This window comes from Tauraco erythrolophus, chromosome 14 (genome assembly GCF_009769465.1).
Source record: "Tauraco erythrolophus isolate bTauEry1 chromosome 14, bTauEry1.pri, whole genome shotgun sequence".
Taxonomy (NCBI): domain Eukaryota; kingdom Metazoa; phylum Chordata; class Aves; order Musophagiformes; family Musophagidae; genus Tauraco; species Tauraco erythrolophus.
In genome coordinates this window covers 4,284,107-4,424,692 of record NC_141478.1, presented here as the reverse complement: position 1 = coordinate 4,424,692, position 140,586 = coordinate 4,284,107, and the positions used below count along the sequence as shown (strand labels likewise).

At 40.9% G+C, this 140,586-nt stretch overlaps 2 protein-coding genes across 5 annotated transcripts; one reads left to right on the top strand and one right to left on the bottom strand.

The window, feature by feature from the left end:
- The first annotated feature begins 34,911 nt into the window (after nucleotides 1-34,911).
- MEF2A (myocyte enhancer factor 2A) lies at nucleotides 34,912-130,120 on the top strand. 4 transcript variants are annotated; one of them, XM_086620414.1, is made up of 12 exons: nucleotides 34,912-34,932; nucleotides 74,421-74,618; nucleotides 79,722-79,925; nucleotides 100,823-100,954; nucleotides 101,020-101,157; nucleotides 104,281-104,500; nucleotides 104,689-104,748; nucleotides 114,921-115,111; nucleotides 116,755-116,778; nucleotides 120,430-120,556; nucleotides 125,467-125,593; nucleotides 126,072-130,120. In XM_086620414.1, the coding sequence occupies exons 2-12, from the start codon at nucleotides 74,565-74,567 to the stop codon at nucleotides 126,430-126,432; spliced, it is 1,638 nt and encodes a 545-aa protein (XP_086476540.1). In that variant the 5' UTR covers nucleotides 34,912-34,932; nucleotides 74,421-74,564; the 3' UTR covers nucleotides 126,433-130,120. The 4 variants fall into 4 exon arrangements, with proteins under 4 accessions (XP_086476540.1, XP_086476543.1, XP_086476541.1 ...); XM_086620417.1 differs by lacking the exons at nucleotides 100,823-100,954; nucleotides 116,755-116,778 and having other exon boundaries at nucleotides 34,913-34,932; nucleotides 101,020-101,154; XM_086620415.1 differs by lacking the exons at nucleotides 100,823-100,954; nucleotides 116,755-116,778 and having other exon boundaries at nucleotides 34,913-34,932.
- Nucleotides 130,121-132,664: 2,544 nt separating this feature from the next.
- Nucleotides 132,665-139,200, bottom strand: LYSMD4 (LysM domain containing 4). Its single transcript, XM_086620343.1, has 3 exons — nucleotides 139,173-139,200; nucleotides 137,291-137,578; nucleotides 132,665-133,239 (listed from the first exon to the last, which is right to left on the bottom strand). The coding sequence occupies exons 2-3, from the start codon at nucleotides 137,561-137,563 to the stop codon at nucleotides 132,688-132,690; spliced, it is 825 nt and encodes a 274-aa protein (XP_086476469.1). The 5' UTR covers nucleotides 137,564-137,578; nucleotides 139,173-139,200; the 3' UTR covers nucleotides 132,665-132,687.
- Between the last annotated feature and the right edge of the window lie 1,386 nt (nucleotides 139,201-140,586).

Below are 140,586 nucleotides of genomic sequence, written 5' to 3'. Positions count from 1 at the left end.
ACTCAGGAGTGCCAGTGTCTTTGGGTTTTGGCAGGGGACAGTGGAAGAGCTCCCTCTTCCTGTTCCAGCTGGCTCTAACCATTGCTCTTATTCAGAGCTTCCTTGCAGACTGGAGTGTCTCAGTGGCCCCAGCATCCACAAAGAAGTATATTTCTTTCAGCGTGGATTTGCATACTGGAGAATCCACAGGAGAGCATGAATTTGCTCTCTAGGTTCCCCAGACCAGCTCTGCCACATCATCCCCCACCACCAAAGGGTTAGTTTTCAGAGCATTCACAGCCGAGTCGCAGGATTTTGGGATTTAAGGACCGAAATCGCCTCAGTGGTAGAAGTTGTGTGTTGGTCCCATCTCATTGCAAAAGAATTGGTGACAGCAGAGAGGTTATGTGTTTCTGTTGCCATTGCAGATGCTTTTTGAGTAGGCATCTAGTGCCACAGCAGCACAGGTGCTTCCTGTGGCCTGGAGCTAATGTACTTCTGGTGTGTGGTTTCCTGATCTGTCCTAACTCAGGTCAGATGGTAGGTGTGATCTAACCTAGTCAGAAGGATGTTTTTTGTGATACACAAGGTTTGAAGCCTGTTCTCTCCTCTAAAACTCAATTAGTACAAGTCACATTTTGTCACTGCACGTGCAGCGGAGATAGTAACTCCCATTTCTGCAGTTATGGGAACCACATCCATGTGCTGCACACGCTCTGTCGTGCTCTAGTGACATACTGGGAGCAGTAGTGGAAGCCCGAAAACAAGATCAACAAAAGCTGAAAACCGTGTATTCCCGTGACAGAGCAACATTGTCAGTTGCAGACTGGAGAAGTTTTGCTGGTGAAAATTTCTAGCAAGGTGTGGACTGCAAAGTGAATTAATCTGCTTTCTTCTTTGGCCTGGCTCCAGATTAGCTCTATCTGTCTGTTCGTAGCGCTCGTACGTCCGTATCAGTGGCAGGAGTGAAACTGATACAAGCCTGGTATAAAAGTTTGTGATCACAAGCCATTTCATGGGCGATACGATGGGTGAAAACATTACCTTCTATGGGCTGGTGATCTCCACCCTCTTGGACTTGAAAGCAGGCACACATTGATTTACTGCATACATTAATTTACTGCATAATTTTTATGCTGCTCTAACATCATTGTAAGCATGTGTCATTTCAGCATATTGTCAATTCTAATACAGCTGCGAGCAGCAAAAAAAGAGTAGAGACGACAGTCCTTGTGCCTGCCTTTGGGGCTGAGGGGTGGAGATTAGATTGTCCGTGTATTATGTTTTGACAGTAGCTTCTCTCCTGGTGTTCACGTAAATAGTTATTTTTAGGAAGATCATATATTTCCCAGTAATTGTTTTAAATGCATCAAAGAGCTCGCTGATATAAAGCCTGTGATTTATGGGTTCTCGCTACTTTTTAATAGCTGAACTTAAATCCTGGATTCACTGAAGCCGTTTGGAAAATTGGGATTATTCCAAGCTGGAGCAAAGGGAGGGAGACTGGTATTTTGCCAAGATCAGCAGTGATTCATTCCCACATTCATGCTCAGCATCCAGTGAAGGGCAGAAGCTGGGAATGCTGTAAGGAGAGCTCGCAAGAGATTATCATGTTGAAGGTGAATCTGCCCTACTCGCTCCCTCTGCTGCTAGATAAGGTCTTTTGAATGAGGAGGACCAAATTCTGTCCTGTTTTTCTTTCACCCCCTCTAAAAACTGATTTATTCATAGAAGTCTCAAGCCAACTAACTCTCCTCCGGTCTGTAAGGCATAGAAAGAACTGAATATTGGCTGTCCTGAAGAACGTCCCCATAGGGGTGAAGGACTGGAGAACACCACAGGATAAATATACTTTGGAAATCCCTTACAAAGATATGTTTTAGTGACGGCTTGGAATGAAGCAATGTCTGTATCAGGTTAGCCCAGCAGCCTCTGGCAGTGTGAGTAGGAGCCCTGAGAGACCTGTAAAGGGACAGGGTGGACCCAGGAGTCGTTGCTGGCACATTCCGTCACGCTCCAGTGATATTTGGTCCCTGGATGCCCCGAGTAAGAGGTGATCGCAGAATAAATTAGGTTGGTGATAGTATAATTTAGATTAGGTGGTAAATCTTCAAGTAGTATAAAAAGAGGAAACTTGTGGTGGTCTAAGATTTCCCTGGTTTTGTTTAGCCCGAGGACATTTATGCTTTCAGTGCCTGCACCAGGGTTCAGACTCCATCTCCTAGGACATACAGCCAGAGAAATAGTCACTAATACATGGACGTCAGGAATGAAAGGGGCTGTCTGTCCATCCAGGAGCCCGTCCTCACTCTGTCCCTCCCTTGTCTGTGCAGCTCCCGGGGGCTGTGCTCCAGCTGCACGTCCAGTAGCCACGGCCGTGCTTATGTGCTTATGGGGAGAGCGAGGCTTTTAGAGCAGGGAAGCTGAAATACTTCTTAGTTGTGAGCCCCTTGGGAACTGTCTTTCCTCAGAGAGATCTGTCGTCCTTGTCCTCGGGCCAGCTGACAGCGGAGTAATGTTTCTCATCGTGTTTCAGTTCTCCCAGCCCTGGGAGAGAAGCGCATGGAGATGGGAGATGGAGGCAAGTGTCCCAGCGTGGTTCAGTCCCAGCAGAAAGGAAAGGACTTTTTTTTTTTTTTTCCTCTTTTGCAGAGAAGGGCCACAGCCAAAATGGTGTTTTCTTCTTTTCCTGACGTGATCATCCCTGTTGCATATGTTTGAAATACAGTGATTCTGAGACCATTGCTGCCATGATCAGGAGGCAAAAATAAGAAAATTTATATTTGCGGATGAGGCAGTAATGAACCCCTGAATTTCCAAACACATAGAGGAGCATTGACATCTAAATACCAGAAATTCTGGGCCCTTACCTCGCTAATTCATGTGGCATTTGGAGGGGCTGCGGATTTTTTTTTTCATCTTGGTATTTGTGGTATTTCCTGCCATTAGTATAGGAAAACCCTTGTGTGGTAAATGCCGGCTTTTTCCTCTGTTGGTGGCAGCCACCGAGACTTGGGTTCATGAAAGGCAAACCATCCGTTTCAACACTGAAGGATCTCAGAGGTACCTGGGAAGGAAAATCTCACTGGGGTTGAATAAGGATTTTGGTACTGTGATGGGCTGCCAGCTGAACGGCTCTAAGCAGGATAAATCTGGTCTTGAGATTCAGGAGTCTGGGGCTTGAAATTAACTGGGTGGTTTCAAAAGCTGTACCTTGGATATACTATCGATAGTAATTTTATCACAACCTCTTAGAAGTAATCTGCCTGTAAAGGTTTCAGGTACAAGCGTTGGCCCCGAGTCAGTAACCCAGCCTTCAGAAATTGCTGGTTTTATTGCAGATTAAACTGTAGATTGGGCCGTTTAGATTTGTAATGGAAAAATATTAGCCAACGTACTTTCTTCCCCTCCACCCTCTATCATCAGGGCATGTATCAAATTGCACTGTCTGGCAGGGAGTACCAAATGTTATTTGAGAAGAGAGAGGAATGCAAGCGATGTCAGCAGAAAACAGCTGAGTAGCGGTTAAATTTCTTCGGCCTGAACCTGCTCCACAGGGAAAAAGAAACGCAACAACTGGACTTGTTTCGCTTCACCCCAGCACAAACCATCTTTTGGAAACAGATGATGTTTGTGAGCAACTTCTGGACAGAAGCTGGGGTTTTGGGATGCTGCTAGGTGGATGCATCCTGCTCTGCTGTGGACGTGGCATGTCGAGCCCGACGGGGCCAGCACTGGCTCTGATCCCTCGCCGAAAGCACCGGACCTCGCCGGGCACTGGCTGTTACTGTTCCCTTGTGCAGCTGGAACCTGTTACTTTAGAGGGGCAGCTTTAGGTTGCATCTCCGTGGCCTGTTAAACTTTTTATCTACGTTGGCTTTAAAGATAAAAGCCATAAGAGCTGGCTCAAGTGAGCTTGCCCAGTGCTGTAAAAGAGCCGTGGAGGTGCGTGCAAGGATACTGTTAGCTGAGAAGTTGGACTGAGTTAAATGGTACCCTTAATCCCCTTGATACTGGCAGAGTCAAGTTAAAAGGTCTTCCCCACTTGGGGTGAAGGCTTTGCACGTGTAGGTGCTGGTTCACTTAAGGGCAACGCTGTCCCTGCAGTGAAGGAGCCCTCTTCTCTGCTGGCGTTCGCTTTGTAGCTGAGGGAAGGAGTCACTTCTGCAGCGTCTCACGTCACAAGCTGGGGGTGTGTGTTCAATTTTTGGTCCGTGGAGGCTTTTAAAATAACAATGGGGCTGGCAAACGGCTAGAAACAGAATGGCTGAACAGGAGGAGAAAACTAAAGTACGTACAGCCCTTGTTTTTCTTCTGCCACTCAGTCCACAGCGTCATCTGACTTCTTTGCCTTGCACTCCTCATTTTAGCTGGATTTTGCCTGGTTATTCACATAGCAGAGATCCACATTTTTCTTCTCATCCTCACAGCTGTTGCAAGCAGCAGGAGATGCAGTCCCCTGACATGATCCTCCTTGGGACCTGAGGTCCTTCCTGGGATCCTTCTTCTCTGACTGGGGTTTAGGGTCCATTCCCTTGCTGTATTCTTTCGTTTTACCCATTTCCTGCCTCTTGACCACTCCGATGGGACAGCTTGGTCTCCTCTAGAATGAAAACCCAAGTGAGCAAGGGAACGGGAGCTTTTCTCTGATCCCCTCCCCAGCCTTGTTACGGCTCCAGAGGAATATTTTCAGCAACAGTGACACGACAGCCCTACTCAGATACCTGAGTCAGATTTTTTCCTAGCGCCTGATCTATAGGGTTATCTCTAGCCTAAAACAGTGTCCGTGCTTCACAAAGGTTTCATATTGAAATATTTCCCAGTGTAGTGCCCAAAATTCATCAGGTACTTGGGCCTAATTCCCACTGACTTCAGCAGGAGTTGTGCAACTACAGTTGCAGAAAGTGAATGGGTGTTAAGGTCAGTTTTGGGAGATTTTGTAATTGAGTGCAAGAGGAGCAATACAGACCTAAGGAAGACATGATTTCTGCAATCCTACTTGTATTGCAGTCAAAGGAAGGCCTCCCATTAATTTCAGTAAAAGGAGAAATAGTGTAAATCAGGAAATCAGAGGAAAATCAGAGAATTTGCAAAGGAGTTTATTTTTCTGAGGAGTATGGAATCACTTAATAAACTGAGGAAATATTCCTGGTAGTAGAGATCTTCATTCTACACTAGAAATAGCATGGCTGAATATTTTTGTATGTAACATTAAATTCTTCAAAAAAACGGTATGAAGTTTTTCATAAGGGCTGCAGGAATGACACTGATGTGTTGAAACAGTATCCTAAACAAAATTGTATTTAGTGCTCTGAATCTTTTGGTTTTGAATGTATTTCCTCTCTTCCTCAACCCGGCTGTTGCACTCGTTAAATTGCCCAGTACAGCCTGACAAAACAGATACATTTTTATTTGCATGCAAATTGGTAGGAGGCAGCTTGCCTGTAAATACTGTGCTAATCATCACGAGTTCCATGGTTCATCAGGACTCTGATGCCTAATTGGCTGCAGGATTGCCTATAACTCTCGATAGCCTGATTCAGAGCAACAGGAATTGTTGAATCTACATAATAAAGCGAGTGTGATGAAAGGTGAGTGCACACCTACTCTATGTGTGTGTTATCATTCTCATCAAGGTCAAAGCCTTTTTCTTTTTTCCTTCCAGATATACATATTCATGGAGCCCGTGCACAACTAATGAGTCAGAAGATTAAATGGTTGTGGATTAAGAACAAACCCTACTGTTCTCTTAATTAGATTGAAAGTTACTTAGTTCATCTGATTAGAATTCTGAATTCAAACCAGCTAACGCACCAGCACAGCGCTCCTCAGCTACCTGCAAAATCTCAGCGTAAGAGTCACTGGAACAGATTACCAGCCCGTTTCATCCAGTCCCCCCAAATCTCAGAGAGGCCAATGCCATCTCTGAAGGATGACTGGAATCCCCCCCTGAATTTCCACAGGGGGGAGATTGGCACAGGGCAGAGAGCCATGCTGCCAGGGTTAGCTAGCACACGAGATCTCCGGCCAGGATCAATTTCATGTCAGATTTTTTTAATATTATAGCAGGGACATTGCTTCTTCTAGTCCCTGGTAATATTACCAAGGTACTGAGATAAGCCCTTGCTCTTGCAACTGCCATACATTAAAATGTCTGTCTTTTCAACACATACTAAGGTGTAGAATTGGCAGCCGTGACTCAAAGGAGTCCTTGCCCTAAGCCCTGAGTGTCCCTGCTCTTCCCTTAAGCTTGGAAGCAGTTGTACTGCTCCCAGGGCTTGGAAAGGGCTGCAGCATCATCAGGCTTAGAAAACCTTGGGAGACAAATGGCCGGGTCGAACAATAGGCGTGAGTCAGTGGCTTCGCAGTGAGGTGATTTGATTTCCTGTTGCTCTGCGTCGGGGCTGCTTGTTTGGGGGAACAAATCCTTATGAATGCTTTATCTCTAACGTCCTCGCTTCCACCGAAAGGATCCCTCTGTGCATTATTTTCCTGACTTGGGCCGGGTATTGCTTCCTGCTGCTCCCCAGCCACGCAGCTGCTCCCACTCCAGCTGCCCGCGCGGGGAGTTTTGGCAGAGCCTTGGAGCGAGTGCTGCTCCAAGATGCTTGGCTTAACTTCATGGCACCCATGAACATTTGTCCTTTCCCTCTCATCTTCTGAATTGCAGGAGGCTTCAGTATTTGGGCTTTAGATTCTCCCTGGTTTTATGCAGGTGTAGAAAAGGGGAGTAAGGAGGGTGACGGAGGGTCTGTTTAAATATAAAGAAAAAAGATAATGGTTTGGGGCTACGTTGTCCTAGTTCCTTCATTTTCTTTTTTTTTTTTTTTTGTGTGTGTGTGTGTGCCTGCATTTATTTTAACTTTTCTTTTTGAATGGGGATGGAAAGGGACGACAGGTTCTGACCTGTGTATTTGACAAAAAGAGAGCACCGAATGAGAGGATTTCAAGAAGTTTTCTCAGGTGTATTAAAACAGCTGAAGATTCCTGTTTCTGTAATGAAAACGGGAGCAATGTGTATCTTTCCACAACAGATATGAAACAAAGAGAATGAAGAAATGTGTTGGCATTCAGAAGGGCAGGAAAGTAACACTGTTCCTGTCACTGTTAGAAGGTTAAAATCCTGCCTGGCAGCCTATAAACTATTTAAACGATCCTACAGAAATTCCACTTACTGAATCATCTTTGGGATTTATAGCTAAATCCTTCACCCCAATTGAAGACCCAATGTACTCACAGCCCTGCCAGAAAATACACCTTAATGAGGGGAAATTGTAAAACTGGACTGAAAAAAAAAAAATAAAAAAAAATAAAAAAAATCCCTCTTCAGCAAAGAGAGGTCCTTGCTGCAGTCCTCGCTTCTCATGGCCATTGAGATGATGGCAGCTGTGCTGCTGTGATCATACATGACCTAGATTTTCTTCACAGTAGCCCTGTGCTCCCCCTGATCTTGTGTAGGCCTGAATGAATTGAATAGAAACATTTCTGGATGCTTTCAGAGAGCAATGATATCTTTTTCTTTCTCTCTCCTCTCTTTTTCTTCAAACCACAGCATCTGTTCCCCTTGTGGTTTTCTCCCTTTGCTCTCACACGGTGGTTGTGAAAGAGGACAGGGCTGGCGTAGCGTTAATTTGGGTAATGGTGGACGGGGAAATCAGGGCAGGTGCGATTCCTCCTTGGCGCGCTGCGGCACGGCGGAGCGTCAAAACTCGAGCCCGTGGATTTTATTGCTGATTGCCTACAGAGGAGGATAGGAGGGCCGTTGGGAAGATCGAGGGGTGAGACGACGGCATCAGGAAGCCCTGAGCTTCTGCGCTGACCGTGGGTCTGAGTCTGCCGTCAACACTCGTGGGTACCATTCGCATTCAGCTCTTCTGCTTGGGCTCAGAAATTACCCTAGTGCAAGCTCCTAATTCTCTGGGAGAGAAAAGCTGGAGCTCCTCAGTGCATGCCCAAGCTCTTGTTAATGCTGTTTGGCCGGATTAGGTGTGGGCAGGAATAAGCTCGTTCCACTGCAGCACCCAGCAGAAAGTCTGAGCCCATCTCTGGCTGCCGGCGTTGAGGCTGCGGGTCCTCGGACCCGCTCTCCTCCTCAACGTAGCTTTTGACTTCCGACTTCCCAGCTCCGACACGGATGCCATCTGTTTACGTGAACAAAAACCACTCCATTCAGAGGGCCTTGGTTAAGGTACTTGGAGGAAACTAGAAAGGTCTGGTTTGATTTCCCCAGGGAGGACAGCAAGGCCTTGCAGCAAAAGAGGCTGAAGCAATCTGTAGGGCAGCCTGCTAGGATTTCCTTCCTTCCATGCAGATCCTGCTGAGTCTGTTGAAAATGCAAGTTTCTAGGGTCGGATGCAGATTTTTTTAAACTCAAACCAAGCAACTAGCACTTACAGTGAGAGTCCGGTGGCGACTTTTCAATGCTGTTCTGATAGGAACAAAAATAAACACTTACTCTCTGCCTCAGTTCAAGTTCATATGTAAAATGAAATTGCAATGATCCCGTCATCTGCTTTGCAGAAAGCTGCGAGGACAACTTCTCTTTGGTGCTGTCTTCAGTTACAGAGCTGTTCCGACAGTGGCGAGTGAGTGTTACAGGTGGTGGGTGGGGGTTCCTTCCGAAATTTTATATAACTCCAGTATTATCTGTTCCTGTGATTGACTTGACACATGAATTCAGAACAGTTGGAGCTTCTCTCCCACTCTGGTGTAGCAAACTGGATGTGAAAATGACACTTCCCCCTGGGACTGATAGTTTGCTGTTCGGTGCAGGGTGTTGGGTTCCTTTGTTCGCTGAACGTGGCACTTGGCAAGTGGTTTTTGCCACTTTGGGGTTGTCAGTTCTGTCTGCTAAAGGCCAAGATAAAGCTTCATAAAAAGCCTTTCACTCCAAACAAATCTTCTCTGTAATGTACTGACTCGATGACAAAGGAACCAGAAGCTTAGAGGTGGTTTGGATTTTTTTCCGCCCCAAAGTGCGCGCTCTTCCCTTGTCATGCTTTTATTTTAATGTGGTATTTCCTACCCTCCTGTAAACACCAGGGTGGTTTTTGTCTTGTGACTCGGCAGTGCTTTGCCACGACATTCCTTTCATAACGCGTTGCTGATAGCACTGGATGTGCTGCTGGCTGCTTCCAAGGCTTATCAGAGGGTTTGTACCAAGAGCACTTAGATAATCCTGTGAGGGGCTGCATGAGCAATAAGAAACCTGTATGAAGCACTGTTGCGATATGTTTGCGACAAAGCAGTACAAAAATACATGAAAATAAACATGTGGTCCTCTAGAAAGTTGTGGTCTTCGATACAGCATGGTGAAGCAGTAGGTGTGGAGCATCCTGGTCCATAACGGCATCGTTGGATCTGCAAAGTGACCTCAGTTACTCACCGACAGCGTAGTGCCGAGGGTGCAGAGCTGGGCAGCAGCATCTGGCCTTCCGAAGCCCAGCGTGAAACGCACGTTGGTCATTATAAATGTAAGTAACAGGAACGTGAGAAGTATTCGTACCACTGGAACTCGCTTGACTCTTGTTTTCAGTTGAAGAAAACAGGCTGAATGTGTCAAAGGGTTCTTAAAGGTGTCTGAACACTTCAGAGATCCTCAACAGCCATGACTTGATCCATCTTAGTGGAATTTTCCGCTTTGTTTGTTGAGGTGAAGCCTTGCTGTCTTTCATTGAGTTTTATTCTGTGATATTCTTCTACGGGAAAGCTGGAGAGGGACTTTTTACAAGGGTATGTAGTGATAGGACAAGGGGAAATGGATTTAAACTGAAAGAGGGGAGATTTTGATTGAATATAAGAAAGAAATTCTTCACTCTGAGGATGATGAGACACTGGAACAGGTTGCCCAGAGAAGCTGTGGCTGCCCCATCCCTGGAAGTGTTCAAGGCCAGGTTGGATGAGGCTTTGGGCAACCTGGTGTAGTGGAGGGTTTCCCTGCCCATGGCAGGGGAGTTGGAACTAGATGATCTTTGAGGTCCCTTCCAACCCAAACCGTTCCATGATTCTGATATTATTCCTTACACACCAACAATATAAGGAGTCAGCCATGAATTCAGAATTACTCTGCTTTCAAATTATATGAAAATGGTCTGACCTAAGTCACAAATTGGTATTTTGGCTTGTTTTTTCTGGCTCCTGTAACACAGAATACAAAGCACAAGCCCCCCAAAGATACTGGATCCTATTCTACTCACCAGGCTTTTGCCCTGCCATTTGGCAGCTGTCTGAATGCTCAGCTCCTAATGGGGGAGAGAGGGTGGCAGTACATATAGGGACAAGGCAAAAGCCATAACTCGTGAGCAAATAAGAATGAAAGGAAACTTTTGTGTGTTGGAAAGGAAACTCTCCTGTGTATTGTGTCAGGACTGTCACAACCTCCAGCTGCCAGAACACCCTCTAGGGCAGCGGAATAAATACCTAAATATAGGAAGACAGCAGCAGTAGGCAATGAATCTGCAAAACTGGAGATAGAATACATGCCGTCCAACTGCAGATCCAATTATAACCAATGTAGGTTGTTTTAGGGACTTTGCAGAAACCAGGGTTTGACTTCACAAGATGAAATGAGAAATTTAACAGGGATGAAGAAAGGCGTTACCACGCTATTCATAATGCTCCTTGTTAGAAGCTGCCAGCTTCTTCCTGCATAAAATGAAGGAAGCTACAGGTGATGGAAAAATAAATTGGTCCCTGTGGGCACAGTGGTTTTGACTATACATGTGTATTAGAGATGAGGCTGATGTGCTATGAACTGCAGGTGAAATGGTAACCGGTACATGGAAACCTGGTATGTGTCAGTGATGCTGGAGAGCTGCTCATTAAGGGTCACGGTGTAATGCCACGTTTTATTCAGGCTGAGGCTAAAATAAACCCTTCCAGGAACACAAGAGTTGCTTGTTGGAAAACTAAATGGCAGATTGTGCAAATGCTTCTGAATTTTCTGCCCCTTCTCACAGATGTACCTTGCAATGTGGGGCTTGCTGAAGCTACAGGAGGACATTATGGTACAATGAGGAATTGGATGTAGTTTCCTACAGGTCAAGCCAGCTCCTCGTCACTGGCTCACCTCCTTGTACGTGCTTTTGAAGCACTGAGTTGTACGTGGTACTGAAAAATGTCTGCAGCTTTTATAACCCCCCATACAGCTTTGGATTCAGCCTGAAGCACGATTACGTGGGCAAGGAGAAAATGTTCTCTGAATGAATCCATCATAAACATAGCACCTGTCCTGTAATAGCTGGGACTGGAGAATAACAAACTAATAAACCCAAGTATTTTATTTCTTCCCTTCTTGTAGGTTGCATGCTGAAGGCTTCTGAAAAGTGCCGGTCTCAGCCACAAGCTAGTAGCAGAGAGGACCTTATAGCTTGCATTAGATGTGCTGAAGAGGAAATATTTGCTGGGTTTGCCTGGAAGCTCACAGCTGGGCTAGGTTTTGAATCTAATGGGGCAGGGCCAAAGCTTTTCAGTAGCTTTCTCTTGTCTAGAATAGGACTGCCCGGACCAGGATGCCTCTGACTACCCCACTGAAGCTCTCTAGTCTCGTGAAGGCTTTCTGGTCTGCAGTCATCCCTGGACATTTAGCACCATGTAACATCACAGAGCTACTGCCGTGCCCACATGGGCATAGGGAGCAGCTGTGACTGGGCTACAAGTGCTGGACTTGCTTGGTTTTGCCTGGGCTTGTAAGAGTTGAGTGAATGGTGACAGATGGAGAGGGAGCATGCTTGTCTGGAGGCCCTGGGTTTGCTTTCCAAGATGTGGAAGTCTAAGCAAAATCTGAGAGATCTGCAAGCTGCTTTATCTCTGGCTGTGCTGCCCAGGAAGAGCTGAGTGTGGCCAGATCTGTTCTGGCCTCTGGAAACTGGAAGTTTCCCAGAGAGCTCAAGGTGAAAGGTAGCTTTCCTCAATCCCGTCCCACCAGCAGTGCGCACAGTGAGCCCAGTCCTGGAAAACACCAATGCTGTTTGATTCTATATATAAATATGTATATATATCTCTAAAATAGGAGGTGGTCTTGCTATCTAAGAGAATTTAACACCTCTGTTCTCTGCCCTTTCAGATGGTGGCTTTTTATCTTTCCTGTGGTCAGTTTTGAGTTGCCAGTTTTACATCCAAGAGGTCTTTTGTGGTCCATGGAGAGTTTTGTGAATCTTCTCTCGGCTCTATTACAAACATGAAGGTTCTCTCTCATGATTCAGGTGCGCAAAGCTGATGACTAAATGGCAGAGGAGAATTGGCCTTAGGGGGCTAATTTAGTGCCTTCTTTCGAGCTTCAGCGTATGATGCTCTTCAGTGACAGGGCTCTAAGCTCACCTAGTGTAGTCTGTGCTCCTTCTGATGACAGATGAGTAAAATATCCCCTTTCCAAGGGAGCTCAACATATATTCATGGTGCTAGAAATCACCTGGATGCTAAAGCAGTGCTTGAATTATAACAAGAAAGACCAGACAATTTGATCTGAGTATTCAGGTTCATATAAAAATTAAACAGGCCCCATTTCAGCTATGGAAAAGAAGACTTTCCATGGCAGCCTGAAGGCCAATGAAATCACAAGAATTACTATCCTTTTCTCCAGGCCAATTTATTTTTGTTGTTTATTGTGTTAATCATGTGCTCTGCACCCCCAAAATAATGCCAGATTGACTATGACTTGCTGTTCCATTCATGGGGTCCATGGTTGTGTCACATTTTGGCAGTACCAGTCTCTTCTTCCATAGCCTCTGAACTCCTGCCTGGCTTTCCCTGCTTTTGCTAAAATCATCCATTTGTCCTACTGGCCATATCCAACAGCTTATCTGGTCCCTAAGGGAGGTGATAGCTTCCCTTCGGGTTGCACAGCTATCCCATCTCTGTTCCGTTCTCCTCTTTTCTTCCTCATTATCTTTGCTCTGCACAAATTACACCTGGAATTGAGCTGTAGGTTTTGCACAGAGGAGACATCACACAGGCCATATCTACCAAGTTGTTGCTTCTCCCACAAGTTGCTTCTTTCACTGTCACTCTTGTCCCCAAGCTCTATAGCCCAAGCTCTCCCTGGCCTCCATAGACTGAGGACAGAGAGAGCAGGAAAACGCTGCCTCAGATTAGTTTTTCTCTCCAGTCCTTTTCCTGTATTTCCACGTTCTCTGTCTGGTTTATTGCATTTTGGGGACAAAGATTTTTTGATACTGTGCAGATAATATGATGGTGAAATACAATGTTTGGTAAGTGGACCACCTGTAATCTTGTCTTCACAGCTCTTTTTCTTATACTTACATCTTGAATGTGAGATTTGGATTTGCACGTTTTCCTTCCTCTGCAGCACAGCCACCCGGGTACAAAGCATTGACTTTATTGTATGTAAGAGGTCCTAGAAAGTTGCTTAGATCTTTAATTCTGAGCTTGGCACAAATAACGTGGCATGAGCGTTTTCAATGCTGTTCTCATTATGAAGGTAGAACTTTCCCCTGGCACTGTACAGTCATTTGTAGAAAAGAATTGGGAGCAATAAGAGTGAGTGACAGCTCTTCCCTCAAACCTTTTCTATTAGCTGACAAGAAAGAATGCCATTTGCTTCCTTTGCAAATAAAATGTTTAAAATAGTGCAAGTGATACCCAAAAATATCGTGTAAAAAGTGGTAGTAAAAGGTAGCCCTGGTATCTGTTGAGAATGGCTGCTGTTCTTACTCAGTCTCAGTCGTGATGAGAACCTTGCAGACCTGACTACACGACAGGCTATTTTGAGGAGATGGTCTCTTTACATTGCTTGACTGTACAAGGCTTTTAAAAAATACATATTAAAAGTGGGCAAAAGGATTCCATTACAAAAAAACTGTGCACGCAAATGAAAGCTCCTCCAATCTTTGAAAAATCTTCCTTAATATTATATAATAAGAAATACATAACTGTGCCTATTTTTACCATAATTTGCTCTCATTTGATGACATTCAATAGTAAGATTTATTATTACCCGCATGGAAAATATCCTGCCTGGGGGTGGTTGAAATAGATCCTGCAGACAAGTCATCAATCAGCTCGTGTTTATCTCTTCAGAGATCAGTGCTATCGGTGGCAGGAACAATTTCAACCAGTCCAAGAGTATTTACTGATAATAAAAGGAAATGTTCATGCGGATTTATACCGCTTCTCTCACCAGAGGTCACACAACGTTTTTGCAGGAGGGCTGATTTATCGAGCCTCGTTTAAAGATGAAGCACGGGAGGGCTCGGCGGTGCCCGAGCTCCCTGCTCAGCCAGGGGCAGTGGCCCTCACCCCAACACGTGGCCTGGCCATTGCTCTCCTTCTGGGAGAGGGTCTAACTTGCCTCGCAGAGGACTTTAAGATAATACTGATCTCCCTGTCCCCGTTGCTAACGAGTTCAGCTAAAAGGATTTAAGGCTAGTGCAGACAAAAAGATCTTTTACATCAGATGAATAGCACGCCAAGCGATTGTCTTATGTTTCTGAGAAGCGAATTGTAGCTTCTGACTGAACTCTGCTATAATTTTGAAGCAGAAGGTCTCATATTTGTGTCTCTGATAGAGAGGTTTTTCAAAATTTTGTGACAACGTTCAGAATATTTATAGGTATTGACTGCAGGCTTCAGGACAAAGATCTGTTGTCCTTGAGGCAAAATAACAACCCTGACTTTACCTAGTATTTGCCTCTCAGAGTAATCAGTCTGGAACTAAGACTGCAATTGTTGTTTAACCCGTGTAGGACAGAAGTTTTCTTTCCCTCACTTTTCCTTTTTTCCTTTGTAAAATTCACTATTTATACTTACTGAAACAAAGAGCACTTTGAATCACAACTTGAAGTGTGTGTCTTTTAAAGAGTTATAAAGGGGTCTTTTTTTGTTTGAATTTCGTGGTTTTGTCTAAGGACATTTACTGGAACATTCATTTCTGTTTGAGAGGAAGCTTGCTCTATGTGGACAATAAAGATGTTAAGATCAGGATGAATGTCTATGGGAGATAATAATAGTGAATAAAAAAATGCACCAGTCCAGTACTCATATTTTCCAGGGACTGCAAGAACTCCGTTCTGGGTTGTGTTTTAAATCTAAGCCCCATTGTTCCGGACTGGGTTCTGAGTCTGTCAGAAAGACGACTTCTTTGTTCCTTTGAGCAGCTTAAATCTGAAGCATTTGGACCGTTTTCATATTTTAAGCAAAGTTTTTAAGATGCGCATGCATTTTCACTCTTCCAGCTTTAGAATGTAAAGCAAAGCATCTTTTTACTATTTCCTGCTGAACACGAGCAGAGGACGTTGACACTGGCGAAAGTCATTTGACCTACGATGTGCCTGTGTGTGGGATGGCCAGCAGTTATCAACGGTACGTGATATGTGCCATTAATATATTGCTCCTCTGGTGCCAGGGAACATGCCTTGTGAGGCAACACAGCACTGGCGAGAGCCTCGCCTCGGGCATCCCGATAGCCCGGCGTATGTGTCGTGGCGACGCTGACTGTACAGCCGGACGTGAGTTGTTCTCCCGAGAGATACAAGGTGGGTGAGAACATTTTTTTTCCCATTGACACTGTTGCACTTGGTAGCCATAAGCACCCACTTGCAGTGTCAGGACCAGAATTTAGTTGAGCCCTTTCACAAGTGGATACCCTAGGCTTGAGATATGGAGTTATTCTTCTTCCTATCTTTTCTTTCTCAATCAATATGTGGGTTTTTTTTTTTCCTCAAAGCAAATGGTGCTTCAGGCTGGCGACCCACCCTCTGACGCTTCGGCATTCACCCTGGCTGCGTGCAGAAGCCTGGGAATCTGCTTCCACTTCACAGATGGGATCTGTTAGTGGGTAAAGTTATCTCCTTATAAGAAAAGTTATTTGGAAATGCTGTCGCTTACCCTTTTAACACCCACCAGTTAAACTTCTTCCCTTTCAAAATGCCCACAGAAGGTTTCCTGGCCCAGCCCAGCACCCACCTTTTGCCTCTGTCACATCGTGTGTGAAACAGTCTGGTACACCAAGAGCTACAAGAGCCCTGGATTCCTGTGTCACACTGCATTTGTAAACCTCACTCTGCTATTGACAGGTTACTGGTCTGCGAGACGGCTCCGGCAATACAACCCGGCAAACGTTAGCCTGGAAAACACTCGGGAGCTTGTTGCCATCGGCAAACGTGGGGTCTGTGAGAGGTGGTTGTCAGCAGCGCGTGGGGCGAAGCCATCCGGTACCATCGCGTTAGTGCTGGCGCAGAGCACGAGCTCCTGAGAGGGGACGTGGCACTGGCTTGTGCTCAAGGGCAGTTGTCGGAGCAGCTCGGGAAGAGGCAGCTTGCCAGCTAGACGGGCATAGCTGCGGACAGCTAATAGAGCGTGTGTGTGCGCAGGGAAGGCATGATGCACAGCTGGGAAACGGGGAAGAGCTTTCTATCAACTTCTGCTCTGAGGGGTAAGAGTACGTTCAGGCGATGCCAATCCGTGGAGGAGTGAAGAAATGATTTCTGGCAGCTAAGACAGGTTCTTGGTCCGGCTGAATCTGACAGGATGCTGTGGGGGAGAAGTGGAGATGTCATGGTTAATGAGTATGGAAATTATATCAGTAGCTTGGCCATCCAGGTTTTAAACGTTGTCGATCTGTAACATGCGATACTTCAGTCTAACGTTTTCTGGCTGCCTAGTTTAAGGCATAAAAGCAGGCAGCCTCTCTGTAATGAGTCAGTATCTATAGACAGCAAGCTGTTGATAGCAAACTAGAAATCTTGGCTTCTCATCTCAACAAGTTAAGTTTAAATTAATCACAAAAGATGGTGGGCAGGAGAAGAAGAGGGGTTGTTTTCTTTTGTTTTCACATCTTTGACTCACCTGACAAACTGAATTCCCCGTGATTTTTCTGTCTCCCTGCTAGGCCCCCAGGAGCATCGTCTTAATTCCCCTCTTCTCAGCTCTCTCTGCACTCCAGCTCATGAGCTACCCAGCGACCCTCTTACCCAGCTCATCTTTGCATCTTGGAGTGTATTTAGAATCTGTACCGTGAATGCTGGGATAAGGCAAAACCTATTTACTGTACACACATTGCCAGCCAGCGTTTCAGTCCAGCAAGAGATAATTACCAAAACTCCAAGACAAAGGTGCTGTGTATCTTTTAACTGGGTATGGAAAGGATCCTCTTCAAATCTAATGAATCTGTGGCTGCTGCAGGCATCCAAGTGGGCCTTGCTGTCTCCAGAAGAGACAGAAAGTGACTCTGGGAAGGCAGAGTGTGGAATCTGACACTACTATGTAATTGAGGAAAAAGAGGCTGTATGCATTATTTATGAGCAGAAGGCTGGGCTTAATGTTAACAAGTGAGAAAAAAGTGGCTTCAAAACACTGGCTTTCTGCTCTTCCTTGTAAGAAAGGCTTCTGTTCTAAATTGCTTGCATTTTAGAGCAGGAGGGAGGGAGACAGGGCTGTTATTTATACTGTGCCTTATTTTGTGTGTGCGGTGGTGTACAAGATTGAGGGAGAGGCAGGGATTGCCCCGAGGAGTGCACGCTGTTCGCTCCAGCTGTGGCAAGGATGTGTCATGCCTGCTGCCCTGTAACTAGCTAATCCCCATCAGCTCCAGGCAAAAGATTTCACTGCGAGACAGAAGCGAGCAGAATTGCTACCAATTTGGCATTTCCATTGGGCAGGGACAGTTTTAAAAGTGGAGGAATTTTCTCTGAGTCACTCTATCCACCAGATGCCTTGGCCGTGCCCTCTCCTTACAACCGCTGTCCAACTTTGGGGTTGAATGAGCTGATCTTGTGGCTTCTGTCCTCTACTGGATCCCTCATCAGCAGGATCTGTCCTGGCTGCTCGTGGGGTAGGTAGGTGCTGGAACTGATGGGAGCAGCACAGCTCAGGCTGTCACAAAGTCTCACAAATGTGCTGGGGTTTTGTTTTTTTAGCTGTTTTCTGATGATTTTCTAGAAAAACCTTGCCTGGCTGGCTAATGGCAAGTTTTGCTCTTAATGATGGCAACGTGTGATTATTGCCAGCAAAAGATACTATGCTGCGAAGAGCACCAGGTGCTGAGCTGCCTCTCTTCCTCGGAAAACACAGCGTGGGCTGAGGCAGGGCAAGTCCCTCCCCATGGAGGAGTCGCCAACATTACGGAGCAAATATTGCGGTTACTGTCTGCGTGGCAGTCACACCTGAAAGCCCCAAGCAGAGCTTGAACTCTTGCTGGACCTCTTGACAGATAAGCACATCCATTAAAGACCCTACCACAAAGGGGTAAAGGGCTCTTCCCCCCACTCCACCCAGCAGATGTAAATGACACTTGCTGCTGGTGGCCGCTAACCATAGCCCTGCTGGGGTTGAAGTCCGTGGTTGGCAGGTTTGTGTTGCAAATCTGGCACCCAGCACTAATCCATGAGATTGTATTTCCAAAAGTTGCATCCTGTTATATTCTGCAAGTCCCAAAAAGTAAAAAAAAACAACAAAAAACACACAAACATTTTCTTCCCTTTGTAAAGGCCACAAGCTTCTCCTGTCACCATTTCTGCATTACAGCCGGTTGTCCTTCCTGTGGCATAAAATCCAGGTGCTTTTTGGCTTCCTGACTGCTTTCCAGTTTGATGCTGAGCAGCCAGTACTTTGTTTCTGGGAAGAAAATTAGCCCAGTGGGGTAAAGTGAGAATAACGAGGCCTCTGTAAAAGTCAGGAAGCGAAAAGTGAACACCACTGCACTGGAACTGATGGGGGGAAAAGTATTCTGTTCCTTGATTTCTAACACTGGCTCATTGATTCCTCTCTTGGTTCAATCAGCAGTTACTGCTTCTCCTTAATCCAGGTTCATAACTACTTAGTGGAGCGGGTTTGTAGCAGAAATACCCCTGAGAAATCGTAACACCAGGGTGGGGGGTGAAGCTGAAGAACACTGGGATCTTACCTGTGGCCCAGAACAAATGTATTAGAGCAGGGAATTGCTGTTTCTAATAGACCTCCCTAGAAAGTCACTTTGCAGACAGGTTTGTGGCTGCACAGCAGGGCTGGGAGGTGTATACTGGAGTGGTGAAAACAAATAGCACTTTTTTCTGATATGAAAACAGGAGTACTGCGAAGTTTTCCTTGTCTCTAAGCATATAACAGCAAAGAAGGTAATGGCAGGAAGGGCTAACGAATAAGGATGTGTTTGGTAAAGGTGGGATGGGGATAGGAGAGGCTGGAGGTGAAGCACAGCGATGGGGGAGGGAGGCAGTGGCGTGGGGACGATGGGTGAGTCACGCATCCTCCAGCGAGAACCACTGACTCATTGGGAAGATGATCGCTCTGCTCTTCCCTTTCGGCTAAGGCTGAGGAATAGTCGATGGATACTCAACTTTACTCTGCAAGCTCCCCGGGTAGAGAGTGAGATGTAGAAGGGAAGAGACCATGGAAAAATGAAGTGAGAGGTAAAAGTAAACCCTGGCAAGTGCACCCTCCAAGGTGGGTCAGAGTGAAGTACAATCAATGGGAGTGTGGGTCTGATGCTTGTTAGCTCCTGTCCAGCTCTGGACATCTTAACAGATGAGGAGAGCCATCACTTAACCTGCAGTATCTGCAGATTTCTACAGGAAAATGTATTTTTTTTAATTACTTGTGTACATAGGAGGGTAATTCTGCATGGGTGAGGGAAGGGACCAGAGGGCCACGTGGTTTCTTTCTCATCTGAGAAAGGAGGAAAGGAAACGCCTAAAAAGAATCCAAACTGACCCTAAAAGCTGATTCGCGCTCAGATTGTTACAGCTTGAAAGAGATTTCTTAGGAGCCAAGTGTAAAGAGCCCTAACACACAATGAGGTGGTGTAATTATTTCCAAAGCAGCGAACGACTCCGAGTGTGTTTGTGCAGCGAGCGTTGAGCGCAGGGGCTGCAACTGCGCGGTACAGCCAGTCCCCGGCTCCGGGATCAGAAAATGAGACAGCAATTGCAAGTCAGTGCTGCAATTTTCTTTCACTTTGCAAGTTTTATGTTGGTAATGTGAAGTAATTAATGAACCAGAGCAGTGCTGCAGAGGGGGAATAATTTTAATGCTCTTTTTAAAGACGCTACTAAATCAATGGGGCAGTTTAAAAAGGAATGATAGCCTGGAGATTAGGAAACGTAATAGGAGAAATTAGGCAGGGTTTTGAGAGTGATCGAATCTCAAGTAGGCAGGTACTTCGTGATCCGCTGCCTGGGCATTTGTATGTTTGGCAAAGGCAGAACTTGCTGACTTCTAGGCCAAACTAGTCAGACTCTGCAATCTTGGTCCAAACTGAAGATCCTCAGGACTTGGAAAAGGCACTGAGAGATTGCACAGCACAAGCTCTGCTCCTGCTTTCCACTGGGCAGGAGCAGTATTTTTCCACTCCTGTCATAGGTCTTCTGACTACCAGCTACATAAGCGATGTCTACATGGTCTTTTGAAGGCAGATATGAGCTTACTCTGGCCACTGTCCAAGAGAACCAGAAGCCATGTAGCTGCAGCTAATGTGCTACATGCCCAAATTACTGTGGCCTGCTGAGAGGCAGGATATTAGCTCGGGCTCGGGGCTCTGGCCAGCTCAGACCAAGAGTAATGCAAGTTTTTGTCTGCATGCAGGAAAGCATGTAGACAAGGACAGCCAACTTGCACAGGATCTGGAAAGCCATTTTTATTACCAGCTAGGGCAGGTGAGCTGAACCCATGAAGATGAGGCAGATGCAACTCACTGTGCATCCTGCCCCAAGCACAGAGAGCAACCCCGCATGGTTGGCCTCAGAGCCAGCCAGCTTCTCGGTGGCCAAAGAAAACTGCTTTGTGGGCTTGATCCAAATTCTGTGGGCCTCCGGTTGGCTGTCCCTGTTGTAGGCATACCCAGAGTTTCTCTTGTGTTTTGGATGGCAGTGACTGTTATGGACAGGGAGGGTTTGAATTCAGTCTTCACTGGCTCTCTGAGTTTCTGCAGGAGGTGTTATGATGTGACACTTGATTGTCCACATTGAATTCTGAGCCGTGAAGGTGTACGTGCACGCGTCGTGTGTTTGCGCAGTCCAGCTCTTAACTAAGAGGAAAGGCTGTCTCCATTTTGGATGGATGTCTGTGCTGTTTTTTTTCCTCCTAAAATATTTCATTGTCTTAGTTTCAAAGACGAAATTTCACCACGTGTTACTATTTAGCGTCAACGAAGGAAGCGCTCTGTGTGCCTGTACATCTCTGTGCGTATGTACACATGCTGTGTATAATACAAGAAAGCAGGTGTGTTTATATGTCAGTACATACACAAAATTCAGTCTTGCTCATCTTAGAATGATACATAAAGATATTAAGGATCCACAGCAAAAACTGAGATTGCCATGTACTGTGTACTAGGCAGTATCACGGTGCAGTGAATCAGGGACTTCTTTTACCTTTCACTCAAAACATGTAGCACCCCTCTCCTGCTCTTATGTTTTTCCCCATCTGCAAAATTTCTGGAACATCGAAGCATTTTAGAAGCAGAAATTTGAGTAACTGTGTCAGTTACTGAGGATAGAACCACAATTTGAACAGGAAGAAGCTTTAATTAAAATAGACTCATCAGGTGAAATCCTGGTCCCCTATTAGGGTCAATGGCACAACTCTCACTCATCCTCCATGGAATCAGGATTTTACTCTTATCTTGTACCACTTGCCTTTTCTGAATTTGAGGCATTAGTCTGTAACAGAATAGATAAGCTAAAAATAGAAAAGAGTCTGACCTAAAATAGTTTGACATCCATACCATAGTGCTTATTGTCTAAGAATACATCTAAATGACATGTTGATTAATCCTGAACTGAGGAAAATGCGATTCATTGGAAAGAACTGGGATTGTACCAATAATTCAGTACCAGAAGCTACACAGCCGTCGACTCAGTGTGCAATGTTTCCAGCAAAACTTTATTTGCAAGCTGTCAGATTCATCTGCCATTTTCCCAGCTACTTTGGTTCACTCCTGAGTGTCCTGGATGAAATATTCCAATCCAGTTCATGGGGGCTATCAACTACTTTACCGAAGCAACTTTTTTCTTCTGCCTTTTACTGAAAACAAAACAGTCACATCAAGTCAGGTTGCCGTGAGTGGCTTTTAAGAGAGATGTCGGTTGCACTTAGCGCACAGCTGGGGCCAAAGTGAAGCTGTGTAAGTGCCTGAGCTATTCAGCTGGAAATTACATCTTGTGCAGGAACCTAAATGTCAAGTTCCCCAGTCCCCTTCACAGCCAGAACTCTGACAACTCCCCTTTTCCCATGACTCCTCTTCACTTTCCTACAGATGTAACTGTGCTTCCCTTCAGATACGATAAATCATATATGGGAATGCCACGATCTAAAGCAATGTGAGCTGTCACCCAGGACTTCAGATGACACTTAGCCACATTAACGAGTAAACAGAGCCCACGGGAAAGATGCCTTTTGAGATGCACTGTTTGTGTCAGCAGTGCTAAAAGTAATGAACCAAAACAATGAGGGGAAAAAAGGGAATCATCGGATGCACCTAAAGCTATAGACTGTAAAGTCAGATCGGTCGAGAAAAGCTCAAATACGAGCAAATCTTTGGGACGGGACGTAAATTATATTTTCCATAAGCAATAAGACAGCATATACTCCCAGCCTTGTGATGAGAGGAAAGCACTAAAAGAAAGACTAAACGTAACCATGTGAAGAGAAGGGAGCAGGAGTGAACGTGTTTCTTATTTTGGAACCTTCTCATGGCAAACAAGCGAGACTCGAGCCAAAATCTTCAGGACACAGAAGGAAGTTGGAACCGTTACACTGCCACATGGCTCACGAGCAAGCTGGCACGAAGGAAAGGATCAGCTATGCATTGTTTAGAAGGAGCCACCCAGAGCATGCAGTATAACATGCGTCCCCAGGGCTTTTGGAGGCAATGACTATCAACAGTCAGTGGAACCAGTCCAAATTTACAGCAATGTAGCTGAATGATAATTTCACTCTTGATGATGGAGGAGCAAAAATGTGCACCAGAAAAAAAAAAAAAACAACCAAAAAAACCAAAGTGGTGGTAGGGTATCGAAACGGTGCTGGGGAAATGACTTGGCTTTACTTGCTCTTGCTAGATCCCTCAATTCTGACTCTTGCAGTATACACTCTAAAACAGGTTACTCTTCCATTGAACCACTCCTTAAATAACAATCCTCTGAAGGAACCTTTCGGATTACTAACATGATGAGAGCAAAACAGTATTAGCTACAGTTCTTATGTTTGTGGTTACTTCACGTTGATACAAACAGAAGTGCTTGGTCTTGAACTGACAATAGCTGTGGTGTCGGTTTTCTTCCTTCAGTGATCCCCAAATTACGCTCCCCTGCGTAATTTGGTACGAGAGGCAGAATACGCATCAACTGTAATAGCTGAATTTTAAAGGTTAATATTAAGGCTAAATTCATAACATTTATTTTCTTCTGAAGAAAGCATGTATACTCTGGTTCAGGGGGAAGATGAAAACCATGTCTGTGAGAGCAGGGGCTGATGGCTTAGTTCTGCGTGATAAAATAAATAACTTCGATTAACTTCAAGCTCCAGTACCTCAGATGTTTGTTGTCACAGAGCAGCAGTTTGGCTGATTGGCAGCTCTGGTTTAGTCGACATGTGTTAACAGAAATTGCTCAATTTACATGGAGTACTTCAATCTCCCGTTTTAGAGGTTTCTGTCCCACATAGACCAGCATTTCAGCTTTTGAATAAATGGAGGACTTGTAAGGGTCATTACAGAAATTGCTAAAGCTTCTGCAAATGCTATGGGCCAGATTGCTGCCTGAGATGCATCCCATGCACGTGTCACTGCAGATACTTCCCAGATAATGGTACTGATTGAGATTTTAATCTGGACAAAGTGCTGGAGGCAACTTTCTTTCCAACACTCAATTATCCTGATGATAATATGCGTATTTGTTCCCTGTGTTCGAACTGTGTGGTCTGCTGCAACTGTGCAGTGTGCCTACAGTGCTGGGAAAAAAAACAGCGAGCAAAATTCATACCATGGCAAAGGGCACGTAGAGCACGAGTCCCATAGCGTGGAAGACAATGTATTTTTACCTTGGATGGATGAGCCAAGTAACCACCATGAGAAAGGGCTGCGTTTCTTCCCACAGGCTGCAGGACGACTTCTTACTGGTTCTCAACAGTCACACAGGAATAAATTTGAAGCACAGCCTGCTGCTAGGACCACGTAGTGTGTTGTAGGGGCAAGATTATCATTTTATTGTGTGTATGCATCTCGTATCCTCCCTAGTGGGATGCTGATCCATAACAATCTTCTAAAATCTCACACAACACAAAGAATTCAGAGTAGTTTCCCACGGACGTTCTCCATAAAAGAATTTCTTAGAAGAGATAACTCAGCCAGGAAATGGGAACTAGAGGGGAAAATTCCTTCATTGAAGTCAATCTCCCATCGGTAGAGGATTTAAAAAATTGTCCCTATATGACTAATCTCAACTATGCTTCCCTAATTTCAGTAACAGTTTCTAGAGATGAAGAGTGAAGCCATTTGAGAAAATCAAGCTTTATTTGCTTTTTATTCATTAGGGATTATTCTGCTAGATTGAATTACTAATAACACTTCGCTTATTAAAATTTATGAAACCTAGATTTACTTTTCAGTATCTATATCATCTTCTGATCCTTAATACCTTTCATCAAGCTCAAGGAATGAAAACAAACTCAGCTGTTTCATGTTTGTTCACAATTGACTTTTACCAGGATCATGTTAGCATTGTTACATACTTGTTATTAAACGATGGCAGAGTGCACGTTTCTGAGACAATGCAGAATACCTGTTCTCATCTTCAGCAGTTTACAAATGTACCGAATCTGCTAGGAGAGCCAGAGAGGTACTGCTGCTTTCACAGCTCCCTCTGGCCCTCTCTCTACGCTGTCTGCAGAGGTAGCTGGGAATTTGGCCCCCTTTCTTTGTTCGTGTGTCCAGTTGTGTTTGTTGCTTGAAATGAATGCACATGCCCTAGGCATAAGATTTTTGGCTTTTTATGGCTAGTTGAAAGTCTTTCCATTTATGTTAGATTAAACTGTATTGGATTTAGTTAAGCTAGTGCTGGGTAGCCACTTTTACTCTGGACTAAGAGTGATTTGTGTCCATTTACCGTAAATACCTTCCTAATTGACTTGCATTGGACTGAACCAACACCTGATTTATGCCCTCAATTATCCCACTTTAACCAGCAGCTCAGGCATGCTGTCCAGTTCCAGCAACTTAAGGAGTTGCCGCACATCAGCTGAGGCAGGGTAACTGCAGCGTTGCCTTTCTTTAGCCTGCAGCAAACGTGGGGTTCAATGTGTCAGCTTAACCTCAGGGCCAAGACAAAGAAGAGTCTAAACTGGTTTCTTCCACCCGAGATGGCCACAGGCTAAGAGCAAACACACATGGTCAATTACTGCGGCTCAGCTGATGCGTGGTAAGTTGTCAAGCGTGTCAGTACGTGAATGGGATCACTCATTCATGTATTCAGACCCTGAAAGTACCGTTTTAAACTGGTGTTACATAAACAAGTGTAACTGTGGAAATGGACACATGGACAAATTAGTGTGGGGATGTCCTGGTTTCAACTGGACAGGGGATAACAAGGCTTTATGTGTCAGCTTTTTTTCCATATGCATACCTGCATGAAATGCTAAGTGATTTGGGGTAGCCGGGTCCTCTTTTACTCAGGAGGAAGGTATAGCTAAGGCATGGTCAATTCAGAGCCCGGCTTCCGTTGCAGTAATGGTTTTAACCTAGTCTAGAACGGTTCAGCTTGGCCCAAGTGTAATAAAACAGATTTAGACCACTTTTACACCAGTTAAACTGTACCTATTGCGTATTTTACTCTTTGCTTAAGTGGTGCAGTTTTGCAGGTCGAATCTTGGAATTAATAACTTTCCATTGACTTTACAGAGCAGTATTTTACTGAGAAGTTTGAAGAACCTTCATTTTAGAGCCTAATTTAAAGATGAACTTGGATCTTTCTTAAAAGCCATTGAAAAACCAAACCCCATGATGAACAATAAAAGAAATCAAACAATCCCAGAATTTCACTTTTCCTCCCAGATAACACTAGTTTTCTTACTGTACCCCGTGGGAGAGCTAAGAAGAAATTTGCTTCTATCCAACGAGGAATACATCAGGATTTGCTAAACTGAAGCTAAAGACACGAAAGTTCCGAACCCAGGATGACTCTGGACCCTTTCAAACTATGACTGAAGCCAAGGAACCACAGGATCAAACATGAAAACTTTGGATGCTTTTCCTTTATATTCAGTAACTTGAACTCAATCTCAGTTAATCTTTTTCTACTTCCATATAATGAAAGGAAAGATATTTGATTAGGTATGTGAGATCACGTGGACCGATTCAACACGTGGCTGCAGGACCAGGCATTATTATCTCAGCTAACATGGACACGTTTTGAACATTGCTTTTCACTCTGCTATCAGCCACCACCACCTCTGCGGTAGTATGACAGCAAGAGAAAAAGGATGGGAAGGCGATAAAGTTTGCCCACGCAAGTAGAACAGAACTTTCTGTCCAAAGCCAGCTGGCTTGGCTTGAAAACCAAGTGGCATTTGAGCGTGAGGTGACCCGTTTACATGTGCATCGGTGCTCTGCCTCAAAACACTTGTCCTAGATGCAACAGCAGGGTCTGTGAAATAGTTTTATCATCAAGTAACCATAGGAAACAGGTGAGCTGTCTCAGTGCCAGTTTGTCTCCTAAACTGTTTGACAGATAAGAAACCATCCTCAGAGATTGCAACAAATGTGCTGCCGCATTTCATGGTTAGAACTGAGCGTATTTTTAGTAAAGGGTTGAGAAAGTATGCAATAATCCTAAATCACAGCCAAGAAAACCATAAACCCCTTAAAAAACGCCTGTTCAGATACAGAACTCGGAAACGCTCAGCAGTTGATCCACGTTAATGCTCTGGTTAAGTTTTTAAGGCTTGTTTTCCAAACTGAAGCAAACCTCCAAGAGAGCCTTCACCTGAAAGGGCCAGAGGGAGCAGAGAAGCTGATGTCTTGGTTTTTATCCTGTGAGACACAGACCAATCATCCTACATGTACCCCAAAGAAATCAATGGGAAATACACCAACAGCATATTTGTACTGAGGAATCTGGACATCATTAAAAAAGACCCAAAATGCACCTTGTAAACTGCCCAAGTTTGAGGAAACAAACTTTATTTCGTAAGTTAACTGCTTTAAAAGTTTCTTTGTTATGCCTGGTACATCATAATAGATCATGCAGAGCCATTGTGGGCTCTGTACATGAAGCTCTGGAGATCAGGGCAATAAAACCTGCCTGTTCAGATGTGCAGTTTGGCCAGTGGAGTTTACTGTGAAACAGATAAAATGCAGGGAAAATAACCCTTAAACTTACCTTTTAAGAGCAGTGCTAGCTGATTACAGTGGGAGCTGAAGGTGCTTTGCACAAGTTGGGAGCAACTTACCTGGCTTTTAAGAGTTCCACAAGTCTTTTGTCACTTGAAGATGCCCCATCAACTTCAAATCTACTTTAAAAAGTAGTTCAAAGACTTTTCAGGTATTATGGTCTCCTACATCTATTTCTGTTCCTTTTGTTTCCTAACAGCATGGGATGCTGACCACACATACCGCTGTCAAATATAGAAATTAAACTTGCAGAAAAAAAGGAGACATTTTCTCTTTAATCTCTTGGAAAATTTTCCAGACTAAAGCATAGTTCTTAAATTGATAATATCTCTTTAAGAATTTATTTGCCCGGTAATGTTAGAAGAAAAAGACTTTAAGGTCAGTTTGACCATTAAAAAGACCCTCTTTTAAATCAATTTCAAATCTATATTAGAGATAATGGCAAGCAGTGTTTGAACAGGTCTCCAAATGATAAAATACGTTCTACACCTTAAAAATGCAAATAACTTTAACATCTTTTAAAGTGATTTCTAGCTCTTTGGGAAAAGGGCAAGATCTACCCTAAGAAATACTTCGTTGCATAAAAATAATGAAAACAGTTTAGTGTTGCAATATATGACAGTCATAATATGTATAAAGCTACAAAATTGTTAACAGATGAAGGCCTGCAGTTTTTGAATAATGTGGTATATTATGCTTCGGTTTTTAGAGGAGTGAAATAATACAATACCGTCAGAAGAGAAAAGTACATTTTAATAACAAAAATATTGAACATAACTATTTTTCTTTAGATCTGCTAAGCAATCTGTGTGTTCTCTATGAGATGTCAAACTATACTGTGCATATGTACACTTTGCTCTCTCTATAAATATACATGTGCATGACACATTTCTAAAAGCAGTAAATGAGTACTGGGGAAATACAGAAACAATGAAGTTCCTAAGAGAGGCTTATTTTTTCAAGTTATTAAAAGAAGGTGGTAAGCATTCATGAGGATATGAAAATTTAAAGCCGTCTGCAGGAAACTCTGAAAACCTCTGGTTAAGACTGCTGCCAAAAAATCTCAGCTATGTTATGTCAGAATGTTTAATTGCAAGCTGCAATTTTAATGACTGGAAAGATATGGCAAAAGCAGGAAGTTTCTGAAGCAACATAGAGCAGCCATGAAAATAAAATACCAAAGGTTGTAATCTTGAATGCTGTTGGAAGCAGGAATTTCCATCCACTCTCTGACTCCTTTTCCTACTGTGCAGAATTTGCCAGCTGTCTGGCTAAGGAGAGGTAAGCTGTTCTGGATATCATGTCCTGGGCTCAAGGCAGCACTTGTTATGTCTATGTGAAGAAGGCAACTTCTTTGCATTTGTCATTATGGGTGTTTACAGAAATGCAGCTTAGGAATAAGGGGAGGAAAGGCAAATGTCAGAGTGCATTAAATAACGTATTTTCTTTACTTTCCAAGAAGCTCGCTCGCAGCACGATGTTGCTATTTATATCAGGTCTCTTAAACCCAGCTGTTGGTTCATGTTAACATGCAGAATGGTGAGAAAATCCCAGCAGAAGAGCGTGAATCCCAGAGAGACTTGTATTCTGTCGTTGTGAGGACCTATAAAATATCACAAGTTTTGCTGAGGTATGGATCAGGCGTGCAGGCAGTGAGACGTGCAATACAAATACTTCCCGTGTTGATTCTCCAGTATTAGAAGGCCAACAGCAAAGCAAAGGGAAAAGTGCCAAACGCCACAGCAGACAACTTCAGAGAACTGAGCTCGAACCCCTGGCTGGAAAAGTTTGAAAGAGAACTTTTACCTGTAACTCAAAACTAGCAAATATACTGTACACCCACATTACAGCATTCTTAGACAAGCTCTGTCTGATCTAATCTTATGTACCTTGGCCACAAGTTCTGGAAAAACAAATATTCCCAAGGCAATCAGATTACTGAACGTACCATATAACGATGTGGAAATATTAGTGGTTTACAGAGGGCAGTTTATGAAATGGGTTGAGTGAATTTAATTCATGCATTGTCAGGCAATTTGGAGTTAACTAAAATAAGGAAATCTGTACTTGATTATATCTGCCTTGAGTGGAAGACCAGAGCCAAATTGTAGTGTAACAGCAATACTCCCAACCACAGACCAGGAGGTGGGGGGAGTTTGTTCCAAGCCAGCTTTCCGAGAGCGAAAGTCTGTGTCTACTGAAGTGGTCACTATGGGGTTAACAGGGTTACCCGAAGTGTTAATGCAAAGGAACCATTATCTGCTCCTCTCTGATTTCCTGCTCCCTAGGTGGGAGTCCCCCCTGCTCCTGTCCTTTGTTTCTAAGGCAGTTCCCGAGTTCCCATCCTGAAATGCTGTGAGTACACGTTGGTTGGTTCCATGGCAGTACGTAGTCCTTTACAAAATCTTCATCCGTAGAGTTTTTCCACCATTGTAAGTGAAACAATGTTCAGAATTAATCTGGCCTTGTTCTTAAAAGCTCGTTCTTAGACCCTCCTGCCCTGTGAAGGATAACTTAATTGTTTGGCAAATATGCAAAAGCTACATAACATCCCCTGCTCCTCTTAGCTATGATTTTAAAAGTCCTGCATTTTGTTTTTATCCAAAGTTCACCTTTAGAAGCTTGAGACTAAGAATTTTTCTCCAGCGCACAAGATGAAAAAGCTGATTTCTGGAACATAAGGAACATTTGAAAGGAGGCTTGAGGAACAGTCATGGTAACTCCCTGGAGAGTTTTGTAAGAAGGTCCTAAAATGTAAGTTAGAAGTTAGTGGAGATACGATTTTGGCAGTAGTGCCACCAACATACCTTGAATGGGTGAGTGGAAATGCACTGGAACAGAGATGCAAGGGGAAGCTTTCTTGCCGTAACAACTGCTGGAGGATGACTCTGTTCCACTGTGAGGCTATTTAGTTAAAATTAAGAATACTGGTGTCTTTTTTCCCATATTTTTCTTTATATTTGCTATTTCTCTGAGTTTATTTCTGCTTGGGTATCTCGGAAATTACACTGCCTGCTATTTGGCCAAGGGAAGAGATTTCAAGTGGTTCTTTTTAGTCTCTGGGTTGTACGTAGAACGGGGAGAAATGTGTTCAGCGGTTCTCTTATATCTCAAGAGTGATCCTAGCAGATCCTTGTGATAATTTTTCACTTGTCATATTGACACTCAAGTGTGATGTTCTCTGGGGTGTTGTTATGTTGCTGCTTCTATGGTCTCACAAAGATTGTAATTTTTTTCTCTGTAGTGTGGATTTTTCTTAATCACCTGCAGCTTTGCATCCTTTGGATTATCCAGGTGCATTTGGCCTTTGCAGTTGTCCTGGAAATTAAACCTAACACAGAATGTGGCCACCAAGTCCTGTAGTGATTTTAGTCATTTTGATACGTAAAGTCTTCTATGATTTTATCTGTGTCACCCTAAGGGGTGATGTTTTTCATTTATGCTGTTGTGACATGTGAGAACATCTGTGACCTCTCCGCCACCCGTTCTTTTTCACCCGCCGTCCCAAGAGGGGCCTGCAGAAGCAGATGTAGCAGCACATCATCGCGTATAGAAAACAACATCTGTACTTTCAATTGGATGCCGTATTTTGTACTTCCTTTGCTCAATTGTTACATAGGGCAGTGTTTCAATGGAAGGAGGAATGCATTTCAGTGGGAAAGACACTGCTCTGTACTATTGTTTGCAAGGCATATATAGAAATCCCTTGAGCAACACATGCAATGCTTGTTCTTGTAGTGCCACTGAAAAGGACAGATTAGAACCAATTATTTATCTCTTTGGCCTCCTGCTCTATTTTTGCCAGCTTACAATAATATGGTTACATACTGAAAATAATTAATGAGTATATCCAGGAGTCCTTGCTCAGGCCTTGCTTCGGTGTCTTCCTCAGACTCCCACTGACTTTTGTGGCTTAAATAAAGAATCCAGGATTTTATCTAACATCTTTTCAGCATGTTGCTGTCATGAGAGAATTCCATAGTATTAATCATTAAGTCCTAGTAATAATAGACTTTACAGATACTATGGGTGATAGGTATAGTGAGGAAGGAGAGAATAAACCACATTCATATAAAAATCAATGACATTTGGACTATTCATGTTGAGAATTCTAAGAAAACTGTATGTATGTAGATCTCTCATTATTACAGGTAACAGCTTAAAATATTATAGTAGATGGCAATTATTTGTATTTTATTGTCTTTCACACATCTTATTTGCTTTTTCTTAGATCCACAAGAAGAAATGCATACTCTTGCACTTCTGTTTTGAATGAGAACTGGGTATTTCAGAAGTTGTTCAACTTATTTACTGGCCATATATTTAAATTCCAAGTAAACATTTTAAGTTCTAAACTTCAAAATTTCTGTAAGCTGTGAATGACTGCTTCCATTTGAGCTAAATGTTTGGAAACAGACAGCAGAAATTTATGTTTATTTGTTGAATGATCTCGGAGGATCTAACTTTTTCCTTCCTATGGTGTGGTTATCACACTGTGAGTTGGGTGTTTCTGTCATCATTTCTTGCATCCTGTTTTCTAACCATTTGTGGAGCAATTTTTTTTGTACTCAGTTAATGATATAGTCTTCCAAATACAAAGAACACCGTCTGATTTCCATTTTCCAGAGAAAGCACTTTTGATTCTTGTGTCCTGAAGCAGAGATATGCGCTCTCCATCAGTGATTTAGTGCTTCGAAATGGCTCCCATCATTTCACTCCGAGGCTGCGGGTATCTCACAGGATAAATCTGGAGAAGTTGTAAAGCGCAGATGATTTTTGGCAAGTATCTTTTTGTCATCAAAATTTTATTTTTGGGTCATTCTTCAGCTGCTTCCTTCTGTGAAGGAGAAAGATGCCAATTTTATGTCTTATATTATGTATTCCCAAGTAGTCTTTTCTACTTAAAGCAAAATTAATGGGAACTGTGACAAAGATAACGTGAGGTGGAGATGGATGGAGGAGTGGAGGATGGATGGAGGGAGTGGAGCATCTCCCTTATGAGGAGAGGCTGAGGGAGCTGGGTCTCTTTAGCTTGGAGGAGACTGAGGGGGGACCTCATTAATGTTTATAAATATGTAAAGGATGACTGTCATGAGGATGGAGCCAGGCTCTTCTCAGTGGCATCCAAAGATAGGACAAGGGGAAATGGATCTAAGCTGGAACATAGGAGGTTCCGCTTAAACATGAGGAAGAACTTCTTCCCAGTAAGAGTAACAGAGCACTGGAACAGGCTGCCCAGAGAGGTTGTGGAGTCTCCTCTGGAGATGTTCAAAACCTGTCTGGACGCGTTCTTGTGTGATCTGATCTAGGTGGTCCTGCTCCGGCAGGGGGATTGGACTAGATGATCTTTTGAGGTCCCTTCCAGTCCCTGACATTCTGTGATTCTGTGAGGAGGAAGCAAGATGGACTGTCACCATCAGCGAAGACAGAGCTCGTGTCCTCCTAGAGTAGTGATTTTCACAGAAAGCTAGTCAGAAAAAAAAAAAATTAAAAATATATATCTGTAGCGAGGAGGTGGTGGTGGTGCAAGAAGATGAGGGACCACTTACCGCGCCTTGTTTTAATTAACTCAAGGACGCGGCTTTGGACTCTAGGAGCAAAGCTCTGCCCTGCTGGGGAGACGAGAGCTGGGGAAACAGCTCCGCCGGCTGCGCGGCAGAAGCGGGGCGCTCCCCCCGGATCTCTCCCGAGGAGGGCGGGGGCTGCGGGGCCCTGCGGTGGCGGCGGGTGCAGGACAGGGCAGCGGAGGGCGGGAGGCGGCGGGTCGGGGGCGCGGAGCCGCGGCCCCTCACCGGCCCCGCCGCAGCCGTTGCCCCCGGCAACCCCGCGGCACGGAGCCGGGGCGCGCGCGGCCCCGCCCTGCCCGCTCAGCGCCGTCCGCGCATGCGCCGTTGCGTGGGGAGGGGCGGGCCTGGCTACGTGCGTCACTGGCGGCGAGGCGAGGGACGGGGCAGCCCGGAGAGCGGCGGGGCCTTTGCGCGCATGCGCTGCAGCCGAGGTTGGGGAGGAGGGGGCAAGGCCGAGGACTCCCTTCGCAGCAGGCCCGCATACGCTCGGCTTTGATTGGCTGTCCCTTCCCTCTCCTTCTCTCTGATTGAGCGCTGTCCTGTCACTCAAGGCCTCCACGTTTCATTACGCCCCGCCCACCAACTGCTGTCTGATTGGCCGACGCCTCTGTTCTCTATAGGCACTGTGATTGGCTCTGCCGCCCCATCATTCCGGCGCGCTGCCCTATCGGCTCGCGGCGCCGCAGGATTGGGTCGGCAGTGAAGAATGTAGACCCGGCCGCTCCCCATGGTAAAACAAAATAATCCGGCGATGTTGCGCGCTCAAGCCGGGCCGCTCTCAGCCCCGCCGCCGGGCGCAGGCTCACCTCGTGTTTACCCACGCTTTCCCCCTCCTCCCGCCCCGACCTGGCTCGGGTAAGCGCCCTCAGCGACGTCCGAGCTGCCGGGAGAAAAGAGCGGAAGGATATTCTTGGGAGACGGCTGCGCCGCCTGAGGAGAGAGTGTGACAGAGGAAGTAGTTCCGGCCCGGACTGGGCCTTGTTTCCCAAAAATAGCGCCCAGCGGGTATCCGTGCGCCGGTGTCAGTGTCTCCTGAGGAGCCTCAGCGGGGAGGAGGCAGGAGCGGCGGCGGGCAGCGAGGGGAGCGGGCGGGTGAGTGAGCGAGCGGGGGGGTGTCCCTGCTTTCGGGACGAGCGGAGCGCGGGGGAGCTGTACCCTGGGGCCGGCGGGTCGGAGGCGAGGAGCGGAGCGAGGCGAACGATCGGGGTCGGAGGCAGGGGCAGCGGTGACGGGCGGGGGCGATGGCCGAGGGGGGAAGAAGGAGGGAGAAGGAGAGTGCCCCCACCATCCCCTTCCCGCTTGGCCGCACCGACTGCGGCGGAGCGGAGCGGGGAGTGCCGGCGGGGAAGTTGGTGCGGGGGGCGGGCGGGGGAGGGGCGCGGGCCGCGGGGGCGGCGGGCGCGGGGTCCCGCGGGTGGGCGAGTTCCCCGCGCCCGGGGCCTCTCCAGAACTTCCTGCCCCGCTCGCCGGAGGAGAAGATGGAGGCGTGTGGACCAGGCCGGCGGAGTCCGCTCGGGGGCTGGTGCGCCGGGGAGAGAGGGTGGGGTGCGAGGCCCTGGCGCTCGGGGAGCGCTGAGGTAAGAGCGGCGGCGCCCGGGTGGCCGGCGTCCCCGCTCGGGGGTGTGTGGCGGGGAAGGGGGAGAAGAAGCGCCTCCTGTCCTGCTGCTCCGCAGCCGCGTCGGGTAAGCAGCATCACGTTTAAAAACAAACAAACAAACAAAAAAAGCCCTTCCTAGGAGTCTGTCCGCGCCTTAGGCTGGCGAAAACGGTCGGGGGTCGGGGAGGGAGGAGGGGAAGGTGGAAATTGTTCAAGTAGTTGTTCGCCGCATAAAGGTGTGCGGCGAACGGGAGGAGGGACTGGTGGCTGGTGTGTAAACTAGAGGATGTTTTGTCCGGAGGAGGAAAAGATTGAAGGGACGGCTGTGCTGTACGGCGAGTCAGATTCTGTGTTCAGCAGCTCCGTGCAGAAGTCTTGAGGAGAAGAAAAGAGACCGTTCTGTGTTTGACTGCAGAGACAGTACATTCTTGGAGTTTATGGAGCTATGTTTTCCGGTAAATTTCTACCTGCCTTTGAGATAGATGCTAGGTGGCAAAGAGAATGGAATTGCTTAGAAGAACTAAGCCGTAGTGACTTGTTTGACAAGTGATTAATGTCAGAGTTGAGAAGCTGGAGTTCTGTAAGGAGGTGAAAAAAACAATTTAAGAACAGGGTTTTTTTTTTTTTAGTGCTTAGTGTAAAACCGTTGTGCCCCATAGTCATACAAAGACTAAATCTATTAGGAACGGTGGGGGAAAGGGGCTCTGAGAAGTACAAAGGAGCAACAAAAAGGAATAATTCATAAACAGTAGTAAGCAAAAAAGCAAAAGTAGTTTGGTATGGAATTGGTAATATAGACAGTTTTTGTTTTAGACCTTTTTCAGTCTGGTAAATTTTTATGTAGCCTAAGGAGGGCTATAAGCTTTCAAACTTAATTATGTTAACAGTCTACACATAATTGTTCCTTATACAAGTTGTTGGTGTTTTTTTTTTTTCATTTTTAGGAACTAGGTATCTATATTTTGATAGGTATTTTTGTTGTCTTGTTACTGCTAGCTAGTGTGTAACCAACCTATGCAAAAGGTGTCAGAACGTTTCTATAATCTATTCTGTTTTAAAAATTATTTAATATCTTTATTTCTGTCTCTTACATGTAAGAATGTAATCTTTGCTTTTTTCTTCCTCTAACAAGCAATTTGCATTTGGAGGGGAAGTGTGAGATTCCTATTTTAAACTATTTTTTTTATTATTTAGATGCTAGAATATGTGCAAAATTACATGTCTTTCAATTACATAGTTTAGAAGAGTCATAATAAAGGATGTAGTGTTAACACTTTTGGTCACTAAAGGGCATAATTACAAAGTGATGTTTTAAAATTCTATATTCGTTTAGCTAGTAAAACAAAAACAAGAGAATGGAACAATTTGTCTTGATATTAAGGGGTTTTATAGTAGTGCTGGCCAGTTGGAGATGAGCTTGTTTGATTGAGGGCATTCAGTTTGGAATTTAGGAAGGAAAATAACCTAGTGCCCTGGTTAGTTATTTTTTCTCCTCTATATCTTCTATAAATCTGTAGTTGATGTAGTCCACTAGCAGTAGTAGAGGAGTATCATCAGTAAATGAGAAGAATCCTTCAATGAAGGGGATGGGATCTACTTCAGAGCAATTTTAGCGTAGATGGCAGTCTCTCTTTCTGCCAGTGCAACTCCTCTAAGCCAGTTTTAATGTTCTGTCGTTTCTAATGATTTATTTGTGAGAAGGCCTTTGCAGACTGTAAGCTATGGTAGATATGTATTAGTCTTTAGCTTGTATGTTTGTTTATTTTGCTCCATTTTTTAAGTGTGCCTTAAACCAGTGTGGTTACACCTCCCCTCTGTGAGTGAGTCGGCCCATAGCATGCTTTGCGTATGCATGGATATCTGGGTTTAAATTCCTGTCATTTCACTTAACGTCAGTTTCTCTGCAAAATGGGGGATGAAGAAATAAGTGAACATTGAATTTTATGAAGCTGGGTAAATTGATCTACAGAATTGAGTCATGTTGGACTAGCAAGATGAGAAGGACTTGGCTCAATTAAAACTTGAAATAATTCTGTAGAATAAAATGGCTTATTATAGCAGAAGAACTGTCTTACTTAGAAACCTTGTTTGAGCTGAAGTGTGTGCGGTTTACCTTAAACTGGTTAGTGTGGGCAGCAAAGCTTTTACAGGGTTTATTTTAGAATGTTAGCCAAGTTTCTCAGATAACTTGTTGATGTCATTCTGTGTATTCTGGGCCTGAGTGCTGCTTCAGAGAGACTGGGAGCACTATGCAAGTGTGTGAACAATGCCGTGCTACCTTACCTGCTCTCAGTCGTGCTGTGCGTAACAAAACACAGCTGATTAATTCTCTAACAGCAGTAAAAGTAGTGTAGTGTATAGTGTGCAAATCTGTATTAGTTTGGGAGCTAAGTTTTGCCTAAATAAGAAGTATCTCCGGTTTGTAATCCCTGTGGTTTGTTATGCCTTGCATGAGAGAAATCTGTGTTTCAGCTCAATTTTTTAAAAAATGTTTTCTAAAAATTAACATTAGCACATTTTATTCACTTCACCAAATTCTTTTTTTTTTTATTTTGAGAGGCCACAGGATTAAATACTCTGTAAAACCCAGGCTTTGAGTCTGTTCAATATGACAGCAGCCTGACAATGGGTGCAAAACACTGGGAAGTACTTTTCCTTCTTATTGAAATGAAACTTAACTTTGAATTAATTTGAATGTCATGTGGTGACGTATATGCTGCGTAACTCCTTAAAGCACAAGATGACTTTATTTAAGTTTTCATGTTTATTGTGGTCGAAAGACACTATTTCACATGTGTAATAATGTGTTTTTCAGTTGATCAGATGGAACAGAAATTTTGATGTCTTTCATCTTGTGTTCAGGTTTGATTCCTTCAGCTCTGGTAGTATAAGCAGGGGAAATCAATGCACCATTCCTCTTTTTTCTTACATGCTTTACTGCCAGTGCAGTAATTATTTGAATGGACTGGCCAATGTCCATTGTACTGGATGTACAGCTAGCCAATGTACTGAATGCGGGTTTACTTTAACTCTTTCTGTCATGTGAAACGAATAAAGTCTCTGAAGATGCATAAAACCCTGAAATAACTGAATATAGCTTTTTCCCTGAATGTTCGCAAGGTGGTTTTGGCGTCTTGTGAAGGTTGTAAGATTACAGCAAGACATTCTCTTGATTCCCCCCCTCCTCCAAGTTAGTTTTGTTGACTTTCTGGTAAAAAGACTTAAGGCACTTTTTTGGGCAGCTAATCAAAATGTGTTTGAGGTCATTGATACAGTCTCTAGTGAATGAACAAAGCAGTATTACTAAGAGTTAAAACCAGACTTCAGCTGTGTAATATGACAATTGCTGTCCCTCAGCATGTGTTCTGTGGTAGAATACCAGCTAATAAATAATGCCATGGGGGGTGAAGTTTGTAGCCTGCAGTAGTGGAGTTTGCTTTGTTTGTTTTCAAGTAAGCGTCTGATCAAGATTTCTGCCTCTTACCACCCCCCTCATATATTGTATTCTTATTTTAATGCTTGGTCTTTCAAGTTATTGCTTATGGAGTTAAAAGGAAGGGATTTTTTCATCTGTGTTGAGGGACTCCTTGTTTTTGTTTATGAACTCTCTTGTTTAGATTTACATTTAATGGTTCTATGACAATTTTTTCTGGATTTCTTTATCCATAACTCAAATATGTTTTTCTTTAGGAACATAAACCCTTGTACTTTATACTCTCACTTCCATTTTACACTAGAGAGGAATTAATATCTTGCAAGACAGCTCCATTCCTGAGATTTCAATCCCCCCTGCCAAAACAGTCAGGGAGTTGGAGTATTTTAAATGGTATATTTGGTAATTTTTCCGTCTCCTTTTCCCCTTAATCTGAGGCTGCAGTGAAGAATTAGGCAGGAATGACTCTCAAGTAAAGACAGAGAATTTTTTAAGAATTTTGATGCAGGGGAATCTAGAACCTTTTGTACAGAAATCATTATGCTTCTTGTTCCCTGTGTGTTTTAACAGTACAAGTGTGCCTGTGTGATGAGAAGAAAATCCATCCTTCTTAATAAGAATGTGATTAATTGAATTATTTTTCAGGGAATTAACTGCTTTATATTCAAAATGTTAGTGATACTTAATTAGGTAAGTATCCCAGTTATATGTGTCTCTGTCTCTGAAGAGCTGTGAGTTCTGCTGAAGTCCTTATGGGCCAAACTAGAGACTTAAAAGTGCATTCTGGATTGCTCTGTGCTCAGCTGGATTTACTGGTTGTTACTAAGTATTGTTACATGTCTGTTTTAACTATACTAAGGTAAAAAGTAAGCATTAGGAATTATCAGCCAAGCATAGTTGGGGAAAAGTGCTTGCTTTGAGTTGAGTGTCTGTGTACCAGGCATTGATGACAAAGCATCTTTTCCTGTTGTTGTTGGTTGTTGTTTGTTTTTTTTTCTTTTTTGTTTTTAAATAAAGGGCTAAATAACTAGGAGAAAAATGTTTGCCTTCACTGTGGTGGTCAGAGATCACCTAAAAGGATGGGGTGTAGAACGGATATGTTTGTGTTCATGATACTTTTATGATGGTAATAGAGGGGAAGAAGGATTTTTTTCCATTTACTTCAAACCCCTTCAAGTGTTTTTGAAACTCAGCTTCATTTGACAACCAGATTGCTTTCAACACTGTAATTTAGGATGGCATGGATTGGACTAATGTTATTTTTATTGTTTGAAAGCTAACCATAGACCTGTGAGAATATGTAAGGCGGATATGTCATCTCGATACCTGCAGTGATGCTTGCAAGCTGTGGTCAGTGTCAGTATTGAGTGCTGCACCAATATACACAGGCCTGATCTTGCAGTTTTCTGTGATCACTTACAGTGTTGGGAAGGTCAAAGGGGATAAATTATTGAACTTTTAGCTATATAATTATGTAAGCACATTTATAACTGAGCTGTGCTGCGGCTATGCTGTGAAACGCTTCCTTCTCGAAGATAGAGGCCTACAGAGCTGGGAGAGAGTATTCAGAGGAGATCATTTTGGTGTCTGTCACGATACGTAGGAAGGTACTGTAAGTGTAAAAAGGTGGCATGTGGAAGAATTACAAATAATTGTAAGAGAAGAGAGCAGGCAAATAGCTGAATCTTGAGAGACTCACAAATATACCACATGCATACAACAGGATGAGAGGTCATAGAGGGCGGAACAGACTTGCCTTGGCAGCGTCTGTTAAAGAAACCATTGAAAGGTGTCAGGAAAAGGTGACTTTTCCCTCAAGTATCATGCAAAATCTGCAATACTTGAGTCTGGGAGGCACAGGAAGAAGCTATAATCTTTTTTTCCTCGAATACCAAAAAAAGTGACAGTGCTACTACGTGGGCATCTTTCTTCAGATGTTTTGAATTGTATTTAATTGACCATCTTACTGTTGTGGAAAACTTGTATAGCATAGCTCAGAAACATTGTGTGAGGTTATCAGCACTAAGGACATCTTGGTTTTGGTGTCATTCTTTCACAGCAGCTGCCCTCTTCCTGATATGACTGCATGCATCCTGTTTTAAAAACTGTAAGCTGGCAAGAGTGGCTGCTAGTAAGTTGGTGTATATGACAGTTCAAAACCATTGCTTTTTCCAGTGAGTTTTCAAAGTACTGAGTCTTCTGAGAATATTTGAGAAAATGGGATGTTCCACTGTCCCTGTGCTTGTATTAAGTTGTTGTGCAGTGAGGGAAATAAACTAAATTTTTCAGTGACTAAATATTTTTATTTTTCCTTGAAACTGCTAAAATTATTGTGTTACTGTGTTATGAGGTGTTAATTGCAATTCAAGTGGCAAATGTAGCTCAGAAGCCTGAGCTTGGTTGGTTTCAGGGTAAAAGAAGACAAAGCGAAAGGTGTGGCAGGAGATACACTGTTCCCTTTCTGTACACATCAAGTGAAAAGCACTTTCTGATGAAATTTTTGAGCCTATATGCTGTCAAATTATATTTGTTAGTCTGCGTTTGATAATACGCATATTAGTGTGGCTAGTTGACTTTTGAGATTTGAAGTTTTCCAGTGCAGAAGAAGGATTTCCTCTGAGACACTTCCTTAATATCCTCCTGTGTTTCTTTTGGAGAGTTAGGGTTTTTGTGGTTTGTGTGGCGTAGGGTTTTCTTGTTTTGTTCTCTTGTTGTTCTCCTTATCTTTGTTCATAGCGTTCCACATGGTGCCGTCTTAACTTTTTGTCACTGAAATGTATATGAAGATCTCTGCTTTGAGAGGCATTGGGCTGGATTACGAAAAAAGTACCAGCCATAAAAGTATTAATGGTTTCCATTAGGAAGCACTAAATGAAAACTCCTTCAGAGGAGGGAGACAAAATGCTGCATGGCTGAAAAGAGGTGTGATGAGTAGATGGGGGCAGGTATTTGCTGGATATTGGAGATGTGGAATATGGGGGTATTTGAAGAAATTCTAGTTATTAACACAAATACTCTAAAAATTCACAAGGAATATGTAGAACATGTAATAACATTGAATATCAAAGGATAATTTTCAGTTTTAAGTAGCTGTTTGTTGTTTTCTTTTGTCAGAAACATGAAAACTAACCTGAATAGCCATCAAAAAAATTAACGGGTAACTTATCAATTGAATTATTAGAAATATTTTATTTTACCAACTCTATATTACAGAATCAGGTACAAATACAGAACACTCGTTCTCAGTGAAGGACACAGAGAAATTAAAGTCCCCCAGACTTTGTCCTGGGTTTAATATGAGTTGAAATTTGAGAGGAAGGGATAAACAAGATAAGTTATCATAAGATAATTGTAAAATAAATTTTTCCCTTTAAAAACAAAAAGCTGTTGGCCAATGTTTCTATTTATCACTATTAGTTCAGTAGCTCCAAGGAACTAGTAAAATGTGTTCAAATGATTGAAAGTTCTGTATTTTAAAACATAAGTGATTAATGTTCCTGAATACTGGAGTCATTTAGATGCTTCCTGCAAAATATGGAGAAGGTACTTTAAAAGAGTAATGATTTGTTCAGAACATGAAATAGGGTTATGTGAGAGTTGAAAATTTCAACTGCTGTTACTGTCTTACCGTTCCAAAGGATGCTCCTAGTGACTCCTAGTTGATTTTTTTTTTTTTCCGGTCTTCTCTGCATAGGAGGCTTGGATTCACAGTCAGGTGAAATGTCACCTGATAGCCCACAGTTATCCCACTAGCTGCTTTTCCGTAAATCTTCCTGCAGATACTTTCAGCATGCCCTATATATGAGACTGCTCTAGTTCAGTGGGTTGCAGTCTTTTTTTCTCAGGTGTAGATTCCCCATATGTTTTTACTGAGGAGATGGGTTCCGGTACTGTCAAGTTAAGCCTACTGGTGACACGCTCGTTTTTATAGTTACCTTTTGAGGATGCCCGAGAAATAGTCCATGAGCCCTGTTGCTGTCAACTATTTGCAATGCATAGTGTGTTAGCACAAGGTACTCATATGAGACTTGCACCAGATTCTATCGGAAAAGAAGTCATTCACTTCAGAGGAGGTGATTGGAAAGGGGATCGAAATGCTGTGACTATGAAGAGACGCAAGTGCAAAACTAACTTTTTTAAGAAGCTGTGAAAAGGACTTACCCCATGTTAGAAGGCTATGTATGATCCAAGCCCAAATCTGCTGTGTAGTCATGTTAGAGCCCCTGCAGCACCCTCTGGTGATCCAGACATGCTCATGCAGCAGTTGGGGTCCTGGTTAAGCTGAGCATAACCATCAGGACTGAAGAATGACTTTAGAACAAGCCTAGGCTACTTGCAATTTGATGTAACTCATGGGTACTGTTGGTTTTGCTGCCTTTTTTTTTAGTTTTCACGTTCTAATTTTTGTCTAAGAGGAGACGGAACTCATTAAAGGATCTGTAGACTGTCCTGTTAATGTTGGCTCTAGGCAAGCATAACCAGTGTGATTGCATAAGATAAAAGGATTCCAGCTTTATGGCTCAGGAGCAAATTAAACATTGTATGGGAAAGAGGGAAGAAGAAAGACAACACGTACATGAAAATTTTTTGTTCTGTGTACTATAGCCCGTTTTTTTATGATATTAAAATACGGCTTGGCGAAATGGTGGAGAAAAATTTTAAAATAATCTGAACGTAATAGTGAAGTTGTGGTTTTGTAGTAATAAAACTTAGAGAACTTCCGTTTCCTTTATTTTTTGACTGTTCTGTTATTCCCTGATCTTACAGTGTGTTTCTTTTAAGTTCTGTAAATATCTTAAATGGCCTGCTGGCTGTGGCTAATCTGAGGGCAGATGCCTGCTGACTGCTGGAGTGATCCAGCAGAACCTCCTGCCTCTGGTCCCTGCAGGCCAGGTGCTTCACTTGGGGGCTGCATGCAACTGCCACGTCAAAAGTTCTGCAGCACTTTATGAAGTCTTAAAGATAATTGGTACTTTCACTGTGGCGCTTGGTTGAAACTGGCCAATTAAATCGGAAACTGTTAATGAGGGAGAAAAGACTGTGATCACATAAACCTCGTTTTATTAGAAAAGCAGGTTTAGAAAGCTGTGGGTGATAGACAGTTCCATCTTCAAGGCTTTAATGCCGTCATTGATAATGCCCTAATCTTGTATCAGTAAACAGTGTTATTTTCTGAAGTGTTTTTATTTAATTTTATGAAAATAAACTCTTAAAGGTAGGGTAATTTAAAACTCTGCATTCAGTTTCTTAATTTACTTTCCTTTTAATATATTTGATTTGATCTAAATGTTATATTAGGCTGTGATTCATTCGTTCAGCAGAATAAAGTTAATTCTTAAATAGATCTTCATTTCGATGATGCCTGTTTGTAAGCGTATGGGAAGATAGTTGTGTAGAACGTTTCTGATTTCTTCCTACACAGGGACTCCAATCCAGATGCTGTTTACAAAATTCTAATGATGTGGAGATTTTGTGCAGGGAATTGACTATGCAGCATTTGCACTCAGGATTTGATTCTTGTGATCTGGAATAGAAGCTCGATGCGTTGTGCTAGAATCATAGAATTGTTTAGGTTGGAAGAGACCTTTCAGGTCATCAAGTCCAACCGTTAACCTACCACTGCCAAGTCCCCCAATAAACCATGTCCCTAAGCACCACATCTACACATCTTTTCAATACCTCCAGGGGTGATGACTCAACCACTTCCTGGGCAGCCTGTTCCAATGCTTGACAATCCTTTTGGTGAAGAATTTTTTCCTAATATCCAATCTAAACCTCCCCTGCAATGAGATGCAACTTGAGGGCATTTCCTCTTATCCTATCACTTGTTACTTGGGAGATGAGACCGCTTCACCTCACTACAAACCTCCTTTCGGGTAGTTGTAGAGAGCAAGAAGGTCTTGCCTCAGCCTCCTTTCCTCCAGGCTAAGCAACCCCTATTCCCTCAGCTGCTCCACACAAGACTTGTGCTCCAGACCCTTCACCAGCTTTGTTGCCCTTCTTTGGTCGCACTCCAGCACCTCAATGTCTTTCTTGTAGTGAGGGACCCAAAACTGAACACAGTATTCAAGGTGAGGCCTCACCAGTGCTGAGTACAGGGGGACAATCACTTTTCTAGTCCTGCTGGCCACACTATTTCTGATACAAGCCAGGATACTCTGGGTGTTCTTGGCCACCTGGACACACTGCTGGCTCGTATTCAGCCATCTTATTGACCAACACCCCCAGGTCCTTAACCGCCGGGCAGCTTTCCAGCCACTCTTCCCCAGGCCTGTAGTGTTGCATGGGGTTGTGGTGACCCAAGTGCAGGACCTGGTGCTTGGCCTTGTTGAACCTCATGCAATTGACCTCAGCCCATGAGTTCAGGCTGTCAAGATCTCTCTGAAGAGCTTTTCTACTCTCAATCAGATTAACACTCCTGCCCGACTTGGTGTTGTCTGCAAATGTGCTGAGGGTGCACTTGATGCCCTCCTCCAGATCGTTGATAAAGATACTAAATGGAACTGGCCCCAGTACTGAGCCCTGGGGAACACCAGTTTTGACCAGCTGCCAACTGGATTTAAGCTCCATTCAGCACAACTATTTGGGCCCAGCCATCCAGCCATTTTTTTTACCCAGCGAAGAGTACACCTGTCAAAGCCATGAGCAGCCAGTTTCTGTAGGAGAATGCTGTGGGAAATGGTGTCAAAGCTTTACTAAAGTCTAGGTAGACAACATTCACAGCTGTTCCCTCATCCACTCAGTGGGTCACCTTGTTACGGAAGGAGATGAGGTTACTCAAGCAGGACCTGCCTTTCATAAACCCATGCTGACTGGGCCTGATCACCTGGTTGTCCTATACATGCCACGTGATGGCACTCAAGATGATCTGCTCCATAACCTTCCCCAGCACTCAGGTCAGACCGACATGCCTGTAGTTCCCTGGATCTTCCTTCCAGCCCTTCTTTATGAACTTCTGGTCAACTGGAACCTCCCCAGTTAGCCATAACTGCTGATAAATGATGGAAAGTGGCTTAGTGAGCACTTCTGCCAGCTCCCTTAGTGCTCTTGGGCAGATTCCATCTGGTCCCATAGACTTGTGTGTGTCTTAAGTGGTGTAGCAGGTTGTCAACAATTTCCCCTTGGATTGCGGGAACTTCATTCTGTTCCCTGTTTCCATCTTCCAGCTGAGGGGGCTGGGTACCTGGAGAACAACTGGTCTTACTATTAAAGACTGAGGCAAAGAAGGCATTAAGTATCTCAGCCTTTTCCTCATCCTTTGTCACTCTCTTTTCCCCCCGCATCCAGTACAGGATGGAGATTCTCCTTAGCCCTGCTTTTGTTGCTAATATATTTATAGAAACATTTTTTTTTTTAGCTTCCCTTACACTTATGTTCTGGAGGTCAGGGAGCAGGAGCTTATTTGTGTCAAAGAAAGTCAGAAGACCTGTTTGCTTAGAAACCATTTAGATTTTTCTGTTTTAACACCTTTTGTTTAAATCTCCTCTGCATTTCCCTCCCCCTCATCCCCCCCCCCCCCAAAAAAAAAGGAACAGAAGAGTGAAGGGAATATCTTGTTTTGTTCTAACAGGTGCTGATAAATTTCTTTTAAATCCCTCTCCCCACCTTCTGATGTGAGGCTTATATCTGTGTTTTATTGAGGACTTTCTAGGTCCTATTTTTTTTTTTTTAAACATGATATTTTTAAGGCTGAATTGTTCAATAATAAGACCTACCACAATATTCCTGAAGATACTGGCTGACTAGTTCTCAAAAGAGGTTTCAGCCTACTTTTCCATGATGCGTTTCCTTAATGAAGTGTTAATGAGAAGATAATCTGATAAACTTGTTGAAAACTTTATGTGTAACAAGTTTACAATCTGAGGATTTTTCTTCGAATCTACTTTTTAAGGCATCTGTGTTTGTTTCTGTGGCTGTCTATCTTGCATGCATGTAGATAATGCCTACAAGCAAGCCACAGAAATTTTGGTGTGTTGTTCTAAGGCTTGAATGACTAATTTTCTGAAGGTGTAAGGAACAACAGCCTTTCATGTGAAGTTTCTTTTGTGCTTGTTACAACTGTTAGAAGCAGGAGAAAGTACGTACAGAGTGAAATTCTGAGTTGCGATCTTACAAGGAATCCTCCAGGCATCTCTTGAATAGCTGAGATCACAATTCTTGCTTCTGCCTGGTCTGTACTTCACTGCTCTTAATTCTTCATGGTCTCTTCTGCTTAATCTTAATGGCTTATAAGATACTTCACTGGCATAATTAGCTCATCTTAAAATAGTCTGATCTGTTAGCAGTATTGGAACAGTGAAGGGACGGCCAGCCCAGTTGTTGGCTTTTATGTGATGTGTCAGTGTTTGGGCCACAGGGGAGGAAGGAAGGAGTAGTTGAGAATTTTTTGAAGATATAACCGGATCTTGAACGTGAACACTTCAGCCCACCTGTGTCAGGATTCACAGATATTTTCCTTCAGGATTTTGACAACAGCCAATTAAAGTAACTTGAAAGCAGTTTTTGTTTTGTTTCAAACCAGATACAAGTAAAGTGGAATGAAGATAGAAAATTCAGTTCCATGGGTGTTCCTTTGTTTAGGTTGTTTTTTATATTTCTAGCTCAAGTGTGTCAGGCTTGCTTTATCAACTTTCAGGCTTGAGAGATGGTGAGGCTCTCTGATCTTACCTTAAACTCCTCCTTGTTTCAAACTTACCAGTATTTCTGGTCTCGGAGCTAAATTTAAACTTCGAAGTGTCCTACTGTTAATGTATCTACTTACTTGAGACTATGCGTCTGCGTTTGACTACTTTTTATAATTGTCTTATCTTTTTTAATTTCGGTCTCCTTAGACACAAATACAGATTTGGGGAAGGAAACAATTGCATATATTAACGAAAAATATTGTTGTAGGTGTATTAATTTGGAAGGGTAAGTTCTGCATTTAAAATGCTTATTTTTGGAAGGTCTTGTGCTGTAGTTATTGTAGTTGCTATGATATTCAAGGGATTAGAATACTTTTTGTTTCTTGTTACTATGCAGGGGAAGGAACTTGATATACGATACATTCAGGATGCCGCTTGCGATGTGATGTCTTCCAGAAAACATGGAATAAAACTTTGTTTGGATTTCCGTAGAAAAGTACCTTTTTCTGAAGCTCATAAAACCCCCAAAATTATGTGCCAAGCTGCTGTGCTTTTTGTTGATTAAAAATGGATTTCGGCGTTTAGTGTGATACAGCTAGCCATTTGGTGAAGTGTTCACATCCTCAGTAGCTAATGATAGGTATACAAATACTGGCTGCTCTTGACTTTAAGCAAAAAATGTTGTTCTGTTATTTCAAAATATAAAATGCTTTTTACGGAAAGTTTATTCTATTTTTCGATGGGTAACTATTTATTCTGGAGTCTAATAAAACTTCTACGTTGAAAATTTTTAGATCCTGGTTTTTGATCTCTCAAATCTCGCAAAAAAATCTTGTAAGAAAAGCTTCTATTGTGTAGTGTTTGAGTTTGCACACCATGATTGAAAGACTGACTTAGACTCTGTAAGATGTAGTTGGAAACAAATTGTCCTGATGACATTTGAGTTCTGCTTCCAGGTGGATTTCATATGCTGCCTCCACACAGGAAGTTAGAAAAGTAGTTTTAGCTGTGTGTTAATGTCTTGTGTATGCTGAAAGATTTCTTGAGCTTTTCCTGTAAATGGCAGTAACTTGGCAAGTCCTATGTGTAGTTTAATGTTTAAACTAACTCCAGTTTTATTTCGCCAGTATTGCTGGTGCTCTTATGTATACAGAGAGTTGCACTATAACTGAAAATTGCGCGGTGGAACTTGCTTCTCTTCCTGTTAGATATATACATCCCAAAAGCTTCGTACAGGCACTGTTTTAGTATGGTTCAGTTTGTTACAACAAAATTATTCTGGTGAAACTTCTAAACCAGATTAGGTGAAGTCAGCTTTCAACTGTATTTCAAACATTTCTTGAAATGCTTGGTTTTTGTGTTGCGTGTGTGGGGTTGTTTTTCTCTTTTCCTTGTTTCTCCCACATAACTGTGCTTTCAATGAATTTTCAGTGAATTAGTTTCACTGTTCCAGCTAAATCCTTGGCTGTAGCGATGGTGTAAGTGATGGAGATCTTATTCTGATATTTTTTTCTACCATGTTTCCTTGTGTCTGTTAGACCTATTTAGATGAAAGTGCTGTAAGCTGATGACATTGCCTGTGTGCTTGTTCCCTGTTACACTATTAATGTTTATGTCTTAGAAGTATTAGTAGAGAGATTATTAGGAGAGGAAGTCTAGCACAGAAAAGCTTCTCATAGACTACTTGTAATAGTGAGTTCCAGTGGGGTTCCCATGGCAGTGAGTATGTTTTCTTTAATACACGTTACTCAGATCTTGCTGTTGTCTCCTTTGTAATACAGAATGTTGACTGTATTATAGTCAGTACACAAATTGCCTTAGCAAAACTTTCTAAAGCATTAAAAAAAAAATAAAATCTAATGGTTCCTGAGCGTGTAGGGAACCATCTTTTTCTCTTTTTTTTTTTTTGGATTAGAAAGCTTATGTGAATGACAGTCTATGTCTCTTTCTCCTCTGCTGTTTTATCGCACTAAATAAAATTATTTAACTTTTATTTTAGCAATAGGAGACAATTTGAGCATAATTAAAATAATGTATCTGTCTAAATGAGTGATAACTGATTGGATTATCATTGTTTAGAGAACAGCTCTGCAATCATTCATTGCAAAACTGTACATTTCTGTTTGAGAGCTACAGTAAATGTTGAAGTCTCACTGTTCAATCTAATGAATGTAGCTCTAGATCTGCACTTTCACTGCCACTCTTAATTTGCAGAATGCACCGGTGAGCTGAGATGCTGTTATGGAATTCCAGGACTTCAGTGAAGGTGCAGGAAGCTCTGTCTGTAGTTCAGTGGCAGAGAAAGGCACGCACCATTCACTCACCCAACCCAGTCAGCATGTGGCCAGCCCTTCTCTCCTGCTTTGTCTCCTGTGCCTTTGCAGGAGAATTCAGCCCTCTTACTGCCAGGGTTTGTGCTCTACCTGTGGGAAGAAGCACCAGATCTAAAGGTGCTCGCAAGTCATTTGGATAATGAGGGAAGACAACATCCGTATTGTTTTCATAATTTTTCTTTAAAAGGTGTTTCTAGGTTGTAGTGCTGTTCCTCTAGTCTCAGGCTATTTCTATACGAAATCTAAACCAAAAAGGTTCTTTACCCAGACCTTAGACCTGCGCATCCAGCAGGTCTGTGCACACGCTCAGACATGTTAGAAGCTTATAGGCCTTACCTCTGTTTCCTATACAGAAACTTCCTTGGCTTATCTGAGTAACGCTGTCATTTGAAAGGCTTGCTAAGGTGCTACGCTGAACAATGCATGATGGGAAGAATATTAATATCTCTATCTGTCTTCCAGACTAGAGACAAAATTCAGGGAAATCAGTCTTTTAGTCTGTTGAGCTAGAATTCCTCAGATCCCCTTTTGGATCAAAGATAAAGCTATATCGTGATAGATGTGTGTAGATAGATGTATGCAGGCTACCTTTAAACTAGTGTAATGTAGCTGTGTGAGTCAATGGCATGTTAGGACACCCACACAGAGAAAGCATTTTTTTTTTTTTTTTATCCCTACCACTTTAAAATCCATGGTGTCACAAAATGCCCTTTAATTTTAGTATCTAAATTGGGCAAACCTGTTTCTTAATGGAGAATATGTCTTAAGAGTTGTATTTGTCATCTATTAAGTCTTTGAGAAACTCAGTGCGTATGTTCAGTTATGACTATTCGCTAGTGAGGTGTGGATGTCAGTGCACCTGCATTTGAGGTCTTATCACATGGTCTCGTGTGGCTTGTAGCTGTGAATTCCTGTTTCAGCTTTTCATCATATCTTTAGCAGAAGAGTACTGAAACTATTTGATATGTTACAGTAAAACAGATGACGGCACTCACCATCTTTTATTCTTTTTCCATTTGTTTCTTCATTAGATGTGGTTTGGTCATTTTTTGTGCGTTGTGAGAACATACCAGGATCCTTTAATTTATCAAGCCTTGCTGCATGAAATGCCTTCAAAAGTGGGCTTGAAATTCTTCATAATAATTGTGTGACAAATTTAAATGAGTCATCCTTAAAAAAATCTTTTCTGAAAGACTACAGTGAAGTTTGTGGCTTTAAAACTTGGAGTTCCAAAATTTGTCTGTGGTCTAGATTGATGCCTCTGTTCTTAAGCAGAAAGTTTTGACTCAGATGGCTGTTAAGAAATCAGGAAAACTAAGGAGGTAAAATATTTTGGTTTATTTTGACCTGTGTGTGTGACAGACTTGTGTACTGTCCAGCATACAGACCTTGTGGTGTTGATATTGGTTGGATGATGATGGTGGTAGTTTCTACTGTTGTAATTTCGCCTCACCAAATGGTTGCCTGATTCTGAGAAGCCTTAGCTTTACCTAAGAAATTTATTCTGCAAAATAGAAATTCCATCAGCTCTTGCTATTTACAAATCTGGAAGATAAAAAATTAGAAGTAATTTTCTAGTGAGAGTGCTACATTTTTTGCATTTGTTTTCAGTTCTCCATTTGATACCTGTAGGTTAAACTTAAAAGTTTAAATTGTGATCTCTAGGACTTCTGTGCCTCAAAGCTTGTCTGCTAATCCATTGCTTTAGCAGCAAATGTTACTTTTATTGGCAAACCTTGCCTTGTTTTGAGTGTCTTGTCCTTGAGGAAATTTAAGATTGGTGCCTTGCCTTGCCCTTGGAGTTGGTTGATTGCTTTCTGATCCTGGTGCAAATGCCCCAATCCTCCTCTCCCTGCCTAGGTGCAATTTGGCAATCAATCTCTTGTCCTGTTCTTTGTCAGTGTGACAGGGCAGAACAGTATTTTGAAGAGGAGGTATGGCATGCCATGTGACTTGGCTAAAATGAAGTGGTGTAAAGAATAGAAGTTATGCTGCATTTGATTTTTGGTGTGAGGATTTGGAAGAGTGAATATGTCAGACTTCAGCTGTTTATTCTTTATAATTATTTTTTTTCTGAGGGATAGCTGCAAGCAAACTAGGAGTATTTCTGCTGTCTCCACTTTGTCTTTCTCTGCTATTTTTTTGGAGCTTTCATTCATTTCCTTTCCTGGTGGGTAGATGGTGAGTTTTCTGTCCTATTTATCTATCGAAGTGCTAGTGTTTTTTTCCTGAGGAAGAAAGGAAGGTCTTGTGAATTCTACTCTCAGTAAGTATCTCTTCTTCACTTATCTTAGTATCTTCCTTTCCATTTTTGGTTTGTCTTCCAATGCTGTCATAAATAAGAGTTCCTGATCAGTCAGCTAGGTATGTCACATGAATAGATTTTGGTTCCTTTTTTCCACCTGGGATCTCAAAGTAGATGCTCCAAAACTGACCAACACTTTTGGAGAAGCAAAACAATTACTATCTGATCTTAAAAATGGAGCATCTGCACAGTTTTACATTATGCAAGCTATACTTTTATTATTTATCATGTTAGGTAGGTTTTGATTTCTGTTGTTGGGTTTTTGTTTGCTTCTGAAGTAAGGGTAACCTGTAATGCATCAAACAGTTGCTGATGATTTAATTCAGTCCTCCACCAAGGTCAATGTTTTTTTTTAAATGTGTTGTATAATATTGAGCATTTATTGTTCTTAGTCAAAAGATGTTTCATTTGATTCATAAGACTGTAACTTGTCTCTGTAGGACCCTAATATTATTTTCTTGCAGTAGAAGCACTGTTTCTTTAGTTTTTACTGTATTGGTGAGATTTGGAAGCTACATTTTTAATGGTGCAGTCAGAAATGTGTTAATTAAGAAGGACAAAAAACACGGGTTTTGTAGACAAGTTATATTAGTTGATTCCACTTCTTAGTTTTGTCTTCATATTGAAGTTTACGGGTTCAGTTACTTCGTTATTTTTTTGTGGTTTTTTATCAGTGTAGCTCTTGTTTTTAGTTAGGTGGATTTTCTTTTTTGGTTTGTTTGCGAAAGGAATCTGGTATTAGACTACTCTGAATGTGTTAACTGTTGTTTACTTCTATGGTGCTGGTACTCTTTTTTGGTGTGTGTTATATTTCAGTGCTGTGACTTTGCTAATAGCAGGTCAGAATGGTATGTAACTTAAGTCATCAAGATGGAAAATTATTTTCAAATAAGATGTAATGAAAAAATGATTTCAAGTCTGCAGATAAGAAAGCGATGGCTTAAATTTTTGAGAAGTCAAATGCAAGGTTTAGCAGAAATAAATAATTGGGACATTATAATTCAGCTAGGCTCATGTTTTTGACAGTTATGCAGAGGTGAAGCATGATTCTTGAGGAGGGCTTTTTTTTTTTTTTTTAATTTGCAGTGACAGGTTCTGTGCTCCCATGGGTTGGGAGGTGGGGAATTCTTAACAGCAGCTGCATAGAAACCTGTAGGTGCAAAGATGGCCCAGATTTGATGTTAAAGCTATCAGGCAGAGTACTGCTGTGTATTAGCACTTAGTCAATATGGTGCTATTTGACCAGATAAAGTATCTCTAATCATGCGCTTATGTGTGACACTGTATGAATACATATTCTGCGTGTAGCTAATGTAAGTGTTTCTCCTGGTTAAATAAAAAACTCTCCTATATTAGAGATTATTTGGTGCCTCCAATGTGGTTTCTTTGGTTTCTTAGTGCAGAAGTTAAAATGTTAAGTGAAACCTGCTCAATTTATCAGAACCATACTGTAGACTTCAGATGGTTTGGTGCTTAACATTTGAGGGACTAAAATTGCAAATGTTCAACACTTTTCTTCTGTAAAAAAATGTGGTATTGTGTATCTTTCTGTCAGTGTATTATTTGATGAATGCTGGTGTTCTCTGCAGACTAATTAAGGAATGACTCTGAATAATGAGCTAGTTTCAAGTATCATCTACTCAAAATCAACCATTTATTGCAGCATACCTGTGCCTTTGCCTCGCTTTGTTCTTTGGATATGCTTATAGCATATCTTTCTTGTAGGTAACTCAGTTACCCGTTGGTAATTCTATCTGGTTTTCAGGTGTCCCTCATCCAGTGGAAAGGGAGGACCACTCAGTGATGTATGAACAGTCTTGTGAAGTTCCTGCTTAAGAGGAACAGTGTCAGGATGTGCTTATAGTATGCAGCAAACATGCACTTGCAGCTTCAGTAGGTATAGGAGTAACTTTAAACTAACCACTGTGGATGTGGTTTCATTAGAGTAGGAACAGTCTGAGATTTTTATGCAGGCTAGCTGCCTAAATATTTAACAAGGTCTATAGATTCCCTCTGCTTCCAACTTCAATGCTGAAGCTTACTGTGATTACAGTCTTACTGATAAGTGTTTGAGTTAGGCTTTCTTCTGTACTTACGAGAAGAAAAGGATTAATGTGTTGTCTTCCAGCAGAATACAGATACTTTTCTAATCTCTCCTGACCTCTGTGATCAAGTCTATTCCCCTTTTATCTTAGGGTTCTCAAAGGCAGCAGTCTGAAGCCATGAAACACGTGATCTGAAGTGTCCCCCTGTGTTAGTCTATAGGCAGCTTTTAGAAGAGATTGCCTTCCTTTCCATTAGGCTGGCGTTCTCTTTCCTGGTATCCTCTTTTGTAGTATGACATAGGAAAGCATTGTGACAGAGGTTGATAAAGTACTTCTAGTGTGTGCTCTGTTGATTTTGACAACTTGGATTTGTTGGTATGTTTTTATATGTCAGTGTGTGTATTTCTATATACGTCAGAATACATAGACACAATGTGTGGTGTTTCTTTTATATGTCAGTGTATTTTATAGAGAGCATCTGCTATGAAATTGTTAGAACAGTGTGCAATGATACTTATTTAAAATGTGTCCTTGTAGTTACTCTGTACCCCACGGGTTTAATAAACCAGTAAAACATTTCAAATGTAGTTGAATATCCTACCCAGTTAATAACATGTACTGTTTCAATTTCATCAGTCTTGCATGTCACACATTATAGACTGTAAACTTGTGACCTTTTCCTTAAATTTTCATAGCAAGAGAGTAAGACCAAGCAATTAGCTTTGGAGTTTTAAACCTTAAAAATTCATAATATAGGTAACATAAATGCAAGGCTTACATGTGCATTTTAAAATAGTAAACGGGTTAAAGTAGCACTGGCGTACTTAGTACTCTGGCATAGTTTTTCCCTTCATATGGCTGTTTGGAATGTGAGGCCTCTTCCTATATTTGCTGTAGCAGAGCTAAACTCTCATGTCACTTATAGGAGAAATTTAATACAAGCAGCTTGTACAGAACTGACCTGCTGCCATGATAGCATGTAATATATTTAGCGTGTGTGTGTCTAGTAACTGTGATCTTGTGCAAATGAGTAAAACAGTGAAACTCAAAAAGTTAGATTTCACTGAATGTTTTCAGAGTTCTGTTAATGAAAATGTTGTCAAACTATTTGAAGAGACTCAGTTTGTAACTGAGATGTAACCAACTGCAGAATTTGGAATGCTGCAGCATTGTGTCTGCATATCAGTGTAAGAGAGGACTGAGAATTCAAAAAGTAGTTGGATATTTTTTAATCCACCATAATTTTTAGAGTATTTTATTTGGGTTTTTTTCAGCTGTTATGATTCAGTTTTCAGCTGCCATGATGACTAACGATTAATTTAAAATGAAATCTGAAAGTAACAGTCTGACTCTCAGGTACTTCATCTTTAAGAAGAGCTGCAAATGTAAATTTTGGCAATACTGTGATATTGTCAGAATTTCTTGGTGGTGTTTGTGCTCAAAAGCTAATGTGTCGGTTACATGTCTTCTGCAGATATGACAGGTCAGCATTTGGGAGATGATATGCAGGGAAGAGTGGCATACATAAGCCCTCTATCAAGACAGTGTGGATAATCTCTTTAATGGAATATAATCTCATGCAAAACTAATAAAATTTAATGCCATTTTCTCTGCTGATTTGGTGCTGAGTGTGATGTTGGTTTACTATTCAAGGTTTTTTGACATCTTGTTCTGAGCAGAAAGAGTTAGATGGCCTGTTCAATGTCTCCAGTTTGTTGCATGATTCCATTTAGCCTGTGGTAGCAGGATTCTTGCACTGCAGCTGTGGACCCAGAGGAATGAAAATGTCTTAGGTTGGATCTGAGCACGAGAGTGCAGCTTTAATATTGAATATGGGACAATGTATTTCTAACCTATTACTATGGGATGTACTTAGTTGCAGACTTGCATGATTGCATTCCTTAATCTTGAAGATTCAAGTGAATTTTGAATGCATTGGGAGTTCCTTTCTTCTTCAGGTCCAGTGGCTATACGTCATGCCAGTGAGGCTTGTCGAAAAGCAGAGGAACAAAGAGTTCCACCTCCCCTAGCTGTGATTTAACTTGCACATCTTCTAGCCGGTAGCTTTGTGCCCCTCTTCCTGTTGAGAAGACTATGTAGGCGTTTTCTTCCAGGTAATGGATTGTAGGATTTTGGGTTTGGATGCTGTTTCTCTGGATGTGCTGTCATTATGGACTAGTAAGCTCCTCCAAAGATGGCACATATTTTCTGTTGAGTTTCGGTAGATACTGCATTCACAGAAAAGTTACAACGAAGTCCAGTGGGTTTTCTTTTGAGTCCTTTAAGGATACCCATAGTAAAGCAGCATTAAATTGTCTTAAATATAATAGAGAGCTGAAATTAGTCCATAAAGCATAATGATGTTGTGCACTCAGTGTTGTATCCATTAGGATACATACTGTTTCCTAGCCCTGTGGAATATAATTGTGTTGGAAGCTATGGTTGATCTCTGTAAGTGTTTCAAAATATTAGTAATCCTCTTGCCCAAGCTTCTGAATGAATAGTGTAAGAAAACAACAAGGTCACTTTAGAGTTCCCATTTTATTTTCCGTAGCAGCCTGGATCTGAGACAGTTCAGAACTACCAGTGAAAACTCAGCTTTCTAGCAAAAGCTGCCACTTGTTTGTAGTGGGTTTGTCAGTGCTATTGACAAATATTTATTAATTTCAGTTTCATGATTTTAGCTTGCTTTTTCTCATGACTCTTGTAAATAAATTTTCATTATGAGAACTGAGTCTTGTGTTTAATTGATTTTGCTTTCAGAAGGCCAAAGAATACCATGTGCATCCTTGAAAGACCTTCCCTTAAGGTGAAATACTTGAAAGTGAACGAGAACCAGTTTGGTTTTAATTTCTGTTCAAGTCTACTAAATTAAAAAAGCCATGTCTGTGTCTTTTTTTCTGTGCGTCGTGGCATCAAATTGGAGAAAATGCCGCAGATAAAACTCCCTACTGATAAACTTACTAACTCTTTCTGCTGCTGTGCTCCATCACACTTTTTCCTCTGCTTTTGCGGACTTCCCCTTCTCCTTTAATGTCTTTCTTCCAACGGGATGGGATGGACATCTTCACTGAAGCGAACTTGAACTCATTCCAAAAAAGAACAAACAGTGAGGCTTGAGAGCTATCTCGCCTCCATATGGGAAGACTGCAGGGAATACAACTATCCTGTTCAGGAATATCTTGGCTTCAGTTCCACCTACTGAAAGAGTTAGGCAGGGGCACCATTTGAATAAAATGAGGTTTTGAGGAGGATTCACTAGACAGTCTAAGTACTTCTTCCTTTCCATGCCCAAGCCGACGTCTTGCAGATAGTGCATACGGACTGACTCGACAGCATTAAAATGCAAGAGCAGAAATCTTATTTACTCTGTTTAAACCAAAGCTTAATGCATTGCTGCTTTCTGGATGCTCTACGCCTCGGCAAGAGACCTGGCTCGTGCGTGCTTATCCATTACCTAACTATGCATTTACCGTAGTCTTAAGATTTTCTGTGCTGTTTTTTCTGGTGCAGGATACTAAAGGGTTTGTGCTTTTTGGGGAGCGCCTGCCATTGGTAAAGGCATGCTTACATTGTTAACCAGTTACTACCATTAGAATTAAATATACTCAGTGGTAGACAAAGAGGAAGGAAAATCTGCAAGAAGCTAGAAGGAAGAATCTCCGTAAGTATTGGTTGACGTAATGTGTTGAGTAGTGCCTGCTAGAAGTACAGGGTAAGCTTGTTTTGATTCATATCTTCCTTTTGAAAGCATGCAAATGTTTATGGTGAGGAGGACATCTTCACCCCTCCCCCTGGTGAAGCTGTGTGCTGGAGAAGATGATGACACTGTATGTTGGTGAATTCTTACAAATCTAAACATAGACCATAATCATAGGTGTGTCTGTGCAGGGGTGAAATCTAATCGTTTCAGATGAGATCATAAGCCGAAGTTTTGAGAACTAGGTCTGACTCAGTGGTCAACATTTGTGGTTGTACTAAGAAGTCTTTGTTTCAAATCTCAGTTTAAAAATCTGTTTAGCTTGGCATCAAGGTGAAATCTGCTAAAAAGTAACTATTAATCTGCAGTTTGTCTGAACTGCAAGGGGAATTGCTGGTAAGATACCTTTCTTCTAGTGGGAAGACAGAATTTCAGAGTCTGTGTTTTGTTTTGGTTTTAATTTTCTTTCCTTTAAGCAAGTCTGAATGCATTTTCTTACAGCTTCTGTAATCCTGCCTCAAAGTAGAGGATATAAGGCGAGAACTGAGAGAAAAGTAGAACTCGGTCACCAATACAATTCCTTAATTAAAATCCACTTTACTAATTCTTTCTTCTATTCTTATGTGCTGTTAGGAGTGTCTTATACTTTGGCATACAGCTTTTCCTGTGTTTGCACTGACTGTTTAGTTTTTGTGGCCTTGTATGCAAAACTTGCAAAGGATCAGTAAGGAGAGAAGGAGCTGAGCTATGTAAGAGCATGAAAGGATGGAACTGGATGCTGGAAGCTTCTTGCAGTACGATTTGTGGCCGCAGTGAGAGCTTTGTTACTGTATAGCTGCATGTTGCAATGAGATTTAACAGATAATTGAAGTTTTCAGGGTGGTATCTGAAAGCAGGTATGCTCAAAGGTCTGGTCTCACTGAGGGGAAAATCCACACAAAAGCAGCAGTAATGCAGATGAACATATTAGGCCCTAGTTACACTGTCCCTTCTAGGCTCTGTCGTTGCTGATGCAGGGAAATTGGAGACTGTGAGCACTGGTATATCTGCTGTTTGCCAGCTAGCTGTCAATATTTATTGCTTCAGCTGCTGCAAGGCTTCCAGTCAGCATGTAAAAGAAAGACGGTTTTAATGTCCTGAAGGCCTGGAGTGCTCAACAATAACTCTTTTTTAAGAGGAGTTAAGATTTCTTGCAAGTGCAGGAATGCTTCTAAGCAGGTTCTTGAAAGCTGTGTATAAACTGCATGCCAGTTCACTGTGGTTCACTTTTCTGTTCATGTAACTCCATATAATCATGTTCACAGATTATTTACTTAGAATGAATACAAGGAGATGCTGTAAAATAATTAAGCTAGCATCTGATTCTAGTCTACAGAATCCACGTTAATGAATACATTTAATATGTGAGGGTGTGGTGTGTGTGCAGTTTTTTTTGTGTGGTGTTTTTGCTTTTTTTTTTTTGCTTAGTGAAGTTAAGTTTTCATGAAGACAAATGCTTTCTTGTCACAACAGAAGGGAATGGAAAAGAGTGCAGATTCTTCCTCCTGTACTCCAGTGATACTGTTAAAATTAAAAAAAAAAAATCATTTCTATGTCTAAATAAGTCTATCACTTCACATACATGAGTTTAACACCAGCTTGAACCACTCACTTCTCCAGTTTCTGAGATTGGCTGAGGTGTCTGAACTTGAGCGTTGCACACTTTCATCTACCTTTCATGCTACAGGCACTGTCAAAGTTTTAGAATAGGATGGAATTGCTCTTACCAAAATAAGATAGGGCTGTTAACATTAAGTGCAACAATTAGAAAGATAATACCTTCAAGAAGTCATTCATGTCTGACTGCTACGTATAGTCGATACACTACGTATAATCGATAGGCTGTGTCGATCTGCTCGAGGGTAGGGAGGCCCTTCAGAGGGATTTGAACAGACTGGATAGTTGGACTGAGGCCAATGGCATGAGCTTTAATAAGGCCAAGTGCAGAGTCCTTCACTTGGGGTATAAAAACCCCAAGCATCGCTATAGGCTCGGGGAAGAGTGGCTGGAGAGCTGCCTGGCAGAGAAGGACCTGGGGGTCTTGGTTGACTACCGGCTTGATATGAGCCAGCAGTGTGCCCAGGTGGCCAAAAAGGCCAATGGGATACTGGCGTGTATCAAGAATAGTGTAACCAGCAGGAATAGGGAAGTGATCCTGCCCCTGTACTCGGCACTGGTGAGGCCGCACCTGGAATATTGTGTCCAGTTTTGGGCCCCTCGCTTTAAGGGAGATATTGAGCTCCTGGAGCGAGTCCAAAGAAGGGCGACTAAACTGGTCAAGGGGCTGGAAAATAAAACTTATGAAGAGAGGCTGAGGGAGTTGGGGCTGTTTAGCCTGGAGAAGAGGAGGCTGAGGGGAGACCTGATTACAGCCTATAAATACTTGAGAAGGGATGGTGGGGAGGTAGGGGAAGGGCTCTTTACATTAGTGTTGGGTGATAGAACAAGAGGAAATGGGTATAAGCTTAGTCAGGGGAGATTCAGGTTGGATGTTAGGAAGTATTTCTTCTCTGAATGGGTTGTCAGCCACTGGAATAGGCTGCCCAGGGAGGTGGTTGAGTCCCCATCCCTGGATGTGTTTAAGAATAGGGTGGATGATCTACTTGAGGATATGGTTTAATGGGGATTAGGGACGGTTGGACTCGATGATCTCTAAGGTCTTTTCCAACCTAGAAATCTATGAATCTATTTGCTTTACAAATGAAATATGGTTCCTGGGTCTCTTTAGCTGGGTTTTTGTCAGAGATGAACAAGAAGTTAGCATGGGTGGAAGGGATCCAGCAGTGTCTGTGAAGTGGGCACTGTTTCGTGTAATTTTCCTAGCGATTTTAAATCATGGAGGCAATAATTAAATGCAGAGATGTCCACTTTGACCATCTCATAGTGCAAGAGACTGAGGCTGATCAATGCAGTCTTCCCTTCTGAATTGGTTTCAGGGCTACTTCTTGGCATTTCTGGCAGTTTCTTTGATAGTAAGGATAATTTTTTGTGTGGTTTTTTTTTCTTTTTTTTTCAAATATTTTTGGTGCGTGTTTACAGGTCTAAATAGCCAGCTATATAGTCTCTGATTCCTGGCTGATGCTGGTTATTGTCAGGTCTTGGCAGTCCTTGCATCAGGTAGTTCTTGGCTGACTAAGTAGTAAAAGCAGAGATGTCTACCTTACAGTTTCAAAAAGCTTGTGTTTGCATCTAATGTTTCATGTCAAAGCTAAATGCATGTACTTGTTTAAATGGAAGAGGTTTTCAGTAAGGGAAGTCTACAATAATCTGAGCTTGCCTGGGCTTCTGCTTCAGAGCCCTGGCTACTTAATGTAATTGAAAATAGGCCAGCTGTCTTTCAAATACATTAAGATCCAGCTTTTGCGATATCTTGCTTTTCTCAATATGCCTTGCTCTTGTTTAGCTCTTCAGTGATGCAGTAGTTTATCAGAAGGGCTTTGTAGATTTATGAATGGATCACTTAATTGATTCTTGCTTGGGACCTCGGTTAAATTTTTTTGGACCTTCACTTAAAGTTCTGTCAGCTGCATCTTCTCATTCAGACCTTTTCAGTGGCTCTGTTCATGTAAGATATTTGTCAGGGTTTGTTGACAGAAAGAGGAATTGAGATATTTTCAAAGTTTTGAGGATTTCTGTTTTTAATATAATAATGGGAAAAAATGGATCAGACTTCTCTCTTATTTATAGTCATTGAGAATTTCATTACAGAAGCTATTGAAACAGATATTTTAATACATCTTGCTGTCCACCACTTGAATAATGTAGCTTTGCTGTGAAGCAGTAATGTTAGGGTCAAATGATTAAGTTTTCCTGCAGATTGCTGCAAATAGGAAGGTGAAATAGTTAGATTTTTTGTCATTTGCTCTGCCACCTTGCAGGTATAGCAAGTAACAGAGCTATTGTAGCATCATGACTTTCTGCTTATCAACTAAACCATAGTAACTGACTGTGTATGCTGGCTTGTTGCCATTGCTAAGGAAAAAATAGTTTGCAGGTTAGTTTTAGAATTAGGTTTATATTCAGAGAATGGTTTATATTCAGAGAGCAGTCCTTATCTGAATATTCAGTGTACTGTAATCAGTGTAGTTTAAGTAACATTTTTGCAAATTAATCGAAGTGGCTAGTTTAATGTTAATGACACATGAATGCCCTGACTACCAGACATCACCTGCCAATAAAGGAAAAGATTTATATGCAGGAGCAGAAAATACAGTAGCAACTGAGTTTACTGCAGTATGTGTAGGTGTTGGGTGTGTATCTTAGTGTAGTTAACTTTTGTTTTTAATGGCCTGCCCTGTGCTTGGTTTGGACAGTCTTAGCTTGTGATTACTTTTAACAATATAGACATCCAAATGGAGGGCAGTAACATCAGGCGGGGGAAGAAGGGAGAGAAAGAGATTTATGAAGTAATTGAATCAATACAATGTTTTAGGTCACAAGGAATTTCATTCTAGACTGCTTTTAAGTGTGATGGCTGAAATTAGAGAGTTTGTGGGAATCAGACTGTTTCTTGGCTGTGGGTGCCTAGCACCATCTTCCTGAGTTCGTTGATGTTGCCGATATTCTGCCTGTATTTAATCTTTTTCCAATATATCACTCCCCAGATGTAGCTGACTGAATTCATCTCACTTGTATGTATTTCATTATTTGCTGCCTGTCTGCCTCAGATTCCTGAAACTTTTAGATTATAAAGAAACAGTCTCCATGCATGTTTGGAAAGGACCTGCCCTATGATCTGCTGTAGCCTGCCCACCAACAGTAATAGTGTTTTGTTTTACTTAAATAGAATATGTCTGTTTGCTTAAAAGGATGCAGGGAAGGAAATAATTCAGGGAAATTTGGTTTTAATCTCTCTGAAGTACAGCGTAACTTTTTATAAAATTTCTATTTAGAAGTTTGAACTGGTGGTGTATCTAAATTTTAGAAGAAGAAATTCAGTTTTGAGCAAAGGCTATGGCAACCATAGAAAAAGAATCTTGCCACTAATCTTTGTTAGAAATGTGTAGGCGTCTTTATGGTTTGCTGAATGTCTTACTGAGGCATGCAGACTGTTTGAAGCATTATGTTGTCGTGTCTGTCTGGTTTATAATTGTTGCACTTCAACAATATGACTGCATGCTGTCATTTCATCAGACATCGAATAGATTATCAAGAAAGCTTTTTGGATAGTTGTTCAGTGATTTAAAGCTTCTTATAGGTTCTTTGATGTGTGATCTCTCTTCTATTTGTTCTCGGTTTTCTTGTCCTGTTCCCTTTAAAATGGGGAGGGGCGGGGGGGGGGGAGGTTCCTGTATCACGTAGAATCCTCTGGAAGCCTAGAAATTTGTATTTGGTAAGAAAGAGAGTACACTCAGCAGGGCAATGGTTGTGGAGACTAGCTGTCATACCAGGTAAAACAAACAAACAAAAACCCCAAAAAAGCCCAAACAAATAAAACCCGCCACAAATAGTAGTTAGGCAAGAAGCTTGGAGCCTGTGGCTTGTGCAGAGCATGAAGAAAAGCATAACATAGGATCAGGAAGGAGCAGATAGTTAAGAATGAACTAAACCTTGGGAAGAAGTTTCCCAAGTACAAAATGGGAGCTTACGGTGCTCTGCGTCACAAAGCCACTGTTGTCTGAAGCCAAACTTGGAAATGAAGACTCGTCTTGCAAGGGCACAATGTGCAAGGAAGAATCTTTTTTATAGTCCTTCTGTATTTCCGTTCTCTCATCTACTCAGGTTTGTCCCTTGCAAAGAACTTTAATGAAATCTGACTTTTTTTAGTTAGAAGTCTGGTTTGAGGAAGCTCTCTATAGGAGAAGGTGTAAGCAGAGCCATGTGAAAGCTATGGCTGCCTTTGTATCCCGTTACATTCCTGAAGTCAGCTGTAAATGTTTTTGATTGTTGTAATGTTTCTTCAATAGCATGTGTTAAAGTTGCTGTCATGTGGCTGTGTGTTGTTTTACCTCAACAGTTTGTAGACAGAGTGGACAGTTTTCCTCTTTGTAAAAAGTAGAAATGAATTATCAGAAGTTTAGTCACTGAGTTTAGTTCAGAACTTCACTGAGTTTTAGAAGTCTTGCTGCAAATCACAAAATAGTTTACTGAAGTACCAAGCTACATCAAGTAAAACCAGTGTTAAATAAGATTACATTGTAATTTACGTTCTTTGTTGGTGTTTTTTTTTTTCCAGTAGAAGAAACTAAAAAAACAGAGGCAGTCAAATGCCTTGTATATACATACTTCCCAAGGAAAAAATCTGCTATGGTTTCTTCTCTTGCCTTGGGAAACTGTGCCAGTATACACCAGTCAGTTTTAATATACTGAGAACAGACACTGTTTTACTTAACTGGAGGATTGCTTATTTGGCATTTGCTACAAGGAAGCTGAAGTGCAGGCTGCAAAATTTGAATACAATTTTAAAGAGTATTTGAAGGATGAGAGTAATAAATCTCATAACATTGCCCTACAGTATGTGCTATGTTCCGAATGTTTTTTTTTTTCTGCTTGTCTTCATAGATTTCTAGGTTGGAAAAGACCTTAGAGATCATCGAGTCCAACCATCCCTAATCCCCATTAAACCATATCCTCAAGTAGATCATCCACCCTATTCTTAAACACATCCAGGGATGGGGACTCAACCACCTCCCTGGGCAGCCTATTCCAGTGGCTGACAACCCATTCAGAGAAGAAATACTTCCTAACATCCAACCTGAATCTCCCCTGACTAAGCTTATGCCCGTTTCCCCTTCATTTCTGTAGATTTTAAATCTTATGTCAGGATGCTGTTTGAGTTAGCTCATTTGGCAGCTTGTTTAATTTTGAACTATTGTGGATGAAAAGCTGGGTATGAGCTAGCCATGTGTGCTTGTGGCCCAGAAAGCCAGTCGAATCCTGGGCTGCATCACAAGCAGCGTGGCCAGCAGGTCGAGGGAGGTGATTCTCGCGCTCTGCTCTGGTGAGAACTTCCCTTTCAGTACTGCGTCCAGGTCTGGGGTCCTCAGCACAGGAAGCACATGGACCTGTTGGAGCGGGTCCAGAAGAGGGCCACAAAAATGACCAGAGACACGGAACACCTCTCCTGTGAGGAAAGGATGAGAGAGTTGGGGTGGTTCAGCCTGGAGAAGAGAATGCTCTGGGGAGACCTCCTTGCAGTACTTAAAGGGGGCCTGCAAGATAGACAGACAGACTGACATTTTAATAGGGCCTGTTGTGATAGGACAAGGGGTAATGGTCTTAAATGAAAAGAAGGTAGATTCAGCTTCTGTATAAGGAAGAAATTTTTTACAATGAGGATGGTGAAACACTGGCACAGATTGCCCACAGAGGTGGTAGATTCCCCATCCCTGGCAACATTCAAGTTGAGATTGGATGGGGCTTTGCGCAACCCGGTCAAGTTGAAGATGTCCCTACTCAGTGCAGGGAGATTAGACTAGATGACCTTTAAAGGTCCTTTACAACCCAAACTATTCCATGATCCTATGTGTGAAAGTAGTAAATTGTATTTGTATTTTTGTGATGTTGCCTTCAGGTGTTTATTTCTGCCTTGTAATCTAGCTGTGAGATGTGGTAATGATGCATCAGAACTTTATATAGAGGAATATTTTTGTCTAGGTTTCAGTTTGTGAATGTATGAATATTCAGTTCCTTATATGTAGGTTATTTGTTGAGATTCTAAATGATTTTGATTAGTGGGGAGAAAAAAAAAGTACTCTCTACCTCAGTATTCCTCAGAAGAGGTAATTTACTTAAATAATGTGGTTCTCGGGGGCAAAAAGGACAGTGCTCCTTATGGGTAAGGATGTCCGAATAGAAATGCTGGGAACCGGAATTTTTAAGGTTACTTTGACATGTCGTTGCTTATGTTTAAAGTGCTGCTCCCACTGAATTCAGCCTGGCATGGCCATATTGAAAAAACAAAGCCAAGTTTTCAGTTTAATCATCTATAAAATTGTGATATCGGTGAGTGACCACATACATGAGAAAAAACCAGATGTTGCACCTTGTCTAGAATTTCACAGAAATCTGTCCAAATCAGTTTAGTACTTTAGAACGATATTCAACTGTTTTACTTGTGAAACCATCTTCTGTCCACTTGCAGTCCCCAGTCTTACTCCTTGTACCTGCTCCTATTTGCTCTACTGATTTCTGTAGAGATAAATATAGATGTGACAAGTGGGGCAGAGGTATCGTGAGAACTTTGAGATAGTGAGCTGTACCTTTGCCAAACGCATGCTCTTCTGCCAAATAAGATTATCTGTATTCTCTAATCTATTGATAAACTTAACTTGAGATGGGAAAAGTAATGAGCCAAGATAGCAGTAATTAAGGCTTGAGTGTCACTGCGGTGACTGATGAAATGTGAAGACTTCTGGAAATAGATTTCCCAATGATAATACTTTTTCTTAAAGCCATGACTTAGTGGTATGTAACACATTTTAAGTGTTATCTAAAAATGCATTAATGAGCCTGAAGATGATTGATGAAGTGTTAAGATGTTACAAAACCAGAAGAAAGCTCCATTCTGGTTGGTAAATATATTAATTGGAAACGGACCGGTCCTGTGTATGTGTTGTATTCTCTCTTATTGTAAAATGAAGAAAAACATTAAAATGAACCATGCAATTGTCCACACTGTTAGGTGTTTGTTGTTTAGTTAATTACCAATGCTTATGAAGGTGTCTTTTCAGCCGATTCTTACTGAACCATTAGGCTAGCTTTAAAGAAAGGAAATTCTTTTCCCTGCTGAGAATAGCAACATGGTTTCAGTGATTTCCACCCCCCTACCCCCCACGAATGTAAAAAGTTCATTTCACAGGTTTCTATTTTGTCATCTGTAGCAGAAAAGAGCTCTTTTGTAGCAGCTTTTTGTTGTGGGTGAAATGGTGTGTAATTTAAAGCTGTCTCTAGCAGACATGTTCTTATCAGTGTTTTGGAAGGTATGTCCTAAGTGGCTCCCTTCTTTTGAGGCAGAAAGGAATTTTTGATAAGACGACATCTGGCTCTGCCTTTTTTTTTTTTTTTTTGCCACGTGGTAGTTGAGTTCCACAGCCTTTACAGATTCATAATAACCTCGAGGCAGATGTTTTTGAGCTTGAAAAATATTTAATGTAATTTTAGATGTATGTTTAACTTCAGGAAAGAAACCTTTCTTGTGTGGCTTATGTTGCGCAGAGTTCTATGGGTTTAAAAGCTTTTAGTTGTGCTTTGAGCTTGTCATTGTGAAAGTTGTGAAACGTACTGAGTTTTAAACTAATTAAATACCTGCAAATGCTCTTCTCTTTTGGTACGGAGCAATCATATCTAAACTGAAGTTTAGATTTCTGCATCTAGTTTATTAATTTTCCAAGAGCTGTAAATGGAAGAAAAGGGAGGGTTGTCTCGTCAAAAGATTTAAAATTGTGATCGAACTGACATGGTTTGTTCACTAGGAAATTAGTCTTTCTGTCTATAGCTTTTAAATATTGAGTTTTGTTTTGTTAACAGTGTTCAGAGTCATCTTTCTTCGTGAGTCTTTTTTGTATACCATGGAAAAGTCAACAAATTATATGATAAATTAGGAACACGTTTCTTGAGAAACTCTCTCGAGCATGTTTTCCAGACTGCTAATCAGTCATGCAGTTATTTTCTTAATCTGTTCGTAGAAGTCTGGCAACAGAATTCTTGTGGTTACTTAATATTTTAAGTTCTGCTTCCATCTAAAATTGGTTTTTAATCCACTGTTGAAAGTTTAGTTCTCTTTCTGTGGTCTTCTTTCTCCACTGGTAGCCTATCAGTTTCCAGATCCTATTTTCTAACTGCACACTAATGTATTTTGAGAATGCAAAGATAAATTATTTTAGAAAATACCCAGACCAAATGTATGGATGGGAATAATAAAACAGAATTTAATGTCATTTGAAAATATGGGGTTAAGGTGTGTGCTTTTACAGATGGCTTGATAATAGCTGTTTTCTTCTAGAGAATATAAATGCTTAGAATAGGATGATGCATATTTTTTTGGACTTAAGTAGTAGGCCAAGAAAAAAGTTTATAGCAATATAGCAGTGTGAAAATATTTGGGTGTTGAGTTTAATTGAAATGTGAACCCATTTAATTTTAACTAACTAGAGCACAATTTCTGTCTCTCCCTGGTCCTGGACAACACCACATTTATCATGTTATCTAGGAGTGCATGTACTGTCATAGGTGATGCTGATAGTTCTCAAACTGTTTGGTCCGTCAGCTCAGGAAAATCTCTCTTGGGAAAAAATAACTGCATGCTAGGTGCAATAAAAATTGTTTTAAAACAGATGTCTGAATCTCAATTCATTTTTCGTACAGCTTAGATTTCTGTAGTTCTGTTTGCAAGAAAATACAGTTAAACAACTTCATGATAGACAAGACTGCTTGGAAAAGAATGGCAGAAAAGGCCATTTTGAGCAGTAGTGTATTTAAATAGTGTTCAGAAGTTGCAGTTCTTCTGTAAAACCATATTTTTCTGAAAGCACTTCGAGATCTTTTCTAATAAGCCTTGAAAACTTAATTTGAAAAGCTGTGTGACTTGGGAATTAGAAGCTGAGTGTTGATTTAAGTGGAAACTGAGGGCCATGCTGTCTTAAAAAACTCCACAAATCCATTCTTAGCAGTACAGTTTACTTAAATGGTCAAGTATCAAAGATGCACATTATTCTTCCCAACTGAAAGAAACAAGTACTTTATGATGCATAAAAAAGAATATCAATAAAGAATTGTTTATGGCTTCCTGTTTTTTACGTTGTCCCACTTTTTTAAAAAGTTATTTTGGCTAAGGGTTGTGTTATTGTTTTGTAACAATGCTTGTCTATCACTTGCTAGCTGAGGACCTTGGAGCTCTGAGACCGTCTCATTTACTGTAAGGCTCTACTTGGATGTGGAAGAATGGCTTCTAAGCGGAGGATGGAAAAAAGCTTTATTTCCTAATATTGTGATACAGCGAGAAGTGGGAGATAAATGACAATATGTAGCCTTGTTTTGAAGGGGGAGACTGTGCTATTGTTTTGCAATTATATTTTACATTGCTTACAGCAATGTATGGTGACAGGGCTATAAAAATGTGACTGTAGGAAATGTTTTTGTTACTGCTTTTGCACACCTCTGCAAAAACCCCGGCAAGAATCTGAGTGTCATCTCTGTTAAGTGCATAGATGGAATCCCTTTGCTTGAAATCTTAATGTTAAAAATCTAGCTTCAAAGTGGTGGCAATGAATTTTGGAGCAGGGCTGGTAGAATATCTAGAGCACAGTAATAACATTCCATGGTGCTCAATATGTTTAAGTGCAGATCCAAAGCTGAATGAATATATTTTGTATAATTAGTTTGGGATTTGGAAAAAAAAGGTGTCGAGTTGTATACTTTATATGGGTTTGTGTTCTCTTCGAGGTTATGAAAAAGAAAATGTTCTTATCTTTCACTTTAGGACAGTGAAATAATTAACTTTTTGATTAATTATTTTGATGAAGACAAGATTTAACTCTTAATTTTTTCTGGCTGTTTCCACTTAGAGTTACAGGGCAGAGAGGGAGGACACTTACATGTTTACAGGTACTGTGGAAAAATTAGATACTCTGTTACCTGCCTTGTTAACGCAAAACAGTCAACACCTGGCAATGGGCTTCATCTCCCATCTTGATATGTATGGGAATATTTATATTCTGGTCACATCCTTGATAAGTATGAAGTGTTAGAATTACCAGTGAGTGTGCAGTTCAGTCTTGATTTGGTTGTGCAGTCTATGCCCATCAGTTCTGGATTAGGGGACAAATCTACAAAAATATCTGTACAGGCTCTTTTAAGACTAGAAAAAGACCTATTAACCTCAATTTAGTCAAAATTATTGCCTGCTATTTAATAAGCCTTACCTAAGGCTTACCAGCGAAGATGAATCTATACAGATCTCGATTCTCATGCAGCTGTGGCTTTTGAGTTATCATGCAAATTATCTGACGTCACGACACTCACTCCTTTGTGTGCATTGCAGTAAATAAGCCGTGATGAGACTGGTACTGTCAAACCTGACCTGTAACCATGATGGTGAAATGGAAGTTCCAAGAAAACAAAGAGAGGCAGAAGGAAGGGAAAGGAAAATAAATGGAAGGAGTATAACTCTGACACGGTTTTTCCTAACCTGTTCTGCTAGAAGGCTTTAAGACCTTGTGGAGTTCTGCACAGATAGAATTTGTTTCTGCTGAATCCTTGAAAGATTCTTTTTAAATAGGTCCAATACGGTTTCCTTGCTTTTAGAGTTGGATATCTCTCACTATTTATGAAACTGTAAGCAATGTTGGCAAAAAATGAACTGATCTGCGTTGCTGAAAATACACAGTCATGAGGGTATATTTCTGCATATGGTTCTGTTATCTTTCAGTTCTTAGTGTGACATTTTCACATTTGTTGGGGAAGGGAATAAATCCAGAAAATTTGGAATAAAGTTTGCTTTTATACAATAATAGAGGCTTTTACTTGGACAGCTACAAATACCATTTTTCTTGCTATTATTGCAAGCTGACATTATTTTCTGTTTAATTCATTGTGAAGCATGTGGGTTTTTTCCTTCTTTTTCGTTGCGTGTTTTTATTGTTTTCTTTAATAGATGCCTGAAATTCTTATTTAAGAAAAAAATTTGCTTCTGTAATGTAAAGTGGTTTTGGTGGCTGTAATTTGATTCTGTCACTTAAGGAAGTAGGACTTTACCTTTGGCAATGTTACTTAACGTTAGTTTCACATTTGATTTCCAAAATAAACGTGCATTGATCTTCATATATGTCTGCTAATTTTACTTTATTTGAGCAAAAGTTTGTAGATGATCTAGATGAAATGGCGTTGTAATTTAAGAATTTTACCTAAGTATGTTTGCAATGCAACTATGATTTAGCAAAATTAAAACTTTGCTAATTACATTTTTGATGTAATTGTATAGCGAACATAGTCTTACATCTTCTATAGTTTTGTTACTAGTCAGGAAGGAAAATAAAACTGCAACTCTGTGACAAGGATTAGGAAAAGGAAAAGTCATCGCTCCATTGAGAAATGTAATGTGCGTTTGTCGGTGATAGCTTCCCATTTGGATGTTCTGAGCATGCATGAAAAGTGGCTTTTTACTGCACGATTTACTCTGATTTTGAAGTCGGTGTCAAGATCCTTTCTGCCCTAAGCTCATGCCAAACTTATGTTTCAATTCTTAGCTTTGAAAATCCTCTTGTATGTGACTTCAAAATGAAAGGGATGCTGTATTTCGGAGCTGGGTTGCCTTTGGCAAATGCGTTTCAAAGCCAGGTTTCTGGTGTCCATAGCAACCTGTGGAGAGGGAGGAGAGGCTGTTGCTGGCTGGACCCAGACGAGGACAGATGCACAAATGGGAATTTGGAATTTGCTAAGTGAGAAAAGTGCTTGAGGTTGAAAAAAGTATCAGATCTGAAATGGGCGGCAGTGGTGGACTGATTAAAGAAGGTGAAGCAGAGGTCGCAAATGGGGTATATGTTAATACCTAATAGAGCATGCTAATTTTAAAAGACCTGAAATAACACCTCAAAACTATAACAAAATTTTGGTGAAAATTACTGTTAGTTTTCCCATTTCCCTTCATGTAATGGTATATGAAGCAGATAATAGTGTTTCCCTGCTACTGTTTCTTCCATTAGCTTATGGAAAATGTGCGCTTTTTCGTTTTGTATCCTGAAGTGTATATATTAGAATCATAGTATGGTTAGGGTTGGAAGGGACCTTAAAGATCATCTAGTTCCAACACCCCTGCCATGGGCAGAGAAATCCTCCACTACACCAGGTTGCCCAAAGCCTCGTCTAACCTGGCCTTGAACACTTCTAGGGATGGGGCATCCGCAACTTCTCTGGGCAACCTGTTCCAGTGCCTCACCACCCTCAATGTAAAAAATTTCTTCCTTATATCCAATCTAAATCACCCCTCTTTCAGTTTAAATCCATTTCCCCTTGTCCTATCACTACACGCCCTTGGAAAAAGTCCCTCGCCAGCTTTCCTGTAGGCCCCCTTTAGGTACTGTGAAAGCTGCTATAAGATCACCCTGGAGCCTTCTCTTCTCCAGGCTGAACAGCCCCAACTCTCTCAGCCTGTCTTCATAGCAGAGGTGCTCCAGCCCTCTGATCATCTTCGTGGCCCTCCTCTGGACTCGCTTCAGTAGCTCCATGTCCTTCTTATGTTGGGGACTCCAGAGCTGAACACAGTATTCCAGGTGGGGTCTCATGAGAGCTGAGTAGAGGGGCAGAATCACTTCCCTTGACCTGCTGGCCACACTTCTTTTGATACAGCCCAGGATACGATTTGCTTTCTGGGCTGCCAGTGCACATTGCCAGCTCATGTTGAGCTTCTCATCCACCAGCACTCCCAAGTCCTTTTCCTCAGGGCTGCTCTCAATCCATTCTCCGCCCAGCCTGTACTTGTGCTTGGGCGTGAGATATTGCATAATCTCACGTCATACTTCTCTTCCTCTCTACCCTGCTCTCCCATGAGCTCTTTAATTTATTCACTGCATAGGCTTGCTTTTGAGTATCTGTTGCAGAAAGTGGAGTGCACGAGGTAGGACTGTATGAAGAAAGCATGTGGTCCCTCATAGGGGTTTTTAAATTATGATCTGGAGCGTAGGTCTGTTTCCTTAGGAGACTTTTGAGAACCAGTAAATTTGCCTAGGTCTATGTCCAGTGCAGTAGAACACAAAATCTTGTTATGCCTCTGTATAAATTTAAGGTAGATTATCATAAGATCTAATGTACCTGGTATCTGGTATACTGTACGCACTGCCTGTCCTTCTGTACTGCCTGTCCTTCTGTTTCAGAAAGAACGGTGTGCAACTGGAAAGGGTAGAGAGGATGACAAGATGACTGGCGAGAGAATGACTCTTGTGTAAGGAGTGGCTGACTGGAGTAGGGTTCTGTAGTTTTGAGTCAAGGTAATGGAAGGAAGATACAATATAGGCATCAAACTCAGGATTAACATGACAGGTGAAGACGACTGTATGTTTACTGCCTCATATAATTAAAAATCTGTGGATAACAAATATAATCAGCAGGATCAGGCTTAAATGAAAGGATCTATCTTCTGTTCTGATGCATAACTAAGCTATGGAACTTCTTTCTCCTGGCAGCTAAAAATTTATACAGATTGAAAAGTAATATTCATGGAAGTAGATCTGATGAACAGCTTTAAGATTCCATATATGACTCCAGAAGTTCATATTTCAAAAATCACTGAATATATGGATAAAATGCTTTATAAGTATTCCTTTTAGGTGATACATGCTTGTTCTATTCCTGTGTCCCTCTTTTACCATCCTGGTGATACTTGCTAATAGCCATGAATAAAATGCTGGTCCAGATGGGTCTTCAGTCTCACATGTGGTGGCTGTGCACACATACTGGTTACGGTGAGCGCTGTTAGAAAACAGAGGAAGGAATCTGGTCATTCTGTGTCCAGAGGACTATTTCAATCATGTATGGTATATTAAAAAATGAAGCTGCATGTGAAGGAGAAAAGAAAAAATGAAAAGGTGCTTATAGAGACCCTTTTATTCAATGAATGCAACCAGATTTCTGCAGAACTAAATTTAATGTGTGATCATAGAATGAGGTGGACTTTTTGGGAGTTGTTTGTTTGGATTTTTTAAGAGAATAGGGCAGCTGACTTAACACTGCATGTTTTATGAATTGAAGCTTAGAGTCAAGTGGATATTCTTGGACTGGTTGTTTTGCTTTTTTTTTTTTTAAACAAAAAAGATAAAGATTTATATGTAAGCTGTTGCTTTCCATGTAAAATATTTGCTGCGTGCTATTGGTTGTGTAGAGGGGCGTGTTCATCTGGCCTTAGCTAGCTATTAATGCCTTTTTAGCAGCATGCTGGAATATTTTCTTTTTCTTGAAGAGAATAGAAGGAATGCAATGCTGATACATGCTTTTAAGTGTTTTGATACGTAAAGAATATGTAGAGCTTATTGTTTTGACCAATGGACATCTCATAATCTTAGTGTTGGTTTGATCTTCAGTTCCATAGTATAGTATTTCTAGATACCGTTGAGCATTTTATGATGCTTTTACCAAAGCAGTCCTTTGTTGATATCCGGTAAATATAAAATGACATCCCTTCATCTTGTGATGCTCCTCCACCTACTTTTTTTGTCGTGTTGTTTTTTCTCCCAAGCTGCATCAGAATGTCATGGTTGTTTCCTCAGTGTAAATTGGATATATTGTGAAGTGCAGCCTGTGACTAATCGCCTATTGCTGTCTCTGCCCATTAGCTGTCTGATGGTGATGTGGTTGCACCACTTTCTACACACGGCCTCAAGGATATGGCATTGTGACACCCATGTTAAAATATGCAAGGCTTGATTTTGAAAGACATTTCAGGTTGGAAAGTTAGAGAGGTTTAAGCTAGTATTGTGGCCGTTTTTACCCCTTTTATTTTAATGAATATTAGGTGGTAATAGCACCTGTAATAGGTGCACCTATTTCGTATTTATACATTCTGCTATCCAGTTGATGTTCTTGAGGCTATTTATTTTCACTTGTTCTCTAGTTTTGTTAAATCAGCGTAATCTTACGTTTCAAGTAGTATATTAGGAATACGTCTTAGCAATTTTTTTTTACTGAAAATACATTTAAAGTTTGTTAAATATCAATGTTATACAAGTCAGTTTGGTGCATTAATACCAGATCAAAATATTATGATGGCACACTGTTTTTTCAAGTTGCATGCACCTTGATCTTTCTAAACAAGTTTCCAAAATGAAACAAATGCTGGACTGGTACTTGGTTATTGGCAAATGTGTAACTTACAGGTTATTGTAGAGAGAGTAACTGTGAATGTCTTAATTATTCATTGGTGTCTTGATAGCTGTGAAATAGTTCTGTTGTGAAAATATTTTCTGTGGTCTTTATCCTTTTTAAGTAAAGATATTCTGTCTTTCCTTCTCCCTTTCACTTCCCAGTAAAACCCTAAATATTGTCTTACAAAATGAGATGTCATTTAGCTTAGGAACAGAAGCTTGATAATTCTCATGGCTTTGTTTCATTACCATGATGATAATTTTACAAAACGAATAGGAAACACAAAGCGGTTTCTATAAAGTTTCCTAAAATAATGAATGGAGATACCAAAACCTTATGGGTAAGTTTTTGAAACCTCAGATAACTCAAGGCCTAAAGCTTAGAGTGGTCAGCACCACCTACTTTGACAACTGTAAATTTTTAAGGCACCCAATTGAGAGTGTATGAAATTATTGGTTATTTTAAATCTGTAGTTTGTAGGTAGAATCTAGCAAACTATTTGGAGTTTATGTAATTGGGACAAAGTATGTAGTATAATAATTTACTAATGAAAATACCTGGTTCTTCACTGAAATTTTTATGCATGCGCTTCTTTTATGGCTATACAAGAGTTTAATGATGCTTTCTCTTTAGTAATTTGTAAATTAATTTTTTTCAAAATTTTATTTTGTAGGGGTTTATAAGAAGAAGTAGGAACCTTTTCTCAAGCTGAAGAAAAAGTAAAGAAAACTGTATCATGTGTTAGAATACTGAAGAGTGAAATTTCTTGGATTAGTATATTTCTGGATTGTAAAGCAAAAGAAAGAAGAGGCTAAAAATGGGGAGAAAGAAAATACAGATCACAAGAATAATGGATGAACGGAACAGACAGGTGAGAAACCAGGAGTCTGAATGAACAAGGTCATCAGTAAATCTAAAAATTAATGGAAACTTTGAATACATTCATCTTCATTCGCTTTCTAAAGCCGAGCTTTGTCTTCATGTATCTACAGATGGCATTACCAGAATATAAATAAGAAATATGTCTCATAATAGTTTTACTGCTGTTTTAGAGAGAGTTGTTATTTATAGGTAAATCAGTTTCTGCTGTAGATCAAATTCACTGTAAAGCTACTATTCCTATTTAAATGGTACCCTAGTCTGTACTTTCAGTAGACTGGAAGATCGTGGTGAAACAGGCACCTTACTTGCTATGATAGCTACTAGGAACACTTAGTAATAAAGATGGAAAAAGCATGAGAAATTCAGAAAACATATAGCAAAAGTAGTTGCTGCAGCCTGTTTGACCTAGCTGTGGACAGTGATCTACAGTGGTTTAGATATAGTAATGAATTTTGTAAAGGGAGAGTACTCAAAAGTGCACAGTTTTAGGGAAAGCTGCTGCCTTGGTTGCTCTTGCCCTAATAACGAGGTGTCCTGTGAACTCGAAAAGTACTGACAGTTGGTGAGTCTGTGCAGAAGTAAGGTCTCCTTTTAACTTCTAAATTGCTACATGGGATATGAAATAAAATTTTAATTGTATATGGAAATGTATAGTGGGGTATCTGGAAGCTACTGTTTTTAAGGGAAAGTACTGTAGGAACGACTTAGGATCTTTAAGAATAGTCAGAGTAGGCCAGACTAAAGATGTCACTAGTCCAGTATTTTTGACAACGATGGTCATAAGCAAATAACTGTAGGATAGAGGTGCACACGTTACACTACTCTGTAATCCTTTTCCAGCTTCTTACTATTCTTAGCTCAGGGATTTCCTGAGCTGGATGTGGTTTCCGTATATTTAGTAACCTTTAATGGATTATTTTTTTGTTTTCCTTGCCTCCTGCCAGTGAACTTGTTCAGTTATCCTTTGAGCCCTTACAAAGTTGCAGCATTTACATCCTTTGGCTAGGATTTCCTCTCATTGCATTACCTGTTGTGTCAAGAAACACCTTCTCAATTATGCGTAGTCCTGTCTCTGCTGGTTATTTAACTCTTGTGTGGAAGAGGCAGCAGTCACTCCCTGTCTAGTTTGTCCATCTTGCTTGTTATTACATGGACCTCTGCCATGTTTTCTTGTTTTCTCTTAAAATAACTTTTTTAGACTGAATGACCTTAGCTTCCTTAGTTGTTCTAATACAGAATTTATTCCACACATTTGACCATTCTCGCCACCCTAGACCTTCTTGAGTATTGCTATGCTATTTTTGGTGGCAAAGGGACCTAGAACTGCACATAGTTCAAGATGCATGCGAAACATGAACTTACATAGTGGGGCACTGATGTTTGTTCTCTGTTCCCTTCCTAGTATTTGATTTGCTTTTTTGACTTCTCCTGAGCACCAACTTGGTGTAGAGGTAGTGTCAGAATTCCATGAGACTATTTTGCTGCTGACATATCAGCTCAGAGCCCGTTGTGTTCCTTGTGGAATCAGGATTGTTTTTCTCCCTGTATCACTTTAAAGCAATGTAAACTCTGAGAAGACTATATATAGCAAGAAAAGTATTATTGGAGTTTGGAAGAAAGCCAAGTATTGTGTTTGAACAGCTTTAATCACGCAGTGACTGGATGTTTGATGCAGATAAATGTCTTAAGTATACATAGTAAAAGTAGATGAATTAATAACTTCAGTTCTTTCAGATCTCGTACTAGAACTTCAGGCAGTTGAAGAAGTGGAACTTGGTTCCACACCTCCCCCTCTATCTTTTGAAATTTATTTAGAGTAAGTTGGACAACCATATTTTTGTTCTGCTTGAAATGCAAATACTGTTATACTATACCCTAACTTTGGTGTGATGTTTTTTTTTTCAGAATGAGTTTGGTTTTTTTGGATCTCTATCTCATTGTTCAGATTGGAACCATAGAGAGGAGGAAAATTTGTGCATTTGTATGATTTTTTTTTAGCCCACTTGTATCATTGCTGTGACTGAAGCAAAATACAGGGATTAAATTCTAGGGGGTTTTTTGGCTGTTTTTTTTTGACTAGTACTTTTTTGAGCTTTTTAGTAACTAGCAAGAGGCTTTAAGCTCTAACTTAAAAAAAGAAATTTTGCCTTATTCTTTTTCTGTGGAAACTCAGAGATGATAACATACCGCATCTTGTTTTTAAAAGGTTTTAAAGAGATTAAATAGCTTTTGTTAGTGGAGCCAAATTTTTTACGTGTAGAGGTATCGATGGTGTTCTTTAACTGGTGTCCTGTGTTTTCGGTAGCCAGTATATAGCGTTTTAGCATACTAAAATGCCCTGATGCACAAGATATTTATTAGATATTAATTTATTTCTGATAATTTTTTTCGTTGACCCAGATAGGGAAGGCATTTAGGGTTTGCTTTCCTGAACGGAAAGTATAGTTCAGTTTTGTTCTGTCATTCTATGGCATACATAGCTCATTAGTAAGTCACTTATGAGCATGCATATGATGTCTTGTTTAGATGTTTAATATGATGTTTAGGTTGTTTGTTTGAAAATGAGTAAAATGGGATAGAGATTTTCCTGCAGAACAAGTTCATATAACTTATGTGGGAAGAAAAGCTATTGTTTTGTTAGTAGCATCTTACTTCTGATGGGACTGTATGTGAGCTCAAACCAGCATATATAGACCATTACTCTGGGGGACTGTAATTGTCATGAGACTGTCATTGTATTATTAATTAAGCAGTCTTATCTGCTTGAATGAACTGTAGGACGTTTATCTTCATTAAGCTGAAGAGAATGAAGTACAGTAAAATAGATATCAAAAGAGCTTTAGTCTTACTGCCTTTGCTCTCTCTTTCTCGCCCTTTTTTGCTAAGCAATATTAAAATAGTGCTGAGGAAGCCATGGGCATGCTTTTTATGTTGTATTATTTTTTATTGTATTATATGTGGATAGTAAAATTTCACCTGCATTGGGGAAAGGTACAGCCCAGTAAAACCTACATTTGTGTTTGGTCAACTTGTTGAATTAATAACTGAAAATAAAAGACTAACGGAAGATGCATTAAGGTAAAGTCTGTCAGATTTTTTTAGCGTCTTCTCGCACTAATGTACTGTAATTGTTAAACAATAAGTAGGTAAAAAGATCTGCTTACCCCAGTTGAACCTTGAATGTGTTACAGTGCTCTTACATAAAATTGTTTCAGAGATAGTGCTGTGTCTCAATGGAGCTTCTCACTAAACGTGCTTTAAAAGGGTTGATAAAGTTACGGTAAGTACTCACTTTTCATCTGAACACGGATTATTCAAGCCTCACAAGAGGCTCTGTGATTAGTGGTCTTTAAATCCTGGGAAGTTTCTACATTGGAAACGCTGCACAGGAGCTTACGTGGAACTATGATTATCGTAATATGCCTGACATTCCATTTTCTCAGCTTTCTAGGTCTTCTGTTTATTACCTCCCTTCCCGTTATTGCTAAATGCTAAAAATACAGATTTTCAAAAATTATAGACACAGTGCATTTTTTTTTTTTTGAGGGTGGGGGCATGTGTTAAAACAGTGGGGTTTTGGGGGGTTTTGTTTGTTTTTTTAATGGACACGGATACTGTTTAGCAGCTGGAGAGAAATCTCTGGTCCACGGTACCTTTGCAGACGTTTGGGGTGGAAGAGAAAGTCTCCATATACTGTTTTAGTAATACAGTTATTGTCAGCATGCTATGTACATAATGTTGTTCGTACATCTCTCTGCATTCCTCCGAGACTGTTTGTGTGGTGGGAAGGCTAGCATGTATTTTGTGTTATGGACAGTATTCAGTAAGTAATATGCATGAGATACTCGTCTCTTGAAAAAATGCCTTGAGGTGCACACCTCGAGAATTTTCCCATCCATCTTCCAAAAACTTGCTGTACACCTGGGTGATTAATATGTTAATCTATAGAAACCCATAAAACAGGTTTGATTGTTTCTTGCGCTTTACTTCATTCCTATCTTGCAAAAGTATTCTCGCTATTGTCTGTTAAACACGTAAGGCGTGTAGGTAACTCGCCTGTCAGAGGTGTGTACTTGGAGTTGTAGTATGGGCGTGTGAAATGTGGCCATAGGCAGAGGTGTTCTGTTCAACACTGAAGCTCAGACTGAAGGACTAGATCTGAAAACAGCATCTTTCTTTAAAAGGTCTCAGAATGTTAACTTCCTAGTAGTAGATTAAGTGCCTTTTTGAGACACTTAGATGACATTTAGTAAAAATACTGTCCTTTAAGAAAAGCTGGCCTTAGCATCAGGCCTGTGTTTGATGCAACTTGATGTCAAATACATTGATATTCTTATATCCTTAACTAACTGAAATCTTGTGAAAGGAACAATTTTTTAAAAATTTTTTTTCATAATTGATGGCGATTTTTGTAACTGTCTTCCACCCTCCCTGATGGACAAATGCTCTGTTGTGATGGTCTGTAATGGGTTTATTTCCCCCCAGCAGTTCTAATGGGACAGAATGATGTTCCAAAGTGGCAGAAAACAGCATAAAAGTATAGGTGAATCTGATTGGATGGTTTAATAGCAAGAAAATGAGCGTATTTCTTAGCTTTGCATAATGAGAAATAATAGAATCGTAGCAAGAGTGTTGCTTCCATTGATATTGCTGTTTTCTTCAATTTTACTAGTATTGAAGTCGTGAGTAACTTGTAAACTAGTTACAGAATAACTAACTGATCATCACGGGAGAAAGTATTGTGATACCTGGAAAGTCAGTGTTGGTAGAACAGAGGAAATACAGTTAAAGGATCCTAGAAACTTGAGCTCTTCTTGGTGGTTATATACCTTCTCCTTGGTAGTTATATACCAGTGGAAGAGCTGGGGTGGTGTAATTGTTTATCTCAGTCTGATATAGAGCATTGACCCTAAAAGTGACACACAAATAGGATAGGCAGTTCTTCTTTTAAGCTTGCACACATTCAGTTATATTGCTTGTTAGCAGGAATAGATAGTGTAGGTTCTATTGGTATATTCCTTGAATGCTTGATTATGGTCCTTCAAACTTTGTCATATGTTAAAGAAAAATGATTTCTCTTCTTGTTCTCTAGGTCACCTTTACAAAGAGGAAGTTCGGATTAATGAAGAAGGCATATGAGTTGAGTGTACTCTGTGACTGTGAAATAGCACTCATCATTTTTAACAGCTCTAACAAACTCTTTCAGTATGCCAGCACTGATATGGACAAAGTTCTACTTAAATACACAGAATACAACGAACCCCATGAAAGCAGAACCAACTCAGATATTGTTGAGGTAACAATTTGAAAAGACGCATGAGTTTTTTTACCTCCTTAATACTTCAACTATAGAGCAATGTAGAGTGTTTTAAGATATTTTCATGTATTTAATAACTTAAAAACCTTGTTATAAAATCAACTACTGCTTTTAGTCTGGTTTCTCTGAGGCAATAAGTCATCTTTATAGCCATGTTGTTTTCCCATCTGCCCTCCACCCCCTGCCAGTTTCTGGGAAACATGTTTGATTCAGCCATATTTGGCAAATGAAATAGAGGTGTGAAAGATGGTTGTTTTTCTAGGGGAGGGAGGAGGGGAAGCATTCAAGGTTTTCTTGGAAAAAAAATGAATTGGATGGAGAATAAGGTCCATTGGAGAGTGCTGCCCTCAGCCTAAACAGGCAATTATGGTTGGACCCTTTTCTTTTCTCAGATAGTAGCCACTTTACCAGTCACATGTTCACATGGATCAAATCAGCCACAGCCTGTGCTGCATCTTGTTCAGCCAAAAATAAACCAACAAAAAAAAAAAACAACCAAAAAAGATGAATCTATGGAGCAAATGAACTCAAATACATTTCTTGTCTAGTCACTGTTTTAGTTAAAACATAGCAGTAGAACGACTGCCGTTTCAGTAGTAATAGAATAGCATGAATATATTTACTCAAAGGTATAGGATTCATCTACTTTTCTTATGCTTGTGCTTTAAATAGTAATTTTTTCCAGTACATAATTTCTAAATTAGGTGCAGTAGAAATCAAGGATTTTCTTGGCAATTGGAGCCATTCTGTACTGTAACTACATTTCAGATAAGACTCATGTCTCCAGTAGTCCTGTAAATAGACCAAAACAGGTGGCTGACTTAAGTGTTTCATTTAAATTCTGAAGTTGTCTTCTGAACAAATGCCTTGCTTTTTAGGAATCATTTAGGAACAGTGATTAGCCTTGTATAGCTGAAGAGCCTATTGCCAAGGAGATCACAGAGTACAGGGAGGATACTAGCTGATCTTGTAAATAAGTTCTCAATCTAAAGTCAGATTGATAAAACTGAGATATAGACAAATGCCTTATATATTTTTTTTCTGAGAAGATTCGCTGCTAATTTGTCAGCTGCCTTTTATGATCAGAAAGAAAACCTCCTCTGCTTCTGTCTCCAGCATTAAGTACTAATGAGAGAGATAATACAACCTTTGAAGAGCTGAAGGAGTTCTACTCTTGCTTAGTCACTGGATTAGTGTAAATAATAATTCCTCTCCACTGCAGAGGAAAGGAAAGGAAAACCTAATTCTTTCAAGATGAGCTTTTGATTGTGACAGTCGTGAATTTGAGGTAGGGATGCCTGCAAGCTGGCTAGCCAGGCTGTCTTGTGTTACGCATCTAAGGCCTCTTTGTGTTATGACTTGTGGTAAAAGTGCTTCTTCACATCATGAGGATTACGAACCTCTTCCAACATAATTTCCATGCAAGGCTGCCTGTAGTTTTGTGGAGCTTTTTTATTAGTGGGTTTCTTCACCAGTGTCAAGTGTTTGACTCCTAACAATGGCATTAAAAAAATGCAGTCAGTACCCTAGTGCATATATATGGTTTCTGTTCTGAGGAAACATGCAAGGATTCATCTGCAGATTCTTTCTAATTTTCCTCTCTTGGTTTGCTGTATTGTACTAGTGTGGGCTTTGGGACTTTACTCTCATTTTCGAACAGTGTAATTTAGGAAAAATGTATTTAGGGAAAATATGTTCTTTATGGCTGTGTTCTGGATAGGAAAGTTAAATTGGTGGGATGAAATATTAACAAGCTCAATATATGTAAGGTAGAACGACATTTTCTTTCTGTTGGATACCAGGAAAAAAAAAAGTGCAGTATTTCAGAGAGATACTCTGCAATTTCATTTTTTGCGAGTGATTGCATTTCAAATTTGTGCTACCTGTATGGTAACTTTGTAGTCTATTAGCTGTTGTTCTTCAGGCAATTAAGAGATATGGTTCATGGCTGGGTTCGGATGGTTTGCTTCCCACTGTAAGTAAATAATGTCTTTAATTTAGGAAAATATTGCTATTCAGTGGAAAATTACCTACTTTTTTGCTTTACAACAGAGCTGAATTGGTTCAGTGGAGAATATGATGTGCTTTGGAGCAGATGCAATGACAGGTACAGGTAGGTAGGGAGGAACATGGGAGAAAAGACAAGATGCGGAAGGAGTAAGACTCCTGTATTTAAGCAGTGGCAATTTGCCAAAAGCTTGCTGCTTTTGTGTAATTTCACCATTGACAGATGCTTGTAGTGTGATAGAGGTGAAGTTACAGCACCAGCGTTTTGGAAATGTTCTGAAAGAACAACGTAAAATGGCTTCTCATTATTGTGCCTATGTAGAAATACTATTTTAACATATAAAAATTAAGAGAAAAAAAACCCTAAAAATCTGTTAAATATATACTAAACCAATTTAGAATAAGTAATGCCATTTTATGGAGTTAGAGCTGATGTGTATATCTTAGTTAACATTTTAGTAATTCACTTGCCTCCTTGAATATGACAGATGGTATTTATTGTGGTGTAGGCGCACTGTGAAACTGGTCTTGACCCACTGTGTTCCTGATATGCATGACAGGAGGGATTTTTTGCTGTGCTAGAAGGAAGGCTAATTCTACACAGCTCAGATACTGTCACATTTTCAGCACTGGGTAGATGGCAATGTTGTAAATGATTAAGTGAAATTGATGAGACATCTTCCCCTTACAGTTGCCTCCTGTTCAATTTTGGCACAGGAATTGCTTTTATATGCCCAGAGCTTGGTATCTTCTGTTGCTGCTGGAAGGTTTGTGTGAAAACATAGTAGGAGGGAGAGCACTGGCATCTTAAATGAATACTGGAATTTTTTTTATATGTGCCCTTGTGTCTTTCACTGTACATGTGAATGCTCTGTTGCTGTCCTGTACCTATTCTTTTCTAATTTTTTTGTCCCTTTTATGTGTTTTGATTGATCCCATTTTTGTTTTTAATTTCTGTTAATGTTTCCTTGTCCTCCCCCCCCTTTTTTTTTCCATTTAATTTCCAAACAGTATACCTATTGATAAATTGTTGACTTCTTTACCTACTTCTTCCCCTCGGTTTCTGTCCTCATATTTTTTTTTCCTTTGGTAGCTTCTTAGTAACGGATATGGGTGTAAAATACGATTTTTCAGTTATTTTGCAAGAATCATAGACTTCAAATAGCTGGAATTGAAAGTTACAGAATTTCATAACCATCAGTAGCATACTTGGAGATGGTCCATTCCCTGCCTTTTGGTACTTTGAAAGTTAAGGGGCAAGATCTTCCAAGAGAGATTCTGTGACTGGTTTTAAAGGATAATGTGTAGCATTTTTGGGCTGGGACTCAACCTCTATGATCTTTGACTTTTTTGCTGTTTGAATCTGTTTTACAGCATTGGAAAAAGGTCAACAGGGAAAACAGGATTGTTTGAAACACTCAAAATCTTCAGAACATACACAGGTCTGAAAAAACTTCCATGCTTATCAGGATCAGGCACAATGGGTCTTAATGTGGGTTTTAGGTTAATTTCTGCATCCCTCTGAAATGTAGAAGGTGAAAAGAGCTGATGTTGGGGAGGACGGTGAAACTTTGCTTATGATTGCTGATCTCCTGGCCTTTTAGTAAGTGTTTACTCAAGAGGTGGTGAGTGTGATGTTACCTTTGAGCCTTATGAAAGGAAAAAATATATCTTCTGTTGAAATTTCAAAATAACCTTTTCATATGATTTCAGAAACATCAAAGAATTTTTTCGAATTGTGATTTATGTTTCTTGCTCTTGAGGAATGTATTCTCTCTCACATCAGATGAGAGAGTTTTTGTTGTGTTGTATAATAAGGTTTCATTTGTCTTATTTTTTGTTATTTGAGTGAAAGCTCTTGTGCAGGTTAGATGGACCATATAGGGGTATCAAAGAAAGAGAAATTTTCATTCAAAGTGTGCTTTGAATTCTTGAAGTATTAGAATCATGTGTTTAGTTTTAGAAAGCCGTAATGGCACAGTTGAAGATTGTTACCTTGAAGTACTGTCTATGGTTTGAAGGACTTGCTGTAGGTGTTACAGCATTTGATGCTTTAATTTTCATGGACTTTTATTTTCTGTAACACGTTATTCTTGGCAAGTGATTACTTTTCCTGAAGAAAGTAGTAGAGTACTTCTGCAGAGCAGAATGGGAAGAATTTCAGGTTTTATCAGGATTCTGAATCCATGTGGTCAACAGAATATTTTAATGTATAAAAGACAATTTGAGACTTTGAATGTTCATCTCTCTAGATTGAAAGGAAAAAAGGGAAATGAGCAGGCACTCGTACTCAGTCTTCTTTAGTGTAGGGGATAAGATTATTACAGATTCTCTACAAGGTAATGCTTCCATGTTGGGTCCTGCTGTCCCTCAAGAGGGCCTCAGAAAGCAGCAGTTGTTCAGTTGTTCCCTCTCTTCTAGCCTCGCTTTTTCTGGGATTCAAGGGCTGAAGACAGGCTCTTCTTGCCTGCTTAGCTAAACTTTATCTCTTTTCCACACTTTGATTTTCCTTGAGTGATACAGCAAAACAGAGTTTATTTAACCTGCACTTGGCTGTGAGTGGGTTGTGCACGTTCCGTCATACCACCTCATCAAACTGAGGGATTTAATTTTTGTCTAAAATGTGACCTACTTTGCCAGTTGACATCTCTGCCCATGAGAATTTCAGATAGGTGTCAGATAATGAGCCTCTTCTGTGCTGTATAGGTCAATGCCATTTTCAGTGTAGTATAATGTTCTCTATAAGGTCTGTACCTCAAATATTGACAGCTCTCCTTGAAATATGCAATAATCTGTAATAAAAATTGTGACTAAAAAGTGTGTGTGTATATAAAAAATATATAAAATCTATCCTAAACAGTATCAGGTGGTTACTGTAAACGTAGTAATTCTTGTGAAGAGATTACTGTATGGGAATAATCATAATAATTTATTGGTTTAAGTTACAGCAGGTAACTTTGGATGTTTGTATTAAATCTCTTAACATGGGAAAGACTGACTCTAATACAAAATAACACTTCCAGTGGCTTGATGTGATAGTGGTTGCGTCGTAGTTCTGACAGAAACAAGACAGAAAGCAGGTAAATGTACCTACTGCTACTTACAGCAGTGGAAGTAAGCCAGTTTAATCTTACAGAAGCTGTTTTCAGTGCATCATCGTGCATTAAGATACCAAACAGGCACTCTATTTCTCTACCTTTTCACAGAATTTTGGTGAAGAGCTGTTATGAGAACAGTACGTGTTCTTTAGTCATAGACATATATATAATGTCAGAGATGGGATTGTCAGACCCTGGCTTTGAGTAAGCCTGTGGAGCTCATCTGCACGTGCGGAGCCTGCAGCGTAAAGCAGCAGATGCATCTCCACAGCCAGATGGAGCATATGCCAAGAGACAAGTGTAACAGTGTGGGGAGCATAAACAGAAAAGTTGATGTTGAAACACTATGTTTATAAACCAAAAGCTTTCTGGTTTTGTTTTTAACCAGTTTTCTCTGCCTCCCAGCTTTGCTTCTTTCCCAGGCTGTGGATTGACAACATGTGTTTTGAGCTGTTATTGGTGTGTCATACAGTGTAGTGGTTTGTTAACCATGGGATGTCACGATATTTTGGTAGCGCTTGAATTAGTTCATAGCTTCTTTTTTTTTTTTGAACTTGAGCGAACTTCATGTGAAATTGAAGATCTGGGAATTGCATCTCCATATACATGGGTGCACACATACAAAATTAGATGAGGAGGTTGTTCAGTTAATTGATCCTGTTTCGTTCCTTGGTGGATACCTGGTTTATCCAATCTAGATACACATTTGGCAAGCAATTTGAGCTTCCATGTTTTGCTGATAAAAGCTAAAAAATAAGATGGTGAAAATTGGATCACGTCCTTCAAAAGTGTATTTCTTTGAAATTTTTCATAAGAGAAGTTACATGGTAAGTTTTTTAACGTATTTTTTAAAAGGAAGAGAACGCTCTACAACCAGCACCAGTTGAAAATGAAAACTGATGCTTAATGTGGGCTTTATAGAACTGAGATAGTGCTGACAGGTGATACCATGAATGTTGGTGGTTAGAGACACACATGAGATTGTAGGAAGGTTGACAATGCTGCTTAGTTACCATTGTTTTGCATTCCTTCATATTTGATAGATGGAGAATTGCCAGTAGTGGGCCAGACTTTGGGGGGGAAAAAGAAAGAAAAAAGCAAAGAGCTTTGGGCTGATAGAAGAATACATATGAGTACTATGAATAGTACTTTCACGTGTTTTTGTTGTCTGGACCGCTTGCTGTGGTCTCCAAATAGCATGGACCACACTGTGGAAACAAGTGGTATGTATTTAAAAGAAGGAAGAAACTTAAAAATGGTTTCAGTGAAGTAAAGAAATGACTTTGTAATCTGCACATGATGGTGAGAAAATGTAGGCATTATTGGACTGGATTTGCTAAATGATTATGTAGATGTAATTATACTGCATATAACATTTCAGATAACTTGAGACAGCACACAAATGCCTTTCAGGAATTTTAAGGAGGTGATTGAAGAGGATTTACGTACGGTTGAGGACTAAAAACTCAGTTTTAGCTTACCTTAAAAAGAGAGAAAATGCATATAAACCAAAGTGGTCTGGAATATGATTCATCAAAAACTTAGATATATGAAAATATACATGTATATGTATGTATAATGATTTAATCTGTTTTTTTCTAGTAGAAGTGTTTACTACAAACCTGGCCTGTAAACAGGTTATGCTTTAGGGGTTTATTTCCCACTCAGACCTCAGGAAGAGACAGCTTCCTTGAGAAGTTTAAAATGTGATCAAGGTAGCAAATATTTATTTTTAATAACAGTGACAGAAGACACCTGTGTATTTTGTGCTGAGCAGAACAGTTACCACTTCCAATGGTGTCCATCTCCTTTTTTTCTCCTTTTTTTATTTTTAATTTGGGAGATTAAATTCAACAGTTAACCCTCAAAGTTGTTTTATTTGAGATATTTACTGTAATCATTAATGTGTCTATTCTTGCGTTTGGTAATCTTGTTCTACTTGAAAATATTCTTTTAATTCTTCAGCTATGCTGAAATTGCTTTGGGCATACTGGTGACCAATGTTGACATGTCGCAATTTTTTTTTTTTTAAATTAACAGATTGTTGGTGACTTTAAGAATGCTGACAGTGCTAGTTTTTGTTCCTGGTTAATGTTATTTTGTGTGCCTTCGTTTCTGATATATAAAGAATTGCCGGACTAAAGAAAAAGGTAGACTTTTTTTAACAGCTCTGGCTTACCTGCAAATCCTCTGAAGCTACACTTTCCTCACATAGAAACCAGTGACTGAATTTAGTGTTTCAGGGTTAAGAACACTAGATTTCTTCTACCTTTTCAAACAGTGCTGGTGTTTTAAACTTACCATGCTGTACTGGTATTATGAATTTTGATGAATTCCGGCTTTAGTCGCTAATTAAAGCATATACACATACCTGAAGTTTTTTAGAAAGCATCTTTATATATCGTTTCCGAAGTCTCCTGCTGATGATGCTTGTGCTTAGCTGTTGTATTACCACTGGTAATTTTATGTAGTTCCAGTTCGGATTGCTCTCTGTTCTATGACAGTTACATTAGTGAGATTATCTTTAAAGCTGTGAAGTGAAATTCACTGTAATGTTCCCTTTTTTTTTAAATAAACAGAAAAAGCTCATCACTTAATTGATGAATGACAGCTTACTTGGCTGTACATAGTAGAATCTCAAGTCAAATCAGATGGCTGTCCAGGAAGCTGTGCTGCTGTGAGACCAGAATTTTAAATCTATGTCAAATACTAGTAGAGTACCTTTGTACGGTACCTTTCTACCAAAAACTCTGCAAAAGCAACCCTGCTGATACATGATATGGATGTATTTTAAGAACAAAGATAATTTTGTATTTCATCGAGGAGACACACCAAGAGTTTGAGTTGGTCATAATAGCGTTTTTCTCTTTGAGAATTTATTTTCCCTGTTTATCTCTCTTTAAAGGGAAATGGGTGATATCATAGGTCCAATAATCATTAATAAAAAGAAAATACCTACATTTTTCCTTTCCTCATTACAAGCTATCAGTGTTTTGACCTGGTTGTCTTAATGAAAATGGTTAATCATCCTGTGAGCTAGATGCTTGGCCGATGTTTTAAATTCTGTTTGTGGACCAGAGATAAATTTCTTCCCCTCTTCTTTTCCTACCACCTTCTTAACAGTTATCTGATGAGAAAAAGTAACTAATACATTAAACTTTCTCCCTTTTTTCTTCCTGCCTCCATCAAATGTTGTTAGTTTTTTTTCCTGAATTTGACATGAAACCCAAAATAACAATACACAGATGTCTCTTAATAGGTATAGTAAATGAATTGTTAACATCATAGTCTGGAAAATGCAAGTTCTAAGCAGAGCTGGAGTGGTGCTGGATGGGGCACTTAAGTAGCAATTTTCCTGCGCACAGATAACCATTTTCTTTGAAACAATTTAAGTGTGGATTGATTCAGTTCCCATCACTACCCCTGTGTATGTAGCTATAAGCTGCTCATACGGAGTAAAGTTCCCAGAGATGTGCTGCAGTTCTCAAAACAGTTCTGGATGTGACAGACATGACTATGGGCATGTTCGGGGTCCTGTCCTGCCCATCAGTGGTGTAAGCCTGTCATGGTAATCCTGAAGTGTAGGCTATATCTAACTAGAAAGTAGTACTATTTAGAGATTCTTTTCTCAGTTTCTAGTGGTAACATGAGTTGTTATTATTTCAGTTTGGATAATGTAAGAATCATAATGCATTCATGATGTGTCTCATTGAACTCTGGACATGTTAACCAGTAAGATAGAAATACTTAACAATGCTAATGAATGTAATAAATATTTTGGATTTTAATTACATAACGTTAACTACTTTTAGTTTGTGTGATTTTTGCGCTTTCCTTTGCAGTTTGCAGTGTCTAGATTGGAATAAATCAAAATATTCAACAGCCCAAAGCAGTAAGAGCAAAACTTGGCTTTGCTGTACGTGAGACTTCCTAGGAAGAAGTTTGAGTGAAGAAAACTTTTGCTTTTGCTCATTTTACTGTAGAAAACTTAGGTTGTTGTGCTTCTGAATGAGGCCTTATGATGTAGAGCTCGTCATTAGGTGGAATCTGTGTCGTTTTTTTAGGTTATAGCTATTGTAAGTATTTCTCATGTGTTTTCTATGAAAACTACCCTTGACTTTGGCTTATATTGCACATTAACAGCTAGTAGTACCATATTTACTCCGCTATTACTCACAAATCTTTATTAAAATGTAAGCTTTGGAATGTAGGAGCTAAAATGTATCCAATATTCTAGATATTTGTAAAATAAAGATGCACTTTAAAGTGGAGTAACTAAGAGTATTTTGAGAGATCCTTTAAGGATCCATCTTGCATCTGAGATTCTTTGGCCCATGAGGGTTTGTTGGAGTGATTTCTACATCCTATACCTCTTACTTGCCTTCCTCCTTTGGAAGCAAAGGATGATTAAGGCTTCATGTTTATATATTTGTTTGTGGTAGACTTGCATAACATAGTCTAAAGAATAAAAACTTAATGAAAGCAGTTTTTTTTTTTTTTTTCAATATTGCATATATCTTCTGTTCTCGGTGAATAACACATTCCTCTCGTGTTCTTTGGAGGCTGTTTTTGGTATTTGTTTAGATAGGTGCTGCTGGTCATCCACATAAGAACAGAGGTATGTTCAGGAGCCCCTTCTAAGGAACATGTCCTGTAAACATACCGTGTAAGTCCATTTAATCCTGGGTCAGCTGATCACGGCCAGCCTCGTGTTCACTAGGCCATTATTACACTAGATCAGCCGATAGTTCATAGATAATTACGATTTACTGATGAAGGACTTGTGCTGCAGAGAGCTTTTGCAAGTGGGAATGCCTCTTTACCAGAGATGGCAGTAATAAACCACCAAGTATTCTGTTCTGAAACGGAGTGTTTATCCTCTGTTATGAACTCCTGTATTTATTTACCAGCTGTGCAAATGATGTTGTTTTCAACCGATTCTGCAGTGTGTTTGGAGAATGTTTTTATTTTTGAAATTTGTAGGGCGGATGCATAAAGTCCAGTTCTCACACCCACTGCTCTAGAAACGCATATTAAAGATCTGGTTCTGGATTTAGCTGTCCTGGAAAGGTTGTGTTAAGTAGGATTGAAAATCAGCGCTCAAGAAGATCTGTAACAGCTCACTGCTTGTCAGTGCTGGAGTTCATGCAGGCTGTCACACAAAGACATAGTTATTTACTTGTATTAACAAGTTCTTCAAGCTGTGCTGGTCTCATGTATTCTGCAGCCCTTGTGCTGCTGCAGAATTTGGTGCTCTTGAAATTCTGTATTGACAGTTAGAAGAGCGTATTTTTACTTTGCAATTTCAAAGCAAGGACAGTGGCATCTGTTAATCAAGAGTGAGTGACTTCACACAAGCTGTGCATGAAAAGGATAGACCCCAGAACAGTGCATCTCCTTGGAACTACAGGAAGATAAATAACTGCTCTTTCTGATGATACTTGTAATTTCAGTGAAGAGTTAATGTAACTCCAGCTTTTGACTTTAAAGCTTGTGTGTTTGATAGTGTCTTCAGCTGTCAACCCTGCCAATCTGCTGGTGATTAACCACCTTGCAGAAGGGACAGCAAAGTGCCAGCTTCTTGATCATTGCTATTCATCAACCAGTGATTTAGCTTAAACTGTCAAAAAAAAGGAGAGCATCAACTACAGGATGCTTCACTCCTAGTTGCCTTTTGGACCTCAGTGTGTTTATATGCTGTGTTTCTGTTGAGAAGCTTCTAATACTTTGCTTTTGAATAATCTTAATGTTTGGGCCTAAAACTGATAGTGCTTCTGCAGAAGAGGGCTGGGGGAGTCTCTAGCCTCCGAGAAAAGTGGTGTAGATCTTGGTACTGGTGTAAAACCTTCCAGTCATATAACTGCCACGTGGATGTGATGAGATAGTTCTGATCATATAATGGAGATTGTGGTTTGTTCATTGCTAGTGTTTCACTGCGAGTAGTGGGATCAATATTCATATTGATCCTTTCACCTGGTATGTTTTGCGTACCTGGTAACTGGTTTGCCACCTGAATGAAGGAAGTATGTGTGGTGGTAGTTCTTGTGGTACAGACCTGTGAATCTCCAAACAGCTCATATTGTATCATACATAATTCTTGTTCTTCATAATGCTTATAAATGAATGCACATACAGTGTTAATGTCCTTTTGGGTCTTGTTAATGTCATATCAGTGATGGAATATTTCATGTGGGAGTTTACATGTCTATATTTTATAGCATAGACTATGAAATTCTGGTTAAGTTAATTAAATTGGCAGTAGTGTGAACTTTCAGTAGTGTGAAACATTTCAGTGATGCTTTACTGGAATTACTTATCAGTTACTTTCAATAGGAAATGAATAATATATTTTTGATTAAAAACTCCCAAATTCATTGGGAATATTGTAAAGATTTTTTAGATCAAAGCTCTTACACCTCCCGCTGAAAGCTCTTCTAACTGTAACGAACTGATACCGTTTAAAGCCCTACTCTTTTTTGCATTAACTTATAATTCATTACTTGATGAGTATAGTGACTTGTTAAAAGAAAAAAAATCAAGCATGCCAGTGCCAGTCTTTATCCAATATTGACATGAATTACACATGATAGAGTGAAGCTTACTCATGTGTCACTGCCCCTGATTGCCTTACAGTCTTTTCTCTCTATCTCTCCAGGCCCCACCTTTGATTTTCCCCCACCTTTGATTTCCCACTCCCCTTTTCAGGTTAGGTCAGGACAGTGTTCAAAGAGATGCTTTGGCTTATGAATAATTCACTCTAAGTGAAGGTTAGGCAAGAAAAAATGTATTAAATATATTCCTTTGACACATAACCGAGAAGTTCAGTGTTCAAAATGTGAGTTGTGAAATACTTATTACAGCTTTGTGTCTTGAAGTCCCACATTCTAGTTATTCTAATTCAGTTAAAAAGAGATCTATCTGCTTGTACCCTACTTCGGTGTTTCTGGAAAGGCACACTGATTCGTGTTGTACATGCTTATTTCAGTTGGCATTTTCAAGTACCTGCTTTCAGTTGTCTTACTCAACTCGCGTATTTTGGGTTGGTGTGGTTTTGGTTTTTTTTTTATAAATATTCTGCAGTAACGTTATGAACTGGGCTAATGCTTGTATGTGTGTATGCATACATACCACACTTGTTTAGAGCACGTATGTGTGCCAGCACATACTTTCAGATATATGTCTATTCACTTGGACACTTTTTTAGGTGAAACAAAATGATATTTCCATTCCAATATTAAAGTTAATTCGAGCTTGTTCTGATAGACATTACTGTTAGCCGGTTCCCATAATTTTACATGTGAATGATATTGTAATAATTGTATAAATCCTTAGAATCCACCAAACATTTTCTTTGGGAATAGTTGCTATTTGTGTTGTAATTACTGCTTTAATAATAGTAAGTTACCTTGAGTACCAAGACTTCGAAATAATTTCTGTTACCCTTTCCAATTTTCAAGTTGTAAGGAGAAATTCAGGACAAGAAATGTTTGAAATAGCAATTTGGTGTTACTGCATAGGCAGGTAGACCAAAAGAAACCTATTCTTTTTATATAACTGAATTGTAATCAGAGTTTAGAAAACTTTTCTTGGCAAACCATGAGTAGGAGATAATATTTTTACTAAAGAACTTGTAAAAGATTATGAAGGATATTATGCAGATGGGTTGCTACACTTGGAAACTTTTCGTGTTCCATATGGCTTATCTGCAGTACACTTGCTGAAAGGAGGCATTCAGTCAGTTACTGCTGCTACTGATTTATATTTTAACCATTGCAAGTATGTGAAGAGATGTATGTGGGAGAATGTGTATGTGCCTATAGATGTTCCCACTTGAGTAAGGATTGAAAAAAGTATTTATATATTTGAGCTTTGTAACATGGAACTGTTTTGCTTGGTTTTACCATTAATTTTGTTTGTTGCAGGATTCATTCCCTGAAAGGACTATAAAATAAATTTAGTTTCTATACTAAGGAATAGTTTCTTCTTCCTGAAGATGAACATAGATTTAGTTTGTCTTTTAAAAAAAACTCTTGAATTAGATCGACTTAGACTGGCGATTTAGTACTTTTTAATGGTACTTTCTGTAAAACAGGTAAAATGAAAAGCTGCTCAGCGATATGAAATTTAATAATCTAATAAGTTGTACAGAAAGTGAAACAAAGACAAATGCATCACATGTATGACTTTCGAGAGCTTAGCTTAATGTTCCCTGTGGAAACAGTATTATTAGTGCCAATGGATTGCTGTCTTTCAAGTCTCAAGAAGTTTGTTTAGGAATGAGCAATCAAGTAAGTGGTTTCCCTTGCTATACCTTCTAGTCCAGTGTATTGTGTACTACTCTGGAGGTGAAAAGAGTGGATTTTATAGTCCAAAAAATTGTTATTCTTTAATAATTGCTTGTGGTTTATCTATTTACAATAACGTTTCACAGCAAAGAAGCTTCAAGCTAGAATTTAAGCTTCATACCATATCACATCTAAAACCCTTTTGTATGTGTTATTTTATATAAATGAGAGTTTGAGTCCTGAGTGCCATCTTTATCATATCTTGGAGGAATTTGACAGCTAGCTTTCATGTTTGGCAAGCTAGAGATACATGTTAAAATTTGCCAGATACTGGAAGTGCTCCAACATTTGAAACAAGACCATGTCTTTTCTTAGAGTGGTATATAACAGGGACACTGATAAAATTTCAAATCATGAACATTTTTCATCTGTAAATGATGAATATGTTTGCCTAAAACTGAGCACAGAGCATTGCTTAAAAGGCTCTTCCTCGTATTTTATGTTTGTAAAACCCTGGAATAAGTAATTAATTCTAAACTTCCTTTTTCCCCCTAACATACTGTAATATTTGACCAAGAAATAAAATCACTGTAGCAAACTTTGTTAAAGTACTGTACTCAGAATTTTTGATATCTAGCTATTTTTGCATAACAACAATTACTTTTGAAATACTGCTACTGATTGAGCACAAGTATGGAAAATATTATTTAAGTAAGCTAAAAGTAAAGTGTGTCAATTTTTAAGATTTTACTTAGTATACATTATTTAGGTTGAGGAGCCTACCAGAAAGATTGGTGAGACCTTGTTCTTTAGAGAAGCTAAGCTCTCCAAATTGCTTAGCTCGTAGAAATGTCTGTCATAATCTAATTTGACCTCCTTTGCGTTTCACTGAAGTTTTGAAAGCTGGGCACTGCTCCGCTGTACTGTGCTGGTTTGGGATGTATGTATTTGTGACTATAATTAGAATGTGAAATTCTAACTGATAACGTAGCAAAATGTAATTGAAAATGTGTCGGGAGGACTGAAAGGAATGGTGGTAAGGCTAAGCTTAAGTAGCCTCCTAACTCAAAGGAAAGGAAAACAGCTTCATAATGTAATTTGCAGGTGCTTCAGTGGTTGAATATATAGTTGAGAATATTAATAAGATTTACAAAATTTGTAAACATTATATAAAATAATCTCATACATCTAACTATGAAAAAATAAAGCTTACAGAAATAATGTTGATGAGCGTCAAACACAAAACACCGTTACCGAGTTAAATTATGTGATTTTTCTCTGGCGGTTCACTTTTGATGTATATGCTGCACTTAAATTTACTCATACTTGTGTTTTAGACAGTGCTAAAATTTGTTTACCCAGCACCGCAGGGTTAAGCTCTGAGTTTGCAAAACTGTGGTGTTACTTTGGAGAAAAGAAACAGAAATGATGATACTTCTGAAGCCAAACTGACCTACAGGAAGTCGAAACTATAAATAACTTTCAGTAACTAAGAATACTCTTCAGATACTTAATATGTTTTATATGTAATAGTGGAGAAATTATTATATGTAAAGGATGTTACACAGTAATATTGTTCAGGGTGATGAAAGTGAAATATTTTGTGTTATAAAAGAAGAAAAATCCAGCCTGTTTTTAGGCTTAACTTCTTGGCAATAACGTGTAACAGGAAGCAAATAATAAAGCGATTGTCATGCTTTCAGCATGACTTTTTGCTGTATGTAAAGTCTGTAATGATACATGTGGTTCTTGCCAGCTGAATCTCTCTCCACTGTGGGAAGAAGGGAACTGAACTGCATTAAAGGAATATGCCCTTTTTTCTCTCACTGATGTGTCACATAATAAGAATGAAAACTGGGTGGGAGTTTGGTGCTGTGACTACTGTCTTTGTCTTTCATTTTGCGAATATCTCAGAAAACAGGTGCGGCTTTTTAAGTAGGATGTGATTGTCAGTGATGGCTGAGGCTATGGTTGGTCACTGCCAGGAAGGACAGGCCATTCCTTCTGTGTACTTTGTGGTGCTCAGCCCGTACATCAGAAAACCACTTTATTCCTGCTATGATTGAAAACAAACCCGGCAAAAATCAGTTAAATAAAGAACGGCCAAGGAGAATTTTCTGTCGTTTTAGTAAAGAAGAAATGACTTATTGCGGGCTTGAGCAAACATCAGAGTTGGCGTAAGGGCGATCTGTAGGATCCTGCGCTGCTGTGGCAGTAAGTTGTTGCTGTCAGTCAGCTTGTCAAACTGCTCCCACAGATCTCAGCAGTTCCCTACAGCCTGGGGGAATAACCTTAAAGCATGGATCCCTCATCATCTGCAGAGATGGAATGTAAGACTGATCCTGAAGGCTGCAGTGTGACTAAATAGCTCTCAGCTGTCCTTGGATCCCTCTTTTAGGAATGATTTTTCTTTGTTCCTGAAGATTGATAGGAAAGGTGTTTTTGCAGCCCGGACTAATGGTACTGGCTTTGGCATTTTATTGGTGTGAGGTTGCAACTTCGCAATCTTTTGCGTCAGTGATCTTATCGTTATTCCCATCACGCATGACAGAACACAACGCTCAGTCCTGTCCTTTCTGCACAGAGCTGTGTGAGCACTTGGCGACTGCATGTGTGGATGAGGAGCCTTTGGAATTGGGTGCACGTGGCTGCAGTGTCCTCTCCTTCTCCAGTGTTGCATGGCAGCTCTGTAGAGCATCAAGAAACTGTTTAATTAGTTATCCTTTTGATAACCATGGTGTACCTGCTTGCTGGAGCAGCAGTCATATTTGGCAGTGCTAGTGGAGCCTTTCTGGTACTTCAGGCCTGAGGAATACTTAAACTTTTTTAAATTACAATTTTTTAAAAAGTATTTACTCCAACTTTGTGCTGCTTCACAGCTTTTCTGTGCTCTGACTGCAGCAGCAGAAACAGAACTAGGCACTGGTTTTAAGTGAAAGATTTGATTTTTCCAAAGGAAATTACTTTTCATTTCAGTCTTAGTCAAATTTTGGAAATGTTTTGCCTCATGATTTGGGATGAAACACCAACCGAAATCCTGTTTGGCCAGCTCTGATACTAAGTGCAAAAATAGAGCTGTTAACATGATACGTAGTAGCATTTCCTTTTTGTGTAACATTACAAGAAACCCAACACTGAAAATGTTTTGAATGAACTGATGCTTTTTTGTACTTCGTAACACTTTTTGCATATGAGGTCATCATGGTTTTGTTCTTTAAGGCAGAAAAATATTATTTCCTGAGGTGATAATGAACATAATCAAGTTCTCTATGGTTGGTAAGGAGCCCAGGTCACCAATACCACGAGTCTTGGCTTTTTTAACCACACTCACTGAGTTGGAGCACAAAACATGCTGCTTGTGCTCTTTTGACCATTAGCAACGTGTCCTTTCCAAGTCGGATATCAAAACCAGGATCTTTCATGGGGAGGAGGGCAGCTGGGGGTTGTCACTTCAGTTCATCTCTGCTAGCAGTAGTCTGTGTTTGTTAGTTCAGAGTTTCTCGTTTTCAGAACTGCCGATGACCAGTACGTAGAGTGTGAGTTTGCGTGAGAGGAGCAGGGTGCAGCTGGGCTGGAACAAGCCTTGGAGAAGATGGTGACTTGATTTCATGCTGTGGAGACTCAGCAGGCTTAAAGCTCCTGCATTTCATGTTTCTCTGTTGGATTTTGTCGAAAGACATTTATGCTAAAATAATTACACCGTGATGGTGGAATGTTATCTTTGTTTCCTCATGGATCATACAATAAATAATGTCTTTGTATTTTTGTACTCTTTGGTATCCATAGTATCGCATTCAGTAAAATTTATGTTGAATTGTAGACAGAAGCTAATTATTTTTTTGTTGTTGGTGGGTTTTTTTTTTTGTGAGAAGCTCTTCTCCTGTTCCTTTGATGCTTCTTGGCAAGGCACGATTCTTTTCTTAAATTAGCAAAACACAGTGCAATTAAAAATTGCTTTGCATATGTGTGGGGAAGTTCAGGAAAATATTGGGGCTCTCGTACCATGTGCTTGAATGTAATATTTAAACCTCTAATAGCTAGTCCAGCTGTTCTCATACAATGTTTTTCTAAGCTCTGCCATTCAAAAAAAAATCTATGTTAAACTAATAGTTATAATTTTAGCATATTTCAGTTTTACACAGTGGAACAAAAGTAGTTTAAAACTTCTGGGTCAGTCTGCACTATCAAGATGATCACAGCTGTCTGGAACACTTGTATAGCGACTTCGTACGTCACACAACTATATGATTGTGTTTAATTCTTTTAAAAATATTTCATATCTGCCTTGGTTCATCAATACTTTGCATTGACAAAAATCAGTACTTTTCTGTCATCAGTTAGTTAATTCAGTCTAATATCAAAGCTGCACAATCTCATTTACTGAAGACACAATACAGTTTCTTGGCGAACATGTTGGAACAATTTCCAGTAATTCTGGCTAAGTCTTAGAGGAAGTGGAAAGTAATACAGATTAACTCAAAAAGCTACACATTCCCTTAGATGATCTGGAAAATGAGACTTAACACTAGAAGATAATTACAGTGAGCATCCAGTAGCAAAACTTGAAGTTTAATGTTCTTTTTCCCTTGTAGTGCAGTAGAAAACTTGTGTTCTGTATTTCTTAGCCCTGACTGCAAACATTCTGAATTTTATTCTAAACAAGCTTGTGTACCACAGCAGAGAAATAAAACTCTCTTCATGTTACCAATTAGTGAGACTAAATAACATTTGTGTATTCCCTCTCTTACCTTCAGAGTTAATAAAATTTTAGTCTCCATGATAATATCTTGGAAATAGCTCAGGGAGAGCGAGTTATTTACATTAATTAGGGAAGTAACAAATTTTAGCTATAGAGAATCTCAAGGGTGGAGTCAGCACTTGTTTATGGAGTTTGGCTTTCCTGTGTCCCCACAGAGCAATTCCCAGTGGTCATGGCCTTCCTTTTTTCCCTTGAGCCAGAGCCTGCTATCATGTCTCACTCTGCAGCCTGTGAGAAAGCTGAGGCTGGGCTGTCTCGCGTAGGCTTCGCCTGGCCGTGCGAACAGATTACAGCATTCCACTTGTTCGTACGAGCCATGGAGCAGAAATGTTTTACTATTATGTTACTGGGCAATGATAAAGTTAACAGTCTTTTTATGGTAAGGTCCTCGAAGTGGCAGTTCGTGTTTTAGCGATAAGGAGACAGAGCTTTAGATATCAGACCCAGACTTACTATCTGTAGCAGTGAACCATGGCTTAAATCCTTCCACAATGACAGGAACCCCATCTGGAGTGAAGGTTTCCAGAACCTTAAATGGGAGATACTGAGGCATTTTCCTTCCTTTTGAGTTGAAGCAGAGTTAACCCCATTGTTATCGAAAATAAAAATAACCGGTCGCCAAGAGGAAGGATGCATTTTTATATTTAACTAAATCTCTTCCTTTATATTGGAACTTTGAGCGTAATTTTCAGACAGATCCAGGAGGATGAATTGGCAGCATTACACTTGAAAGATTCCACTTGAATGTTTTAGAGTATTGAAAGAAGCACTAATGAAACTCCTGTGCTGCAATACTTAAAATTGCTCTACCGTTTTTATCAAAGGAGGTGAACTAGACAGTCAGTGTGTGTGTTTCTTGCAAGATCTTTCTTCGTAGTGTGTAAATAGAGCCTGTAGCCGTGCCTCAGGCACTGCGTGTGCGTGTGACACTGAACACCATGTAAAGACATACTTGTCTTCTATTTATAGAATTCTGTGGGTCGCAGGGGTTAAGTGTAATCCAGATTACATAGTGTTAACATTTTCCCTGCTGATACCGAAGTGTAGAAGACTGGCGGGCTGACTTGTTGGGAAGGGCCGGGAGAGGGATAAGAGGCTCCGACCTTGAGAGGCCCAACAGCCAGCCCTTGTATGGCCAACTCCATATATGTGTCCAGCTGATTGGTTCGGGGAGCAGGATCTATGCTGTGACAGGTGCTGGAGGAACCTACACCTGTTTTCCCCATATGCTGATTTAGTGATTGCATTTTTGTGGGAGTTCCAGATACTGTGTGGGATACGCAGAGCATGCCAGGAAACTTGAGAAGGAATAATAGCTCATGGTGACCTGTGATATTAAAGAATTTCAGATGGCGTAATTGAATTTTCAAGTACTGCTCTAAAACTGAAGTAGAAATAGTCAATGTTTTGCCACGTATATGAATAGTGAGAAAGTCTTGTGCACGTTTTATTGTACTAAAAATTAGTAAATAGCACTTAAAGAAAAAATGCTGATTAATACTATAGTTTAAACTAAACATAGTTTGTTTTTTAATCAGAAATGCAGTGTGTTATGGAAACATGTAGCTCATACAGGAAAACAAATGCAACCTCTTTATGGTGCTGAGAACGTCAACTTGCAGATTTCAAATCCTTAGGGTTTTTTAGTGTAGAATTCATAGAATATAGATAACTTCTCAGGAAAATGAAACATAATCTCCCCATGCCTCTCTAGTCCTACTACTGCCTTATTTACTGCTAATGTGTACCTGGTTAAAAATTTATCTTGCTTTCTTTTTGAAACTTTTTTGAAACAATAAAGATTTTTCCGTAGGTAGTATTTTAAATCTTGTTTTGTTATAAATAAGAACTTGTGAAGAAGGATTTCTGATTGTGTAACAGCGTGAAAAAGAAAAACAACAAGGAATACAAATATATTTTAAAATTTGGTCATGAGACCTGTAGTTTCACATCCTTTCTTTCAGTAGCTCATTGGTAATGCCTAGATTGTAGATGAGTTTGTGTTGTGGTTTTTTTTTTCCTAGGGGATGTTGATGTCAGTTCTCCATGAGAAAACAGGAAGTAGCCCAATAAAGCAGTTGCATCAAGTTAGTCTAAAGGAGTCTGAAAAAACTTATATTTAGCAAACTAAGTCGTTTTAGTGAGGGATTATGTAATTTCTTTTTATACTTTTTTTCAGTTCTTGTTATCACACAGGATGACAGAAGTGCAGGAAAATACTGCCTTTATAAACTATTGAGACCAAGTGTTACATATGTTAATGTACTGCGGTTTGAAATTTGATTGAAAATTTTAGCAACTGTATTTCTCAGAGTTTAACTGTATGCTCTTTAGAACGTGAATACTAAAATTTGGATTCTGAAATAATTTTATTAAAGATCCAGTAAACTTTTAATTACTGGTGATGACGTTAACTCCTTTGCCATAGGCTTGAAAGTTCCCTGTGTGCCAGGCAACTTGACTCCATCAGCCTGTATGTAAAAACGGTTTTGCATGGAACACTGGAGGGATGAGGTGGTTGTAGGTTAAAGTTACCCGTAAGATGGCACCTGGGAGAGTCTGTTTGTGTATTGTGCCAGTTTTGAAAGACTAAGCGGGTCTGTTGAACAGTGAGTTTTGTCTGTGAAAGTTTTATGTAGTTTCAGTGGCCCTAAATGATTCAGTAGTATACAAAACTTCTTGGCAAGTTAGTATGATTTGTATGTGAATTTTCCAATTGTATTTCAGACTTTAAGAAAGAAAGGCCTTAATGGTTGTGAGAGCCCTGATGCTGACGATTACTTTGAGCACAGTCCACTATCGGAGGACAGATTCAGCAAACTAAATGAAGATAGTGATTTTATTTTCAAGCGAGGCCCTGTAAGTACTTTTATTTTATCTCTACTTTTTATTTGTTGATCCTTTTTATTAACTTCATTATTTAGGCTCTGAACAAGAAGGAACACAGAGGGTGCGACAGCCCGGACCCTGACACTTCATATGTGCTCACGCCACATACAGAAGAAAAATATAAAAAAATTAATGAAGAGTTTGATAATATGATGCGGAATCATAAAATCGCAGTGAGTACTAAAGTATGGTTTGTGCTTCTATTACATGCATGAGAATTTTCACGGTGTTTGCTTACCACTGAAAACTACTGCAAAGACAAGAGGACATAATGGTTTGAGAAGGGAATACGTATTTTTGAGGAAAAATGAGATGCTGGTACTTGATCTCCTTAAAATAAATTTTACCTTAAAGAATAAGAAGTTTTATCTCTAGCTTCTCTCTTGCACTCACAGTTTTTCATGCCTTGTGAACATGAGGTAACATTTCTGAATTTCAGGAGCCTAGCTGCATTGCCTAATCCTACCTAAAATATTTTTATAAAGATAGATTTTGGTGTGGGATGCAGCATAGTTTGTTTACATCTTACCTGTAATCAAGATTTTACAATATATTATAAGCAGGCGAGTAGAATTGGGTTAATTTTGTCATGAAATCAGTAGAATTGTATTTTGCTGAAGACTGGATGCAGAAAGGTGTTTAGATGTTTAAAGATGAAGACTGGTGTGCCCTATGGGATCCTCAGAAGACTGGTGTCTTACTGCTATTAAAATTCGAACAGATTCTTCCTTGGACACTGAAAGATCTTTGAAAATTTTGTCCCGAGTGCCTAAGCCATATGCACCTATAAGTCATTTAAGATATTATGTCTTTTCAAAGCAACTATCCCATAGTGTGATCAGAGGATCATTTTTCATTTTAGTGTTCTCTAACTCAAAGATGAAATTATCATTGTCTGAACCCCATATATTTACTGGGCAGACTGTTCATATTCTCAGTTACATGTATCTCCTTTAATTTTGGGATCTAAGGCAAAAAAAATTTAGAAGGACCCTTGGAAGAGAGTTATTGGGCTCTAGAACTCGAGAGGTTTGGGGATAACAGTAGTATAAATCTTGCATGTTTTTCATGGAGGCATACATGATGTCATTTAGTTTCCATCTACAAAAAACACTTAGTGTTGAGTATTACAGGAGAAGTATTTTCTAAGACCAGGAATACAGGGCTCTGCCACAGCCTGTGAGTTTTTTAACATTGCAACTCTTGTAGCAGTTAAAGGTTAACCAGCACAGACCCTGGCGTAATTGAGTAGCATGTCCCCAAATGACTCACTGATAGTAGAAATTATTTCGTTGTTCAGAGCAGTAAGGCCATCTCTGGGGTCTTAACAGCAAACTGACGGTCACTAGGCATCACTCCTTTCAGGAAGTTCTTCGTGCTTAAATGAAGCCATTATCTTTTGTTCCTGCTTTGTTTTGAAGCTTTTGATACCCAACATTTCTGTCTTGAGACATCTTCTTCAGGCCTCATCTCTGTTTGGTACAGCTAAATTGCTCTCCCTTGATTTTCTGTGGTCTTGGTGTCTGTGTGGACATGAGTGTAAATAAAAAAGGCAACGTTATTTTTTTAGCTCTATAGTGCTGTATTTATAACTTAAATTGGACCTGTTGTGGTTCTATTTCCAGTACTTAGGGGTCTGTGTAAGAACATAGTTTCTTTTGTGCTCGTGCACTCATTACTGTCAAAGGATAGGAATGAGGCAAAGCGTGAAGGATTGGGTCATACCCAAATGAGTGCCATAGATGGGCAGAGGCAGCCTTTATTGTAAGGTGTGGGGGGAAGCTGTCATTTATTAGTTCTCTATTGAGAAACCTGCAGAAAAAATGTTCAGATTGTTAGCTTCTAGTATTGTTTTGAGCATACTTCAGGTATTTCGAGTTTAGTTTGAGTTATTTGGCAGCATGCTGTTTAAAAAGAACCTTTTTCTTGTAGATATTAAATAGTTTCTTGAAGTAGTATCCTGTGAAAACAAATACCAGTACAGCTTGTCATTAGTTAGACACTGTGAATGATTTGTTAGCATTACGTTGCTATGCTTCATTACTTTTTCCTTCTGTCTGTGCCAAAAATCGATAATTATTCTTAGGAATGCTTCACTAGGGACACTGTCTTTGGCTCTCACTAGTAAGAGATTTTGTTTCTTGCAGAAAATGTATTACGCTCTTTTAATTAGTGTAGTTATTGTTGTATTTCTAATATTATCAAAATTGTCCTACAAAAGTCTCATTCGAAGTAAATTTGCAGCTGCATATGACGAAAGTGCATCTTTTTAAGTGTACTTGCTAGGTCATGAGTGTTTGTCATCTGCCTTTGACTGCTAAATCAAAACTATTATAATCTCTCTAGTCTGTCAATAAATACTACCACATTTTTACCCTTAAATTGTACCTGTCATGGTTTTGTTTCCAGTCATTATGAGAGTTACGAAAGAAAATAGTCCCTTTTGTTTCATAAACTCATCACTGTCAAAGGATAGGAATGAGACAAAGGCCAAAGAAGTTAGTCATAACCAAATGAGTACCATAGATGGGCAGGCATCTAAGCTTTTGATTCAAATAGTTGTTGAATAACAAACATATATACTTCAGAAAAATTTGCCTGTTAAATAATGCTGTAAAAATGAGAATTTTAAAAAATTAGATTTGCTAAAAAGAAAGATGGCGTGGTTATTTGAGTGGGGTTTTGTGGAACACAGGTCAGAATAATGCCCACTGAAATGTTTACCTTCAAGTTACTGAACTTGGTGGATTTTTTTTTTTAGTCTGTTAAAAAAAGTTTTAGAGAGTAGTAGCAATATTTTGGCAAGGTTTATGAATAGAAAATGTTATTACTAACTTATTATTTTTTGTGCAATAACTGACTGTTTATAATGTGCATGTTTATGCTTACATTTTGAAGGTGCAACAGTTCATTGATTTGTAGACATGTTTAGCTTGTCATTGCTTTGTAATAATCCAAATTAACTGATAAATGTGTTTTATTTCAGAGCTTGTGAATTTGTATGAATATCTTCAATTTTTTTGTATTTAAACTTACAGTGTTTTAAAAGTTTGAGTAATTCTTTTGGAACTGTATTTATATGATGTATGAGAGTTTAACACCATACCCTGCAACAAATGGATGTTTTAAAATTGTATGCTTAATAGAGTTTAAAAACTAACATAATTAACTTTTTTTTTTAATTTGAGTAACTCTTGGCAAACTTTAATTTGTGGTTTTATAATGTGCTATTTCTGCAGACATAATTAACGCTAATGTTGTTGTCTTGTGTGTGTTCCATGTCGTCTTTCTTCCAGCCTGGCTTGCCTGCTCAGAACTTCTCGATGTCGGTTACGGTTCCAGTGTCCAATCCCAACACTTTAACCTACAGTAACCCAGGAAGTTCCCTCGTATCCCCATCACTGGCAGCCAGTTCATCGTTAACGGACACGACCATGCTCTCCCCACCTCAGACCACCCTGCATCGGAACGTGTCACCTGGGGCCCCTCAGAGACCACCGAGTACTGGCAACGCAGGTGAGATTTCAGTACTGTTGTGCTTTCCTTCTATACTCTCTTATATTTTAATTTTTTAATTAAAAATACCCACAAACAAAAAACCCAAGTAACAAGTCCTTAACCGTATCAGTTCCTTTTTTTTTTAAGTACAAAATGATACTGTAATGGCAGCAAGTTAGTTTAATGCTCTGGCCTGTTTTTATTAGGTGGAATGCTGGGGACAACTGACCTCACAGTGCCAAATGGAGCTGGTACCAGTCCAGTTGGTAAGTGTGGTATCATGCCTTTGTTGAAAAATAGTGTTGTGTTTTTAGTGTCACAGTTATTTAAAAGCAATTTTTTATTTTGACTCTTTTGAAGAAGTGGTTGTGGAATAAAAAAGGTCATAATTTTCTTAGTTGCCTTGCGATTGTCAAGTTTTATAATTCATATCAAGTGTTTAACTTTTTACTGCCGTGCCCTTTCCACTTCTGTAATATTTGCATTTTTTTATTTTAGTGGTTTTCAGCAGTAGCATGCTGCTCTTGCTTTTGTGTTTCTTTACAGGTGTAATTACAACGCTCTGAAGGGAATCTTATGTTTGCCAAATTTCTTTCTTTGTATGAAATTCACTGTGCTTACTAAACTATTACACTAAAGACAACTCAGCTGTGTTCTCAACTTTAGTATTCACAAGACCTGGAGATTTGATACTGGTTGTGGTGCCAATCAAAATGTAGCAAATACAGACTGTATTGTTTGTATTGCCATGTGTATCTTGCTAATTATTTTCTAGCAGTCATACAAAGAAAGCAGTAAATCTTGGAAGCTGATAGCTAGGTTCTGTCTTAATTTTGGAAGATCATCAGAATTTCTTTCAAAAACAAGTTAGGGATCTTGCCAAAAATGAAATTCACAGTATTTTTTGGTCTTCAGTAAAAAGATATGATAGCACTTCTTCATTTAAATAATATTTTGTCTCCCCTAAACAAAATTTAGTACTCTGATAGAGGGCAGACAGCCATTGAAATTTATCGTGCCACAGAAAGACAAATTAAATGACAATTCATCCACTTCCTTCATGTTCCTTCTGTTCCTTGAGATGCCTTCATAACTGAAGGTCAATTTTGGAAATACACATAACCCTCCTCGGTATGTGTTCATAGCAACTGTTGACCTTTCAGTATTTGCCCACTGGCTACTTAGTGTGGCAATTGGGAAAAAGATCTTCGAAGATAAAAGGCAATTGAGTTTATGAATAAAAAATGCTGCAACTACAAGGCTGAAAGCACAGGATTGACTTTCCACTCTTTATCCATTCTTTGGCTATGTGCAGCAAAGATATGAAATATTAAAGTGTGGTTTCCATCGGGTAAGCAAGATTTTAAATGGAGGAAACTTCCTCAGTTGAAAAAAGTTACTATTTTTAGAAACTCTGGAGGTCAGATGTTGATTTCCATAGTATTTCTCAAGTCAAACTAAATAAGTTTATTATCAAGCTGCTTCAGGCCTCTTTTCCAAAATCAGGCTTTAGTAACAGCAGGTTCAGATTTAAGACTCCTTCTTTCAATAAGCAAATAAAGCAGTTGTTTACAGCACTTGCTATAGAATATTAAACTGCAGAAATACCCAGTTACAGCAGCTTGGTGAACATATTTAATGCAGTCAAATGTTTTCCTGCTTGCATTTATTAATAGTTTATGTGAAAAGTCAAAATGCATTGCTTATCTCTTACTTTCCAGAACATTGCACCCAAAATGTTACACATATACCCACTCATTTACAGAAAGATTTTTTTCATACAAGAGTTGTGGCTGTACAAGGGCAGTGGAACATCTATAAGTACTTCTAGCAAAACTCAAATACCTAGTTAACACCAGAACACTAAGCCACAGAGTACCCTAAGTTGTCAGAGCTCCACTTTCTACTGGGATATGGTGTGGCTTCTTTTAAATACTGTCAGGTGCACAGTAACCTTCTCAATTGCAACCCAAATGAAGAAACCATGTATAACCAAATAGAGTAAATCTGCTGACTTACCAATTTGAGCTTGATAGTTGCTGTTCAGGTGGGTATATCAAGTTAATTATGTCTGCAGTCGACAATGGTTTTAGTTTCTTGCTACATTTATTGTAGAATTCACTTTAAAAACATGTATTTTCTCCTGTTAGCTTTCCGTCTTTTCTGTTAAACTTCTCAGGAATGGAGAATTCTCCTATGGGTATAGTTGTGACAGATCATGTGTCAATTTTGCAGCTCTCAATTTATAGGAGAGATGTCAAAGATAAAGATGGAGTACTGGCATACCCATATTCCCAGATATTCTCTTATGGACAAAGGAAAAACCCAAGTCTTACTCAACATTACTAAGTTTTGAGCATTTGAGATTTTCTGATTTCATTGAAAGATACTTACACGCCTTTATCTCTGAGTAAAAAGCAAGTAAATGTTGCATTGTTGGGACCCAGTTCAAACGAAGATGTTGCATAAAATGGCTCGTTTTTACTTCACGAGTCCTGCGTAACTTGATTGGAATAGATATGATTTGCTTTAGCAGTCAATCTGCCAACTTAACAGTTTTTCTGTGGAGAATAACTGAGTAAAAATATCTGTGTGCTGTAGCAAAGATTGGTAGGTGTTTTTTTCATGTCTAGAACAGAAAATTTTGTGATAGTTTTATAATACTGAGAGCTTATTTCACATGCGGCTGTCATAACTCTGAAAAAGCATTTTTATTTTTTTAATATTTTTGAAATTGTAGCCACCACATAAAAAACATTTGCTGAAAATTTTTTCTTGGCAGGTGTATCAGTTTTGAGAGAGGAGAAATGTCTGGCATTATAACAGCAAACATTATGTTTGCTCTTGAGCTAATTTTATTTTTTCTGTTAATTAGATCAAATGTTTCGGAGCTAGAATTTTCATGATACTGTTGCCCATGGTCAGTGTTAAAGCCTGCTCGGTTTGTGATGGGCGTCTAATATGCTTCAGGATTCTCGTGTCACCAGAATGTGCACCATCATCATGGCTTGAGCACATGCTGCATGTCTATATTACTCCTTTCAAAATGCTGTGGATTCTGATTAGGCAAAGTATAGCCTCACTTGCTCTGACTACTCAAATATGGGGGAGAGTGCCTTTGACTTGGAACTGAAAGGACTTAATGGATGCATCACCTTGGAATTTGTCATGAGTTCTGCTCTGTTCCAGTAGATAAGGTATTATACCTCGAATCATCCAAAAGTTGCCACTGAAGTGCACTTCAGTGAAGTTGTCCCATCCTTGAGGACTGAGAATCAGAAAGGCTCAAAAGAAGGACCAATGCTACCAAATCTCTACTTTTTCTTTCATACCCTTCACTTATGGCATTGAGCTGGAACCATGCAAAGGACCTGGGCTGCCTTAGTTACCAAGGCTGCTTGGAAACCATAAACTTGGAGACCTTTGGACTAAGATGAGCTCCCCAAGTTCTTCCCAGTCCTAGGTGATTTTGAGTGAGCTGTTGGAAGTGGAGACTTTTTATGGTCTTGCATGGGCACAATATTACCTGTCTCTATGTTTCTTTGTCAGTGCAGTAGCCCTTCTGGTCAATAATGCAGTTTATGGACACAGGTTAATCTTCTAGGAAGTTATCTTTCCTCTTATAATTTTGTCATCAGGAGAATGGCTCAGAAAGATCTAGTCATCTTGAGTACTGCATTTCTCCTCTTAGTTCTAGAGCTGTATCTTCTCTAACACCCTCGCTAATCTTCAGGTTCTGAGAATGGGAAGTAACATTAGGAATATTGCATTTCTTTGGAATAGAGCTGAAGAATATCTCTCCTTGAAAAACTGTGTCTTGTGAGCTATTGGATCCTTAATGAGAGCTAATCCAGATCATGTGTGATCTTTTATCCTGGCCTCAGGAAGGATTATGCAGAGGTGGAGTTGGCAGATTGCGTGCACCTGTGAACTGCCTCCTATATTGCCAGGAGGGGATCAAGACAGAGAACTGTGAAAGGCTGCACCTGTAAATAGTTCCCTTTGTCTTGGGGGCTTGGCTGATTGGGAGAGCTTTTTCTCTACATGTCTGAGGATAAAAGAATCTTTCAGCTTTTGGTCTTTCATAACTCTGAGTAAAGTGGCTAATATGCTGTAATTCCTAAAGAATATCAGAGAGCGTGAATTACAAAACAGCTTTCTGTGCATGTACCTTTCTGTTCATGTTGTTTTGTTTATTAAATGAGAGAGACTCCAAGGAGCAGTATCCAGCTAAGTCTGGAAAAACATACCTCTTCCTCTGAAGCAGGAATTTTGCTTCAAACTGCACTGATGCTATCAGCCTCTTCCGTAAGAAAACAGACTTGCTTCTCCCTCCACCCCTACTCTGAAACTCACCAGTCTGTCATCTGCATCAGCTAAAAAGCTTGGCACTGTTGTTGTAGGTGACCACCTTAGGAAAGCAGCTGTAAACCTTGAGCACATTCCTACTTCAGGTTATGCGTTACTGGTGGTATCTCTTACCTGCTCTACCTTCTCTCTGTGTCCATGCAGTCTTTCACTACACAGAGCTCCTAGCTTGTGTCGAAAGGGATTTGGCTTAAGAATGTATGTTCAACTGCTGCTAAATGCAGTGGACAATGTCAGTAGTGTTGCTGTAAAGTTTTGCCTTCCTCTGATCTTTAAGATTACACAACAGTCAGTGCTTCACCCTTCTCTAAGGAAGAAGTTGAAGGATCCCTGAAGAACACTGAGAGCAGCCTACTCACTCTGACAGCTTCCAAGCTCTCCTCAAGGAAAAAGAGTACTGAAAGTGGACTGCAGACTAGCTGGTTTGCAGGGTGCAAGCTGAACCCTTTTCCTTTGCTAGACGTTGTCAGCACATAAGAGTTTGATCCATCCATCATCCTCTGATGAGATCAGCTCACAAGAAATGACTGACTGAAATCAGCATGAAAAATATGCTGGTAGAAGAAAGCATCTGAGTTTGTGTTGGTTTTGTTTATTTTTTTTTCTTTTTAATTGTAGCAATCTCTCCTTGGAAACCACCCATCCACATGTAGTCAGTTCAGCTCCTAAACTACCCTTAGATTTTAACTGAAATTTCATATATTGTTAGGTGTGTTCATTTTACCATAATTTCTGTTTTACTAAGAGGTACAAACCAATTCTGGTTAGAATTTGCCACACATATAACAAATTATTAATCTCCTAGCTGGATTAAAGCATTGAGTTATATCTGTGTGAAGTCTCAACACTTACGTAATGTCACCTTGCGCAGGCCACCACAACACGCGTCCTCAGATGTTCTAAACATATCACTTCTGTCATCCATTCCTGACCATTCTTTACATTGGCTTTGTATAGATACATAGAAATCAACAAATTCAGAAAGTAGAACTCTGATTTCATTAACTGTAAACTCTTTAGTTGACCAGACCTCAAAGACGTTCAGTTGCTGCTGCTATGGTTTCACACAATGCTGGATAACTTTTAGATACAAAAGCCGGATACCTTTGTTTTAGATTTGCTGCTGCATTCTGAATAATAACCCTTGTCTTGAAGAAGGCCCATTTAAATTCTAAATATCCTTGAAAATAGTCTCTCCTTTTATGTAGCTTTAGGCAAAAAAAATTTTCCAGCAACCTGGGAAATGAGAGTTGTTTTTTTTTACTTTTGTAACATGAGTAAGCATTCCCTTGACACTTCATCATGTGTATTTCTTTTTGTTGCATTTTAATATCGAAAGTACTGCCTTAGAAGTATAAATCTTAGATATTAGATGTTTCAAAATCTTACATTACTGTATTATCTGAAGTATCAATTCGTAAAGATCAGTGCAAATACATTTATTTCAGCTTCCTTGAGATGATGTAGTAAAATCTTTCCAAAGCTAGCAGAGAACTTAGGCTTTTTGAAATTATGGTAGAATCAGCAGTGATTTCTGTGCAAGCTGAAAGTGGTATGAACTGCAAATGCTAGATTTTTTGTGTTGTGTTTTTTTTTTTTTAATTTCCACTTAAAACTGTCATACTAAAAAAAAACCCCACAAACCAACAAGTAAATAAATTGAGCAGCTAATGCACATAGAAATGCTATTGTTATATTTACTAGCACTATATTTCCCCACCCTGAGGTCTTGCATGTAAATGTTTGTCCTAAATAAATTTTATGTGGTCTTCTAGATGCATAGTGAATGAATGGCTTATTGCAAACACAATTTTCTATTTACTTCTAATTATGTGACATTCAGGTTGTATGATGTCGTTTGAGGCATAAATATTTATTTACTACTGTTATTATTTTTGCTTAATCTTACATTGCTTAACTGCTTGCTCACAATTATTTTCTAAAACCATGTATAACTCTTCACTTTCTCCAAAGGTGAGCCACAAAAAAAAAAAGATTAATATCATCAATGTCTATAACTTATTCCTTGAGTAGTAATAAGTACATGGAGTACTTTCCAGCCACGTGTGTTCATGGTTTCAGCTGATGTGATTTATATAGTGAAATATGAGTCTGGCTCATGTAATTGAATGCGATGTCTTGGGCTGCAGGACAATAAATGAGATTAAGCTGTATTACATTTCTGAAGGCAGAATATACAGTTGTAAAAATGGGTGGGTTTTAACATTTAGCTTCAGAAAAGAAGTTATTTCAAAATTAAACATTTTTCTGACTAAACAAGAGATTGGCTAATGTACATTGGCCATGTTTGTTATCATGAAATCTAATTAAATTATAATGGTAATCCTTGTTTAAAATGATTCATATAATTGAGAACTGATTATCTTTGCATCGGTGTCTGTTTTCCAAGGAAGTGTTTCGAAAATGCTTTCATAGTTTGTTTTGAAGAATTAGAGTTAAACAAAATCCTTGCAATGGAAGTAAAACCAGTAGTCACTTACATGGGGTTTTATAGTCTGTTTCTGTTTTTCAGTTTCATAGTGTTTTTAAAGTAATTGTCTTTGGGGAAGATCTATAGTGGGTGGGGTAGATAGAATTTCTGTTATACAAAATAGTAAGTAGAATTTATGGGGTTGTTAAACCCTCAGTTTGGCATACTGCCATATAGTTGCATCATCCTCTAATCACTATCTTTTTCTGGCTCCTGACCTTACTCTAAGAAATACCATGCTTTTAGTTATCCTTTCACTCTTAACTTGTAATTTGATTTTTCTTATTAGATTATTAACAGGAAAAAAGGCTTTAAGTTTCATATTAAAAATGAATATTCTACAGTCTTACTGCAGCCCCAGCATATGATTCTTCAGATAATCAATATAGATACTTCAGTGCTTGCTGAATGTTCAGTCCTTGCTATTTATAACAAAGGGCTGCTATTGGATTGATACCCAGAGCATCGCACGCTTACGTCATTTTTTGTTTCTTCTGTTCTTAATCTATTTTTTCTAAACACACATTTTAAGAAATGCTCAGCCTTTTGTCCAAACAAATCTTTGCTTCTGCCCTGCTGCTGAATGATACTGTGCAGAGCAGGCAATGGCAAGGAGTGTGTTGTTTCTGACAGCACCACTAAAAGCATGAAATGTTTCTGAAGGGTTGGCAGAGCCTTGCAATAAAGACTGCAGGAAATGACTGTATTGGGTGTGGAAGAAAGACACTGTCCAGATTTAACACACGAGCTACCGAAATACTTGGAAAGAGAGGACAGGAAATGGTGCCATGGGATAGACTGAAATGCTGTACAGAACTCCCATTGTTTATACAAAGTGTTATTGTTCTGAATTTTAAATTCGACTGAGAGCACTGCAGCTTTGGGTGTAAGAGGTAACACTGACAGCCTAGTGACTAATAAAATGCTATTTATTATTAGATTAAAGCCCAGACTTCACTTTTTTGTAACAGCAAGTTCTTTAAATGTTCTGGCATTTTTGATGAAAGTGGAAGATACTGTAACAGTTTTTTAGATATAATTTGGTGAAAGTTATGCTATTTTCTAATAATTTTTCATCCCTCACATCTTGTTTCCAAATCCACATAATTTTTACTCTGTTCATTGCACAAGATTTATTTGTTTTGTGTTTACACTGATTTATAATGGCTAGATATTGATGCATAACTGTACTTAACAAAACTATGGTTCTACAAAAACTGTCTCTGTCTCAGGAACCTTAGGGGTAGCACAGAACTTAATTTCTCTTTTTTTGGTTGGTTATTTTTTCTGCGTGACCTAGCTGTGGCTAGTTTTCTCCTAGCAGTGAAGAGTATATTTAGCTCTGGTATTCTCAGCTCCAGCTAAACTTTCCAGCCACTTTAACTAAATTTTATCACTAACATAGAAGCATCCAAATAAATTCTGCTGTTTTCTGCCGAGGAATGTAGATGCTTTAATCATGAAATGGGTTTTTGCTGTGGCTTTTAGTACAGAAGGAAGAATGCTGACATAAAAAGCTTTCTTCTTTCTGCTGTGTTCCTTCTTTCCCTCATAACTTCTAAGTTAAATGGTAGAATTCTCGGAAAACGTATTCCCATACCTCCCCTACAAACGCTTCAGGAAAATACTAAATTAGAATAACTCCTCCTTGCTCAGTTAGCCCTGAAAAACTCAAGGGACATATCAGATCATCCATGTATGGTCAGACTTTTGGCACAGTAGAATATCCACAAAGAAAGTAAATCCAGACTTTGCAGTCTAGCCTTTAAAGTTGTGAATTTACTGCTCATCCATATGTGAACAAGAATACAATGGTGGCAAATTCCAGATGAGTAAGTTCTACCTGCTTAGAATTTCTTTTCTTTAAAAATATTTAGCAATAACTTTGTTTCCAGAAGGCCTTTATAAAACTCAGTAGAGTGTCTTCAGGTCAGCACAAGGGTTTTGTTAGAATTCTTGCATTAATCTTTGCGTATCATTTCTACGTTGATAAAACAGTGTGTAGGCTTCCGTTTATGATGGGGAGGGAAAAGATGAGGACTGCATTCGACAGTTCCTCCACCACGTGACGAGGATCAGTAGTAATGGAGGAGGCTCCCTTTCCCTTATTAGCATCCTGGTGAATTCACACCTAGGTTCTCCACGAATGCTGCCTGTCTTATCAGTAGCGGTCACCTTCGTGAGGTGTTGTGCTTTTGCTGATACACGTCATTGTTCTTCATTCTGAGCTTTTAAAGGCATTAAAAACGTTGCTAAGAAAGGTAGCATGTGACACTGACAACTTTCTTGTTTTAATTGCTTTTAGATTAATATGTACTTAATGTCATAAAATTGGATTGGGCATAAGGGCCCATTCAAATTAGAATAATAATACAAAATTCATGCCAGGATGGCGCTACAGGCTATTAGAAGAGAATTTCCCACACAGTGAACTTTGTGTAATGGATTTTTCCCTGAAATGTGACTATAAAGGCGGCTTTCAGAGCTGCAGTGTTAGTATAAACATTATCTTACTATGAATTGTATTTATTTATACACACACACACACACAAGTTCTGTAGTGTGAACTATAGGGTGCCCTGTTGCAAAATTCCCCTCACTTAACAACTTTTTTTTTTCATTTGCAGCTGAATAACATGTGTGTATTTTGGGAATCACTGCTATAAATATGATAAAGTCATTGGAATGTGGCTTTAATTTTTTTCCTGAGAAATATATTTTGGTTAACAGGATTGGTGCTTTTGTCGGTACAGCAAAGTAGAGTACTAGTCACTTAACTGTTTACTGTCTGGTTACTTTTTTCTGATCTGTTTTCAGTGTAAGTGAACACCTGTATCTTGAGTGTATTCAGCTTCTGGAGATTTCAGTGCTGAAGCCAGAACCTGTAGATTTTAGCTTGTCTAATTCTACTTAGAATGAGTATCAGGAGTAGGGTAGAGAAAGACCTGTGTAAAATAAATCGATGGGCATAAATGACATGTATATCTGTGTCCAGAGCTTGGAATGAATTTGAAGGGGAAAGATTTGTTCCCCTCATTGTTGCTAAATATAATCAGACAGTATGTATTTTTGAGACTGAAATTAATTTTATTTGAGAACAGATACTGGAATCCTGCAGGTCTTGAAGATATTTCAATAATATATTTTGGAAATAGAGACTTAAAATCTGATTTTTATTCATGCAGGCAACAGTTCAGCATAGTTCCTGTTCTGTTGGGGTGGGGATGAAGTGGCATTGTGCAAAAGCACACACTTTCTTGTAAGCTCAGCCTGGAGGAACGTCAAAGGGCAAAAAAAAACCCCAACCCACAACAGATGCTATTAGAAGTAGTTCTTTGACAATATGCTCTTCTCAGCGTTAAGCTGCCACAGTGTGCCCTTGAGGTGACATTACTTTTACATATTGATCTTCTGGTGAAAGTGGGTTTTGTTGGTTCGATTATTCAATGCTGCGCCTCTTGTGAGCAGTTTGTATTGAAAGTTTTACAAAAGAAATATTCCATAATTTTACACGTGTGCCAAAATTTTGTGTTGCTGCTTCTCTTCAGTCTTACAGTATATTTATTTTTCTTCTTTCAGGAAATGGGTTTGTGAATTCTCGAGCTTCACCAAGTCTACTTGGAACTACTGGTGGTGGGAATGGCTTGGGCAAAGTCATGCCTACAAAGTCTCCACCTCCACCTGGAGGAGGTAATCTTGGAATGAACAACCGCAAACCAGACCTCCGTGTTGTCATCCCACCCTCCAGCAAGGGTATGATGCCACCATTGGTAAGTTAAAACATTTGTTCTGTAACTGGCTTTGTAAAAATGAAGTATTCTGTCCACATGCACAGGGAGAAACTCTCTCATCTGCTTACTATAAGTTACAGTAGTAGAAAGGTGTTTGTATTCTGAAATTTTACTCATGAAAATCTAAGTTACAAGTTATTACCTTGGGAGAAGATAAATTTGTAAGGAATTTTACTTTTTTTTAAGTGTAAGATAGCAGTCTCACCTAAACGTGGTTAGAGTGCAATCCTAAAGACATAGATTGGGATTTTGTTGTTTTGACATCTCACTGACTTGGTACCGAGAACTTTGTCAATTTGGAGGATGTGGGTTTTAAAAAGGGTTATACATTATTCTGTGGAGAAAGGGCTGATCTCATTGGTGATGGGAACTGTATTAACGTGCCCTAAAGCACGCTCGGTACCTGTTTTTCCTGGGTCATAATGGTTGTGGGATGTGAAATGTAGCTTCAGTGGTAATGATGGTCTGAGAGAAATGCTTGTTTGATGTGGTGTGCTAGAATGCAACCTTGTGTGTCCTACAGCGGATGTCATGTCTTCACTGAAGACATAAAAGAGTAATGAGGATCACTCTCAGTCCCTATTTGTGTACTTTTCAGTACTACTGTGCAGTTTGGCATGTTGGTGGTAGTGTTTGTTCAGCCTAGATTTGGAATAGCACACAAGTTTCATGTCAGGCGTGAGGCAACCACAGCATTGAGACCAGAACAGGTCTTTCAGGAAGAGTTACTCCATTTTTCCTTTAATTTGGTTGGCCAGATCCTTTGGTCTTAGTCTTTCACTGTCACATAGAAATTTTAAACATCTATATGTGTACATTTTCTGTTTCCTGTGTATGGAAGGAAGAATGAACCATAACCAAGATGAGCAGGATACAAAGAATACAAGTACTGTCTGTATAATTCTTACCTGTTTTTAAGATACCATAGGTGCTTACGTTTGTTACTGGTATTCCTGATGAATAATGCAAAATTAATCCAAGTAACAAAAGCTCTAATTATCCTCAGAGTAATGATTCCTGAAGTTTTAGGATTTTCTAGGAATACCGAAGAGTAGAAGACATAGGAAATACATTGGCTGATTATTAAAGTGAAAATTGCACTTTTAAATTAATTACAAACAATACAAGATGATGATGTTATTAATGCAGGGGTTCTGATATTAGTAGTGTACAGTACTTATTCACTGTTGTGTTAAGAACAACATAATATTCAATTTAGGTTTTATCTGTCTTTTTGAGGAAATTGGAGAGAGATTTCAGAGTAGAGATGCTGGCGTGGTTGTATGTCAAAAATAGTGTTTCTGAGCTGGATGTTTATTGGATCAGTCCAGTCAGAAACTGCTGTACTGCACATCTACAGGTGTTGTCAGTGTGTAGCTGTGTCCTTGTTTTCACTAAGCTCTTTCTGCACGTATTCTTTCAGTACAGTATTTTTTAATTGACCCAAATTACATAAGGTATTATACTTCCTAGTAGTGTTATTTACAGAATTCAGGTGGCAAATTAACATTATTAATTAAAATAAATAAAAACCCTGAAGCACAAACGTGACTTTTTCTTTCATTTTTGAAAGCAATGCTATTTTTAGTAACTGTGTTATCCTTCTTGTTTGCCGAGTACAGTCGGAGGAGGATGAATTGGAGTTGGTGAGTTTGGGCTACTGTTTGATGAGAGAGAGCAAGATGCTGAAAATGTCTTTTACTACAGTTCTTCTAACTGTAGTTTCATTACATATAATTCCAGTGTTCCCTTAGTAGCAGACAAAAATACATTCGTTTTATCAAACTAAAAACCTGACCAATCCAAGTTGAAAATGCGTCCAAAGTCTACCACTTTCCATTTGTAAACTTCTATTTTTTTTTTTCCTGAAAATATTTGTTTTTCTTGGAGGGAACATTGGAAAAGAGCCTTACAGAGTAACTGTCCATGTGTATAGGATATTTACTGTCTTTTATGTAAAATACAAATAACCACTTATCATCCCCTAAATTATTGGAATATTTATAGAAGGTGGCTTCATCCATGAAGTTCTTCAGTTTGTAACACAAGCTCAGTATTACTTCTCTTATTTTCAAGGAGATGACATCATTGCTGGTGAGGTCACCTTTTTGGAGTTCAGAATTATTTCATCCTGCCTGAGATTATCAAACCACAGGGGTGTTCCCTGTTTACCAAAAGGAATAGAGAATTGCAGATGAATAATTCTACCTTTTTCCAGTGGAAAGATACTCTGCTTTTGAAAGGAAACTCTTGGGATTTGTGTTTTTTCTATTTATTCCAAAAGGTTTTAACGTTTGGCATTCTGTCTGGAATATAACGTAAGGCTAAAATAATTTGTAACTTATTTTTAGAGCAATTTGCAAATTGTTTTGCTGCTGTAGCACAAACCATGCAGAAGATGCTGCATCAGAGTGCGATTGTAAAGATGCACAAAGAAGTCTGCCTGTTACGTACCTTGATTTGTTTTTGAACATGGACCTGTTGCTGGGATGAGGCTCTAATTGCATGAAAGCATGGAAAATGTAGTGATTTAGATGTATTTCTTGATGAATGCATGCTGCTGGTTGATTTTTACCTTAAACATGAGCAATAGAGGTACTAAAGTAAGGAAGGGGAAATGATTTTTGAAAGTCAATATTGAAATTTTTAAGGTTTATTGGAATGACTGGCTAACTGAGCAGTTGAAAACAGGAATGGTGCATGTTCTCACCTTTGTAGAGAAGCGTCCGGTTTCCAGTGCAAGAAATAAAGCTCTAATTCAATGTAAAAAAAAATTAATCAAAATAGCATTACGATTGGAATCAATGCAAAAGCCCTTAAATGAAGGTATTCCTACCTGCTAAAAATCGCTGTGCTCTTGGAAGCGTGAGGTAGTGTGACTTGGTTTGTGGATCTTGTGAGGAGTGTGGGCCCTCTAGTGGCTTCCAGAACTGGGCTCATCTCTTAGGGGAAGAAAGTTCACTCCAAGAAAACACAGTGGTGTCTTCCTCAAGCATGGTAAAGAAATATGAAATACCGTTGCAGTGTTACATCTCATTACGCTAATTGCTGATGCTAATTCCGGTGCTAGAAAGCAGTTCCAGATCATGTCCGGGAACACTCGTTCTGGGTGGTTGGAACTGAGCACTGACTGTGAAAACCAGATAAGAACAGTAGCATAGCATGGGGTACAGATATTGAATTCTTCCTGTAAATAAAAAACTATCATTTGTACCAGTTTAAAAAAAAATTTAAAAATTCCTGAAAGTTGTCATGAGTCTTTGGCTGAATCTCCAAGTACAACAAATTTTAGACGCATCTAAATACTTCTTAGTGTCTTTGTATGGTGTTCAGGAATTATATTGAGAAATAAATTACCTCAGAAAACTACCTTTATTAGCCACTCAAAAAAAAAAAAAATTCCCATGGGGAAATCCTTTGATCTGGATTGTTTCCCAGTATACTCCTCTAACTTTTCCATTATACAGTAATGTCAACTTTATAGGCTGCCATCCAAGAAAGCTTTGGAAAAAGGTCAATTCCTGACAGGCACGAGAATCTGCTCTAATAACATATCTTTATGCCAGATAAACTTGGTCTCGTGAAGATTTTCAGAAGTACGTAAGTGATTTAAAGGGATAAATTACATGGAAAATCAGTGGGACTTTCTCTGCGACTTCAGACTTTTCTGTCTGGGAGCTCTGAAGCGGAGTGGGTGCATCTGCTGAGCAAATGCAGGAGAGCCTCCAAATCCTTACGAGGCTCAAAGGTGGGATGAGAAACAGAGGTCAGAAGCTTGTAGCGAGTGGAAAATTATGTCTAATTTTAATATGGGAGCTGTGGTATACTTTTTTCTTTAAACTGGGAAGATACAAGCCAAGGATTGATAGCCCTCAATTCGTCTTCACAAATTTGAGTTTAGGATTGAGCAGAGCCATGTTTCTGTACCTGCTCATTCCATTATTATAAAGGGAATCATGTATTTTTAATACTGCTCACTCTCTCAAGATCAGACTGGAGAAAAAAATTAAGTGCTGCAGATACCGAAATACTTCTATACCTGTCCAAAATAAGGAAAAAGTAGTAGTAGCTTCAATCTTTTAAAGCTCAGAAATGGAACTCTGTACCAAAGTGATGAAAAACTGCTACTTCTGTAGCAAATGTATTTTTCACAGCTGGAGGGAGGCTTGCTTTTAAAACACACATTCAGCGTTTTGAAATCCAGCTCCCTTAATCAGGAATGGTTTTGTAAGAATGTAGGAATACAGGGTGTAGAGACTGCTCCTGCTTCTAGCATTTCTAAGACTTCCGTAAGTCAAACTAAGTATCTGTTGTTTAAAAATTAAAAAATGTAACATTGCCTGTTCTTGGCAGTATCTGACAGGGCTAAATGGTGTTGAAATACGTATTTTGAAGAAGGATTTAAAGTTGCCTCCCTGAAGAGTAGAACGTTCTGTGACAGAGCAGCTTTGCTGTCTGGTGGTGTTCACTACAGCGTTTAATCCAAGGTTTTCTAAACAGCAAATTTGGTCGAAGAGCTTAATTTGAGTGATATGTTTGCTGCAGATGTTCATTCCAATATGTGAGAAAGAAAGACTTATTAAAAAGCCACATCGTGCCTACAGTTAGATAATCCGAGACATCTAGTTTAGCTATTTTTCCTGTCAAAAAGCACAGTTGCTCTGTGTGAACTCAAATGTCATTTGCTTTGAAACATATCTGCATTCTAACAAGTACTCTCAGTTTCTCAGGAACCATGGGAACAGCAAGATTATTTTATCACCGAGGTCTTATCAACACAAATTTAGAAGATCTCTGTGTTCTTTTCAGGACAGGTGTAGTCAGCACAGTGTCAAAACTGGCAGCTAAAATTTCGAAAGTTGGATAAACAATTGGGAAGTGGGATACTCTTTTTCTGGTGGAACTGCACCTCGCCATCTGCACTAAAACCCCCTTAAAAAAAAAGACTAAAAGCTCTTAAATCACTTAAGAACTTCTGAGAATTGTTCTGTGTATCCCTAAGGAACTGTGCTTATTTTTGTGTCTTACAACTCTAACACTATTGAAATCTGCATGCATGGGAAGCCAACCAGTGAGTCTTAATTAATTTTTCATTTCAGTTTGCCAAGATCATTTTAGTTGTCTTCAAATGTTTTGGCTTGTTTAGAAAATCAATCCTGACAAAAAGGATACATTCGTAACTAAAAAATAAAGCAAAGAAACACATTTTAGTTGAATGCTATTTTTATATCAGCACTTGATTTTCCATTGTTCTAACTGATATCACAAGGCACGTTGTTGCTTTTAATCGTTTCTAGAATACCCAAAGGATAAGTAGTTCTCAGTCTACACAGCCTCTTGCTACCCCTGTGGTGTCTGTGACAACTCCAAGCTTGCCTCCGCAGGGACTGGTGTATTCGGCCATGCCTACTGCCTACAACACTGGTAAGCATTGTTTTTGCTAAGTGGCTTGACTTGTCAGATGTACCAGGCTTTTGTGATTCATAAGCCCAGAGTATTTGCGTTTCTGTGACACTTCACTTTATATTTTGGTTCAAATGAAGGCTCTTATTCATCAGAAATGAGCCTTTAGCTTGTAAAACGTGTAAATGTTGGGACTTACATCAGGAAGAAGCTTTCAGTCAGTCAGGTTGCATGCAGCTGAATACGGAGATACAATAAAATGCATTGCTTACAGCAGTATTGTTGAAGCTGTCCTCACATGGAAGCAGTAGTTGCCACTTCAGAGCATACTGTCTCCCTTGTTCTGCTCTGCTGGCTCCAGCAGCAGGAGGGAATTGGTTCTACAGGGGCTTTCAGTTCATAAAACAGCCCAGATGTACAATACCCAGATGGGCCTTCTCCTTCTCCTCGCCAGTAGTCCTGTCAAGAAGGGAGGTGGGGACCCACAGGAAGGCATCACCATTTCCCCGCTGTGAGTCTCTATGATCTGAAGGACCTTAAAACCATTTTTTATTCAAAATGGGTGTGATGTAAGGAATTTGATAATACAAGTGATAACTGGTTTGCCAGTTTGGAAGGTAGCTGGTGATGTAGTGCCTGTTATGTTGTTTCCATACCAATAGAGTGAATTTTGACTACAATCTCAAGCTTCTCTGTTTGGTACAGACCCCGTATGTAATCAGTGAAGGAATTTTTGTAATCATTTCCTGGAAAGGCTGCAGCCTTGATGGTGTCAGATTGATTACTGTTGCTCTGTGATGCATAGTTAAATTTTAAAATGCACCTGCAGAGAAACATTGCAGATAAGCGTCAATACATGTTGTGTCAGTCAGAGTTGGAATAGCTATTGGTTAAAACCAAAACTGAAAATAATTCCACGGTTTACCATTCTTTTTCGGTGAAGTTACGACGTTCAAATGTACGTGCGGTAATTTGTTAAACCAGGAATTTTGGAATGGGATGCCACTGTGTTGGCAGTGCTAATATTTAAGTCTTATTTATTAGGCTCTCAGATTTTTTTTTTTTTAAAGAAATTAAAGAAATTTTCTTCTCTTTTGCAATGATAGATCTTAAGAACTGAGCTACGCTTGAGAGTTTCTATTTGTAGGTGCTCAACACTGGCTCTCTGGCTCAACAGAAGAGCCTGAGGATGTTCTTCTCTTCTTTCTATGAATCTTGAGAGATCCACATCTCCAGTAGAGATTTCCAGTAGCATCTCTTCCCTGGACCTAATGTTCTTAATCTTGTGCAAAGGTCAGGACAAATTAATAAAAACCTTTAAGGTTTGCAGAAAATGGCCTGAACCTGAGTGATATAGAGGTTTTGTAATTATCTTCATTTTCTGCAAGGAGAGGCACCATAGAGTCTATAATGTTGGAAGATGGCCTAGATAGAGTAGCCATCCGTTCATAATAAATTTCCCCCCAAAAAAGATGGGATTTTTTACATTTTCTTCACTTTTTTTAGCTTTGAAAGTCTGCGCTACAGTTTTTAGTTTAGACTTGTAGCCATCTTCCAGCCAGACACCCTACATCTTTCTGAATTTCTCTTTCCGTATTAATGTGCCCATGAACTGACATCTACCACCCTTCAGGCACCTTCTACATTGGTTTGCCCCAAGGCCCTGCCCCCAGCAGTTTCTGGTGTGCCCAAGGTTTGCGTTTAGGGAGGGACTGTTGAGTCATCAGCAACAGCAAATGTTTGTACTTGGGTAGCACCCACCGAAATCGTTGAACATTCATGCAAATAATCGCTGCCCTGAGGGGGGGTAAAGTTCAAAGAAAGGAAGGAAGAAGATGGGGTTGCAATACCAGTATAATGAGCAGAGTGAAGAACTGAGCGTGGTGACTGGCAGTATGAATTTGCTGAGCATACAGACCTTGGTTTGGTATTTCTGCAAAGATGGATTATATATTGCATTTAATGGCCGTCTGAAGTAAAGGAGTAGTTCTGGTCCCTGCTCAGGAGACCCACAGTGAGTTTTACCCGTCACCCAACAAACCCGATCGCATTCCCGACGTTGTTTTGGGAAGCAGTGTTGTGTGCATCCCTCATCCAGAATAACCTATAAGCTGATGGCTAAACAAGGATTTTGGACAAGAGGGGCTGCAGTCTGAATCTCAGGAAGCAGCAGAGACAACTGCAACTGGTGACCTGCGCAGTGGACAAGTGCTGTTACCACTGGGATGTGATTTTAAAAAACAGCCCATTTCCTTCGATAATGCAGTAATTTGTGAAAAGCTTTGAGCCTTTAGTGCTTTTCACATGCTTCAAAATTACTTCTATTAGCTTGAGCCTTTCAGGGGATTTGCGAGAAGAAATTTGATGTTGAAACCAAATTGTCATCTGGATGTTCTCCGGGTAGTCACCACTTACATAGCAATTTCAGTTTTGCAGTTCAAGGACTAAGATAAAATTTAAATACCTGAACTGTTTTTCTGGATTGATAGTTTTTTTTCAGGGCTGGAAAGGATAGATTCAGCTCTCAGATCCTTAATTAAAATGTTGGTTATCAGTTTGGCACAAATATACTATTCTATATAATTTGGTTTTCTGCAGACTGTTGGAGGAATGGCCAGAAGGAACTGAGTTACTTGTTCTAAAACAGTCTAGGCATTTTAAAAAATATTCGAAAATCACAGAGATCAGTAAAATAGTAACTTACACTTGACAGAGCATATCTAGCCATAAATTATATTACTGGCTTTAGGTCAGTTACTTGGCAAAGGCACTAACTTCAAAGGTATCTTCTTGCTAGGGTCACGGCACTGATGGTTTGTGTCACGTAGAAGGCACTCTGCAGCCTGAACAATTTTTCCATCTTGCATCAAGCTGCTCTGTACAGAAATGTGTGTCCTGCTTTTGCTGCTGGCAGATAGGTGATTATTTAGGGAAATGATAATGCGACTAATTGTGTAGCGGCATATGTATCCTCTGGAAAAGTATCTCCTCAAACCCCTGTCATCAGACCAGTTCTCTCTAAAGTAGCAGAAGTTAATTGTCTATTATCATAAAAGCTATAATTGCAAAGAAAAAATACATGGAAACTGAATCGTATAAACATTTTCTTCAGGTCTGCTCTCGCAGAAATCCCGCTGGTGCAGAGTAGTGCATCCGTCTCAAGGGTTACATTTACTACACTTGCAGCTTGCCAGGTTGGGTCCATGTCCTACTCATTGGAGGGTTGGACTTTTTTTTTTTCCCCCCTAAAGTTTAGTTTTGCAAAAGGGCTTTGGATTGATCAGCTTGAGAAAAATCTTGCTGAATGTGTGAGGAAATACTTGTGAGGGTTTTTTGGAGTTCCAACAAATATGCCAACTGAGAAGAAATGAAACAAAAAGGCAGCTTCAGGAGCATTCCCAGCCGGAGTGCGGCTGGGGTTCCCAAGGTCTTCAGGAAGATTCTAGCAGGGGTGCACATGCACCTCTGAACGGACAGTAAGCTGTCATGGGGCTCTCCTTCCTCGGTAGGTCAGTCAAAGGGAAACCTAAACGTTGTCCACAGCAAAGAAGGTGGTGGATGGGAGTGGGGAAATTGTTCAAGGAAGCTATCTCCAGAGGGAGAAATCATAATGGTGGTGTCATTTTAGGATGGTACTAAAGCAAACAAACAAAACCCCAACCAAACAGAACCACCCCAAAACCCCAAAACAATCCGAAAAAACCCACCCCAAGCAAACCAAAAAAACAAATGCCACCCTCACTTAAGCAGAATTTTTGGTTAACTTGCTGCAGCATAAGTTTGGCTGCTAGCATTTTGTGGCGTTCTCCGGAGACTAGAAATGATTTTAAGGAAGCTGTATTACAAAATAATTAAAAGCAGAGGAAGGTTTGCAGCTTTGTTTTAAAACCTGAGAGAAAAGCATGAGTGATAATGATCAAGTGAAAATCACTTCCTCTGTGTGAATGGCGTGAGAACTGTCTGCGCCTTAGCAGCCAGTCACTGACTGTTGATCAGGAATATATTGTATTTTCTGTTATCCATTTAAATTGTGTTTCTAAATAACTGTAATTTTTTTTGTCTAAATGAAGAGGTTTCTTTTGTTTATTTGATACAGAGATGACAGTATAATCAGGCATAAAGTAACGAGCGGAACTGTTGTGGGGAGAGGGAGATGCCTTCCAGTAGGACTGAGCCAGTGGAGCACAGAGGGGTCGCTAAGGCTCCCGGCCAGAGTGACTTCGGTCACACATCCCTTGGGTGTCCATCGCCACCCACTGCCTCCCACCCCGACCGCGGCTCAAGCATCCCTGTGCCTGCCCTGGCAGCCAGCGCAGGAGCAGCCAGCGCTGTTCCAGGGGGTGGTTTTAGATGGAGGTTGTAGGGCCGTGAACTGCTCCGTGACGTGAGCCAGCCACGGCGTGTGCCTCTGGCCGACCAACTGCTGCCTCCCGCCCGGGAACCAAACCACAGCCAAGATGCCTTCAGCAAACCCGGTGCAAGAAATCATTCCTTCCTAGTGACTTGTATGAATTATTCCCTTCTTGTTTCATTTTGAAATTGCCATGCAGACAAAAATCTTCAAAAATGAAAATACTTGTCTTGCTGTAAGATGCACATTTATGTAAAAGAAAATATGCATAAATATGTTGTACCTGTGGGTTTAGAAGAAGCTGTATCAGACAGCAACATGTAGGAATTGAAAATGCAAAAAAGATTGTCATTTGGAGGCCTGTGTCCTGTTAAGCTCCTTGTGAAGTCAGGAGTACTGCTCCCAGAGTTCAGAGTGTTCACGTCTGGACTCCTTTGAGTCACTTGCCTTTACGTGTTTTGGGCAGAGAGTCTTTTTATTTGTGCATGTGTCGCATACATTCTTGTGTATTTTTACATGTGTGTGTATATATGAAAAAATAAATCTGTAAACTACTTTCTTATGTGTTTTTCCCTCTTAGATTACTCCTTGACTAGTGCAGACCTGTCTGCCTTGCAGGGATTTAACTCCCCAGGAATGCTGTCCTTAGGGCAGGTGTCTGCCTGGCAGCAGCACCATCTGGGTCCAGCAGCCCTCAGCTCCCTCGTGTAAGTACATCCGGTAATGGTACAGCCGCTTCGGGCTGGATAATCCGCACTGGGGAGCATTTAGCACAGACCAGTTTAATTTCTCGTCTGCTGGTGGCGGTGCGTTGCCTTCCAGGTTTGCTCCTTGGCTGGAAAAGCATCCGTGTTTCGTGTTGTTTGTCCCTTTGCAGTTGGTTCAGTGCTTGCTCTGACAAGCTGCGTCCCTGCAGGCCCGGTCTCTTACAGAGGAGTCCCCTGCACGATGAACTTCCATGTTTGGAAATACTTCTGTTGGTTTTAACTTCTGGAAATGCATGCAGACCTTTAATTAATGCTTTTCTCAGGCTTGTTTCTTCGCTTCAGTAAGTTGCATTTATTTACATACCCATTCTGAGGATGTTGAACCACAAGACCACACGGTGACACAGGCACATGAATTGTCAGTTTCTTTTCCTTTTTTGTGTTGTCTTATTTCTCCTTTTGGTCTTCTTTTTCCCAGTACTGGCAGCCAGCTATCTCAGGGTTCAAATTTATCCATTAATACCAACCAAAACATCAACATAAAATCTGAACCGATTTCACCTCCCCGAGACCGTGTAACTCCCTCTGGGTTCCCGCAACAGCAGCCGCAGCAGCCACAGCCACAGCAGCAGCAGCAGCAGCAGCAGCAGTCGCGGCAGGAAATGGGTCGCTCTCCTGTCGACAGTCTCAGCAGCTCCAGCAGCTCCTACGACGGCAGCGACCGGGAAGACCCGAGGAGTGATTTCCATTCACCCGTCGTGCTGGGAAGGCCACCGAATTCTGAAGATAGAGAGAGTCCGTCGGTAAAACGAATGAGGATGGACACATGGGTGACATAAGCGTGCGGTGTTGCCTCCTCAGTTTTGCGTTCTCGAAACGAACTGTCCTGACATATCTAAGTTTATAAATAAGGACGTGAAATAAGCATATTTATATGTATATACATACGTGCATATATATATCTTCACGCGCATATATATGTGCTAGTGTGTGTAGCATACACAGAATCATCAGGCACTTAGGACAAACTTCTTGTATAGCTGCAGATGTCCCATGGCAAAACGTAACAGAACAATCCTGTAGGTATCGATCCAGTCTGGCACTTCCCTGGACTTGTTGTTTTAGGAATATAACCTGTTTTGCAGAGAACCGTTGTACCCGCGTTGTAATCCTACACACTAGATTGCAGAAACCGAGAGGGCTCGCCTGTAGTAATGTCCCCGTGTGTTTTACTCAAGCTGTATGGTTACTCGTAGTTAAGAAATAATGCTTTGTAGCAGCAGAGCGGTAGAAAAGCAGGAAGAAGAAAGCAATACTGTACATAAAATGACCTTTATATTACCCAACCTGGCATGGGTCTCTATTGCAGAGGGTGCATGGAGAAGGGCTGATGCTATAAGAAATAAAAAAAAAACAAAAACCCTGTTTTGCACGTGCAAAAAAAAAATTTAAAAATAGTGTATTGGGTCAAAGAAGTGATTTTTTTAATGAGTGAAAGAGAGACATAGAGAACTCGCATGAAATATTCAGAAAATATTAGCCTAGAAAATAGAACATTAACAAAATAAAATTAATATATTAAGTTATAATTGGAATATGTTGGACAAATTTGTTTTTACGTTCATACCTTTGAAAAATATAGAAACGGATTTTAGCTCATGTATATTTTATATTAAAGAAAACAATACCCTAATGAATTGAAGACTATATATAAAGTTATATACAGTACTTTTGAACACATTCTGCTATGAATTATTTATATAAGCCAAAGCTGTATGTTGTAGCTTTTTTGTAGAGTATAGTTTTATCTTATTTTGACTTTCTAGTTTTTGCTTTCAAAGATGAAAAGGAAAAACTTGCAGGCGGAACCTTGGGGGAAAAATAAGCCATGAACACTTATATGTAAATTTAAATTTGAGCCAAACTCTTTGTGTATATAGCATCCTAAATATATTATCACCTTTGGTGTAAGTACCTACGTATTGTACGTTCACCAGATTAAAAAGTATATTTTTGTGGATTGACGCCGACTTGAAAAAAGGCGAGGTCCTTATTAAGTAGAGTATTCACTGTTTAATATTTACTATTTTGTTAAATATACTGTACTTTCTTTGGATTTTAATTATTATTAATATTATTATCCAGATTTTTCAGAGGGTGTATAAAGGGGTTGTCCCCCTCACTGGTGGTGAATGTGTGCCGTTAAATTGTAATCTCTGTGCTGTATGGTTAAGCTTCATTATACATTTTATATATATATGTATATAAATAGCAAAGTGGCAAAAAAAAAAAAATCCGGTGTTAAGTTCATCCTGCATAAATACAAAAAATCTGTTACAACACATTTTAAGGCATCATTTTAAAGCTGCCTCTTCTGAGGAGTTAAAAAAACCAATAGTGGAAAACTTGACCTAATTTCTCGTGCTAGGGAAATAACACATATCGGATGAGCACAAAAGGTTTTCTGAGTTGGTAAGTGGTTCGGGATAAAGCCTCAGCCTCAGAAATAAACGTGCCGCTTCCATGAAACAAGGGCAGGCAATCCAGGCGCCTGCTGTGCCGTAGGACCTGGCCAGGAGAAGTTTTGGTTTCTGCGTGATGTGGTGGTGCGACTGTGCTGGCAGAGCCTGGCTGGGTGGTGCCAGGGGCGGCGAGGGCAGCAGGGCTGCAGCCTCTCCAGCTGAAAACTGGGTTTGAGCAGCAAAAAGCCTCAGGAGCCAAAAACTGGGAATACCTGCCTGTACCAGGCTGGTTGGGATCAGGGAGCGGCCTTGCCCTGTTGAGGTCAGGCTCTGTCAGGGCTTTGCTGTGCACCCCATCACCCTGCACGCACGGGGGTCTGGTTGTACTGGGAACCCAGTTAAGTAGATAGAAATGAATCATACTGCTGGTGCTGCTGGCGAAGAAACTAGAGTACCCTTTTGATATCCAAGCTCCTTTAAAGTTATCCCTGGTATTTGTTACATTTTCGCTTGGGCTTTAATTTTTTTTCTAAAATTTACAAAAATGATACTGTAACTGGGAAGTGTGAGACATTGAGACCCAAGGGGGCGGCAGCATCTCCCCAGCTGCTGGCTTCACTGTGTGACTGAAGAACAAAGTCGGCACCTGCAGCTTCTAGACCCCGTCTCTTGTTGTCATGGGAACTGGTAAAACACCTTGGGAAATTGCTCCCTGTTTGTTGGGGTTAGCTGATCGGCTGGCAGACGCGCGGAGGAAAACGAGACTTTCTAATGGCAACTCTTATTTCTGACGTGACTGAACTCACTTACCACTTCAGAGAACCTTTTGCTGCTCGGGAAGTTGTGATTTTGTCACGATTTATGCACACGCATGAACTTTGCTGTACATCGAGTGGGAGTTCTGCATTCGCATTTACTGTCTATTTTCTTGTGTGCCTTACAAGATGGCTTTGCTGACTGTCTCTCAATAGTCTTTATTTCTATGCAGGTTTTAAACAGTACTGCTACTGTTTTCCTAACGAAAAAAGCTCCGTAAGGGTTAGAGTGTGTACGGAAACCGCACCGATGAATTTAAAACCACAAGTAATCGGTTCTGAAGCACTGCTGAGGGGACTGGTCACACGCTGCCCCAACCCCTCCACCAGACTCAGCAGAACAAGTCTTTCCACAGGGCCCTCCGTGTCAGGGGGGAGAATCTCATGCCGTTGAGTAAATGGGAATCCTGATTTTTACTAACGAGTAACTAACTTTGGAACATACTTTTTTAGGAATTGTAAAAATGTTTTATAAAAAAAAAAAAAGATGACATAGCACAGATGTTTCAACAGGTAAAAAAAAATACTTTTTTTAATTAACTCTACTGAATGAAGTTGCAAGCGGATCCAATCCTGGTCTGAACCCATTCAAGTCCGAATGATTTAAGGTTTTTATCTGCTGTTGTGACAAATCACCTCTCCATCTTCGAGCTCTCACTACAGTGTTTAAAAATACACGTTGTCAGGGATTCGTCAGAGAAAAACGCTTTAGCCTTGCCTTTCACTCGAAGGACACTAACGCATCAGAAACTTGCGGATTACTGTGCGCACAAGAAATACATAGTAAATAAGGAACAAAATAACTCCTAACAATTGATCGTGGGAAGACGTTAAATTAGAATGTGAAAGAAAGACTTAAATGTAAACGTTTAAATCTTAGTAGAAACTTTCCTCACTTTGCTGTGCAAGAGAACACTGCTTTGCTATATTTAAAATGGCTTTTTTAAAAGAGATTTATGTATTTGGTAAATGTTTGTAGTCAACAGTTCACAAAGAAGCTGTTCACGGTTTAATGATGATAAGCCGTTTGGCGGCACAAGCTGGACTTTGTTGCCATCCTTGAGACGAATCTTTTAAGAAAAAAAAATAAGTTAATCTCAATTTTTTCCCTGAATGTGTTGTTTTTTCTTCAATATACAATAAATATTCTAGTGAACTTTTTATCAAATGGTTAAGAAAATGCTAGAGGTTGTTGTAAAATATTTGTATCCTGCATTCACTAAAGTAAAGATACTGGCTTTTACTGTGTACTCCAGCCTCTCTCGTGTTTGCAGAGCACGTGCTCCTGCCTGGCGCGTTTCGCCCCCTCTCCAGGTTCCCGAGATATTCCGCAGCAGGGATCCTTGTAATGGGCGTGGATTTCTGGGAGACGTGTACTTGTGGTGATGTTCACATCAGGAACTGATGCTCTGTGAGAACCTGACTGCCAAACACTTTGCAGAGACTGGCACAAAGAACACAGGGTAGCTCGGACAGGTGACCCGAAGGCAGACCCTTCCCGCCTGCCCTTCTCCGCATGCTCCCATTTCCTTTTGCTGCTGTTGCTCCGTTTCTTGCTGCCAGGGCTGCTGTGAGCTGGGCAGGCGGCTGGGAAGCTGCAGTGGGCAGTGGCACCATGCAGCACTGCGCTGTTCCCATCACGCCTCTGGGGCTGCAGTTCTGCCCCGTGAAACCCGCAGCACTCCCGTGCTCGCTGCTTCCCTGAAACCAGCGGTTCTGGTGGGAGAAAGGCCCTGGCAGGGAAAGATGTCCCGAATTCTGACTCTTCCAGTGTGAGGTGGCCAGGCGGCTGGACACACCTGACAAAGGGAAGTGCCCAGCTGTGCAGTGGCATTGTCCAGCTGTGGTGACAAAAAAATTAAGCACAAGCTGTCGGGGGGGTGGTGCCCCTTGTGCTTTTATTTCATTATTTTGCTTTATTTAAAAATGTCATAATTCCCTCCAGAGCAAAGAGCAATATTTCCTTCACAGAAGAAAAATACAAAAGGGGTTTTTGTTCGTGTTTTTTTAAGATACTTTAGAGTCCTTTAGGTCACCTCAGGCTTTCCTGAGCACTTTTTCCGACAGTTACAGGAAACACAGGTTCTGGTGGTAACGTCACACAGTTCTGCTCACGTGGCGGAGTGTTCCTTGTTGCTGGGAAGCCTCACTCCCAAGGCCCACCCCCCTCCCTGTGCAGACACCTTCAGCCTGCACTTCCTCAGGCCAGGATGAGCCCACCTGTGCACCACGGGCTGGTACCGCAGCCCTCCCCCAGCCTCACCCTTGCTCACAGAGCAGCAAGCACCAAAACCCCCCAAAACCACACCAGCCCCTGGCACATTCCATGGCAGTGCTGCTCCGGCCGTGCCAAAGATGCCACTGCCTTTGCTCAGCTTCCAGCCCACCAGCTGGCGACAGCAGTACCCACTCGGGAAAGGCTGACCTCCTATGCTGCCGCTGCCTGTGCAGGGGGAAGGATCCTGCTCCGCTGTCTGCAGGCGGCTGGAACGCCGGCAAATGTGGGGGGGCCAGCGCAGGGCAAGGAGGGCAGCACAAACAACAGCTTCACCCACCAGCGCTGCCCTCACCCTCGGGAAAGGTGGCAGCTGCCAGCGCAGCAGCAGGACACGCGCCAAGCCCCCTGCACAAGCACCTCCGGCCAGGGCTGGGACCCTCCCTGAGCCACAGCACGCTGCTGCCAGCCGGCTGCTGCTGGCATCGCACGTTACCACATCCCTGGCCGCGTTTTATGCAGCGTTTGGTCTCGGGAGAGCGTTCGCCTCTGCCCACAGCCCCTGCCTGCACTGGGTTACAGTTTTCTGGGAAATTCTCCACAGCAAAGCTCCCCAAAGCCTCACTTGCTGCTCCCCTCTGGCTCGTGGTGGTCACCGCCTCGCCCTGAAACGGACCCCGCATCCATGGCTGAAATTGGGTGTTTGAGATGCACCATTACGGATTATTGTTATTTTAAAAAAAAGTAATACTGGCCAGCCCTCCCCCCTGACAAACAAGCCTCTGAGGAGCACACACTACCTATCACAGGCCTAACGCTACTCTCACCTCCTCTCCGATACTCCTTGGCCATCCGTGTGGATGCTGACGTACTGGCTCTGGATGAGCAGAACCCTGGCGAAAGCCTGGCTTCTGCCGTGAGCTCTGCCTGCAGAGACCTTGGATTTCAAACGAAGTCTCTGAAGGCTTCAGTCGAGAAGAGGTCTGGGCTCACTCCTCCCAGGGCAGGCTTGCAGCATCCTAATAAACAAGCTTAAACATTCGCTCAAAAGGATGAACAGGTGAGGTGCTGCCTGCATCCTCCTGTGTTGCACACCTTCCTTAACACTAGAAGTCATCCTTTTAGGGTTAAGTGTGCCAAAACTGCCACGGTCTGCAAGAGACAAAAATGACAGTGCAGAGAAAAGGAGGAGTCCCCGCTTCTACTCTATGCAAAAAGTGCTTTCTGAAAATGCCACCCCCCAACTTCCCCATCCCATTAATACTGCACGCTTCAGCTCAGCAGCAACGGATTCACTTCTCAAACAAGGCATTGGGAAATACCTAAAGCAACCAAGATGTGTGAACTGCTGCAAAATACTTTCCCTCAACCGAGTTCACAAGAGTTAAGCCAGCTGCCTGATGGTCTTTACACGCAACAAAGCATCCTTATTTTTCCATAAAAATCACATCACCTCACTTTCAGTCAAGTTCAGGATTACAACATCAGCTACTTAAAAAAATAAAAATGACCTGTAGTGTTATCCCCCTGAACGCACTCGAGTCAGAGCCGCTGGTGCACAGGCTGCAGTGCCGAGAGGCTGGATTTGGCTGCCCATCTCCCTTAGGATTTTGTTCCTGCAGCTGAGCTTTGTGGCAATGTCCCTTCCAATCCAGCTGTTGAAGCATTAGAGGTTAGTGTTGTGTTAGAGGTATGGGCCACCAGGCCTTGTGTTTTGAAATAGATGATATAAAATACTGGCAGGACAATTCCTATCAGCAGCATGATAAAAACTGCATTCCACCACTGGATTCCACAGTCCGCACCATTACTGGGCTTCCGCTTCCCCAACTCAGGCAGCAGCCTCTCCGGTGCTTCCACGCAACACTCCATGTTCAGCTGGCCCTCTGCCTGCACAGCATCCTGAATGTCCTTGTCGATCCCCTTGAAGTACTCGCTCAGGTGTCTGCCCTCAGCAGAGCCGCTCGCGCCGGTGTCGGGCTCCAGCGAGTCCACGCGTGCCAGGCTGCTCCGGGAGGGCGCAGCTGGGAGCGGCCTCAGTTCGCCGCCGCTCTCCGTGAGCAGCCCGTGGGTCTTCACGGGGATCTTGATGGACTTCAGCGCGTACAAGTCCTGCTCCCGGATGAAGTTGTTGACGCGTTTGATCTCTGCAACCTGCAGAATCCAAAGAGGACACAAATATCAGTGTGGGACAACCCAGTGCTGAAGCAGGAAGCAGCTACACAACCAGTGTGAAAACAGCAGCCAGGAAACAACAGTGAGCCCTGGCTGCAAGTGGCTCAGTGTCCTGCAGAGATTTCCCAGCTGTTCCAGGGATGCTCCAGGTCCTGCACGAACAGTCCCCTATTAAACCAGTCTATAATCTCTACTGCTCTTGTGTCTCTCATAGGCTGTATTTTGTTTAATACTGTTTTTCCTGCCTTTCCCTTTTTTTACCCTTCCCTCACTTACTTTCTAATCCAAGTTTAAGCCCGAAGAGCCTTTGTAACAGATCCTTTCAAGAATAGTTTCCATGCCTTAAACAATGCCTGAGTGTTTGAGGTGAGAGGACAAGGTCAATATGAGCAGGGAAAACCCTCCCTCTGCTTGGAAAGTGAGTTCAGAGTGACCAGAGCTCCATCTTTGGAGCATGCTGCAGTTCTGAAAGCAAGATCACAGCCTGGCAGAGAGCAGGCGAGTCTCTGCCACACAGGCACGAGCACCCTTTGCTCACGTTCCCAAGCACCACGGCAGCTCCACACGGCTCATCGCTGACCCCCCTGCGGAAGGCCCGCTTACGGCGATATCCGCCGTGCGTCTGCGATCACCTCTGGCTGTGGGTGTGCAGGGCCTCCATCTGTGACCAGTGCTCCTACCCAGCTCACTGATTCAGACAGCAGTGAGAAGAGCAAGAAAGCACAGACCAAACGTACAGCGGACGTCACAAGGAGAGCTGGTACCAAAGACAAGACAAAAAGGCAGCGTTTCTTTGTTTAACGTCAAATAAAGAGAAGACAGCTTAATACAGCGAGCATTGACAACCATCTCATAAGCAAGTACATGAACTTCTCAGTTGCCCTAAATCCTCTGTCAAAGGAAACAAACAGCACTGTCAACGTGTGCAAAGAGCTCTCCAGAGCAGCCAAGGAGACATGAAAGAATCCCAATGGAACGGCTGGAGGATGTAGAACAAAGAAAACAGCAAGACTCCAAACCAAAGAGAAAAGCAACACGGAACAGGTTAACCACCTCCGGCATGTCACACAGCAGAGACACAGTACGAAGACTGCACCTCCAGAGAAAGTTTGATTTGTTCTTGAAATCTTCCAAATCACTGTCTGAAGTGCATTCACTGCACGCTCACAAACCCAAGGCTGCCAGTGAAACCCGGGAACTAAAACCAAGCAAGTCCTTTACTGCCCAAGCACACGTGCAAGTGCCATCGGCACCGAGGTCACTGACGGTTCAGGGCAAAGATCTTTTCAAAAGATGGAACACCAATGCACTGGGAGGGAGCCTGAACATCTCCTTTGCCATCACAACAAATGCTCAGGGCTGCTTGCAGGTGGTGCTGCTGCCCGGGGCAGGGGGGTACCACCCCAGCAGCCCCGGAAGTGCCAAGGAGGCCGACCTCCCTGCTCCCTGCCCGGCTGCAGGGAGCTCCCGCGGGAGAGAGGGGCTGCCTCTGGCCGCGGATCTCCCCGCCAGCCTGTGCAGGCTGTCTGGGAACCACATATCGAGCTCTCATCCACCCTGCAAGCCCTGAAGGGTGGCCAGTCTGCTACGTCACGGCCAGAAAGCAAGACTCTGCTGCAGGGCAGAGATGAGATGAAGGCCTGAATCTCACGTTTACTCTGCAAAACTTGAGAAATCTGAAAAAGGGACATTTAATCTAGATCCTAATCTGGTGCCCCTGAGGCAAAAAGAATCTGCAGTTGCTGGTTCAGACCTCTCCAAGCTTGCCCCAGCGTAGCATCAGCACTTAAACCCTGCAAAATCATTTAGTTATGAAATAACAATCTCACCCAAAGCCTCCTAACTGAGGTGGTGCTTCAATTTTTGGTTTTGTTCCAATGAAAACAAATTATTGGGACAGTCAATACCCCCTGCAGTGTCTGCAATCAAACACTGCAATGTTGTGCTAAGACTCTGGAAACAGAAAGCGGAGCAGCACTCACACAGAAACAACAAACAAAGCTGATGGGAAGAATGCAAAAGCTCTCAGCTCTACAACCCATTTAGGCTTATTTTCTGTACTCGTTTTTTGGCTGCAGTGAGCTCCTCTTGTCCCAGCTAAGAACAATGCCAAAAGCAGGCCAGGACTATAAATGGTCAAGAGTAAAAATGAGAATTTTCAAGTGCTTTGCACCCCTGCCAAGTTATCTGTAGCGCACACAAAGCTAATTGTTGCACTGTCTTAATACTCCCACCCCAAGGAAGCCCTGATGATTCTGAAATCAATGACAAGTTCCCACTGATTTCAAGGAGAAGCTCATTCTGGATTTTTTAAACACAGTCACCTATATTTGTGGCTACAAATCTTCCTCACTGATGTCCTCGTAGCCTTTCAGAAGCTGCTTAACTGTGCAAGTAAAACAAAACACATGAAAATTGATCAGAGCCAGTCTGTAAACACACAAATACACAAACCTCCAATAATAAGGATTTCTGCACCCCTTCAATTTAACTGGGACAAGTCAGAAGTACCCTTTCTGGAAGGGAGGGAGGCAGTAGGACAGTTTTTTTCCTGTGGGAGGAAAACACTGACTACCTGGTCCCTCCCCATCAGCTTGCTTTCCCCACCGGACAAGCCCAGCAGGACAGGCAGAGCAGGTCTCCCTGCACGGGCCGGGGCTGGAAGGCTTTGGGAGCGGGTGGCAGAGGAGGCGGACGAACAGTCACAGAAGGGACAGGACTGAGCCCTCCCGAGTTACATCCCAGGGGCACAGCAGGCTTTTCCATGCCATAAATCAGACGAGTTGTCCAGAGTCTTCCTCCTTTGAGCTCACTGAACTGCTGTGACCGGCATAAGCGGCAGTAACGACGCAACTGCTGCTGGTCGGAGATGAGCACAGAGCCATGGCGACAAAGTCACCTGCTGTGGCTCTGAGTTCTCAGCTCTACCGGTGCTGATCAAGTCCTACCAGACTCGCTTCTTCACGCCCATCAGGCTTGTCAGCAGAACCTGGATGAGTTTCTTTTTTGTTTTGGTTTTGTTTCTAAGGGAATGGGAGGGGAGGAATTGTCACAATCCCTTCTAAGCCCTCTTGCTTCAGCTGCACCACACAGCTGTGGTGTTAAGCAAGACAGACTGCACCAGTATTGCAGCAGTTGAGCCAGAACTGTATCATTATCCCCATCCAGGTCACTGTCCAATTGTTTGCATCATGGAACTTTTTAATCATAGTCTAGCTTGAAGATAAAGGAGGCTCTAAAAATACAGCTTTAACTGCCAAACAACAGGGTATTTCTAATGTCCAGCTCAGGTAATTCAACTTTTCAACAGTTTTTCCATAAAGCTCTCTGCTTTGGAACAAAGGAAATGTATTCTGTAGTATGTTCCAACTCCAGAGAAAAATTTACCGTGCACAGGCTGAACCACACTCACTTCTGGCTATGACAGCAAACAATCAACACCCACACGGACAGACAGCACCTGGACTCTGGGACCTGGACTTCGGCATCTCTCCTTCTCCAAGCCCACCCCTGTTGGACTTAGACCTTCCTTGCAATACGTAAGCTCACGCTTTTCAAAAAATAAACAGAAAATACACCCAAACCAGGCCCCATCAGAGTGGCATTTCTTCATGCTGTTCAGTTTGCTTCACAAACTGTACGCTCCCCGAGAGCAGGGCTCTCACCCCCGTTTCTGCACTCAGCTTCCTCCCTTCTGCCCTCACTTAAATAACTAAGTACGAACCACGACTGCCACACTGCACTTAGTCACCCAAATTAAACAGGAAAACAGGTCATGCAGAGCGTGGGGGTGACAACATCTTCCTAGACTGTCATCTGAAGAACTTTTTTTTGTCTGTTTGGGGTTTTCTTGCCTTTGTCCAGCTCATTTTCACCCAAATATTGACCATTCATGAAACACACAAGGCAAACACTTTTCAGTGTCAAAACTATTAGACAACAGCACACCTTCCTGCAATTCTGGAAACTAAGCTACACATGAAACACCTCTTCAGTAATATAAACCCAAACACACAGAGACAGCTCTTACTTTACAACCATACTGCAGGGCCAGCTTGTTAAGATTATCATCCTCTGTAATCTCCCGTTCCAGAAGTACCACGTCTCCAACTCTGTCCCGAGAAGTGCTGTGGTGCTGCTGCTCCTTGCCCCTCGGTCGCAATTCCATGACATTGAGTTCCTCCTCCTCTGACTCTTCTGATTCAGACCGGCCATTCGGAAACACGTACACCTGCCTGCCTGGGTAATTATGGACGGTGACAGGAGCCTGGAAGGATCTTGTTCCGCTCTCATTCAGCCTCATCTTTTATTCCAGCACCTGGAACAAAACCCACATGTTCTGAATTTCCTTAATATCAGTGCTTATGTCTTAGCATGCAAGATTTGGGAGAATGGACAAAAAGCACAGTAGTTGCACACATACACACGGAGCTTTTCTTCTACATAGACCTTCTCAGGGGCAGATCTTTTGATGCCATTCTAACAGCAATGACAGAAATATTTGAAAGGTTATGTACACAAGAATGGGTAGATTATTTTCAAACTTTTTTTTTTTTGTTTACCTGTGGACAAACCACTACTATGGTATGCATCTTAAATACTACTTTCTATATTTTCATAAAAAAAGCAGCAGTCATTTCATGCAAGTTTTTAACTTTGGTAAAAAAAAATAATACCATGGAACTACTAGACTGGAAACACCACATCAGATCTCCTACCAATGCACATTCAAAACTGACCAAAGCAATCCTTTATGTCAGCTTTCCAGAAGCCCTTGGTTCTCTACACTTCAAGAATCCTCATTTTAATTTCATAAAAAATTTCCTTTTTTAAAGTAAGGGCAGCTCAAGCTACACATAACTTCGACCTGAATGACAAGGCCGGTCTGACCTATAACGACACGAACCTGCCTGAGCACTTTGTTTTAATTACTGCTAGGCTCACAGCTGCAAGTTATTAGGAAGCTGCTTTCTTTTTTTTTTTTCTTTTCCTTCAATCCTCAGCTCCACAATTTGTTGTCAGGGTCAGGTACAGGTCAGAAAACCCCACATTCTCACAGGCCCCCACTGACTGTAACAGTCTCAATCTACCCACAAAGGATTCTTATGGCGAAACCGCTACCATCTGATGGCGTTTCCTGAGTGGCGAGCATGGCACCCACAGGCTGCGGGCAGGGTCGGAGCTGTGCTAGAGGAGCTCAAGATCCCAGACCACGGTGTCCCTGGACGCCCCAGTGGGACACCTGTACCTTTTGATGAGCGGGAAGCGAAGCGCCCTCTTCAGAGGGTGCAGTCCTGACCCACTTCACAGCGTTTCTCCCCAGGGAGGGCCAGAACGCTTCTCCAAGCCCCGCAGCCCCGGGCCGGGCAGGCAGGGGACGGCCCGGCCCCCACCCCGCACCGACGCGTGCGGCGAGCCTGGTGCCGGCACTCACGGCCGGCAGCAGCCCGTCTCCCCGCCACCCCCTCCCTTCTTCGGCAGAGCGGCGGTGCGTCCCCCGCCCGGAACCGGCGCTCCACTCCCGGCACCGCTCCCCGGGGCCGCCGGCGGTGCCTCCACAGGGCACAGTGAGGCGATGGTCCGCCCGGAACCTCCCTCGACCCCGGACGAGGGTCGGGAGTCGGCGCATCGCTCTCCCCAGCCCCGCAGGAGGGCCCCGCGCCGCTCCCCTCAGCGCCTCAGGGGCCCCGATCCCCTCAGAGGGTCCCGATCCCCTCAGGGCGCCCCGATCCCCTCAGGAGGCCCCGACCCTCTCAGGGGGCCCCGATCCTCTCAGGGGGCCCCGATCCCCCCGCCCCGCTCCCCTCAGCGCCTCAGGGGTCTCCGATCGCCTCAGAGGGCCCCGCCCCGCTCCCCTCAGCCCTCGCGCCCCGAGAGGCGCCCGGGCCCCGTCCCGCGCCCCCCGCACTAACCCGCCGCTCGCCGGCCATCGGCCACACGCACCAACCTCGCCACGGCTCCCGCCCAGCTCTCCTCCCATTGGCTAGTAGCGCCGGAAGGCGGGACCGTTACGGCCATCTGGCCAATGGACGGCGGAGAAGAGCCGTGCAGCGAGGTTGGTTGAGCGGTCAGCGGTGGCGTTGCTGGCGAGAGGGCGGGCGCCACTTAAAGGGCCCGCGCCCCCTCGTCCCAGCCCCGAGGGGACCTGCGCCCGAAGCACTCGCTAGCGCGAGGGTACAGTGTACATCTGAGCAGCCCCCGTACGGTATCGCTGTAATAATATACATTATACTGACTATACATACCGTTATAACAAGATTTCAGTTATTGCACTGTCAGTCTATCGATCACACGCACACACACGTGTCCCATCTAGAGTAAACTTGGAATAATTTTGGGAACGTCATGGCACTGTTACGGTGGAGTGGTCAGTCCGGACCTCGGACTGCCCTCCCTCACTCGGCAAGGCTGGCGAGGGCACACGGGTGCTGCTGCAATGCCCGCACCGATCCATGTACCCCCGCGGCACATGGCTTGCCAGCCAGCTGGGTGCACACGCCAAGTTACCTCTATTAGCATTTGGGAATTCTAAGAAAAAAATTAGCCTTTTCCCTTTCATTTTGTGGCTAGTGTGAGGCACTGCCTTGCCAGGCCCTGGGTATGGTCACAGCTCCCAGTGCCAAGTCCCCCTTCCAGCAGCTGCGGCAAACCTGGTGCCGGCAGAGCAGCTGGTGGAGCTGATGAGGTGTGTTCTGCACTAGTGTGTTTTCCTTGGCCCATCCTGACACGTGGCTTATGTTTAAAAAACAAGCTCAGGACAAATCTTTAACAAATTCCACATGCAAAGCTTTTCTGGGGTGAGGGGGAGAGGAGAAACATTTCCTCGTAGCTGGTTGCAGGAATTAACCAGGCACTGCTTGACTCGAGGGGCTGGCGTGAAGATCTTTTCCAAGGGACAGCCTTGGGGCCTTTCTCGGAAGTGTGAAGCGGGGCTGGACATTCTTTGCCCTAAAGCAGCTGGATAAATGTACCTGAGTTAAAGCCGAGCGCAGTTGCTGGCTATCCCTTTGTCTTCGCCCATGCAATCCGAGCGCCGGAGGCAGGGTAAGGCGAGAGGGGAGAGTATTTCCTCTCCATGTCTTGCTACCACTAGTTTAGATGCCACATCAGTTGACAAACGTCACACACCGGAGAGGAGGAAGGCTCCCCAAGCATCGGCGTACGTTTAAGCAACAGCTTAAACAGCTTCCTCATGACCCTCACTTGCCTGCGCATCTTTGTGGGGCCGAGCTCCAGCTGCTCAGACTGGCATCGGACAGGTGCCAACTGTCCAGGACTAGTAGGAGTAAAGAGTGTAATTCGTAAATCCCCAGGGACATCGTTAAT

Bases quoted from the DNA above. Each gene is read 5' to 3' on its own strand.
- LYSMD4 (XM_086620343.1), bottom strand. From the start codon at position 137,563: ATGAGGCTGAATGAGAGCGGAACAAGATCCTTCCAGGCTCCTGTCACC. The intron at 133,240-137,290 runs GTAAGAGCTGTC...TGGATTCTGCAG, and splicing joins CCCTGCAGTATGGTTGTAAA to GTTGCAGAGATCAAACGCGT.
- MEF2A (XM_086620414.1), top strand. From the start codon at position 74,565: ATGGGGAGAAAGAAAATACAGATCACAAGAATAATGGATGAACGGAAC. The intron at 74,619-79,721 runs GTGAGAAACCAG...CTTGTTCTCTAG, and splicing joins TGGATGAACGGAACAGACAG to GTCACCTTTACAAAGAGGAA. The intron at 116,779-120,429 runs GTGAGTTTGGGC...AATCGTTTCTAG, and splicing joins AGGAGGATGAATTGGAGTTG to AATACCCAAAGGATAAGTAG.